The sequence below is a fragment of the Antechinus flavipes genome, chromosome 4 (assembly GCF_016432865.1).
Source record: "Antechinus flavipes isolate AdamAnt ecotype Samford, QLD, Australia chromosome 4, AdamAnt_v2, whole genome shotgun sequence".
In the NCBI taxonomy this organism is placed as follows: domain Eukaryota; kingdom Metazoa; phylum Chordata; class Mammalia; order Dasyuromorphia; family Dasyuridae; genus Antechinus; species Antechinus flavipes.
The window spans coordinates 177,370,145-177,514,323 of NC_067401.1; the positions used below are offsets into that span (position 1 = coordinate 177,370,145).

Below are 144,179 nucleotides of genomic sequence, written 5' to 3' on the forward strand. Positions count from 1 at the left end.
GAATAATACCTCATTATCACATACCCCTAGTACAGAGTGCCCACCTTTTAGGTGCCTGCCTTTGCCAAAAAATAATCTGGAGAATAAGAGAATCTTTTTCTCAATAGTACCTATGTAGCTGCGGCTATGGGTACCCAAGTAGCAATTAGATTATTATTGCTCTGAGAGTCTTGAAGAACAAGGAAGTTATAAAGCAGCAAGACTGGAAGAACAAAGCAGATGTGCATTGTGGGATAATGGATGGAGAGGTAGGATATGTCGTAAACACCATATGACTTATCACAATTCCCCTCAGAAGATATAGCACTCTGGATAGAAAAGGGCCACATGAACAAAGACATACAGATAATTTCATGAAACTAAAGCCATAATATATTCATATTTGGACAATTCAATCATGCAAACATCTACTGGAATACTCACTCTGACAAAACAGGTGAGCTATTCATTTCTTGAGATGTCTTAATATCAATTTCTTCCTTCAAAAAATGGAAGGACAAGGAGAAATTTCATGTTGAATCTGATTCTCACAGAATATAACTGGATATTGGGATTAAAATGATAGGAAATCAGGTGAGGAAAAATTTGACTCCTTTTTGCCTCTAAAATATAAAAGAGGATAAGAAAGCACAGTTTAAACATAAACTGTTAGATTTCAGGATTGCAATAGAATCCCAAGGATTAAAATTCTGCAGGGAAAATCAATCCAGAAGTAATAGGAAACTTGAAAGGATGAAATTCTGAAGACACAAAGGAAATAATTTCTATCAAGAAAAAAATTTGTTTTAAAAAGCAATGCAAAAACCCAGGGAACTCCCCAACTTAGAGAATTAAAAAATACGTTCAAGAGATTTAAACAAGGACAGGAAATAGAAGATGCTTACATTGGCACAGTCCTAAAAGAATAGCGTTAGGAATGCTAAAACTTGTAGAGGGCTGAAACTCCAAAAAGGTATGCTTGAATCAGACAACCAAACACTTAAGGCTAATTATATATTTCCCTTAAGACAATGACTCTATTGGCATATATTTGGATAAATGGAGGTGGGGGGAGGGAGGAGGAGGAGAGAGAGGCCAGAGTCATTTTGCGGCAGGACAAGGAGAAAAGAGGCTGGTGACTCTAGACCCCAGAATCCAGGACTCATTTTTGGCAAACCTCTTGGCAGTTTGCCTGCCTCCTTCACTTCTTCCCCTAAAGACCAATGACTTTAATTATTCTGACTCTGATGGACCCATAGGCCCTCCAGGGAGCTAGCCCATACTCTACATTTGGCAGCCAACATGTGGACCAAGGACCCTAACTAATTTCACTGAAGGGCAAGTCCCTGTGACCAGGAAATAGAGTGGGTATTTTAATAGACAAACAGGGTTTGTTAAGAGCTAAACTAATAACTCTCATTTTCTAGCTGAAATGGGGCAGATATTAGGAAAAGATTCTCCTCCGACCCTGTGGGAGCTCTATAGAAAGCATACTTAGGTTGATAAAGAAGGAAGGCTTGCTTATAACTTGGGAGCAGATTGGTGGATTCTTGAATACATTAGAATGCACGTCCCCTTGGTTCTTCAAGAAGAAATAGCAAATAATTGAAAAGTAGTAGGAGATCAAATATGTGAAGATTATAATGATAAAGGTCCTGATTCAATTTCTAAGGAAACATTCTATATTGTACAACTTAATACAATTGGCCTTAAAGAATCCCCCAAGTTCTAGAAAAAAGAAAAGTTTTAACAACAGCCACATAAGGAAGGGTGATGAGAAGAGGAAGAGAAGGGAGAGGATAATGGAAATATTACTGGAGGATATGGGGAGTTCAGTGAACTTGAAGGGCATGATGATTCTAACTCTCACAGCCCAGCTTCAACTCTGCCAACACCCAAGCAGGCTATTGACCTTCTCCCATCAACTTCACCTTCCTGGGAAGGTGGAGGAAGAAGAGTGGGAAAGGCAGTGATATCACCAGCACTTCCCCCCTACCCCCTCAGCAATCACCCCCATTCTATGACTCCATTGAAAAAGGTACTACTTAAAGCCAAAAAGGAAGGGCTGATTTGAATTAGAAATGTATCCCGTGATTGAAGAGCTTAACTTTTCAGGTCAAGAAAGGAGAAGATACACTCTTTTTAATTTAGAAATTATCAAAGATCTGAAAAAGGCTTGCACTCTTTATGGGGCTACATCATCTTATGTTAAGATGTTATTTCAGAATTTGGCTTATGAAATTTTAACCCCTAGTGACTGGAAATCTATAGCAAGGACATGCTTAGAACCTAGACAAAACTTGTTGTGGCTTTCTGAATATAGTGAACTCTGTAGGATACAAGCCCAATGAAATAGTCAACCTGGAGTTAATAACCAATCCCCTGTGACCAACTAAAAGGTATAAGTTCTTATGCAGATATTTCAGCACAGATTAATTATCCCATAGCAACATATCAGCAAATTGCTGCAGCTGCTATCAAAGCATGGGCCTTTATCCCAGGTAAACAAGAAAGAGGAGAAGCCTTCACGAGAACAGAAAAAGGTCCAAATGAACCCTTTGGTGATTTTGTGGGATGTCTGCAGACAGTTGTCATATGAACTATTGGTGAAAAGGCAGCAATAGAAATTATGATAAGGCAACTTGCTAAAGAAAATGCTAATGAGGTTTGTAAAAGAATTATACTAGAGAAGATCTTTAGAGGAGATCATAAAATGCTGTGTCACAGTGGGCACAAATACTTTTAATAGCCAGGTTATGATGTTGACTTCCCAAGATCCGAACATGGGAAGACAAGGTCCCTTTTGGCAAGACACTTCCAGAGACTCCTCAATGCTTTCAATGTGGTAAAGTAGGGCATTTGAAAGTTCAATGTTGGCATAAAGATAGAGTGAGAAAACAGAATGGGAGAATAAGACCCAATACCCCATGTCCAAAATGCAACAGAGGCTTCCATTGGGCCTCAGAATGTAGACTGATTTAGGGAAATGGGATGGGGGGCCCAGCCGCAGGGCCCAAAACAATAAATACTTGGGGCATGATGGCAGCCTATGCTACACTCAGAGTCTTTAGAAGTTCAGTACTTAGACATGACCAATCAGCCAGGAAGCAACCTGATGGGAGAAAGGGATTACAATTGGAGACAATAGAGTTGTATGCAGCTGAAAGTACTGAGATACCCCCTGGGGAGGTGAAATCTGTTCCTCTCCAGCCTATGGATCCCTTGCCTCCAGGCATAGTAGGCTTGACCATTTCACCTCCTGAGACTACTTACAAAACAGTGTTTATCCACATACACTGATGTGGAAAACTGGGGAATGTATAGATAACTTCCAAAAGTTGTTATTACATTACATGGATGACATATTGGGATGTGCACCTGTGGAGCAAATGTTAGAAGCATGTCTACAAAAGACACTAAGGAATTACAAATTACATATAGCTCCAGAAAAAATTCGAAGACATGATCCTTTTCAATATTTAGGATATGATGTGTATCCTAAGGTGCTTACAGTACAAAAACTTTTCCTTGAGAACAGAGAAGTTAAACATCTTAAATGACTTTCAGAAATTGACAGGAGATAGCCAATGGATGTGTCCAGTGTTCGGCTTGACTATTTATCAATTGCAACCATTATATGACATTTTAAGGGGAAACATTGCTTTAAACTCACCATGCCAGCTTACAAAAGAAGCTCAAGAGGCTTTGAGAGAAGTTGAACTAGCTTTATCCAATGTGGTTGAAAGAGTCACCCAAAAACCCTTGGAAATATCAGGTTTTTCTACAAAAGAGGCACTCTCAGCAGTCCTTCATCAAGGAGACAGTGTTATAGAGTGGGTGAACCTCCCAGCACAACCAGAACAAAGCCTTACTCCTTACCCAGTGCTTGTGGCTAAAATTTTATTAAAGGCCATTAAGCGAGCAATACAATTATCTGGGATAAGACCCGACAAGATATACATCTTTTATACTAATGTACAAATTAATGTATGCTCTGAAACCATCCCAGAGTGGCAAATTTTATTAGCCACGGCTCCAAATTTTACACACAGGTCTCCATTAAACATAACCCAACTATTACATAATTGGCAGTGGGTTCTTGAAGAAAAGGTTTCTAAAGTTCCTCTTAAAGGACCAACTATCTTTACAGATGCATTCAAACATAACATTTGTGCTGTATACTCTCATGACTTAACTATAAAGACAGTAGTCAGAACTCCTTTTCAGTCTACTCAGCAGAATGAATTGTATGCAATCATTCTAGCTCTTAAATTATCCAAGAGATATAAATAAAATATCTGATTTGGCCTATTCAGTAGGTGTGGTACAAAGAATTGCCACAGCCCAAATAAAACTTGTAACTTCTAATATACATGAGCTCTTTAAGGAACTTAAGGAGCAAGTGAGAAAGCATCCAGGTAAGATTTATATCTTGCATGTCCATTTACGTAATAGACTTCCAGGTCCTATTTTTGATGGAAATTCAAAGGTAGATAGCCTTCTATTTTGGTTAATACTCCTTTATTTCAGGAAGTCCAAGAATCTCATTCTAAATATCATCAGGCTGCTCGAGCTTTATGTTTGTAATTTGGGATAACAAAAGAGGAAGCTAGGAGCATAATAAAAGCCTGTACAGCTTGCCTTCCTTTCTACGCTTCTATGCTCCCTCCAGGGAAGAACCCTCATGATTTGAGACCCAATGAAATTTGACAAATGGATGTCATCCATTATAAATCTTTTGGTTGTCTATCTTTCATATTATAGTAGACACCTTATCAGGATTTGCTTTTGCAATACCAACAGTGAAATAGACAGCCTGAGTGGTCACTGAATTCCTTATACAACCATTTGCAATCATGGGTGTACCACAAGCAATAAAAACAGATAATGGACTGCACATACTTTTAAACATTTTGCACCCTTTTGTGCGCAGTATAAGATTTTATACACCACTGGCATACCCTTTAATCCTCAAGGATAGTAGAGAGGAGAAACAGAGAAATCAAGATATTCTCCAAAAACAAAAGAAAGGTGGAGCCACAAGTAACCCTAGAGAACTTACAAATTTAGCTCTTTATACAATTAACTTCTTGATTTTTGACAAACGTGACTGGCTCCAGCAGACAGGTTTTATAACCAACTGGAAGGGCAGTGTCCAGTGTGAGCAGCTCCACTATCTTTAAATAATCGCCAGGTGATATGGAGAGATCCAGAAAGTGATGAATGGAAGGGACCAGATAGGTTAATTGCTTGGGGGAGAGAATTTGCTTGTATCTTTACAGATGGAGAAGGAATCAGATGGGTGCCAACAAGCCGTATTTACCTTGTCCATCGGAGAGAGATGAAGCAATCCTTGAAACAAAGGAGAAGACCCAAGAAACATGGGGTAGTTCCATCACTGACTGTGCTCATCACTGAAAGAGCATGGCAGTTATGGTAATTGACTCAGGGACATCAAAAATTGTTAATGAGATGGATGCAGGACTACAAAACCTCAGGAATCACTGGAATCCCTGAGACATGAAAAGATTATTGGAGGACTTCGCAGGGATCATTGGATTTCCTGACACGTTAAGTAATGGACAATAGATTGGTTTTGGACCATCTCTTGGCTGCTAAAGGAGGCATATGTGTGATTGTTATTTATATATCCCCCTTCTAGGACTTCTGGGAATCTTTTACAATACCATGTTGATTCATATTGCTTGTTATATCACTACTTACATATACAATTCATGTTTGTTACACCACATTGAGCCTGCCCCAGCTATGGGGAGAGTCATCACTGCTAGCCTGTGCTTTATTATTATGTGCTTGTGTAATACCTCCCATGCTGATGGGTTTGTGTAAGACCCTTCAGCCCAGAAACCTGCTAACAATATCTGGCTTGACTCCCCACTTCCTTTTGGTGTTTTTCATCTCTCTTCCTGAGAAGCCAGGGAGGGCATGACCACCTGTATTCTAAAACAAAAGAAAGTGGGAAATGTAGAGGACTTAAACTCCAAAAGGTATGCTTGAATTAAACAACCAAGCACTTAAGGCTAATTACCTATTTGCAATGAGACAATGACTCCATTAGCATATATTTGGATAAATGGCTCTTCTCATCACTGGTACTTGCTGAATGTTTGGTGTTAAGATAATCATAAGCAAGGATTGGGGTGGAGGGGGAGGGGAGGAGAGAGACCAGAGTCACTTTGCTATAGAATGAGGAGGAGAGAGGCTGGTAACTCTGGACTCCAGAATCCAGGACACATCTTTGGCAAGCCTCATGGCAATTTGCCCGCTTCCTTCACTTCTCCCCCTAAAGAGAGACTTTAATTTATCCTGACTCTGACTGGCCCTGAGGCCCTCCAGGAAACTAGCCCGTACTCCACAGAAGCTAAATTCAGCAAAAGTGAACTCAGGAAAAAAACTGAATATCATAGGCCTAATTTGGGGGAAATTTAAAAAGTAATCATTACAAAGAACTAAGTGAACACTAAGGAAGCAAAATGTTCAGAGGGGAAGGAGTCTGAAGCACAGTCCCTGTGTAATTCTGAGCAAGCCACTTAGGTTCTCTAGGTCTCTGTCCTGTAAAAAAGTGGGTTTTGAATCAGTCAAGCAAATCCAAAAAAAATCAAACAATGGAAAAGAATGTGAAATACCTTCTGGGGAAGACAACAGACCTGGAAAAAAGATCCAGGAGAGACAATATGAGAATCATCAGACTCCCAGAAAAGTATGATGAAAAAAAGAGCCTGGACACTATTTTCCAGGAAATTATCAAAGAGAACTGCCCAAAAGTCATAGAAACAGAGGATAAAATAGACATTGAAAGAATTCATTGATCACCCACTGAAAGGGATCCTAAAATCAAAACACCAAGAAATACAGTGGCCAAATGCCAGAACCCTCAGACGAATGAAAAAATACTGCAAGCGACTAGAAAAACCCAATTCAAGTATCGAGGAGCCACAATAAGAATCACCCAAGATCTAGCAGCATCCACATTAAAGGATCGAAGGGCCTGGAATATATTCCGAAAGGCTAAAGAACTTGGTATGCAACCAAAAATAACTTACCCAGCTAGAATGAGCATCTTTTTCCAGGGAAGAAGATGGACATTCAACGAAGTAAGCGAATTTCACCTATTTTTGATGAAAAAGCCAGAACTTAACAAAAAGTTTGATCTACAAATATAGAACTCAAGAGAAATCTAAAAAGGTAAAGATTAATCTTGGGAACTGTATTTCTGATATAAAGATGTATAAAAAATACATGTATACCTTGTTCTAGAAAGTAGATGTGGAAAGGACATTGTACCAGAAAAAGGGTAAAGTGGGGGTACTACATTTCATGAAGAGTCAAAGGAAACCTATTATATCTGAGAGAAAGAATGGAGAGGGATGAATATAGTGGGTATCTTACTGCCTTCAGAATTGGCTTTAAGAGAAAAATTTTAGACATATTCAATTTATGGTGAAACTTCTCCCACCTCATTGAAAAGTAAGAAGGGAAAAGTAAAAAGGGAAGGAATAAGCTAAGCAGAAGGGAATACGGAAACTGGGAGGGAAAGGGGTAAGATAGGGGGAGGAACTCTAAGGCGGGGGGAGGGATACTAAAAAGGGAGACATGTGAGAAGCAAATGGTGCTCACAAGCTTAATACTGGGAAGGGGGGGAAAGAAGGGAGAAAAACATAAACCGGGGTTAGCAAGATGGCAAGTAATACAGAATTGGTCATTTTAACCATAAATGTGAACGGGGTAAACTCCCCCATAAAGAGGACGTGGTTAGCAGAATGGATTAAAAGCCAGAATCCTACAATATGTTGTGTACAGGAAACACACCTGAAGCAGGGAGATACATGCAGGTTAAAGGTAAAAGGTTGGAGCAAAATCTACTATGCTTCAGGTGCAGTCAAAAAAGCAGGGGTAGCCATCCTGATCTCAGATCAAGCTAAAGCAAAAATTGATCTAATCAAAAGAGATAAGGAAGGGCACTATATCTTGCTAAAGGGTAGCATGGATAATGAAGCAATATCACTATTAAACATATACGCGCCAAGTGGTGTAGCATCTAATTTCTTAAAAGAAAAATTAAGAGAGCTGCAAGAAGAAATAGACAGCAAAACTATAATAGTGGGAGATCTCAACCTTGCACTCTCAGAATTAGATAAATCAAACCACAAAATAAATAAGAAAGAAGTCAAAGGGGTAAATAGAATACTAGAAAAGTTAGATATGATAGATCTCTGGAGAAAATGTAATGGAGACAGAAAGGAGTACACTTTCTTTTCAGCAGTTCATGGAACCTATACAAAAATTGACCATATATTAGTACATAAAAACCTCAAATTCAAATGCAGTAAAGCAGAAATAGTAAATGCATCCTTTTCAGACCACGATGCAATGAAAATTACATTCAACAAAAAGCCAGGGGAAAGTAGACCAAAAAATAATTGGAAACTAAATAATGTTATACTAAAGAATGATTGGGTGAAACAGCAAATCATAGAAATAATTAATAATTTCACCCAAGAAAACGATAATAATGAGACATCATACAAAAATGTATGGGATACAGCCAAAGCGGTAATAAGGGGAAATTTCATATCTCTAGAGGCCTATTTGCATAAAATAGAGAAAGAGAAGGTCAATGAATTGGGCTTGCAACTAAAAATGCTAGAAAAGGAACAAATTAAAAACCCCCAGTCAAATGCTAAACTTGAAATTCTAAAAACAAAAGGAGAGATCAATAAAATTGAAAGTAAAAAAACTATTGAATTGATTAATAAAACTAAAGAGTTGGTTCTATGAAAAAAACAACAAAATAGACAAACCCTTAGTAAATTTGATTAAAAAAAGGAAAGAGGAAAATCAAATTGTTAGTCTTAAAAATGAAAAGGGAGAACTCGCCACTAACGAAGAGGAAATTAGAGCAATAATTAGGAGTTACTTTGCCCAACTTTGTGCCAATAAATTTGACAACTTAAATGAAATAGAAGAATACCTCCAAAAATATAGCTTGCCCAAACTAACAGAGGAAGAAGTAAATATCCTAAACAGTCCCATCTCAGAAAAAGAAATAGAACAAACTATCAACCAACTCCCTAAGAAAAAATCCCCAGGACCAGATGGATTTACATGTGAATTCTACCAAACATTTAAAGAACAATTAACTCCAATGCTAAATAAACTATATGAAAAAATAGGGATTGAAGGAGTCCTATCAAACTCCTTTTATGACACAGACATGGTACTGATACCTAAACCAGATAGGTTGAAAACAGAGAAAGAAAATTATAGACCAATCTCCCTAATGAATATTGATGCTAAAATCTTAAATAAAATATTAGCAAAAAGAGTACAGAAAATCATCCCCAGGATAATTCACTACGACCAAGTAGGATTTATACCAGGAATGGTATCAAATCAAATGGTTCAATATTAGGAAAACTATTAGCATAATTGACTATATCAATAACCAAACAAACAAAAACCATATGATCATCTCAATAGATGCAGAAAAAGCATTTGATAAAATCCAACATCCATTCCTAATAAAAACACTTGAGAGCATAGGAATAAATGGACTTTTCCTTAAAATAGTCAGGAGCATATATTTAAAACCATCAGTAAGCATCATATACAATGGGGAAAAACTGGAACCTTTCCCAGGAAGATCTGGAGTGAAGCAAGGTTACCCACTATCACCATTATTATTCAATATCGTATTAGAAACACTAGCCTCTGCAATAAGAGTCGAGAAAGATATTAAAGGAATTAGAGTAGGCAATGAGGAAACCAAAGTATCACTCTTTGCAGATGATATGATGGTATACCTAGAGAACCCCAGAGATTCTACTAAAAAGCTATTAGAAATAATTCTTTATTTTAGCAAAGTAGCTGGAGACAAAATAAATCCCCATAAAATCCTCAGCATTTTTATAAATCACTAACAAAATCCAACAGCAAGAGATACAAAGAGAAATTCCATTCAGAATAACTGTTGATAGCATAAAATATCTGGGAATCTATCTACCAAAGGAAAGTCAGGAATTATGTGAGCAAAATTACAAAAACATTGCCACACAAATAAAGTCAGACTTAAATAATTAAAAAAATATTAAGTGCTCTTGGATAAGCCGAGCGAATATAATAAAGATGACGATACTCCCTAAACTAATCTATTTATTTAGTGCTATAGCAATCGGACTTCCAAGAAAATATTTTAATGATCTAGAAAAAATAACAACAAAATTCATATGGAACAATAAAAAGTCGAGAATCTCAAGGGAATTAATGAAAAAAAAATCAAATGAAGGTGGCCTAGCTGTACCTGATCTAAAATTATATTATAAAGCAGCAGTCACCAAAACCATTTGGTATTGGCTAAGAAATAGATTAGTTGATCAGTGGAAAAGGTTAGGTAGAATAGTCAACTATAACAATCTATAGTGTTTGACAAACCCAAAGATCCTAACTTTTGGGATAAGAATTCATTATTTGATAAAAACTGCTGGGATAACTGGAAATTAGTATGGCAGAAATTAGGCATGGACCCACACTTAACACCATATACCAAGATAAGATCAAAATGGGTCCATGACCTAGGCATAAAGAATGAGATTATAAATAAATTAGAGGAACATAGGATAGTTTATCTCTCAGACTTGTGGAGGAGAAAGAAATTTGTGACCAAAGATGAACTAGAGACTATTACCAATCACAAAATAGAAAATTTTGATTATATCAAATTAAAAAGCGTTTGTACAAACAAAACTAATGCAAACAAGATTAGAAGGGAAGCCACACAGAAATTAGGCAAGGACCCACACTTAACACCACATACCAAGATAAGATCAAAATGAGTCCATGACCTAGGCTTAAAGAACGAGATTATAAATAAATTAGAGGAACATAGGATAGTTTATCTCTCAGACTTGTGGAGGAGAAAGAAATTTGTGACCAAAGATGAACTAGAGACACCATTATCGATCACAAAATAGAAAATTTTGATTATATCAAATTAAAAAGCCTTTGTACAAACAGAACGAATGCAAACAAGATTAGTAGGGAAGCAACAAACTGGGAAAAGATCTTTACAATTAAAGGTTCTGATAAAGGCCTCATTTCCAAAATATATAGAGAACTGACTCAAATTTATAAAAAATCAAGCCATTCTCCAATTGATAAATGGTCAAAGGATATGAACAGACAATTTTCAGATGAAGAAATTGAAACTATTACCACTCACATGAAAGAATGTTCCAAATCACTATTGATCAGAGAAATGCAAATTAAGATAACTCTGAGATATCACTACACACCTGTCAGATTGGCTAAGATGACAGGAAAAAATAATGATGAATGTTGGAGGGGATGCGGGAAAACGGGGACACTGACGCATTGTTGGTGGAGTTGGTGGACTTACATGAACTGATGCTAAGTGAAATGAGCAGAACCAGGAGATCACTTCGACAACGATATTGTATGAGGATGTATTCTGATGGAAGTGGATTTCTTTGACAAAGACTCAGTTTCAATTGATAAATGATGGACAGAAGCAGCTACACCCAAAGAAAGAACACTGGGAAATGAATGTGAACTATTTGTATTTTTGTTTTTCTTTCCGAGTTGTTTTCACCTTCTGAATCCAATTCTCCCTGTGCAACAAGAGAACTGCTCGGTTCTGCAAACATATATTGTATCTAGGATATACTGCAACATATCTAACATATATAGGACTGCTTGCCATCTAGGGGAGGGGGTGGAGGGAGGGAAGGGAAAAATCGGAACAGAAACGAGTGCAAGGAATAATGTAAAAAAATTACTCTGGCATGGATTCTGTCAATATAAAGTTATTATAAAATAAAATAAAATATTTTTTTTTAAAAAGTGGGCTTTGAAGCAGAAGGCCTTCAAGGGTCTCTTCTAAGGGCTCTACCCCCTATAAACCTATCTAGAAAAGGAAGTAGTAATTACAAAGGACCAGCTTAGCTTAAAAAAAAAAAAAATTTAAACAGCTGACTATATAGAGACTACCTAGATTTTAGCAAAGCATTTCACAAAGTATTTCAGACCAGGAAAAGTCTAAAGGAAAAGTTAGATCTAGATGACATAGTAGTAATTCACAACTGTTTGAACTGAAAGACTGAGTATTATAAGGTATCACATTAAATTAGTAGATCTTCAGTATGTGCTTGACCCCACAAGAACTTTGAATAATAAGCAGAAGATGCAAAGAATCAAATAAAAGCTTGATGTCAGTTGGAGCTATTCAAAAGGGAAATGTGATGCCTTGGTAGGTAATGTATTATTCTCATTATGAGAGATTGGATTAAGGATCAGATTTGATTAGCTGGCTTCTAAAGTCCTTTTCAACACTCAAATTTATGAAGCTATCATTCTCCCTTCTTCCATTATTGAGAGAAATTAGTTCTACCTGAGTGGAGTATCATATTTCATGTCCTGCCATCTGCTGAATTTCTAAAAAGTATTTTCAAAAACAAGTTTTTCTTTAAAAACTTCTCTGACAATGTTTAGAAGAATCAATTCATGTTTCAAATGGATATGATTCAATTTGTTCATTATTCAATTTTATAATTTAATTCAATTCTAAAAAATTCTATAACATAACTAATTTTGCAAGGCATTACATGATGGATACTGGGATACAAAGAAAAAAATCACATTGTCCATCTTCCAAGACATTACATTCTTCTTCAAAGTCTCTTTCTCTTTATAGTAGCTCTGGCAAAGCTAACAGAGTAGTTGAGTAGTTGTTGTTTTTTTTTTTTCCTAGAGTGGAAAAAAGATACCACTTCATTCAACCACCACTTATGACCTCCCCATGAAGAAAGGAAAGAAAGCATAAATGCTATTTTACTATCCAGAGCCATGGTTGATGCCTTCAGTTTACTTTGAGCTTTTTGATTGGTGGACTTTTAGATTCCTTTTCTCTATTATGAGTCTTCTTGGGCTCTTGTCCATCATCATGCCCACAGGGATCTGAACTAATAGTGGCCTTTTTAATCTGTCGCAATTCCCGTTTCTCCTTCCTCTCTACCATCTCTTCTATCTCATCAGCAAACAAGGCTTTGAGAGGAGAGATCAGTCTAGGAACTGTGGAAAAATCTCCAAAGCCAACCTGGAGAGAAGTGAGAAATGAAAGGTTATAGACAGCTCAGGGAACAAAAAGGCATGGGGAACAATATCATATACATGCTCTTATTAACACAACTCTCAGTTCAAGGGATCTACAAAGAAAAGTAGAAACTATTTCCTAATTTCATTATATAGTAACAGATAATAGTCACACCATAATAGTCACCTGTTAGGCATCTGTTAACTGCCTCTCCCTTCAAAACATGAGACATGAGACTTAGTAATACTGAATACTTAGTAATACTGAATTGTGTATTGAAAAATACAAGTACAACTGTGGTAAGAATCAATGGAGTACCTATTTTTCCATCAAAGTGTTATTATCACAGGCAGACTAGATCAATTCTGGGGATAGTTAAAAGAAAAAATCTATAATAAATAACCTTGCTAAATAAAGAAAAGGAGAAAGGACTTGGAATTAATGTAAAGTAAGAAAATGTGCAATACAAATTCTCTGCCCCAAACCTCAACTCAACTACATAATACATGGTATATACATACCCTCATGTGGTCAAATGCAATTCCAACTTTCTCATTGAAGTCAGGGCTAAAAAGGGGGATCTTGGCATAACGCTGGCTAAAGTGGTTCAACATGATAAACTTGGCATTCATCTTCACTCCAACTCCAATTGCTTGGGAAGTAGTGCTATAAATCAATGATGAAAGCAGAATATTGACTAAACGGAAAAGAAGCAAAAGGGTATCTAAAACCTTTCACTTTCAAAATAAAATGATCTCAGAGTTTGAAACAGCTACCTCTACTTTTCTTCTTTTATGACAGTTTCTAAAACTTCCTTAAGACTAGGAACTACATCCTACTTCTTTCACACCCCTACAAAACACTACAGAGCCTATAATAGTAGGAAGAATATTGGATTTACAATAAGAAAACCTGGATTGCCCATTCTCGTGTCTATCACCTACCAGGCAGTTGTATGACTTGGTTAATACAAGTTTCTAAATCAATTTTTTAAACTATAAAATGTGGATGATTAAAAATTCTTCATTCAACAGGGTATGCTGGATGCATAGCCTAAATAATTTGGCAATTTTGTAGTTTATAATTTTCCTGCATATGGAGAATTCAATAAACATTTAATAAGATCACCAGAGTCTCCTCGCTCCGATCTGTAGTCCCTGCTTCCTGAATGTATTAGGCTAAGATATTTTCAGGATGACTTCTAAAACGTTAAGCCTGTAATCCTCTCAAGGGCTAATAAACTGTGGAACTTTCAATGAAGCCAACTGAAAGAACTGGTAAAAGTGATTGTTGAGCCATTGCACAAATAGATGACAAGGAAATCATGGCCTGATCACAGTTCCTGTGAAAAATTTCTAGAAATTTAGTGGACTCTATAAAACTTTATAAATCAATCATTTGATAATGAAACAAAAAAAGTTAATGTGATATGAGGCTACATTAAGAAGTCTGGACATCTAACTTCAAGTATGTGGATTTCATATAAATGAAAGCAGAATTATATTTATTTTTCTTGGCCTCAAAACAGCTGAGCTGAAGCAATAAAGGGAATGTTCAATAAGGCAGATTTTGGTTCCATGAAGGAAAAAGTTTCTAACTACTGCTATCCTAATGCAAAACAACCTTCAAGTAAAGACTGGATTACTACTTTAGGGAGATGTGGAGAGCTATTTTGTTGAGTATGAGCCAAATCATATGGTATATGAATTCTCTTTTCAACATTTTCTTATCCAGAGAGAAAACTCCCTTAAAGCTGAAGTAGCTTGCAAACTTACAAAACACTAGCTAGAGTCCTACAATGTGATAAAGGCTGGTACAACAAAGACACTCTATCAAGAAGTGGTGAAAGGTCACATTTAACAAAAAAGAGTTAAGGAACAAATTACCTGTGTGTCTTTTCTATAGCTTCCTCCTCTAAACCATCTTCCAAAGTAGCTTCATGAATAAGCATAGTAGCTCCTTTCCCTAGGTAAAATAAGTTAACATGATCTAAATGCCTTTTAGGAAAGGAGAACCATTATCTTCACTTCTCTAGTTAGAGTAGTCTTCCTCAGAGTTGCTTAAAGAGACAAGGAGAATCCAAAGCTAAAGCATATGCTACTGTAATCAATTTCCTGCATTCTCTTCCACCTACTAAAATATCAAACTAAACATTAAAAAATAAAAAAAACCTTCAACCAAATTTCTTACTTATGTACAGTTACTCACCCAACTGGACTAGAGCATCACATGGCATGGTGTCACCAGAGTAGACTATTTTCCATCCTGATTTGTGGACCAAAGCACAACCAAAAGCATTCTTACAGTGCTTAACCAAACAAGTCTGAAACTGAATAAAAAAAGATGAAGGGCTCTGCTGCCCCTGCTACCTCACTTTTCTCCCTATGAGGTAACTAATAGATTCTGTACCTCTTCCAAATCATATTTTTCTAGCAGTGAAGTAATTAATCTTGCAATCATGGGTTTGGAGACTTCAGTCCCTTTTTGGAGGCACTTTGCTGGGATCATACTATGTAGAGAAAAAAAGAAAAAAATTAAATCAAAGTTCAGGCCTTGTTCTAATGAAGCCAATATATAGATTTACTAAGAAATAAAATTAAACATATATCATTGTCAATAAAATGGGCAAATTCTCACAAAATCATATGCCATAGGAACAGCACAATTATAGCAAAAATGGATTCAAATTCACAAAGAATTGGAAAATAAAAAGTTCAAGTTCAGGTTCTTTTCATCATTAGTTCTAGGCTTGCACAGTATTCTTTTTAGGGTTCTGATGCAATCAGATGATTCCTGTTGACAAGAGGTAAGCTATCCAAGCAAGAATTAAGAACTGTACAGTAAAGGTTCTTAACCTAAAGCCAATGAACTTGTTTTCAAATACTTTGATAATTATAATTCAGTATAAATGGTTTCATTTATAATCTTAAATATTTTAATTTGCTTATTTAAAAATACTATTCTGAGAAGGGGTTCACAGGTTTCATAAGACTACCAAAAGGCCTATGACACAAAACAGTTTTAAAATGCTGATTCTTTAAAGTCTCTTGAGAAGGAATATATAAGGAGAACGGTAGATCCAGAGCATAAGCAGGTACTAGTCACTCACCTGACAGCACCTAGAATCTCCTGGCAATGGTCATGGTACTGCTGTAGCCATGTCATAACTTGAGTAGGCGCTACTAATAAAAGCGGGATAGATGATTTTCCCACTGATGCCTAAAAAAAAGTAAAATAGCAAAGGAAGTCTCAACACAGATGCATCTTCAGGAAAGCTCAATGGAAAAAGGAAGAAATAGGTGTTTCCTTTGAGATGTGTATGTGTGTGTGTGTGTGTGTGTGTGTGTGCGCGCGCGCGCGCGCGCGGGCAAAACACACATCATTATTGAAGCTCAAATTGCCAATAAATAGTTTAACTTACCAAAGCACGGTTTCTCTGTAACAGGATATTTAATAAGCCCTGGAAAATAAAAGGTAAAGATAGAGACAAATAGGAAACCTATTTTAATTTTTTTTCCTTCCTTATAGCTTTATTTTACTTAGTTCTAGGTTAAATTTCTCCAGTATTCATATTGCACATGAGAATTCTATACAAGGCCTACATCTTCAATCCTGAAGATGGCCTCATTTTAGCTTCTCCTAGAATGCTAAGGATAAAAAAATGCCCTACTCCTAGACTCTTACACCACAATATCAATCCTCAAAGCTGAACAGATATCAGCTACATTCAAAAAACTTAGAAAGAAAGTTAAGAAAAAATGTGAAGGTTCAAATCCAAATTAATCCTATTGTTAATCACTAAAATGCCTGAGAGAAGATAAAAAAGGCAATCAAGACTTCCCCAGAAGATCTCTAAGGGAATTACTAAAAAGAAAGATGAAGATTGAAGACCTCATTTTCAGTAAGAATGTAGAATAGAACAGGGAAAATTATATTACAAACCAACTGTGTAAAACAGTCATTTAGCTATGATAGGATACACCCTATCTGTGCCCAAAATGTAAGCTGATCTCTCTCTTAGAGAGAGGTCTTTAGGGGTAAAGAGACTTGAGGAATATCTTTCCACTCCTCAGATGATCATGAAAAATAGGGGGAAAAAAAGCATCAATATAAAAGTAAAGAAAAAGTACCTAAAAAAGACAGAGAATATTAAACTGTATTCAGAAGCTGGAAGAGAGAATGTCAGAGAAAAAGAAAAGAGGGACCATTGAGTATACGGAATTAATAAAAAGACATAAAAGGTTCTTTCCTAAAAAAAAGAAAGGCAAATCCATAAATGAACCAATTAACTAAGCATTTATCATGCACTTTGTTATGTGATAGGAAAAGTTTCTCTTTTATTAAAAACAAATTACTTATTCTTTAAGAAATGATGTATAGGTTTTTCCAGGTGAGAGATGATACAAGAAGGAAGACGCAAACAGAAATAATTGGTGACTGTCCTGAAGGATTCTGGACCAGAAATTTGTCAGTCTAACAATAACATAAACATAGCTTATTTTCTGTATCTAGGATATGACAGAGAACTTCACAAAATTCATGAAAATATAAGACTTAGTTCTGATGATTCAACTGGTGTACAAATTAGACTGCCTCAGAAAGCAATGTTAAAAATTAAAGTCTTATATCAAAAAATGAAGAAACTTGAGAAACAAATGTCTAGTAAGCACCTACTATGTGGCAGATACTGTGCTTAGTGCTTTACAAATGTCTCATTTGATCCTCATAACAATTTATTTTCCAAATTTTACAGTTGAAGAAATTGAGGCAGAGAGAGGTTAAATGACTTACTCAGGATCATAAAAATAGTAAGTGTCAGAGGTGAAAATTGAAATTAGGTATTTCTTCCTGACTCAAGGCCTAGTATTCTATCTACTCTACCATGTAACTACCTCTAACTTAGGAACACAGATGGTATTTTAATCAGTGCTTTAGAACAAAGGCAGTAAAAGGTTCTAGGGCATCCAATGTAAAGGAGGCAAACTTGATCTTACTGCTAACATAATGATTTGGGATGGGGGAGCTAGGTGGCGCAGTGGATAGAGCATCAGTCCTAAAGTGAGGAGGACTTGAGTTAAAATATGGCCTCAAACACGGAACACTTCCTAAATATGTGATCCCAGATAAGTCACTTAACCTCAATTGCCTCAGGGGGAAAAAAAAAAAAAGATATGGGATAAAAGATGAATCTAACATTTCTCCACATAAGTATCTTATTCAAAGTGAACAGGACAGATTTAAAAAAAAAAGGTATACTGATATAAGAAAATCTAGTACCTAAAGAAGAAATCATGGTAGAAAGCATTTTTTTGGGGGGAAAAAAAATGATGGGAGGAAGAATGGAATAAATATCAAGAATAAATCATGAAAGACTAACCTTATTTACATTTTCAAATTAATTGAGCTACAAGATTAAGAAATGTTAAGAATGGAACTAGAAACTGAGTGAATATCTATCAGTTGGGGAATGGTTGAATAAGTTATGGTATATGAATGAAATGGAATACTGTTCTATTCAAAATGATGAGCTGGCTGATTTCACAAAAGCTTAGAAAAACTTGCATGAACTAATGCTAAGTGAATGAGTAGAACCAAGAGAATATTGTACACAGCAACAAGATTATGTGATAAATAACAGTAAAGGACTTGGCTCTTTTCAACAATAGATGACTTAAGGCAATTCCAAAACACTTATAATAAAAGAGCCATCTGCATGCAGAGAGATAAATAGAGAGACTGAATGTGGATCACAACATAGTATTCTTACCTTTGTTATTTACTTTTTTCTTTCTCATTTTTTCCCTTTTTGATCTGATTTTTCTTGTGTGCCAAGATATATGTGGAAATATGTTTAGAAGAATTGAACATGTCTAACCTATATTGGATTGCTTACTGTCTAGGGGAGGAGGAAGGCAGGGAGCGAGGGAGGAAAAATGTGGAACACAAGGTTTTATAAGGCTGGATGTTGAAAACTATCTTTGCTTATATTTGAAAATTATTTGAAAAATAAAAAGCTATTTTTTTTTTTTAAAGAAATGCTGGTGATATGTTTACAAAGTCTCTTGTGCTATTCAGAGTAGAGGATAATTCAATTAGGTAGTTTCCAAGATGAACTCTTAAAACAGTCGCGGTTTAAATCAACTTTTGAAGGAGATCTCTAGATTCTACAGGAATCTGTCCTTGGCTCTGTGTTATTTAAAACTTTTATCAATGATTAGGATAAAGACAGAAATGGAATGCTTATCAAATTTACAAATGACACAAAGTTAGGAAAGATATCTAACAACCAATGACAGGCTTATGATTAAAAAAAAATCCAACTATTATATTAAAGTTAATAAAATGAAATTTAATTAGGAGTAAATGTATACTTAGGATCAAAAAATTATCTTCACAAGTACAATATGAAGGATTTCTAAACAGCAATTTGTCTGAAAAACATCTAGATGTTTTAGTGAACTCAAATTTAGTAAGCTCAATATTATTTAACAATATGATATGGCAATCAAGAAAACTATTGAAATTTTTGGTTGTAATCAGAATGGCATTGTGTCTTGAAATGATAGTTCAAAGATTAGAGGCATATTTTAGGTAGGCCATTGATAAACTGGGGAGGATCCACAGGAGGGTACTGTAAAGGTCCTTGAATTCGGGCCATGGAAATAAGGTCTTTATACTAGTGTGAAGAAAATTTATAGAAAACACAAAAGCTGTGTTCAAACTAAAAGGCTATATCAGGGAAGAAACTTACTGACCAAACCAATTATGCTTGACCCCAGAGATAAGAACTAGAATCAAAAGGAAATCAAAACAAAGAAAATTTAGGCTTATTAGAACTATCCCCAATGGGAAATGACTGCTTTGGAAGCAGTGGGTCCTTCCTTATTAGAGGTCTTTAAGCAAAAACTTTTGCAGAAGGAATTTTTGTTCAAGTAAAAGTTGGACTAAATCCTTTCCAACTTTCCAACTATTAAAAAAAAAAAAACACAACAACAAATATTCACAAACAACACAGTAATAAGAAAGAATTCAATATCAAAAAATTGGTATTAAAGAGGGGAAAAATGAACACAAAATTGAAAAGTAAAGTGATAATAAAAAGGATCCTACACCAGTAAAAGAAGCCTTGATTCTAGATCATTACTCACTGTATGGTGATCCGCATGGATATGAGATACAAACACAGCAGCAATGTTAATCAGGATTCTATCTACTTCATCCCCATAATGGCGGCAGAGCTGCCCAAAAGTGCCTTCCCCACAATCCAGTAGGAGAGATTGATCAGAGCTGCCAGGGAGAATACCTTTTTAGTGTTTTTTTTTAAATTTATAATGATTATTATTTTATGTATTTATTATTATTATTATTAAATTCAGGTTTAGTACCAATTCCACCTCCACCACCACCAATAAAAAAGGTTAATGAGCCAATTTCTCTTAAGAGGGTAAAGCCGTACTCTAAGACTGAAATAAAAACTGATCAGAGAGCATATAATCAGAAAACCACAAATCAACATTAACTGTGTTGTACTGTATTTTTGTGTTAAACATTTCCCAATTACATTTTAATCTAATTTGGGTAACAATGAACTTTGGAGACCTGAGGTACATTTGGGCACTCCTACAAGAAGACTAAAGATATGAGGTCACCAGAACAATCTTTAAATATCTTTTGATTTATTTACTACAAAAAAAAGTTGTGAGGATTCCTTTTAATAATACCAACAGTGCACATTTATGTGTTTCAAGATTTACAAGGCACTACAGACAGCTATAATCAAGATAATTATAAGGATTCCAAAAGAAGAAAACATGAGAAAACAAACACAGAGCCCATAGAGATTACCTTTATAGTCCCTCTTTAAGTTTTTAAATTAAATATTATTCAAACGTTTATACTTAGAATTGATGTAAGAAAGAAAAGCAAAAGCCATTCCCATCTTCAAGAAATTTATAATCTAAGGAAGACAAGATGTAAATGTTGATCTTTAAACAAAAAAATGAAAAAATTTTAGATCATTTTGAAGGAAAGGCACTAGCTAAGAGAGATAATGAATCAGACAGAGTAAGTTACACAAAGGCTCCAAGAAAACAAGAAACCTTTTATGAGATTTATGATCATCTCTGGACAGAAGCAGCTACACCCAAAGAAATAATAGTGGGAAATGAATATAAATTGCTTGCATTTTTGTTTTTCTTCCCAGGTTATTTATACCTTCTGAATCAAATTCTCCCTGTGCAACAAGAAAACTGTTCGGTTCTGCACACATGTTTTGTATCTAGGATATACTGTAACCTATTCAGCATATAAAGGACTGTTTGCCATCTGGGGGAAGGGATGAAGGGAGGGAGGGGAAAAATCGGAACAGAAGTGAATGCAAGAGATAATGCTGTAACCCTGACATGGGTTCTGTCAATAATAAGTTATTAAAAAAAAAAAAAAGAGAGATTTATGATCATCTTACCTTATGAATAAAAACAATACCATGAATATAATTGACAAGGATTATGTACCAATATCTCCTCTCAAGACTGAAGGGGTAGGAAAAAAAATTCTACAAAGGATTTTGTAATATTCTCCAAAGCAAAACATATACCATGATAATCAGGAATTTTCATTCAAAAATTAGGCTCAGGAGAAAATGACAAAAACTTTTTTTTTAATTAAAAAATTTTTTTAAATTAAATTCTTTTATTTACTAAACATATACATGGGTAATTTTTGAACATATATCTTTGCAAAACTTTCTGTTCCAAAATTTTCGCTCCTCCCCCAACCCCTCCCTTAGCTGGCAGATAGTCCAATACATGTTAAATATGTTAAAGTATATGTTAAATCCAATATATGTATACATATTTATACAGTTATCTTGCTGCACAAGAAAAATAAAATCAAGAAGAAAAAAAACTGATAAAGAAAACAAAATGCAAGCAAACAACAACAGAAAGAGTAAGAATGCTATATTGTAGTCAACACACAGTTCCCAGTCCTCTCTGAGGGTATAGATGGCTCTCTTCATCACTGAACAAGTGGCACGGGTTTGAATCATCTCACTGTTGAAGAGAGTCATGTTCATCAGAACTGAATGTTGTATAGTCTTATTGCTGCTGTGTATAATGATCTCCTAGTTCTGCTTATTTCACTTAGGATCAGTTCATGTAAGTCTCTCCAGGCCTCTCTGAAATCGTCCTGGTGGCCATTTCTTACAGAACAATAATATTCCATAACATTCATATAATGAATATACTTATTCAGCCATTCTCCAATTGATGGGAATCCACTCAGTTTCCAGTTTCTAGCCATTACAAAAAGGGCTGCCACAAACATTTTTGCACGTGGGTCTCTTTCCCTCCTTTAAGATCTCTTTGGGATATCATCCCAATAAACACTGCTAGATCAAAGGGTATGCAGAGTTTGATAATTTTTTGAGCATAGTTCCAAATTGCTCTCCAGAATGGCTGGATCTGTACACAGTTTTCCCACATCCCCTCCAACTTTGGTCATTATTATTTCCTGTCATTTTAGTCAATTTGACAGGTGTGCAGTGGTATCTCAAGAGTTGTCTTAATTCGTATTTCTCTGATCAATAGTGATTTGGAGAACCTTTTCATATGACTACAAATAGTTTCAATTTTTTCATCTGAAAATTGTCTGTTCATTTCTTTGACCATTTATCAATTGGAGAATGGCTTGAACTATTATAAATTTGAGTCAATTCTCTACATATTTTAGAAAAGAGGCCTTTATCAAAACCTTTGAATGTAAAAATGTTTTCCCAGTTTATTGTTTCCCTTCTAATCTTGTCTGCATTAGTTTTAATTGTATAAAATCTTGTTAACTTAATATAATCAAAATTATTGATTTTGTGATCAATAATGATCTCTAGTTCTTCTTTGGTCACAAATTCCTTCCTGCTCCACAGGTCTGAGAGGTAAACTATCTTATGTTCTTCTAATTTGTTTATAATATCATTCTTTATGTCTAGATCATGAACCCATTTCAACCTTATTTTGGTATATAGTGTACGGTATGGGTCAATGCCTAGTTTCTCCATACTAGTTTCCAATTTTCCCAGCAGTTTTTGTCAAATAGTGAATTTTTTTCCCCCAAAAGCTGGGGTCTTTGGGTTTGTCAAACACTTGATTGCTATAGTCACTATTTTGTTCTGTGAACCTAACTATTCCACTGATCAACTGCTCTATTAGTAGCCAGTACCAAATGATTTTGATGACTGCTGCTTTTTAATATAGTTTCAGATCTGATATAGCTAGGCCACCTTCATTTGCTTTGCTTTTCATTAATTCCCTTGAAATTCTTGTCCTTTAGTTTTTCCAGATGAATTTTGTTGTTATTTTTTCTAGGTCAGTAAAATAGTTTCTTAGGAATTTGATTGGTAGAGCACTAAATAAGCAGATTAGTCTGGGTAGTATTGTCATCTTTATAATATTCATTCGACCTACCCAAGAGAACGTGACATTTTTTCAATTGTTTAAATCTGACTTTATTTTTGTGGAAAGTGTGTAGTTTTGCTCATATAGTTCCTGACTCTCCCTTGCCAGATAGATTCCCAAATATTTTATTCTATTGATAGTTATTTTAAGTGGAATTTCTTTTTGTATCTATTGCTGTTGGATTTTGTTAGTAATGTATAAAAATGCTGATTTATGTGGATTTATTTTGTATCCTGCAATTTTGCTAAAGTTGAGGATCACTTCTAATAGTTTTTTAGTTGATTCTCTAGGGTTCTCTAAGAATATCATCATATCATCTACAAAGAGTGACAATTTGGTTTCCTCATTACCTACTCTAATTTCTTTAATCTCTTTTTCATATTTTATTGCCGAAGCCAGCATTTCTAATACAATATTGAATAGTAATGGTGATAGTGGGCAACTGTTTCATCCTGATCTTATTGGGAATGGTTCCAGTTTATCCCCATTACATATGATGTTTGCTGATGGTTTTAAATAGATGCTACTGACTTTGAAGGAAAAGTCCATTTATTCCTATACTCTCTAGTGTTTTTAATAGGAATGGGTGTTGGATTTTATCAAATGTTTTTTCTGCATATTGAGATGATCATATGATTTTTGTTAATTTGGTTATTGATACAATTATGCTAATAGTTTTCCTAATATTGAACCAGCCCTGCATTCCTGGTATAAATCCTACTTGGTCATGGTGTATAACCCTGGGGATGATTTTCTATAATCTTTTTGTTAATATTTTATTTTAAGATTTTTTGCATCAATATTCATTAGGGAAACTAGTCTATAATTTTCTTTGTCTGTTTTCATCCTGCCTGGTTTAGGTATCACTACCATGTCTGTGTTATAAAAAGAATTTGGTAGAAGTCCTTCCTTCCCTATTTTTTCAAATAGTTTATATAGTATTGGAGTTAATGCTTTTTAAAATGTTTGGTAGAATTCACATGTAAAACCATCTGGTCCTGGGGATTTTTTCTTAGGGAGTTAATTAATAGCTTGTTCTATTTCTTTTTCTAAAATGGAACTATTTAAGTAATTTATTTCCTCTTATATTAATCTGGGCAATCTATAATTTTGTAGATATTCTTCCATTTCACTTAAGTTGTCAAATTTATTGGCATAAAATTGGGCAAAGTTACTCCTAATTATTGCTCTAATTTATACTTCATTGGTGGAAAGTTCTTCCTTTTCATTTTTGAGACTAACAATTTGATTTTATCCTTTCCTTTTTCTAATCAAATTAACTAAGAGTTTATCTATTTTGTTGGTTTTTTTTTTTAATAAAACCAACTCTTAATTTTATTTATTAATTCAATAGTTTTTAAAATTTATTTCAATTTTATTGATTTCTTTTTTATTTTTAGAATTTCAAGTCTAATATTTGATTGGGGTTTTTAAATTTTTTTCTTTTTCTAGCTCTTTTAGTTGCAAGCCCAATTTATTGATCTTATCTTTCTCTAGTTTATGCAAGTAAGCATTTAGAGATAAGAGATCCCCTTATTACCACTTATTTTTATTACCAGAAATTTTGGTATGTTGTCTCATTATTGCCATTCTCTTAGATGAAATCATTGATTGTGTTTATGATTCATTTGTTAGGATGAGATTATTTAGTTTCCAATTACTTTTTGGTCTCTTTTCCCCTAACCTTTTATTGAATGTTAATTTTTATTGCATTGTGATCTGAAAAAAAATGTGTTTAATATTTTTGTCTTTCTGCATTTGATTCTGAGGTGTTTATGTTCTAATATATGGTCAATTTTTGTATAGTTTCCATGAACTGCCAAGAAGAAAGTGTACTTCTTTCTCTCTCCATTCAATTTTCTTCAAAGATTTATCATACCTAACTTTTCTAGTATTCTATTTATGTCTTTAACTTCTTTCTTATTTATTTTGTGGTTTGATTTAACTAGTTGCAAGACTGCAAGGTTGAGATCTCCTACTATTATACTTTTGCTGTTTATTTCTTCTTGCAACTCTTTTAACTTCTCCTTTAGGAATTTAGATGTTATACCACTTGGTGCATTAAAGTTTAATATTGATATTGCTTCATTATCTATGGTACCCGTTAGCAATATATAGTTCCTTTCTATTAATAAATAATTATAATATAATATAATTATAATATAAAATAATATATAATATAATTATAATATAACATATAATATAAAAATTAATAAAAATAAAATCTTTTAAATAAATCAATTTTTGTTTTTGCTTGATCTGAAATCAGGATGGCTGCCCGGTTTTTTTTTTTTTACTTCATCTGAAGCATAGCAGATTCTGCTCCAGTCTTTTACCTTTAAATGTGTTTCTTTTAACAACATATTGTAGGATTCTGGCTTTTAATCCAGTTTGTTATCCAATTATGCTTTATGGGAGAATTCACCCCATTCACATTTATGGTTAATATTACTAAGTCTGTATTTCCTGCCATCTTACTAAGCCCAAATTATACTTTTCTCTTTCCTTTCTGCCTTTCCTCCCTCCCCAGTATTCTATTTATGAGCACTACTTGCCTTAAGTAGTACTCCCCTTTTTTTATAACTTTCCCATACTATTTCTGTTTTCCCTTCTATTTAGCCTACACCTTTCCTTTTCCTCTTTCCCCTCTCACTTTTGTCTAATATTCTTTCTTTGAGCAAAATCTGATGAGAGTAAGATTCACACAATGTTCATTCCCCTCCCTTCTTTCCCTCAATTATAATAGGTTTTCTTTGCCTCTTCCTGAGATGTAATTTCCCTCATTTTACCCCCACTTTCCCCTTTTTACCAGTACATTCCTCTTTCCACCTTTAGTTTCTTTTTATAACAGTAAAATTGGATTATACATGTATTCTCTATGTATACCCATAACAGAAATACAGTTTTGAAGAGTTCTTTTCCTTTTACCTTTTTGTACTTCTCTTATGTTCTATATTTAGAGGTCAAATTTTTTGTTTCGTTCAGGTCTTTTCATCAGAAATAAATGGAAATCACCTGTTTCATTGAATGTCCATCTTCTTCCCTAAAAGAAAATGCTCAGTTTAGCAAGGTAATTTATTCTTGGCTGTATTCCAAGTTCCTTCTCCTTTTGGAATATCAGATTCCAGTTCCTTTGATGCTTTAAAGTGGAAGCTGCTAGGTTCTGGGTAATGCTTATTGTGGTTCCTTGGTATTTAAATTGATTTTTTTCTGACTACTTATAGTATTTTTTCCTTGGTCCAATAATTCTGAAATTTAGCTATGATATTCCTTGGAGTTTTAATTTTGGGTCTCTTTCAGTAGGTGATCAATTAATTCTTTCAATGGCTATTTTACCTTCTGATTCTATGACATCTGGGCAGTTCTCTTTAATGATTTCCTGAAAAATAGTGTCTAGACTCTTTTTTAAATCATAATTTTCTGGAAGTCCAATAATCCTCAGATTGTGTCTAGATCTATTTTCCAGTTGTTTTCCCAATTAGGTATTTTCTTTTTTTTTTCATTTTTTTGGTTTTGCTTGACTGATTCTTGTTGTCTTACTGAGTCATTTCCATTTGTTCAATTCTGAATTTTAGTGAATTATTTTCTTCATTTTTTTTTTTTTTTTACTTCTTTTTGATTTGTCCAATTGAATTTTTAAATGAGTTGTTTTGTTCCATGGAATTTTTTTTTTCCATTTTACAAATTCTGTTTTTTAAGGTGTTATTTTCTTTTTTCTGTTTCACAAATTCTGTTTTTCTGAGAGTTGTTTTCCTTTTCCATTTTATCAAATCTGTCTTTTACTGAGTTATATGCATTTTCCAAACCCTCTTGCAAAGTTTTAATTTCCTTTTCCCATTTTTCTTCTAGCTCTCTTTTAAGATGCTTTTTAATTTCTTCTACATGAGCCTTATGTGGCGACCAATTTATATCACTCTTTGGGCCTTCATCTGGAGATGATCTGCTTTTAGTCTCCTCAGGGTTTGAAATCTGTTCTTCTCTTTCACCATAAAAACGGTCTATTGTCAAAGTTCTTTTTGCTTTTTTACTCATTTTTTTTTTAAATGAGTCTGCTTTTAGGGCAGGGAAGGTTTTCCAAGCTTCCTCTACAAGTGGCAGCTTCCTTTTGCAGCTGTGCTGGGTCAGTGCTGACTCGACTCCTGGTGCTAGGTAGACATGGCCAGATCCCATGAGATTCTGGCATTTCAAGGTTCACAATTTAGCTTTTGTGTTTGTGTTGGATGTTTCATAATTTCTCTGCTGATCTACTGGCCTGCAACCAGGGCAGAGTAGTCCACATTGCTGCTGTAGATTCCTCCCTGGAAATTCTCTGGAGATTCTCTGCACCGTAATATCCACACCACCCTGGGACTCTGTGCTGCCTGCGCTGGTGTCTGTGCTCAGCCTGCTTGGCCTGCCTCTTTCCATTCCTGATTAAAACAGACCTTTTCTGGCGATCTTTAAAATTATCTTCTGCTGGTAATTTGTTGCATTCCCAATATTCATAGATTCTGCCAGTTCAGAGCTAATTCAGAGAGGCTGGATTTGCTAATTAGTCTGAGGGTTGTAGGAGTTCTTCAGAAAGAAATGTGTGTCCTCTCTACCATCTTGGCTCTGCCCTCCAGAAGTCCCCCCAAAAAATCATTTGGAAAATATTGTTTCAAGATTAAGAATTTAAAGAGGACAAAGTTTAGATCACTCAAAAACTTTATACTTATAAATCATATATTTCTTTCTTTTTTTTTTTTTTTAATAACTTTTTATTGATAGAACGCATGCCAGGGTAATTTTTTACAGCATTATCCCTTGCATTCACTTCTGTTCCGATTTTTCCCCTCCCTCCCTCCACCCCTTCCCCCAGATGGCAAGCAGTTCTTTACAAGTTGAATGGGTTACAGTATATCCTAGATACAATATATGTGTGCAGAACCAAACAGTTTTCTTGTTGCACAGGAAGAATTCAGAAGGTATAAATAACCCAGGAAGAAAAACAAAAATGCAAGCAGTTTATATTCATTTCCCAGTGTTCTTTCTCTGGGTGTAGCTGCTTCTGTCCATCTTTGATCATTTAAAGCTCTCTTTATCAAAGAGATCCATTTCCATCAGAATACATCCTCAAACAGTATCATTGTTGAGGTATATAATGATCTCCTGGTTCTGCTCATTTCACTTAGCATCAGTTCATGTAAGTCTCGCCAGTCCTCTCTGTATTCATCCTGCTGGTCATTCCTTACAGAACAATAATATTCTATAACATTCATATACCACTATTTACTCAACCATTCTCCAATTGATGGACATCCTTTCATTTTCCAGCTTCTAGCCACTACAAACAGGGCTGCCACAAACATTTTGGCACATACAGGTCCCTTTCCTTTCTTTAGTATCTCTTTGGGGTATAAGCCCAGTAGAAACACTGCTGGATCAAAGGGTATGCACAGTTTGATAACTTTTTGAGCATAGTTCCAAATTGCTCTCCAGAATGGATGGATGTGTTCACAATTCCACCAACAATGTATCATTGTCCCTGTTTTCCCACATCCCCTCCAACATTCCTCATTATCTTTCCCTGTCATTCTAGCCAATTTGACAGGTGTGTATCTCAGAGTTGTCTTAATTTGCATTTCTCTGATTAATAATGATTTGGAGCATGTTTTCATATGTCTATAAATAGTTTCAATTTCTTCATCTGAGAATTGTCTGTTCATATCCTTTGACCATTTATCAATTGGAGAATGGTTTGATTTCTTATAGATTAGAGTCAATTCTCTATATATTTTGGAAATGAGGCCTTTATCAGAACCTTTGATTGTAAAAATGTTTTCCCAGTTTATTGTTTCCCTTCTAATCTTGTCTGCATTTGTTTTGTTTGTACAAAAACTTTTCAATTTGATATAATCAAAATTTTCTATGTTGTGGTCAATAGTGATCTCTAGTTCTTCTTTGGTCATAAATTCCTCCCTCTTCCACAGGTCTGCGAGGTAAACTATCCTATGCTCTTCCAGTTTATTTATAATCTCATTCTTTATGCCTAGGTCATGAACCCATTTTGACCTTATCTTGGTGTACGGTGTTAAGTGTGGGTCAATGCCTAGTTTCTGCCATACTGATTTCCAATTTTCCCAGCAATTTTTGTCAAATAATGCATTCTTATCCCAGAAACTGGTGTCTTTGGGTTTGTCAAACACTATATTATTAAAGTTATCATACATTTCTTTCTTTAAGGAGACAATCAGAGGGAATCAGATGTACCAACTACATTACGGAAATTGAAAGTAACTATTTTTTCAATCAAGAAAGAACTGAGTATTCATTTGGGAGTCATATTCTTCAGGGAATCAATAAAAAAAATTTATTATAAACATTAGGCACCATGCAATTATTATATCATTTGTTTCACAAAAACCCTACAAGGTAGCTGCTATTATTCCCATTTTACAGATAAGGAAATGAATACAAATAGAGGTTAAGTGATTTGCCCAGGATTGTGCTGCTGGTGCTAAGTGTTTAAGGCAGGTCTTCCTGACTTCAGGACCAGCACTGTAGCCACTGTACCACCTAGCTGCTATAATCAACAGTTTCCTGATTAATCAGTACACTACTATTTCATTAGCACCCTGTGAAGTAAGTGGTAACAAGACTATCATTCTATTTTGCAAATGAGGAAACAAATTTAGATAGGTAAATGATTTGTTCAAGAGCAAATACTTGAAATGAAACTTGAACTCAGGTCTTTTGAGTGCAAAATCAGTGTTTTTCTATGATGCTACATTTGCCTCTCACTATTGACATGTCCCTTTATATGCTAAACACAGAAAGATGGAAAACTACTATGGCGTAGGAATATTGGACATTTAACAGGGGGCAAGTTTGTGTTTGACAAAGAAAGGTTATCTACAATGCAAATAAATTTTAGGTGAGAAAATCCTGCCTAAATCTTCAGTGAAAATATCACTAAATAGATGCTTAACATGATAAAATTTTAAGCATTCCCACCTCACATTATGGGATATTTTTCATAACTCCCAAATGACATATATGGAATATACAATGAAACTCCCCTGAACAATTAACAATAACAAATAGCTGTGGCATCATATTATAGCCCTAATGGGGAAGGAGGAGCAATGAAAATGGTTGATCTGGTCTATAGAGTGTATTCACATCCAAAATCCATCACTGAGAGTTTTGAAATTCTTTCTACCAAAGAAATTACAAAACAAAAAAAACTCTTCACTATTCTAAAACAATACCTTATGTTCACAAGTGTGGAACTGACGTTTCGAATCTTCATTGGAATGGCAGAGCCTGTTCCGAGGAAGATGACTTCTGGATATTGGATTCCTTTTCCTATTGAAAAGCATATGGAAAATATCCCATTTTCCCTGACCAAGAATTATACAATATTCACCCCTACAATCCACAACAGTAGCCTCAAAAACCAAGTATTAAGAAGTCACTCACACAGCTTTTTCAGAGACAAATCAAACTCGTAACTTTAGTTCAGGGTAAAGAAAAAGGATGAGTTTCCTCAACTCAGATTTGGTTTTAGTTATTCAATATAGGAGAGACCATGTAATTACATAAATAACTATTTTTCTTCGATTTTTTTTTTTAAACAAAGACTGATAACCATAAAGAATGGTTTCTCTACCTTCATGGCAAACATTAGGAATGTGACAGTCAAAGACTTCAATTACTTGTGAAATTATACAAGCAAATCCTATCACACTTCTCCCAAAAACAATCCTTTTTTCTCTTCTAAACATAAAAAGAACTTTTGTGTGGCTTAATAAAATCTACTCTCAGTAATGACTGATAAGTAACAAAACTATTTAGGTCATGACTATTTTTTCAAAAAATTAACAATCACTGTGGAATAAAATTTTCCCAGAACAACAAATAGAAAGAATTTTAGAGTTTTGAGAATTCTCACTTGCTTAAAGAAAATCATCAATTGACAATAACTAGGAACCTGAATATTTCAAAAAAGTAGAAAAAATATATATTCGATGATTAAAAAAAAAACCCTCAACACTTGACATATAAATAATTGTAGCCTTAATATCTGCCTAGGCAAGATGAGAAAACAGTCTTCTAAAAAAAATGTTGGGGAAAAAAAAACAGGAGCCTGGTTTGATCACCAGATTTGCCATTAAAATTCATCTATGACATGGAGCCTCGCTTCTTTAAATCTGTTTTCAAATCTGTACAATGAAAATGCCAGAAAAGGTAAATTTCTTAAAAAAAAAAAAAAAAAAAAAAAAAAAACAACTTACATTTTCCATTTTTGACAATTTATGAATATATGATTTTTATAGACAGAACTTACAAAATCAAAGTGCTTCATTTTGCAAATGAAGAAATTGAGCTCTAGACAGGGGTAGTGATTTGTCTAAGCTCTTATATCAGTTCCTAGAAAAGTTAGAACAAGAAGCCAATGCTATTTTCATTAAACCATAAGGCTGTCCAGAATCATTTCTTTAGTAGAAATCAGCTATCTAGTGAAATTGAAGGACAAAAAAAATTAGATTATTCAGACCTAAATTCAAACACAATGAATTCTCTAATCCATCCACACAACCATCCTAGATAATCAACAAGATACCAATGAAATCTTTACTCTGTAAAGACATGTAAAGACACTGCCAAAATACAAATCAAAATAAAGGGTTCTACTTCACCTAATTGTGCTATACTGTCCATCATGTTTTCCTTATACTCTTGTACCCTTTCCTGAAAATTAGGTAAGTCCAGAGCCTCTGTCACAAATTCATCAGGGTTGCAAGTGATACAGGCATCCCTGGAGGAGAAAAAACAAAAAACAATCCATATTAGTTAAATGGGGGGAAAGAATGCAATTGGTTGGCATCGACAATTCTGATGTCTGGAAAAATTGGCTTGACAACAATCTCCAGAAAACTCTTTAAGGTGGAGTTTGACCAAATTGCCAGAGTTCATCTAAGACAAAAGAGATGGAACAACTCCCTTTATAATTCTGAACCCTCAAAGCTACTTCTAACATTTCCCCAAATTTTCCTGGGCTTGGGATAAGCCTATTGCACCTGACATAGAGAAGATAGAGCCAATCTGAATTGGCAGAAAGATGTTTCTCGATAGAATTCCCCTTACTAATCAACTCACAGATTCCTATTCTTAACCCTAGCTTTGATTAGTATGCCATCAATATATGCTTTATCTGTAGCACAATTCTACTGCTGTTCAAGGTCTATGGCACTTTCAGGCCTAGAATACTAATAGGAGCAAATCAGATTGCCTTAGTATCTATGAACTTAAATTAACTTCAGTAACTTCAAAAACAGTGAACCATCCCACAAAACTATAGGTATCAATAAAAAATCTAACCACTCAGCCTTCTGAGAAGTATAAAGACTGTGCAAAAAGACAGTTTAAAGCAAAGTTATTGCCTATAGTTTTAAAACACTCTAAGAGCAAAGTGTAAAAGAGAAAACTATTCTAATAAAGACAAAATTATTATGTAGAATTTCAAATGACAGAATTCAAAGATCTAAATAAATGCATAATAGTCTCAACCCCTCCACTCAAAGTTCAGCAGTATGATGATTCCAGAATCACATACTTCTGCCAATGGAGTTTGGGTCTCAGCTGGTACTTCAGAAGGCATTCACCACGAATTACAGGCAGGGAGAAAGTAGCCAGATCCTCCTAAGAAAAATAAACAGAATAAGAAGAAAATTCCCAGAAGACCAATTAAGAAATAACAATTATTGATATTCTACCTTGTAATTGTAGCTGGTAAGCTGGGGAAATATGTGTGAATCAATGAGGTTGAGCTGAGTTTGAATCTTAAAGCTGCGAAGATTATGTACAGAAGTACAATTCTCATTCAAGACCAGGTGCTGAGTTTGGGGGCCAAACCTGAAGAAGAAAATTAAGATGTAACTAAGGGTAGTCTCAGAGGGAGATAGAATCAAAGTAAATTGGGAAGCCAAGAGTATGAAAGAAAGGTATAATAAGAGAAAAGGAGACATAATAGAGAAATAAAAGAGTATTTTTAGGAAGGAAAAGTTGAGAGCCATCACATTACCATATCATCAAAATATATGTATATAGAGCTATTATCTCACATTGAATAGGTAATTAACCTCAAGGGCTCTCCTGTCTGATTCAAGCACACCTTTTCAGAGTTTCAGCCTTCTATATTTCCCACTTTCTGTTGTTTTAAAACACAGGTGGTCATGCCGTTCCTGACTTCTCAGGGAGCTGAGAACCTCAACAAGGAGGTAATCGCGCCCTTCCTGACTTCTCAGGAAAGGAGGTGAAAACACCAAAAGGAGGTGATCATGGCTCCCCTAACTTCTCGGGAAAAGAGGTAAAAACACTAAAAAGGAGATGATCACGCCCTCCCTGACTTCTCAGGAAGAGAGATGAAAAACACCAAAGGGAAGTAGGGAGTCAAGCCAGATCTTGTTAGCGGATTTCTGGGCTGAAGGGTCTTAATAGAAACAGGTATACACAAAGCTATCAGCATGGGAAGTATTACAAGCAAATAGCAATAAAACACAGGCTAGTAGTGATGACTCTCCCCATAGCTGGTGCAGGCTCAATGTGATGTAACAAACATGAATTGTATATTCAAGTACTGATAAAACAAACAATATGAATCAACATGGTATTTTTAAAGATTTCTAGAGGTCCTAGAAGAAGAGTATGCACATAACAATCACACATATGCCTGCTTCAGCAACCAAAAGATAGTCCAAAACCAATCTATTGTCCAATACTTCATGGTCAGGGAATCCCTGCAAGTTTTTGAAGTCCTGCAACAGTCTCATTATGTCTCAAGGAATTCAATGATTCCTGAGGGTTTTCGAGTCCTACCACAGTCTTATCAGGTCTCAGGGATTCCAATGATTCCTGAGGGTTTTGAAGTCCGGCATCAGTCTTGTTAACAATTTTTAATATCCATGAGTCAATTGCCATAACTGCCATGCTCTTTCAATGGGGGGAACAATCAGCAACAGAACCACCCGATGTTTCCTGGGTCTTGTCCTTCATTTCAAGGGTCTTCTCTGTCTCTCTCTGATGGACAAGACAAATTGGCACCCATCTGAACCTTCTCCATCTGTAGAAATACAAGCAAACTCTCCCCCCCAAGCAGTTAACCTATCTGATCCCTTCCATTCACCACTTTCTGGATCTCTCCATATCACTTGGCGATTATCTAAAGATAGTAGAGCTGCTCGCACTGGACACTGCCCTTCCAGTTGGTTATAAAACCTGTCTGCCACAGCCAGTGTATCTTTGTCAAAAATTAATAAGTTAATCGTATAAAGAGCTAAATTTACAAGTTCTCTAAGGTTACCTGTGACTCCCTCTTTCTTTTATTTTTGGAGGAGCGTCTTGATGTCTCTTGTTTCTCCTCTATACTATTACCTGTCCCTGAGGATTAAAGGGTATGCTAGTAGTGTGTAAAATCTTATACTGTGCACAAAAGTGTGCAAAATGTTTAAAAGTATATGCAGGTCCATTATCTATTTTTATTGCTTGTGGCACACCCATGATTGCAAAAGCTTGTATAAGGAATTAAGTGACCACTAGGGCTATCTCTTTTGCTGCTGGTATTACAAAAGTAAATCCTGAAAAGGTATCTACTACAACATGGATAAAAGACCAACCGACCAAAAAATTTATAATGGATCACATCCATTTGCCAAATTTCATTGGATCTCAAACCACAAGGGTTCTTCCCTGGAGGGAGCAAAAGAGCATAGAAAGGAAGGCAACCTGTACAGGTTTTTACTATGCTTTTAGCTTCCTCTTTTGTCATCCCAAATTGCAAACATAAAGCTCAAGCAGCCTGATGATATTTAGAATGAGATTCTTGGAACGCCTGAAATAAAGGAATATTGGTTAACATGGTTAGAAGGCTGCCTTTGAATTTCCATCAAAAATAGGACCTGGAAGTCTATTACATAAATGGACATGCAAGATATAAATCTTACCTGGATGCTTTCTCATTTACTCTTTAAGTTCCTTAAAGAGCTGATGTATATTAGAAGTTACAAATTTTATTTGGGCTGTGGCAATTCTTTGTACCACACCTATTTTATAGGCCAAATCAGATATTATATTTATATCTCCTGGATAATTTAAGAGCTAGAATGATTGTATACAATTCATTCTGCTGAGTAGACTGAAAAGGAGCTCTGACTACTGTCTTTATAGTTAAGTCATGTGCGTATGCAGCACAAATATTATATTTGGATGCATCTATAAAGATAGTTGGTCCCTTAAGAGGAATCTTAGAAACCTTTTCTTCAAGAATCCATTGCCAATTATGTAATAGTCTGGTTATCTTTAATGGAGACCCATGTGTAAAATCTGGAGCCATGGCCAATAAAATTTGCCACTCTGGGATGGTTTCACAGCACACAGTAATTTGTGCATTGGTATACAAGGTGTATATCTTGTCCGGTCTTATCCCAGATAATTGTACTGCTCGCTTAATGGCCTTTAATAAAATCCTATCCACAAGCACTGGATAAGGAGTAATGCTTTGTTCTGGTTGTGCTGGGAGGTTCACCCACTCTATCACACTATCTCCTTGATGAAGGACTGCTGTGGATGCCAAGGACTGCTGTGGATGCCTCTTTTATAACAAAACCTGATATTTCCAAGGGTTCTTGGGTGACTCAACCACATTGGATAAACCCAGTTCAACTTCTCTCAAAACCTCTTGAGCTTCTTTTGTAAGCTGGCGTGATGAGTTTAAAGTACTGTCTCCCCTTAAAATGTCATATAATGGTTGCAATTGATAAGTAGTCAAGCCTAACACTGGATATATCCATTGGCTTTCGCCTATCAATTTCTGAAAGTCATTTAAGGTGTTCAACTTCTCTGTTCTCAAGGAAAGTTTTTGTACTATAAGCACCTTAGGGTATACATCATAGCCCAAATATTGAAAAGGAGCATGTCTTTGAATTTTTTCTGGAGCTATATGCAATTTGTAGTTCCTTAGTGTTTCTATGGTCTTTTGTAGACATGCTTCTAACATTTGTTCCTCAGGTGCACACCCCAAGATATCATCCAACATAACTTTTGGAATGCTTTTCTTACTGGACTAAGAGCAGCAGCAGCATACATTTGGGACACAGTAGGGCTATTTTTCATTTCCTGTGGCAAAACTGTCCATTTATATCTTTTATAAGGCTCAGCTAAGTTTATGCTGGGTACTGAAAAGGCAAATCTTTTCATATCCTCTTTATCTAGAGGGATAGAATAGAAACAACCCTTAACGTTTATAACCTAGAGGCCATTTTCTAGGCAACTGAGTAGGAGATGGAAGCCCAGGCTGAAGAGTTCCTATAGTTTCCATCTGTTTATTTACTTTTCTTAAATCAGTCAACACCCTCCATTTTCCAGATTTCTTTCTTACAACAAATACTGGGGAATTTCAAGGATTTAGAGAAGGTTGTAAGTATCCTTGATCATGTTTCTCCCGTACTATATCTAATAAGGCCTGAATTTTATCACTAGCTAAGGGCCACTGTTCTATCCATACTACTTTTCAACTAAAAAAGGAGTAAAAACTCCTGTTTCGCCTTCAAAAGTCCATCTCAAAGGCATAGCACTCACTTCAGCTGCTATTGATACTTCTACACCAGATATATAGGTGTCTGCCTTAATCTTTGGCCAGTGACTGGGCCAGCTGGCACCTCTAATGACTGTACAATCTGCATGTGGGTCTACCAATCCTTCTAATCGTAAACCATTTTGTGAGCATAGGTGTAACTATGCGGTTAGCTGTAACTGCTGCAGTCCAGAATATTCCTGGATTCTGCTGCTGGGAGTCAAAATCTAGGCAAATACCGTGTTTCCCGATAATAAGACACTGACTTATTAATTTTTTGGACAGAAAAACACCAGAGGACTTATTTTCAGGGGAGGGCTTATTTTAATGAACATTGACAGCAATTTTAATAAACAGGTAAATGTGAACAAAAAAAAAGTACCTTTATTCAATAATGATCATGTCATCTTCTTCAACAACATCGTTGTAAGTGTCCATACCCTGAATTCCATCCTGGATGTCTTGTGTCTCTATTTCCTTCAGAAGAAGTGGACCCAATCTGTCATGTCCAGCAATATAGCTCTCTTTAAATGAACATGTTTTGTCCAGGTAACCTGCTCGTAGTGCCTTGGCGACACAGCTGTCAATAATTTTATCCCATGACTTCTTCACCCAAGTCACGACTTCTTGCAGACAGGGCTTCACAAAATTTCCACGCTGATTTCTTTCCATTCTATTTTCAATGTAGTCATTGACTTCCATGCACAAATGGTCCCTGAGGGTACCGTAATGTAGCATGTAACACAGGGGATCACCTTCACTACAGTAGCAATCTCAATAGGGCTTATTTTCGGGGGAGGGCTTATTTTCGAGGAATCTTACACAATAAGGGGAGGGCTTATTTTTTGGAATAGGTCTTATTATCAGGGAAACACGGTATCACCAGATTGCCTATTAGGAGAATGTATCAGTAAACCTGATGCTACTACTTCTCCTGGTTGATAAGTCACACATTGTCTACTTGTATTAGTGATGGGATATTAGCTACACATTCCTCAGTTTCCTACATCAGCATATGGATGGACACTATTTTGTAAGTACTCTTAGGAGGTGAAATGGTCAAGCGTACTGTGCCTGGAGGCACAAGATCCATAGGCTGGAAAGGGACAGATTTCACCTCCCCAGGGGATATCTCTGGAATCCCACTTGCATACAACTCTATTCTCCCTAATTGTAATCCCTTTCTCCCATCAGATTGCTTCTTGGCTGACTGGTCATGTCTGAGTACTGAACTTCTAAAGACTCTGGGTATAGCATAGGCTGCCATCATGCCCCAAGTATTTTTTTGCTTTAGGACCCCATCCCGTTTCCCTGAATCAGCCTACATTCTGCTGCCCAATGGAAGCCTCTGTTGCATTTTGGACATGAGGTTTTGGGTCTTGTTCTCCCAAACTGTTTTTTCACTCTGTCTTTATACCAACATTGAATTTTCAAATGCCCTACTTTACCACACTGAAAACATTGACAAGTCTCTCCGGAAGTCCCTTGACAAAAGGGATTCTGTCTTCCCATGTTTGGATCTTGGGAATTCTTCATCATAGTCTAGCTATAAAAGGTATTTGTGCCTGCTGTGGCACAGTGTCTTATGATCTCCTCTAAAGGAGCATCTTTGTGTATTCCTAGTATAATTCTTTTACAAACCTCATTAGCATTTTCTTTAGCAAATTGTCTTATCATAATTTGTTGCTGCAGTCTGCAGACATCCCACATAATCGGCAAAGGTTTCATTTGGACCTTGCTTCCCTTCTATCTTGCCTTCCTGAGAGGGTGCCCCATGCTTTTATAGCAGCAGAAGCCATTTGCTCATATGCTGCTAAGGGGTAATTAATTTGTGCTGAAGTGTCTGCATAATGACCTACGCCTGTTAGTTGGTCACAGGTGATCTGTATATTAACTTCCAGTTCAAGAAAAGTGCTTAGTACTTGCAGGTGAGTAAAGACCAGAAGAGCAGTGACCACACCTCTATGAGAACATCATCACTTTAGAAGCACCAAAAACTTGTAGACCCAAAAAAGCAACACAAAAGAGCCTGAACTTTGACATAGTGGATGCCCATCCCAATGAGAAAGTTAGAGTGACTGACACTCTAACATAAAGCTCAAAGTAAAACAGTAAATTTGAAAAATAAGCAAATAAGAAAAAAAGAATTTGTTCAGGAAAAGATAGTGAGTGTCAGGGAAGACCAAGATACAAATTCAGAAGAAGACAATATGAAAAGAGATATAATCAAAGCTTCCAAGAAAAATATTAATTGGACCCAAGCTTAATAAAGAATTCCTGAAAGTATTAAAGAAATAAGGGTGGTAGAGGATGATATTGTTGTGCCATAGTTCCCTTTTGTCCTGACTCAGTTTCCTTGAATTATTTGGCCTCAGTTTCTAATTGTTCTGCTCAATCCTGCAACAACACCCCACCCTCCTAATCATGATGATCCAGATAAGGAGAAAGACCTTCAATCTTACACATCATCAGAATGTCTGGTGCCTCTTCCCATCACAACTTATCAGAATGTCTGATGCCTCCCTCACCTGGTCAGAACCAGATTGGTATTTTGTTCCTGCTATCAGTCTCAGACTCCACCCCTGCCTTGGTCTACCCCTGTAGCTGAGTCATGTGTGCATATATACTTCCTGGGAAGCACACATTCGTTGCAGAATGCTGTGGACATCAGCCCTGGAAGCAGCATGCCCCCAGCACAATCTCTCTCTTTCAAATAAAATATTAAAACTCTATAATCTCTATCTTGCCTCAGTTTCTCCAGCATTACAATATGAGAAAACAATGAAGGGGAAATTAACATTAAAAAATACATATAATAAAATCCAAAAAGTGAAAAACTACAAGAAAAGGGGAAAATTCTCATTGGAAAAAACAAATGACTAAGAAAATAGATTGAAACATTAATTCAAAATCTGTAGGATTACATCAAAGTCATGAAAAAAAACCCATATTATTTCACATTTCAAGAAATTAAAAGAAAACTATTATAAGAGGATGAGATAGGAATTGAAAGAATCCACAGATCACCTCCTGAAAGATATCCCACAAATGGAAAAGTCCTAGGACTACAACCAAATTCCAGTGCTCCCAGGTAAAGGAGAAAATACTGCAAGCAGCCAGAAAGAAACAATTCAAATATGGCAGAATCACAGTCACAACCACCCAAGATTTAACAGCTTCTACATTAAAAGAAGGCGGCAAAACTGATTATAGTTCTTTAAGGGAAAAAAAATGAAAATTTAATGAAATAGAGGACTTCCAAGCATTCCTAATGAAAAAAACTAGAGTGAATATAAAATATGACATTCAAACAGAAGATTCAAGTATTAAAAGGTAAACATGAAATATTAATCCTAAGAGATGCAATAAATTTAATGTTTACATTCCTAGCCGGGAAGGTGATAAATGTTAATTCCTAAGAAGCTTATGATAATTAGGGCTGTTAAAAGAGGTCTGCATAGACAGAGGGCAGGAATAATTCAATTCCAAAAATAAGTAAGGGATGAGAAAGAAGGATGCTCTAGGGGAAAGAGGAAGAGAAAGGTAAAATTTTCTCACATAATAGAGCAATGCAAGGAAAAGTTTTTATGATGGAGGGGAAAATGGAGTTAGAGGAGACAAGCAATGCTTGAATCTCACTCTCATCTGAATTGGTCAAAGAGGGAGTTTGGCACAGAAATTGATCTTACACAACAAGGAAATGGGAGATAAGAGATACAATCTAAAGGAAGCAGGGGACAATAAAAAGGAAGGCAGATTAAGGGAGACAGTGTTAAAAACACAATAGACTTTTCAGGAGGGACAAGATAAAAAGATAAAAGAATAAACAGAAGAAAACAAGGAGGAAAAGAAACAGTATCATAACTAGCATGTGAATAAGCTCATCCAAACAGAGCAGATTAAAAACCAGAATCTAACAATATGTTGTTTACAAGAAATCCACTTGAAACATAAAGACACAGAGTTAAAATGATGGACTATAACAGAATCTATGCTTGTAACACAGTAAAAAAGGCAGGGATAGCAATCAAAATTTCAAAATCAAAGCAAAAATAGACCTAATTAAAAACATAATCAGGAAAACTATTGTCACAAATAAAACCCCCAACAGACAGTTTCCAGGTAATTAATAATCAATTTATTAATCAGACTAACTAATAATAAATTTATGGTCAGTCAGCAGTTTCTTTTGGTAAACAAAGATGCCAAGGAAGACTCTGAAACACCTTAAATTAGGTGTATACCTTCTGACAGGGACTCTCCTGCCAAATGAAACTCAACCTTAACTGGTAAACATTTTATGGGGAGGTAACAATCTTAAGCTCCTCCTGCTTAGAACATGATTTGATCATAAAACTCAAAAGCCTAAAGCAATCTGGACAAAGGAAGCCATTTCCATCCAGATGTTTGTAGTCAGTTTTTTCCTTGTATAGCCTTTATCAAATTGTTTGCTGTCTTGGGGAGTTTTAGGAAGAGAAGGGGGAAAATAATTTGGAATTCAAAATCTTACAAATTGTTCAAATTTGTTCAATCGTTCAAATTGTTCAAAACTCTTTTTACATGTAATTGGAAAAATAAAATCCTGTTAAAATTTTTTAAAAATCAGGTATTCCAATTAGATGGGGTAATCCTATCACTTAATAATGCTTATCAGAGATTGAATGAACTTTTCAGGAGGGGGGTCTTACAAATAAGAGGAAAAAGATGGCTCACAAATTAATGAGTTATTAATATAATAGAACAGATTTCTCTCACTATATTTTGCTAAATGTATTAATGTCAAAAATTTTTACAGAAATTTCTCTGATAAAGGCTTCTTTTCTCAAAGTTTTATAGATATATAAATATGTATGCCATTACCCAAATTATAAATAGCCAGAGAATAAGAACAAGAAATTTTCAAGAGAAAAAATGAAAGCTATCTATATTCATGTGAAAAAAATGCTCTAAATCACTATTTATTAGAGATATACAAATTAAAACAATTCTCACACCAGTCAGAAATGGTTCTATGTCAACCAGATAGGAGGTCTCCTGTGGAGGATTCCTGGCATGCACACTTGGCCCCATGTTATGTTGAACAATAATTTAGATCATACTTATTAAATTTGAAGATGACACAATGTTGAGAAGTTTAATTCAAACAATGGATAAAATTCGGGATACAAAAGATCCTAACAGGCTAGAGAATTGGAAAAAATCTATGACAGCAAAAGGATAAGAGTAAAGTCTTTTACATAAAAACATTTCACAAGAGTATAAGAGAAGCAACATTTGTTTTGAAAAAGATGCATGAGTTTTAACCAAACCATCTTTCCCAGGCAGTAAGCTATCTAGTCCCTTCTATTTACCACTTTCTAAATCTTTCCTCATCATCTAGCAATTACTTTGGAGCTGTTTGCACTGTATACTACCCTGTTGATTTAAAAAGCTTGTATTCTCCCCAATTGTAATCTCTTTCTGCTATCTGATTGCTTTTTGGCTGACTGATCATGTTATCCCTTTCTGCCATGTGATTGCTTTTTGGCTAATAGATCACATCACAGTCCTGATGCTCTAAAGACTCTCTGAGTGTAAACTCAGCTGCCATCATACCCCACCTGTCTTTTGTATGATATCTTGGGGCTGGGCCCTGCCTCTCATTCCCCTTTCTCCCATCTGATGGCTTTCTTCCTGATTGATCACATCAGAGTCCTGAACTTCTAAAGGTGTAGCCTCAGTTGCCATCATGCCCCACCTGGCTTTCATATGATATCTTGGAGCTGGGCCCTGACTCTCACTCATTTCCCTGGGTCAATCTACATTCTAAGGCCCAGTGGAAGCCCTTGTGGCATTTTGGATGTAGGGTTTTAGGTCTTCTCTCAGATGTAGCCTGGGAGAGAGGGTTTGCTTGTATTCCTACAGATAAAGAAACAGATGGGTGGCAATGAGCACTTGAAGACAGAAAAGGAGAAAAACCTCAAAACAAAGGAGAAGAGCTAAGAAACATCTGACACTGAAAGAACAAGGCTGATAATGAGACTGTTGCAGGACTTGAAAACCAGCAGGAAGCTTTAACAAAGCTGCTTAATAGGTGGTTCTGTTTGTGTCACTGCCTCTCCTCCTCATCCTCCCTCCACCCATGAAGGGTTAATTGAGAGAAGTAGGTCAGGAGATGGGAAATGCTCTTGTTATGAAGTGCCACATTCAGAATTGTCCTTAACTCCATTCTTACCTGATTCTTCATCCTTTTCACTTAGTTTATTTGGCACCTCCCTCTCCTGCTCTTTCTTCTTTTTCCTTATTCTAACACTTATATAATTTCCTAAAGCCAGTTGTATTAAATTGTATGTATTAAGTGTATTTTTGGAAATTGAGTTTGGATTGGAATTGTAGTATTCACCTAGTTGCTCTCCTACTAATTTCCACTCATCTGGATCCAATTCTTTTTCCATAGAGAACCAAGGAGATGTGTACTGTACAGTTTCTGCTCCCAAATTATAATCAAACCTTGGCTTTTCATAAGTCTGACAATGCTCTTTAAACATTTTCCTTGAAGAGGAAAAGCAGGCTGTTTTCTAAACATCTGTCCCATTTTGGCTGAAATGCTATTTTAGCCCTTTAACAAAGTTTCCTTGTTTATTTTTGTACTCATCCTAATTTCTGGGTCAAGGAGACTTTTCCACTGAAATCAGGATCAGAGGCTTTTTCACTGAGATCAGAATCGGAGGCTTTTCCATTGGAATCAGGATTGTGTCGGTCCCACATTCGGGCACCAAAATGTAATATTCTTCTCTAAAATATAATGTTCTCTGTGAGCAGGTTTCTTTGGGGGGGCTTCTGGAGGCAGCCTTTGTTTCAGTTCAAAGTAATCCCCTGAATGCAGCCAGGGGTTAAAGTCCAAATCCTTTATTGTCTCCTTCCTTGGGCCTGGTTAGCTTTCTTAGAAGCCTATCTCTCTCCTTGGTTTCAAGAGCTCTTGCCACTAATCCTTTGCCTCTGCCAGCTTCAGCTTCTAGCCAGCACAAAGCTGGAAGATGGAATGAGTCTATCTCTGCCTCTGAGAGGGGGCTTGTCTCTTAGTGGGATTGTCCTTTAGTGGACTCCTCCTTATATATGCTCTCTTAAAGGTGTGAATCTTGTGGAACTGTAGTAAGTACTAAGTACATGTCCTCAACTAGAGAACTGTTAAGCACCCTGCTAAACAACCATTGTCTCTATACTGACTTAGCACCTTGTAAGAATTCTAAAAGAGTATCAGTTGAAAGAATTATTAATTTGAAAAAGAGAAGAGCTATTTTTAAATATCTAAATCTATGTAGAAGGATTGGACTTTTTTTGTTTGGCCAAGCAGAAACAACAGAGCCAAAATGCAGAAATGCAAATTTAGGCTTAACATCCAAAAAAAAAAACCTTAACAAGATTTAGAGGGTTCTCATTTTTGGAGGTCTTTAAGCAGAGGCAGGAGACTTGTTGAATATGTAGTAGTGAGGATTTCCTATGTATATCATCAACACAGATGCTTAATTTTGCCAAAAGAATTTTTTCTTCTTCTTTTTTTTTTTTTAATAAAGGGCAGTTAAATGAGTAGAAAGAGGGGAAAAGCAAAACATTAGAAAATTAAGATATTTTAAAAATATGTATACACATACATATACCCACATAGACAGTTCTTACTTCACATAAATTCACATTACATAAACTAGACTTTACATAAAGAATTCTGAAGGAAATCTGCATTCAAAAAAAAATCTATATTAACTTTACCATACAATTAGTACTGTGCTCTCTCTTTACTCCTGTTCTTGACTCATTGCTCTCTAGCTTCCTACCCAACTACCAAAAACAAACTCTACAAAACCAAATAAACCTAACCTCCAAGTTAAAGCAAAACAACAAAAGCACAGAGAGACCAACGCCACAGCTGGACTGGGGATTTAGCTTGTGATCCTCAGTGCTAGAAAAGGAGACCTTTTCCTCACTCTACCCAACTTGAGCCCACCTTTCCTCCAACTGCACTCAAATACTATCTGTCCCTGCTCCCCTCCTGATGGACAATCTCTCTTATAAGTGTCTGAACCAGCCTCCAATGTACCTGTTCCTCCTTTTGGTTATAATTACACATTTTTCTGTGTTATTATATTATTAATTTCTCTAGGCTTGTTTCCAAATCTAAAAAATTAGCTAGTTAGATCAGATTACTGCTCATGTCTCTTACAGCACACAAAAACTACTTAGCTATGCCTTGCCACATACCTTTCCATCCACTGCTTGTATCTATTATCCTTCAATATTGATTCTGGAGTCATGTGAACAACAATAGCCACATGAGTCTCAGCCTTTTCCTCTTGATACCTGAAATTAATAATAATTAAATGAAAACAGTGTAACAAATATGTATAGCACTCAACTAGGATTGAAAGTAATCAAATTCCTCTATGGAGAAGTAGCTGATGAGTCAATCTTGCTACCTAGGACCTAGCAGAGATTTTTGCTAACATAGCATCTATGTATGGTTAACAGAAATGCCAAGTAGAAACCAGGAAGTTTCCTTAAAAAGAACACTGTCTCCTACACAAAATTCTCTTCTGTATACATTGCCTTTTTCCATAAGTTCTCCAACTTTATGATTTTCAAAGGGTTTATCTTAAGGGAATCCCTTCTTTTGAATGAAGATTTGGTAGGTAAATCCACAAAAAGGGTCCAAGAAGGAACAAGTCAATGCTATAAGCATTCTTCTTCCTCATAACAGCAAATACAAGAAAGGTAGAGAGTAGAATAGAAATTCTACTTTTCTACTTGAACAAATCTAGTAATAACTATTAATTAGATAATCTGTTCAAGAAACCAGTTCAGAGACCTGGTTTTATTAGATACATAAATCACTTAAATATCATGCTTTTATCAGGCCAACACAAGTGAAATTAATTCTTTGAGTTTTCCCATAGGCAAGTATCAGATTATAAATTCAAAAAAGGATCTCACAGTTGTTTTAAAATGTCTGTTCTATAGTCAATTTTAGACTTTCTAGTCCACTATAAGGCATAAAAATCTATGGTTTTCTATTACTATTTTAAATACATACCATATACTAAAATCTCCAGTAAAAATGATTATTACCTTACTAATTCTGACAGAGGATTTTTTTTTTAATCTCAGTTTTTCAACAGGTATTTTAAAAAGTTCCCTTGTAGATAAGGTTAAAAAAAAAAACAAACCAGTTTTGTTTGTTTGTTTGTTCGTTTTTTTAACTATCTTGGATAATGGATCTCCTGAAACAAAGGCAATCACTTCTATAATTATCAGTCCTTAAAATCTGTGATGCAGCAGGGCATGGTGAATAGACAGTTATCCTTGAAGTCAAAGCCCAGGTTCAAGTACTGCCTATAATGAGGACTACTCTTCTAATCTCTCAGTGCCCCTGAATTCTGAAGGACACAAGCTGCAGAAAAGTTGTTGATCTTCACAGAAAGTTTCCTCATTAGGAGTCTGATGAAATCATAAGTTGGGTCAAAAAAAAAAAAACAACCCAATTTGCATCTGGTATTGTGTTAACCCAATATAGTTTCTCATTCAGCTAAGCCCAGAGATAGCCATACCTCTGGAAAGTGTCATTTTCACAGATCGGCTCTACAAATCCCTGGTCAGGACATTCCACCACAATAAAAACAGCGCCAGGATCTGGAGGACTGCAAACCTCCTCTGGCAAAATCTATAAAATAACAATAAAACAACAAGGGGAATTTGGTTTGAAAATGTCTGAAGAAGAAATAAGGACTGATATACAACCCTCAAAAGCCAACAATCAAAAATCTTCAACTCACCTTCCATGATACTATTAAAAATACCCTTGTCTAACATCCTAGTTGTAGAGTTTAGAAATACTTCAGTTGAGATACACAAGAAAATAAAATTAGCTTCATGAACAATCACTCTTTATGCTATAAAAATCTATATGTTTCCTCTATTAAGTTTGTAAATCTTTTCTACCTATCCAGTAGCTTAATCCTAAAAGTATCAACAATTTGCAACTATTATATTTGAAGATTTGAAGCTAGAGCTTAGTAGGGCTCAGATGGCTGCATTTCTTTGGCATTTCAAGTCAGTTTTATGTAACTATACTTTATATACCTAATCCCATCTGCAGCAACTTCCCACTTGCCTGGAAATCTCCACCCCAGAATATGGATCTAGAATTTTAATTCCTCAGGCAAAATGTAATTTCACTAGAAGTACTTATGAGCAGATGACTGGATATCTATCCAATTACAACTTCTATTCAATTGTACTAAAAATGAGGGAGGAAAAATAATTCAATGAATAAATACTTAATATAACACCTGTAGTATATTAACCAAACTGGTCACAGATGGGTGATCAGCAACAAAAATATAGATAACATATTCTTTTATATCACAGGGCTGAATAATAAAAATGTGAACTGTCCAAACTGACCATAAATAAGGTCTTTGCCCAGAGATAATAAAATCCCAAGCCTTACCTTTCTTCCTTCATATGTGACACTTTTTCCAGCCTTAACAGCAGCAATTATAGGTGCAATGGCAGATGTACCACTAAAGATAAAAAACAAAACTTCCATGTTAGATCTAGTTAGTTCTACAAGTAAATGCCCAGAATACGCTCCCCATGTCATCTGCCTCCCCACCTCTACTTACACTGGAAGCCCCAATTCTTTTGCTTTAAGCACCAAAAAACTTCCTTGTTTCATGTGAAGCTGCAAATAAAAGATGAATATGAAAAATAAAAAACCAGGAAGACATGCTTTTAATCAATTGTTAGAAAAAATTCCAGTCTTGGAATACAGGACATACTCTTTTTTTTTTAATTCAGAGAAATAAATGTTTCAATTTTATGTTATTAAATTTAGCCTGAGAATAGTAACAAGAAGTATAGCAAACTTCAAAACCCATTCCTCATCCTTCCCCAGATCTCTTTCTTGCCCGCAGGAAATAATATAAACAAGTCTAGAAAGCATATCAGACTATAAAAATATTAGGAACTGGGAAGAAAGAAGGAAAGAGTCTGCAGATGAGGGGAACAAAGTCTGACCAGGAGTAGAACATTCCAGTGCAGGGAGAAGTTGTAGATTTTACACTGATATAGCATAAAGATTAAACTTAGGATAAATACATGCCAAACAGCAACTCTATCTCAGTTTTGGATCATAGATCCAGGCTAAATTGAGGAGGGAATTTTAATCTAGGAATAGCATTCAAGGATGAGAAATAGTCATGGGGAGCAGATGGTGTAATGAACAAGTAAGCAAGCAAATCAGAAGAAAGCAGCAGCTCTGAAGCTCAGATCTCAGAAAAAGAGTGGAGTCTCAGTTTTAGCTTATATCACTCTCAATTCTGCAAAGGAATAACCAGGTATGGAATCCCAAATCAAAGGTAACTATAGTTCTGTCATTCTGGGCAGAGCTGTACTATTTTAGATTTGTTGATCTTTAAAAAAAGAATTGAAATAGAAGGGAAAATACGAATACACTAAAAAGGGGAATGGAGAGAAAAATTGAAGAAAGTTATCTTACATAATTGGGATACACAAGCAGAAGTCTACACAAACAAGAAAGAAAGGATGGAAGAAGCAGATGACATTTGAACTTCACTTTCATTTGAATTGGTCAAAGAAGGAAAGCACATGTGCACATGTGCATACACATACACACATACACAAGCACAGAGTTGAGTATAGAAATGCATTTCACTCAACAGGGAAAGAAGAAAAGGGAGAATAAGAGGAAAGGGAGATTAAGGGAGGAATCTTTCCTATACAAATTCTAAGTAAGGATATACAAATATATTTAGAGCTCTTTTTGAAATAGCAAGGAATTGGAAACTGAGAGGACTCCCATAAATCGGGGAATGTATATGAGTTTGGATTTTCTTGCGTTAGAAGAAATGATGAGGGTTTAGTATAAATTGATGCAGTGAAGGGAACAGAATCAGGACAATAATTTATGACAATAGCATTAAAAACAAACAACTAATGACCAACCATGATTCCTGAAGACTTACGACAAACGTAACACCCACTTCCTGATAGATGTGACTCAGAATGCAACATGTTGAGAAGAGTAGGGGAGAAACATGATTAATGTGGAATGTGTTTTCTTTTATCAAATGGGATAGGAGAAAGGAGATGGAAAGGAAATAGGGGCCTATTTTTCTATTTTGAAAAAAAAAATTTTAAGTCTCTAAATGTTAGTTAATAGATTTTGATTTCTTTTTCTAAAAGCGCTTTACTCTCTCAAAAAAAATTAATACTTAGGTTATTTAACTTAGCAAATCTACACAAAGCTAGGCAATCACTGAGACAGAAATCATTTCCAGTTCATAAGAATAATCAGATGTTAGGAGATAACTTTTGTCATTATGAAATTCAATATTCAAAGAATTAAATTTATGCTTTAGACATATGCCTATCCACAAATGTTTAGCAATCTAACAATTCTTTTTTTTATATAAAATATAACTGAAAACTAATTTTCCTAGATTTTAACAAAACTTCTGCTAATATCTCATAATCTTATGAAAAAGGAAAGATATCATTATGTAGACTTGATTCTATGTATGCTCCAAGAACAACATTAAAGGTGCAATTAATGCTTACTTGACAGGAAGTTTATAGAACCCAAGAGACCTATGCTTGATCCTTGTGCCTTCTTTAATCAATAAACTTAAAGGAAGAGGTGATGCAACTTATCAAATTAAAAAATAATAATAGCTAATATTTATATAGCATTTTTTAATGTGCCAGGCACTATGCCAAGTCTCTTACAATTATTATGTCATTTCTTACAACACATAGCTATCTCTGTATTACCCAAAATAGGAAATAATAGCTAGCATGCTGGGGGACACCTTGACAAACTGGCACATCACAATGAATCTAACATAAAATTAAATAAGGATAAACATCAAGTCACCCAAGTTCACTTGTGTTAAAAAATAAACTTCTTAAGAACAAGAACAGGAAAAGTTCCATCAGACAGAAGTTTGGAAAAAACCTTTCAATCTCAATATGTCAATTAAGAAAGTTAATTTGATTTTGAACTATATGCAGAGATGGAGCTTCCAGTGGATGTTCTCTTTTTGTTCTGCCCTGGTGAGACCACAATGATAATATATTTAGTTGTGGGCACCAGTGATTGAGAAAGGCAGTAAAAAACTATAGATCATCCTTTTTTTTTTTTTTAAAAGCATGGATAACTTTCTTTTTTTTTTTTTTTAATAACTTTTTATTGATAGAACGCATGCCAGGGTAATTTTTTACAGCATTATCCCTTGCATTCACTTCTGTTCTGATTTTTCCCCTCCCTCCCTCCACCCCTTCCCCCAGATGGCAAGCAGTCCTTTACATGTTGAATGGGTTACAGTATATCCTAGATACAATATATGTATGCAGAACCAAACAGTTTTCTTGTTGCACAGGGAGAATTGAATTCAGAAGGTATAAATAACCCGGGAAGAAAAACAAAAATGCAAGCAGTTTATATTCATTTCCCAGTGTTCTTTCTCTGGGTGTAGCTGCTTCTGTCCATCTTTGATCAATTAAAGCTCTCTTTATCAAAGAGATCCACTTCCATCAGAATACATCCTCAAACAGTATCGTTGTTGAGGTATATAATGATCTCCTGGTTCTACTCATTTCACTTAGCATCAGTTCATGTACGTCTCGCCAGTCCTCTCTGTATTCATCCTGCTGGTCATTCCTTACAGAACAATAATATTCCATAACATTCATATACCACTATTTACTCAACCATTCTCCAATTGATGGACATCCTTTCATTTTCCAGCTTCTAGCCACTACAAACAGGGCTGCCACAAACATTTTGGCACATACAGGTCCCTTTCCTTTCTTTAGTATCTTTTTGGGGTATAAGCCCAGTAGAAACACTGCTGGATCAAAGGGTATGCACAGTTTGATAACTTTTTGAGCACAGTTCCAAATTACTCTCCAGAATGGCTGGATGTGTTCACAATTCCACCAACAATGTATCAGTGTCCCTGTTTTCCCACATCCCCTCCAACATTCCCCATTATCTTTCCCTGTCATTCTAGCCAATCTGACAGGTGTGTAGTGGTATCTCAGTGTTGTCTTAATTTGCATTTCTCTGATTAATAATGATTTGGAGCATATTTTCATATGTCTATAAATAGTTTCAATTTCTTCATCTGAGAATTGTCTGTTCATATCCTTTGACCATTTATCAATTGGAGAATGGTTTGATTTCTTATAGATTAGAGTCAATTCTCTATATATTTTGGAAATGAGGCCTTTATCAGAACCTTTGATTGTAAAAATGTTTTCCCAGTTTATTGTTTCCCTTCTAATCTTGTCTGCATTTGTTTTGTTTGTACAAGAACTTTTCAATTTGATATAATCAAAATTTTCTATGTTGTAGTCAATAGTGATCTCTAGTTTTTCTTTGGTCATAAATTCCTCCCTCTTCCACAGATCTGCGAGGTAAACTATCCTATGCTCTTCCAATTTATTTATAATCTCATTCTTTATGCCTAGGTCATGAACCCATTTTGACCTTATCTTGGTGTATGGTGTTAAGTGTGGGTCAATGCCTAGTTTCTGCCATACTGATTTCCAATTTTCCCAGCAATTTTTGTCAAATAATGCTTTCTTATCCCAGAAACTGGGGTCTTTGGGTTTGTCAAACACTATATTATTAAAGTTATTGGCTCTTTTGTCCTTTGAACCTAACCTATTCCATTGATCAACTAGTCTATTTCTTAGCCAATACCAGATGGTTTTAGTCAGCTGAGGAGATTCTATTGCCCCAGGTCGAGCCCCCCACTCTGCCGATTAGAGGCTGCCCAGGCTGTGCCCCCCTGCCGTGCAGATTAGTAACTGCCCCCGCAAAAGCCCCGAACTGCCGGATGTGGCTGCAGGGCTGCGGTAAAGTCTGCCTGAGTCACTTCCGGGTTTGAGGGGTTTCAGCCAGATCTCGTTAGGTTCTGGTGTTTTTTAGAGGACCCTCTGTTTTAGGCTTTAACTTCTCTGCCAGTTTACTGCTTTGTAATCAAGGCAGAACAGTTAGCCTATAGCAGAGTCGTCTCTATAACTTCTCTAGCCACAGAGATCACTCCCGCCCCTGGTTTGCTCAGGATGCTAGTCTCTCACTACCTGTGCTAGTCTGTTCCTGGCCCTTCAGGACAAACCTTTCCTGGTGAGCTTCCGGGTTGGCTGGTAAGTTGTAATGCTTCTTATCTTCATGAATTTAAGTAGTGAAGAGTTATTTTTGAGGCTGGATTAAATAGTTGGTTATGAGGGTAATGAGAGGAGCTTAGAGAGTCGTGTGTGCCTGTTCCGCCATCTTGGCTCCGCCCCCTATAGATCATCCTGAAAAAAAGCAACCAGGAAGGGGAAGAGGCATATATCCCTCTGACAGAAGACTAGTTGAAGAAACTGGTTAAATTTAACTTGAAAAAAAGAAGGTTCGAATGGGACACTATGTTTATTTGAAGTGTTATCATGCAGAATTGGGCACAGACTTTAGTCTACTGGCCCTCAGAAGTAAAAAGTAAGCAATGATTCAAGCTACACAATACAGATCACTTCCTAATAATTAAAGACACCCAAAAATGGAAAATGACAAGTCTGTTTCAGTAATAAGTGGGTTACTACATTGGCCATCTTTAAAATTCTTTGTTCTGTAGTGCAAGTCTAAAAGGCTTAAGAACTCATGCACCTTATTCACAGGAGAGTTATGCATATATTTCCCAGAATGCATAAATAATTACAACTAAGTTAGGTACAATATTTCCAAAACAAATACAGTTGGAAACTAGCAAACTAGACTAGAGGAGATAAGTTATCCAAAAGTATGTTCCATGAAAAAAAATCTATCTGAAAGACAATTTTAAGTAGATATCAGAATTCAAAGAGCTATTTTTAAGAGTCATTCTGCAGACTTCCGGTTAAGATGGCGGAGAGGAGGCACACAGCTGCATAAGCTCCACGCTTTCTCTCACTATCCATTTCATTACAAGCCTCTGAATTAATGCTTGACTGAAAAAAAAACCCACAGTTACCAAGAGAAGCCATCCTTGAGATTCGCCAAGAAAGGTTTGTCTTTACTGGAGGGCTGGGACGGTTTTAGATCGGGCGCAGGCTGAGGGCAGTGGCAGTGAGAGCACAGGAACAGACTGGAGAGGGGGTGGGGAGTGATCGCAGCCATCTCTGCGGGGAGAGCTTCGCTACAGGTTTGGATACTTTGCTCCGGCAGCAAGTCAGCAGCCCAGCAGAGAAGCTAAAAACACCAGGGGTGAAGAATACAACCCCAAACAGCTGGAGTCTCTCGGGACCTGGCCGCCCACCCCCTTCCCCCCCCACAGTGACTCAGCACACTCTGGGATCTCAGAGCGCACGTGCACACAGTCCTGCTAGTGCCTCACTGCTGCCCCCTGCAGTCTGTAGAGGAAGCTCGATAACATACCCAGCCCCTCCCCCAAAGGAAGACTCCAGTTTTTTTCTCTTTTTCTTTGGTAGTTTGTCTCTGATTATTAGACAGAATGAGCAAGAAACTGAAGAGGACTTTAACCCTTGACAGCTTCTATACAGATAGAGAGCAGACTCTAAATCCTGAGGAGACTAAAAATAGACAGTCACCAGGTGAATCCCCAAAGGAGGAGATCATCTGTTCCTCAGCACAGATGAACCTCATAGAAGTGATTAAAAAGGCTCTCACAAGGGAGCTAGAAGAAAAATGAGTGAGGCTTGGGAAAAGGAGAGGGAGGCTTGGCAAAAGAGCCTGGAGAAAGTTAAAGAGAGAGTGGATAAAGAAGTAAAATCCTTGAAAAATAGGATTAGTGAACTGGAAACAGAAAACAGCTCTCTAAAAAACAAAATTGGCGAAATGGAAAAAAATTCCACAGAACAAAAGAACTCAATTGGACAATTAGAAAAAGATTTTTAAAAAGTGAGTGAAGAAAATACTTCACTGAAAATCAGAATTGAACAAGTGGAATTGAATGACTCGAGGAGACAAGAAGAATCAATCAAGCAAATCCAAAAAAATCAAACAATGGAGAAAAATGTGAAATACCTTCTGGGGAAGACAACAGACCTGGAAAACAGATCCAGGAGAGACAATCTGAGAATCATTGGACTTCCAGAAAAACATGATGAAAAAAAGAGCCTGGACACTATTTTCCAGGAAATTATCAAAGAGAACTGCCCAGAAGTCATAGGAACAGAGGAAAAAATAAACATTGAAAGGATTCATCGATCACCCACTGAAAGGGATCCTAAAATCAAAACACCAAGGAATATAGTGGCCAAATGCCAGAACCTCAGATGAAGGAAAAAATATTGCAAGCGGCTAGAAAAACCCAATTCAAGTATCAAGGAGCCACAATAAGGATCACCCAGGATCTGGCAGTATCCACATTAAAAGATCGAAGGGCCTGGAATATGATATTCCGAAAGGCTAAGGAACTTGGTATGCAACCAAAAATAACTTACCCAGCTAGAATGAGCATCTTTTTCCAGGGAAGAAGATGGACATTCAACGAAGTAAGCGAATTTCATCTATTTCTGATGAAAAAACCAGAACTTAACAAAAAGTTTGATCTACAAATATAGAACTCAAGAGAAATCTAAAAAGGTAAAGATTAATCTTGGGAACTATATTTCGACTATATAGATGTATAAAGAATACATGTATACCTTGTTCTAGAAATTGATGTGGAAAGGACATTGTATCAGAAAAAGGGTAAAGTGGGGGTAGTACATCTCATGAAGAAGCATAGGAAACCTATTATATCTGAGAGAAAGAATGGAGGGGGATGAATATAGTGGGTATCTTATTGCCTTCAGAATTGGCTTTAAGTGAAAAATCTTAAGACATATTCAATCTATGGTGAAATTTCTCCCACCTCATTTGAAAAGTGAGAAGGGAAAAGTGAAAAGGGAAGGAATAAGCTAAGCGGAAGGGAATACGGGAACTGGGAGGGAAAGGGGTAAGATAGGGGGAGGAACTCTAAGGCGGGGGGAGGGATACTAAAAAGGGAGGGCTGTAAGAAGTAAGTGGTGCTCACAAGCTTAATACTGGGAAGGGGGGAAAAGGGGAAAGAAGGGAGAAAAGCATAAACCGGGGTTAACAAGAAGGCAAGTAATACAGAATTGGTCATTCTAACCATAAATGTGAACGGGGTAAACTCCCCCATAAAGAGGAAGCGGTTAGCAGAATGGATTAAAAGCCAGAATCCTACAATATGTTGTTTACAAAAAACACACCTGAAGCGGGGAGATACATGCAGGTTAAAGGTAAAAGGTTGGAGCAAAATCTACTATGCTTCAGGTGAAGTCAAAAAAGCAGGGGTAGCCATCCTGATCTCAGATCAAGCTAAAGCAAAAATTGATCTAATTAAAAGAGATAAGGAAGGGCACTATATCTTGCTAAAGGATAGCATGGATAATGAAGCACTATCTATATTAAACATATATGCACCAAGTGGGGTAGCATCTACATTCTTAAAAGAGAAACTAAGAGAGCTGCAAGAAGAAATAGACAGTAAAACTATAATAGTGGGAGATCTTAACCTTGCACTCTCAGAATTAGATAAATCAAACCACAAAATAAATAAGAAAGAAGTCAAAGAGGTAAATAGAATACTAGAAAAGTTAGATATGATAGATCTCTGGAGAAAATGTAATGGAGACAGAAAGGAATACACTTTCTTTTCAGCAGTTCATGGAACCTATACAAAAATTGACCATATATTAGGACATAAAAACCTCAAACTCAAATTCAGTAAGGCAGAAATAGTAAATGCATCCTTTTCAGACCACGATGCAATGAAAATTACATTCAACAAAAAACCAGGGGGAAGTAGACCAAAAAATAATTGGAAACTAAATAATCTCATACTAAAGAATGATTGGGTGAAACAGCAAATCATAGACATAATTAATAACTTCACCCAAGAAAACGATAATAATGAGACATCATACCAAAATGTATGGGATGCAGCCAAAGCGGTAATAAGGGGAAATTTCATATCTCTAGAGGCCTATTTGTATAAAATAGAGAAAGAGAAGGTCAATGAATTGGGCTTGCAACTAAAAATGCTAGAAAAGGAACAAATTAAAAACCCCCAGTCAAACACTAAACTTGAAATTCTAAAAATAAAAGGAGAGATCAATAAAATTGAAAGTAAAAAAACTATTGAGTTGATTAATAAAACTAAGAGTTGGTTCTATGAAAAAACCAACAAAATAGACAAACCCTTAGTAAATCTGATTTAAAAAAGGAAAGAGGAAAATCAAATTGTTAGTCTTAAAAATGAAAAGGGAGAACTCACCACTAATGAAGAGGAAATTAGAGCAATAATTAGGAGTTACTTTGCCCAACTTTATGCCAATAAATTCGACAACTTAAATGAAATAGAAGAATACCTCCAAAAATATAGCTTGCCTAAACTAACAGAGGAAGAAGTAAATATCCCATCTCAGAAAAAGAAATAGAACAAACTATCAATCAACTCCCTAAGAAAAAATCCCCAGGACCAGATGGATTTACATGTGAATTCTACCAAACATTTAAAGAACAATTAACTCCAATGTTATATAAACTATTTGAAAAAATAGGGATTGAAGGAATCCTACCAAACTCCTTTTATGACACAGACATGGTACTGATACCTAAACCAGGTAGGCTGAAAACAGAGAAAGAAAATTATAGACCAATCTCCCTAATGAATATTGATGCTAAAATCTTAAATAAAATATTAGCAAAAAGATTACAGAAAATCGTCACCAGGATAATATACTGTGACCAAGTAGGATTTATACCAGGAATTAGAATTGGGTAAATTGAAGTTAATAATTCGAGAATCAAAAAACAATAAAATAAAGTTTAAAAATTGAAAAAATAAATATGTTAAGTTACAGAATGAATGAAATAGCCTGTTGAAAAAAAAATTAATTTGGAAAACAAATACAGGAGAGAACTATTTAAGAACTTTGTTTAGAACTATTGGACTACCTGAAAGTCATGATCCAAACAGGGTCCTTGACATGAAATTACTAAAGGAAACTACTCTAATGTGTCTTAGATCTTGAGCGTAAAACAGAAACTGAAAGAATCCACAGATCATTTTCTAAAAGAAATGTAAAAGAATTTTCCTAAAGAAAAAAAAAAATGAGGGAATATTATAGCTAAATTCTAGAGCTCCTAGGTCAAGAAGAAAATACTGCAAACAATTACCAAAGATATCTAATTAAATATCATGGAGCCAGAGTAAAGATCAAACAAGCTTTAGCAGCTTCCACATAAAAAGGAATAGAAGGCATGGAATAGAATATTCAAGAAAACAAAGGAGATAGGATTACAACCAAGAATACCTACCCAGCAAAACTAAGTATAATTCTTTAGGTGAAAAAAAATTGGAAATTTAATGAAATAGAGGACTTCCAAGAATTCCTTATGAAAAAAATCAAAGATGAATAGAAAATATGACATTCAAACAGAAGACTAATGAGAAGCATAAGAGACTCAGTAAAGTTGAACCATTTACATTAACATCATAAAAACTTTATCAAAATAGGGCAGATTTAGAAGAAGTCTACATAAGGAACAGGTGTGACTCAATTAATTATGTTGGGATGATGTCATAAAACAAAAAATGAACACATGATAAAGAGGGATTTGGAATAAGGTGGGAAGGAAGATTTGGAATGGGAAAATTTTTCTCACATAAAAGAGGTGTGCATGGAAGTTTTTATAGTGGAGGGGAAAAATGTAAAGGGATTGGCTGGGAATATCTGGACCTTACTCTCATTAAAATTGGTTGCAGGAGTTAAGAAAATATATATACATAGAGCTGGTTATAGAAATCTATCTTACACAATAGATATGAAATATCAAGGTAAGGAAGAGAGAGAATAATAAAAGGGAGGATAGATTAAAAGAGACAGTGGTCAGATGCAAAATAATTTTCTAAAGAGCCAGGATTGTTTTTTAAAAAAAGAAGAGAAATAAGAACAAATAAGAAAACAGGGTGGAGGGAAATAGTCACTTAGTCATCATAACTGTGAATGGATGAGCTCACCAATAAAACAGAAGCAGGTAGCAAAATGATCAGAAACCAGAATCTTAAAAATATTATTTATAAGATACATGCTTAAAATAAAAACACACACTTAGGTAAACTAATGGCCAACGGCAGAATCTATAATGCTTCAGCAGAAGTAAAAAAGGCAGGATTAACAATCGTGACCTTAGTCAAAGACAAAGCAAAAACAGTCCTAATAAAGAGTGATAATAAGGGAAACTAAATTTTGCTAAAAGATACTATCAACAATCTCACATGCAGATGGTATCACTCTGATGGTAGAAAATGAAACCGAGTTAAGACACCTTTTTATGAGAATAAAAGAGGAAATTGCAAAAGCCAGCTTAATGCTTAAGATAAAAAAAAAAAAAAAAACTAACTAAAATCTTGGCAAGTGGACCCATAACTGCCTGGCAAATGAAGGAAGAAGAAATGGAAGCAGTGATAGATTTTATATTCTTGGGTTCAAAGTTCACAGCAGACAGTGACTGCAGACATGCTAAAAAGCAGAGATACCACCTTGCTAGTAAAGGTCTTTATAGCCAAAGATATGGGTTTCAATAGCAACATATAACCACAAGAGTTAAGACATTAAGAAAAGCTGAGCACCACAAAATCAACTTTCAAATTGTGATATTAAAGAAGACTTTTTGAGACTCCCTTAGACAGCAGGAGATCAAATCAAAATCCACCATTAAAGAAATTAATTCAGGATATCCACTGGAAGGTCAAATTCTAAAACTAAAGTTTAGGTGTTTTGACTATATAATGAGAAGACAGGAAACACTGAGAAAGACTCTGATATTAGGAAAGATTAAAGGCAAAAGGAAAAGGGAATAGAAGAGGATGAGATGGACAGACAGTGTCATAGAAACACAAACTTGGACAGACTTTGAGAGACAGTAAAGGATAAGAAAAGCCTGGCATGTTATGGTCTATGGGATCATGAAGAGCTAGCTGGACACAACTAAACTACAACCACCACCACCACAGACAATAAAGTAACATCAAAAAAGTTTACAACACATTCTTTTGATAAAGGCCTCATTTCTCAAAAGGAAACTGAGTCAAATTTGTAAAAATAAGAGTCATTCCCCAACTGACAAATGGTCAAAGGATATGAAACGGAAGTTTCAGAAGAAATAAAATATCTATAGTTATATGAAAAAGTGTTCTAAATCATGACTGATTAAAGAAAGACAAATTAAAACAAATTTGAGTACCACCTCATACCTAGAAAAAATGCTGGAAGGGATGAGGGAAAATAGATATACTAATGAACTGTTGGTGGAGTTGTGAACTGCTGCAGCCACCCTAGGGAACAATCTAGAACTATTTGCAGAGGACTATAAAACTGAGCCAGCATAACCACTATTAGGACTGTATCTCAATGAGATTAAAGAAAAAAGGAAAAGGGCCTGTATATATAAAAACATTGATTTAGTGGGTGACAAAGAATTCATCAATTAGGAATGATGAACAATTAGGAAATGATGGTATATGATTGTGGTGAAGTACTATTATAAGAACTGAAAAGAAAAGTGGTTTCGGAAAAAAAAGAGCAAAATTCCTATAAACTGAAGCAAAGTAAGGTAAGAAGAACCAGGAAATCATTCATTGTGCATGGTTAAAGCATGCCATAATGAAGATCAACTGTGAAAGATTTGGCTATTCTGATCAATATAAATCCAACACAATTCCAAAAGATTCATGATGAAAAAATGCTCTCAACCTCCAGAGAGAGAACTAATAAACTCTGAATGCAAACTGAAATATAATTTTCTCATTTTCTTGTTTTATTTTTAATTTTTTTTTAATATGGCAAACATGGAAATATATTTTACATGATTCCACATTTACAAATGAATGAGTAGGAAAGGGATGGGAAGGAGGTAGAACTGGAACTCAAAACTTAAATAATAATCTTTGGGGGGAAAGTCAGGGTAGTAATAATGCCTGTTATTTTAAAATTCTTAGATTCCTAAGTTCTTAGAACCTCAGGCCAATCCCTAGAACCAAACAACACTGATAACACTGTTTATAAAGAAAAACTGTATTCTGTAGGGTTAAAATTACAAGACTTGCAGAACTAAAAGAAAAGGTTCTAATGGAGCTTTTTATGTTCTTTTATGTTTTTAAAGTTTTTGAGGGCATTTGTTTTCTTTTTCTCCTAAAATTATTTGCAAGTCTTTTTCATCAAATTATTGAGGGGAAAAAATGTGCTAGGTACTAATGAATATCAAACATATCAACATTATAAGTACCATCTAGTAAGAATATGAGTAGGAATTTCATTTAATAGTTACTAGAGCTCAAAAAGTTTCTCTGAATAAAACAGAATTTACCTTACAGATGAAAGCTACCACCAAAGACGGGTCTCTGCTTTTTATTTTCCAACTGTCATCTAAAGAAAAAAAATCAAATATTAAACAGAGAACACAGCATGCCATCTGCTCAACTAAAGGCAAGTACCCTGGATGAATAAGATTCACTACATGGACCATGAAATTTAATATTAGTCTAAAGACAGAAGAATAGATGCTTATTATAATTCCTTTTTGTTTCATCTATTACCTGTATATTATTGTGGCTAGAGAAAGAAATCAAGAAATAATATTTTTGCAAAAGCAAATAAATGGAAGACATGAAGCATCAACATGAGTTAAATATTTTAGGCTGAGGTGACTAGAGTCAACAGTGATGCCTTTAAAAGAAACAGGAATGTTGGGAGGGCAAGTTGGTTTTGGAGGGAAGATATATTTTGTTTCAATTAAAATTGCCTAGATTTCAAAAGGAAAAAAATACCTAATACACATTTTGAAATTTGGAGACAGGCTCTCATTAGAGCTATAAATATGAGTTAAGAGGGTAAATGTAAGCAGAAAAACTTACTTAGAAAACTTGAAAATGAATGGGTCTTCTAAGGAAAATATCTAATACTTTAGAGGAATTTTTAAATAAAGAGTATTTTCCATTCATTTTCTTTTTTTTTTTCTCTTTAAACCAGTGCTAACATATTGTAAGGCTTGCTTCAAGACTTGCTTGAAGGTCACTGAGAGAACAAGGAGACGAAAGTTTTGGGTTTGGGTGTTCTGGCAGAGGTGAAAGGGACAGAGATGAAAGAAAAAGGAAGTGACAGAGTATTTTTCAAAATCACAGTAACACAGGGTAAGATTGTTCAAACAAAGAAGCAGTATGAACTTTAATCTTATTGAAAAAAGGTAAGTCTAAATAATATATTGACAAGTTCTGGAACTGGTAAATTAAGGATCTAGGAAGCTTCAACACTTGTACCTGGGGATAATCTAACTTCCATAATGAGTAAGATCTGTCTCCTGATATTGGCAAATTCCTCCTCTCCACATGTCTTTGATTAAAGTAAAGAAGCCAAAACTAATCAAGAAATAGAAAGCAGAATATGAAGAAAGGATTGATTTTGGAGAAAAGAAGTAGGAGAGATTGGATCCTTTAAAATAAAACAAGCTATAGGTAACTTTTTATTGTTGTTCAGTCATGCCCGATTCCTCATGATCCCATTTTTTGAGAGTAAAGACACTAGTGTGATTTGCCATTTCTTTTCTAGCTCATTTTATAGATGAGAAAATCAAGACAGTTTAGCTACCTGCCTTGAGTCATACAGCTAATAAAGTATCTAAGGCCAACTTTGAACTTAGATTAAGTCTTTCTGACTCCTGGTCTGGTGGCACTGCATCACCTAGCTGCTCATAAGTAACTAGTGCTAATTTGCTTTAATTAAAAAAAATAATAATAAAACAGATGTAACAGAAGGAAAAAATCATATCACAAAATGGATCAAAAAATCTAATAATTTATAAAAAGTACACTTAAATAACAAGGAATGTAATAAATTGTATTATGCTCAATACAAAAAAGCAGGCACATCAATTTCTGTAGCAATTTCTATAGCAAAGCATTGATAACGATGGAGAGGAAACAACAATTTGTTTAAATTAGTATTAAATAGGTACAAAATGTCAAAGTATCTGAACACTTTAGGAGAAAAGATAATAAAAATAGACAATAAATAAATGAGAAATGTATGAAGCATGAATAGAAAAGAAAATGTTTAGATCAACTTCTATGGAGAGTTAAGGCTGGAAATAATTAGGAGGTATGAAATGATTGGTTGGTTTAGAACATTGGTAGGAATAATCCAGGCTTAAAAAAGTAGTGAGGGAATGGAAACATTAAAAGTAGTGATGAGGGAAAAGAAGAGGTAAACAAAATGTGATGAATAAGGAAAAATAAAATGACAGAAATGTAGCATCAACATAGATGTTAAAATATTCAAAAAACCATCCAGTCCAGCTAGAGAAACTATGCAAGCCATCAAAGAACTTACAAAGGGAAAAAAACACAAAACTTCTGGTTCTTCTGAGCCCCCAATAGATTCAGAAGTGAATTCAATAAAATAGTTAAGAATCAAATATGCCCTATGAAACTTTTGAATAACCTATAAATATCTCATGTTCCATTATCATAGAGCTACCAAGTACATGATCTGAACAAAACATCATCCTTTTAAAATTTTCTACTTTTTGTGTATGTTTTGTAATGTACACAGCATATTAGAATAATAGTATATAATTGATACCTATTAGGTATTATAAATTTGTTTTATTAATGGAGTGCACAAAAAGTTTGAAGACCAGTGCTCTAACCATTCCAATTTTCATTGACCTTAAAGCACATTGTGCTTTAAGAGACTGTTTCATCCATGGCTCTCTTCAACAATGAGATGATTCAAACCAGTTCCAATTGTTCAATGATGGAGAGAGCCATCTACACCCAGATAGAGGACTGTGGGAACTGAGTGTGGTTCACAACATAGCATTTTCACTCTTTTTGTTGTTGTTTACTTGCATTTTATTTTGCTTCTCTTTTTTTCTTGTATGGCATGATAATTGTATAAATATGTATACATACATTTGATTTAACATATATTTTTACCATGTTTAACATATACTGGACTACTTGCATCTAGGGGAGGGTGTGGGAGATACGGGGAGAAAATTGGGACACAGGGTTTTTGCAAGGGCTAATGTTGAAGAATTGTCTATGCATATCTTTTGAAAAATAAAAAGCTTTAATAAAAAAAAAGTGTTTCATTAACAGGGAACCACTAAGTGTAGAATTTTATAACCTCAATTTTTCAGTCTTCTCCTTGAAAAAATTTAGAGAAATTAAGGATGCTCCTAAATTATGCCAATATACATTGTGTGTGTGTGTTTATGTAAATAAAATGTGTGTGTATACACATACATATGTGTACGTTTGCACACACATTTAGCAAAGAATCTTCTGTAACAAACTTTTTTGGGGGGGAAGGAGGACACAATTGGGACTAAGTGACTTGTCCAGGTTCACATAGCTAGTAAGTGCTAAGTGTCAGGGGCAGGATTTGAATTCAGGTCCTCCTTCCTGACTTCAGGGCCAGTACTCTATCCATCATGCCATCTAGGAGCCCCTTCCGAAACAAACTTGATCAGCTTCATTCAATCAATCAATATCTATAAGCATGGGCAAATGAATTTTGACTTAGTAGACAAATTTTAGGGAACTACTTGAGTATACATAAGTAACTCATTCAGAGTAACATATTTATCCTTTGTTTTTTTGAAGAGACCAATGACACAGGGTGCTATCTCAATTTGTGCATGGATGTGACATTTAAATGAGGCAGAGTTGCACAAAGTCATCAGCCTTACTATCTCCTCCAGAATCACTTCAGAAAATTCAGAACCATATTTTGCAATGTGCCAAAGTTAATAATAAAAAAGTGGCAGGGAGAGTATATCAACCCAGTCTAGTGTACTTTCCACTACCTCACAATGCTGCCTTAAATTGAAATTTTAATTCCATACTGTCTATTAATCACTACTATTTCATGTATGTTTTTACTTCTTAAGAATTGTAAAATTTACATCATCTTTCACCTTTCCCTAGCACCTGTTAAATAGTATTACAGCAAAGTGTTTTTTTCTTCTCAATATTTAGAAATAATACTTACACTATGCATATACAGCCTCTAGACAATATTATATTGCTGACAATCTCTTTTTCTCTTTGTTTGAAAAGACAACTTCAAAGACCCATGCTGAAGTATTCCCAGAAATCAGGTAAAGAATATTTTATTAACCCAAAAACATTTGAGCAACACTAAGAGGTGCTTTCATTAATGCAAATAATATTTGAAATACTTAAAATACCCAATGGTTTGAATATTGTGAATGTGAAATTTGTTGAATAGCCAGAAAAGCAGCATAGCAAATGTGGCTTTACAAATATTCCAAACACAAAATAGCAAGCAATTTCTATTTGAATGGGAGTTTGTGGATGATACAAAGCAGAAAGTGATAGCTAAAAAATTGGATGGCCAATTAGCTAAAAAGATCTAGAAGCAAAATATCTTAAGATGAAATTTAGTAGATATAATAATATCTACAGATTGGTTAAAATACTTCAATTGCATTAAGATAAAATAATTTTAGCTCAGTAATAATTAGTTTGAAAAAGAAATGATAATTTTAGTGATCTTAATGCTGTGGGTCAACATGTGAGATGACAGCCAAAAACGAGACTATTTTAAGTGGCCTAATATCCAAAATGAAAGAAGATATCTCACTGTGCTTTGCTTTAATGAGGCTATATTTGTTATTCAATTCTGGATATCATATTTTAGAAATTACATTCAGAACCTGGATCCTGTTCAGGAGGGTGGCCAAGATTATAAGAATATAACTATTAAAGCATATTATACAATAAGTATGATATATGTTTAATCTAGAAAAATAATTTAAATAAGAATGTAATAGTTTTTAATTATCTAAAAAATAGTCATATAAGATAAAGTTCAAATTTATTTTATATGGCCCAGAGGAAATAGTTGGAGGAACAAATCAAAGTTTTAGTAAATTAAACTTTGACTTGAATTTTTAAAAAATTTACCTCAAAATTAAGGCCACTAAAAATAGAAAAAGCTGCTTCTAGGTCCTGAATGACCCAAGACTGCTGGAAGTCTTGATTTCTGTTCAAATAAACATTATTAAACAACTTCTATCCTTTACAGCTCAGATTCTACAGGTATACCAATTATTTTTTAACTTAGCACAGTATTTTATACATAAATATTTAACTTGGCACAGGCAAAAAATACCCAACAACCCTGAATTCATAGTTCATAAAATATCATTAGTATGAATTGAAAAATATGGTCTACTTAATTTGAATTAAAAATCAAAGTCTCAGGTTTTCAAGGCTAAAAAAAGTAGCTATAAAAGCAGAAATGTAAGCTGTCCTTTGAAATAAGTTGACACCTAAACTACAAGGATAATGTAAGCCAAGAATTCTTCTGTTAATTCTTTTCCCTGTATCAATTCAAGAAAAACCTAGTTTATCAACACTTTTCAAAATTAATTTAAAATGTTAAGATTATATTAGCAAAGGAAAAATACAAACCATCCTACCTATGTCCTTTGGAGAATCATTTCCATCACTATCTGAAAGTTGCTGTTCACTTTTAAAAGATTCAAAGTTGGCAAGATAGTTTGGATTTAACCTGGTGGGAGACTTTCTGGAATGCTGAGATAACTGGTAATCACTTGCAACCCATTTGCCTGGATAGAGAACAAGCAACTTTAATTAGACTTCAAAAAAATAGAAACCCCACTTTCAAAGCAGAGATACTTCTCAGCTGGTAAGAGGAGCATGCTCAAAAGTAATAAAATTATGCCTTTTATAAACTTTGTAAAATGAGATTATTTCTACTGCAATATAGTTTCCTGGGATGAACTGCTATAGCATTACAGAAAACACCAGAGCACAAATAAGTTTTTCTACTTCAAAGACTCCTTCTATATGTTCATGGGATCTAGAGATGGAAGGGACTTGAGAATTCACCTAGTACAATCCCCCACATTTTATACATAAGAAATTGGGATGCAGTGGGGAAGTGATTCAGCTAAGACCACATAAGTTATTTAGATCTTGAATTCAGATGCTGACTTCCAAATGTGAATATTATATAGGAATATAACTTAACTGTGCCATGCTACCTCTCATGGACTTATATGAAAGATTTTATATGGTGTCATAACTGACAACCTTTTAAAGTTTTTTTCCCTGAATGCTACAATTCAACACAAAAAATATAAAGCCCAGAATGCTGATTTCTTATTTTAATATTTCTAAGACCTGTGATTTCAGTGGTGGGAATACTCCTTTCCACTGAGGGATAATAATATTCTACAAATGGTATTTCACTAAGGTGCTATAGTCAATCTGACAATGAATATACTTGATTTAGCTACAGTGGTACACTAACAGGCATGCAGTTCTTAATCAGCTTTTCAGCCTGATAGAAGCTACCTACACCTGTGCTTTATTAAAATCTCTTTCTAAAAGCCTAGGTCTTTATACTATAATGGGAATCAAAGGAGGACTTCAGTGGAAGAACACTTTCTACCTAATAAGGCCATTGTGAAGAAAATATTGTAAACATTAAAATCCCATATAAAAGTAGTTTATAAGCTAACTTTTAGTTGTAAATTAAATTAGTTGTAATATAGCTTAAATTAAGTTCAACTAGGCAAAAAACAGTGTAGTCTATCTTGCTGAGATAGCAGAAATAACTGTTCAACATTTTTTAGTTTTTTCTTATCACCAAAGAACTCATGAAATTTTTTAAAATAAAAAAAATTTCATCCAACTATTTCTATTTTCTTTATCATATGGGTAAAAAAAAAAAATGTACTGCGTCAGTTGAGAAAGCTTGATCCTAAAAGGATCAAGGTATTCTTAAACCCAAGTCATTTTAAATGTTAAGGATGGAAATAACACACTATTACTGTCAGATAAAATAGCTACTAGCTCCACAAATCCTGTTTTCTTACACAATCTTTTCTTCCCCTTTTGTTCCAACTTTTTACTGTCAGGACATTCTCCATACTGTCCCCAAAACACCAATGCTTTGGCTTATGCTATTCTCTCCACTTAAAATATCATCCCCTCCATACTATGTTTCATGGAGCTTTTCCTAAACGTTCAAGTCCTGATATAGTAGAGTGTAAAGAACACTAGATTTGATATCAAAGACCTGGATTCAAATTTGGGTTCTATTTTTTATGACCTATATGACTGTGGCAAGACACGATCTTTCTAGATCTTTTTTTCACCTAATAACAGTGGATTAGATAAATTTTAACCTATAAAATCACAGAATACTAGAGTTAGAAGATTCTTCAAAGATGGTTTTAAAAAGGGAATGAAACACAGAGAGATGAAGTCATTAGTCCAATCAGCAAAAGCAAAATTTGAACACAAATCCTTTAACTCCAAATCAGCTTAAACTTCTCAAGTTCTTCATTCTATCATCTTTTTTCTTCTAATTCCTCTAGTCTATTCAATATACAATACAATTTAAATGTTAGGGTAGCCATGTCTGTTCCTACCTGAAATGCAAATTGCCATGCCCCATGCTTTTATATTCCCCACAACATCCCATGGGTATAATATAGGAATTCAGAGGAAATGCTGTATATATGTGTATATATATTGACTGACTGAATGGAACAATTTAATTTTCATCCAAATTGTCCTTGGCCAGAAAACCACACACTCTTCTACCAGGAAGTTAAATACTATACTCACTTTGTATAGGCAACTGAAAAACTGTCATGGTCTCATCTTTGTATTCTGGAGCAGAATAAGGTCGTACAGCTATGTGACATTGAACAAAAAAACAAATTAGTATATTCACAGAGGAAATGAAATAAGATTAAGCTGTAAAATAATTCTCTTTATTATAGATAAAAATTTGTGTTCCTTACTTTTCTAGACCTTTTATTCACAAATTAAGTAGGGAAATTCCCTCTTCCAATCCAAATATGTAATTTACAATTTTAGTCTTGGGGTATTGAGATGATAAGTCCAGGACCATTCAATCAATATATTCTATTCACATCACTATGAAGCAAAGCATTCTAACAGTTTTTAAAGAGACAATTCAGAGAAAATAGAATATTTCCATCACCATAAATTAGAACTTACAGAGCACCTATAGGTTAAAATATCATTAATGTTTTCTATTATAATTAGAATTTTTTTTAAGTACTATATGTCAAAATCCAATGCCTCCTTTCTTAATATTGTCAAGATAATTTACTAGTCTTACAAGCACTCTTTTTTTAACAACAATGGACATCACCAGAAGATCAATAGGTTGATTATATACTTTGCAGTCAATTGTGGAAAAGTCACATACAATCAGTTAAAACAAGACTTGGAACTGCAAATGACTATGGCTCAGATCATAAGCTTATTATTTCAAAATTCACTTAAATTGAGGAAAGTAGGGAAAACTATCAGACTATATAGGTATGACCTAAATAACATCCCTGAGGAATATGAAGTAGAGGTGATGAATTAAAGGATAATGTGATCAAACTGTGGATAGAAGTTCACAATACTGTACAGGAAGCAGCAACAAAAATCATTCCAAAGAAAAATTAGAGCAAGAAAAAAAAAAAATGACTCTCTGATGAGACTTTACAAATACTTGAGAAAAAAAAGGAAAGCAAAAAAGAAAGGAGAAAGAAAAAGATATAATCAAATGAATGCAGAGTTCCAGAGAATAGCAAGGAAAAATGAGCAATGCAAAGAATAGAAAACAAAAGAATGGGAAAGACAAGAGATGTCTTCAAAAAATTAGAGATATTAAGGGAATGTTTCATGAAATAACTGACATGATAAAAGACAAAAATAGTAAGGACTAAACAGAAGCATAAGAAATTAAGAGGTTGTAAGAAAATACAAAAGAAGCACATAAAGAAACCACACCAATAAACATGATGGTGTGGTTACTAATCTAACTGGAGAATGAAGTCAAGTGGGCCTTGGGAAGCATTGTTTGATATGGTAGTAGAGATGATACAATTCCAGCTAAGCTATTTAAAATCCTAAAAGATGATGCTGTTAAAGCACTGTACTCAATATGGTAGCAAATTTGAAAAACTCAACCATTTTGGATCGGAAAAGGTAGTTTAAATCTCAATCCTAAAGAAAGGCAATGCCAAAGTTCAAATTACTAAACAATGCACTCATTTTATACATGCTTAAGATAAGAATCTAACTAGGCTTCAGCAATATGTGAACCAAGGATTACATAAAGAACAAGGTGGTTTTCAACCTCCAGAAAAACTGGAGCCAAATTGCCAACATTCATGGATTCATAATCCATACTAATAATCCACACATACATATGGATTATGGGAAAAGCAAGGAGTTCCTAAAAAACATCTACTTCTACTCTATTGATTATGGTCTTTAATTGAGTGGATCACAACAAAAAATGGCGAGTTTTCAGAGATGGGAGCACCAGATCATCTTACTTATCTCCTGAGAAAGGTATATGTAGGCCAATTAGCAATATTTAGAACCAAATATGGACTAAATGATTGGTTTAAGATTGGAAAAAGAGTACAAGGCTATATACTGTCAACATATATATAGAGAGAGTACACCATGCAAAATGCCAGGCTAGATGAATCAAAACTTGGAATTAAGGTTGTTGAGAGAAGGAGCAATAATCTCAGATATGCCAATGATAACACTTTTAATTGTACAAAGTGAAGAGGAATTAAGACGCTTCTTGATAGAGGTGAAAGAGAATGTAAAAGCTGGCTTGAAACTGAACATCAAAGCCTAAGATCTTAACATTCTAGCAAGGGAAAAGAAATGGAAGCAGTACCAGATTTTATATTCTTAAGCTCCAAGATTACTGCAGATGGTGATTGCAATCATGAAATTAAAAGATGCTTGCTCAAAAGCAAAAACAGCCATGCCTAATCCAGACAGTATACTGATAAAGAGATGTATAACTCAAAACCTATGGTTTTTCCAGTAGCAATGTATGGATGAGAGAGATGGACCATTAGGAAAGCTGAGTGATGCAAAATCAATATTTTTAAACTACGGTGCTAGACGTAGGAGATCAAATCAGTCAATTTTAAAGAAATTAATTCAGAAATTAATTTCAAAGAAATTAAATCTGACTTGGAAGGTCAGATACTAAAGCGAAAGTTTAAATACTTTGACCATAATAAGAAGACCCAGTGGAAAAAATTGAAGACAAAAGGAAAAAGTTATGGCAGAGGATAAGATAGATTATTGTCATGGAAATAACGAACATGAACTTAGACTTCAAAAGATAGTGGAGGACAGAAGGGCCTGGTGTGCTCTGGTCCATGGGGTCCTAAAGATTCAGATATGACTAACCAAAAACAAAGACTACTGTCTTACTCCTCCTGAATTATGGGCCAACCTTACTACTATGTATAACTCCATGGACTGCCCATCCTATTGCATGTCAAATTCTGTACAATAGTTATTTCTTATTTCTTTTATTTCTTTTTGCATGGATTATTAGGTCAATCTCTTTTGAAATCATAGCTTTCACTGAAGAAGTCTAGTAATGTTCTGGGGTTTAACATAATCAGGATAATATATATGAATATATATTCATATAGAAACAGAAGAATCTGAAGGACCTTAACATCTTTTCTAAAAGATGGCCCTTGCATGAACATCCTATAACAGTGAAAAGCAGCTTTAGTGGAGAATAATGCTTCCTGTTGACATGGTTATCTAAGAAAGTTATCTAGATGGTCAAGGAATCATTATAGCTGTTTATGAAGGACTCGTTTATGACCTTACACACAGGAAACATTCACTGAATAGCAGTCTTTAAGGGTTCTTTTTCTAATTTTTTTTTCGGGGGGGTGGAGGAAGAGAGTAGAAAGGGTATAGAAATTGGTATTCAACAAAAAATTAACAAAGCTAGATCTTGTATACTTTCACATTTTAATTACTGAATAGCTTAAAGACTGATTTAATCAACTGCAAAATTTAGCTTATTCCCTTCTTGATTTCATAAAGGATACCTTAATATACATATAAATCTTTTTTACCTTCTTAATGTCTATAAAAAAAGTGGTACCTGCATTTATAATTATGACTGGTCTTTCCTAGATATTAATAGTTTTCCCATTTCTTTTCTTATAGAATAGTTCCATTCAGCAATCTTGTAAAATGATCTCTCTATTCTTTTAAGATAATGCTCCCTTGAACAGCTTTTCTTGTCTTAGTTCTGGTCAAACTTGGTTACTATTTTTTAACTTTGTTTTCTTAAGAATCATTTTTCATTAATCTAGCACACTGGGAATTGAAGTGTTAAGGGTCCAAATGGAAGAAGGATATATTGCTTGTGGGAAATTCTACAAAGCTTTTAATGATTCCAAGTTGCTCCTAAGACCAAAAAACATCTTTGAACACAAAAGCTTCCCCAAATATGCTGCTGAAACATGACAGTCTCTGAGGAATTATAATCCAAAAAGCCAATGGTGGGTACATAAAGACTGTAGTCTTAAATCAAAATTATGATGACCCATTCTAAAATAATGAGAGTAGTAGTGTCAAACTCAAATAATGATACATAAGGATCCCTATGGGCTACATATTAACTTGGTTTTAAAACGTAGCGTTTTGTTACATTTTTATTTTTTTAAATATTTCCTAATTATATTTTAATCTGGACGTATTGAGTGAGACAATCAGGAGTATTGTTTGCCATATATAATCTGCTCTCATATACTTTTGGCATAAAAATGCATAATTAGAAAAAGGAGAAAGACATAGATTGATAATCATAATATACAATACTTGCATTAAAGAGGCAACAAAGCAAAATTCTAAGCCAGGTTTAAGTGGGGCTATCCCTAACACCTGGGGAGTAAAAGGAAGACAATAGAGAAAGTGGCATTGAGTTAGGTCAGAAGAAAGAAAATTATTTTATGAATAATGAATAAGGTGAATAAAAGCAGAGGCAAGAAAATACAGGGTTTTAGGTAGACAGTCATCCAGAGTAGCAACAACATTAAATTTATCTAAACTGGGGAACAACTATTTAGATGCACAATACTGTATTTGTGTATAGTTGTTCTAAAAATTATTCCTAGAGACTCTTGGCTTCCCACTGATACTTTCAGATACTCCCTCTACCACCATCATTCTATCTATACTATGCAACAAGATTATGATTAACTATTATCTAGAAAAATCCTTGATACTCCCCTTTCTTCTTTAATGAGTTCAGTGACTGGCTTCTAGGCTTTCCTCTCTAACCCAACCTCTCACTTCAACAACATAGGAAGACTCTCAACAAACCAAACTTCCTAATTTGCTGAAGTACCTATTTCCCATGACCAACTTCTTCTATTCCACTACGGCTAGAGAGGATATCCTTCATCTTACCATCACCTACAAGTATTCCTCTTCCATACTAAAGAACTGTAAACCAAATTTTCTTTTCTGATTCTATTTTATCATTTCTTTCCCTTGCCTTATGATCCTGAATCTTATTTTTCCTGTTCTCACTGTGACCACTTCTCACTTTGTTACAAAGCTACTGCCTATATACTCTTTTCTATTCCCCACCCTAACCCCTTACTAAACCAACTCAAATCTATATGAAATCCCTTGACCCCTTTTCCTAATGAAACAGCATGCCTTTCCATACTGCAACCTTGGATCACTCCCACTATATGAAACCTCTGTTCAACTTCTTGCTTAAAAAAAAAAAAAAAAGCCAGGGAAAAACTACAAAATCATAATGAAAAATTTATGTAACAAAATTTCAATAGGCTTTTGCACCAATGAGGAAATCCTTTTTAACCTTCCTAATCATTCACTATCTCACTCACCAGAGGCTCTTCCAAATCTTTTCATCCCTCCTTGAACTTCCCATGGATCTATTTCCTTCCTCTCAGAGTTCATCTTATTTCCCAGAAAAAAAATGAGGCTATTTTTTTGAGTTTACTTCCTTCTTTTTGCTGCCTCATCTCATTTTACTTTCCCCCATGTCTTCTTCAACTGGTTGATCTGAAATGAGGCCCTTCTTGACAAATCAAATTTCTCATACATGTACAAATGATCCCATTTCAATCAAAAAACTGTTCCTTCTACCATTTCTCATTAATCTTCAATCTTTCCTTGTCTACTAGCAACTTCCATGATAAATGTAAAACAGCCATGTCTCACCTATCTTTAAAAAAATATTCACTTTATCTGACCAATCTCTACAGCTATCACTCTATATCTCTCCTCCCTTTAATGGACAAAAACTTCTTGAGAAAGCCATCTACAACTGATGTTTCCACTTCCTTTCCTCTTTCGCTTATTTTTCTGAAGTCTGATATATGATCTCAGCATTCAACTATTACTTATCTCTCAAAGTTACCAATCTCCTAAATAATGACCTTTTCTCAATCCTCATTCTTCTTAGCTTTGACACTGTCAATCACCTTCTTGATACTTCATCTTCTCTAGGTTTTCATGATACAGCTTTCGTCAGGTGTTTCTCCCATCTACCTGATCATTCCTCAGTCTCCTTCCCCACATTTAAGATCATACTCACTAACAATGGGTGTTCCCTCAAAGTTATGTTCTTGGTCTTCTTTTCTTTTTCCTCTATTAAATTTTACTTGGTGGGTTCATTAGCTCTCATGTATTTAATTTTCTCTATGAAGAAAATTCTTACATTTACCCCACTCTAACATCCAGTTCTACATTTTCAATTGCCTATTGGACATTTTGAAATAGATGTTCCATAAACATAACATTTTAAGTTCAAATTGTCCAAAGATGAATACATTATTCTTCCCTCAAAACTCTTTCCTCTTCACAATTTCCCTATTAAAATCTACCATATTCCCAACCTAAATGTCATCCTTCACTTCTCATTTTCACCCCACCAAATCCTATTGATTTTGCCTCTGAATATCTCTGATACACTCTGCCTCTACTATAGTACAGACTGTGGGAGCACAGAAACAGTATTTTGGTAGCACTCCCTATCTCAAATTCATCCTAATTCCAGTCCATCCTTCCCTCAGCTTCCAAAGTGATGTTCTTAAAGTACACATCTGGTCACGTCATTTTCCTATTCAATAGAATAGTTGGCCATCTTACTTCCAGAATCAAATAAAAATAATAATAATAATTTTAAAAATCAAATAAAAATCACAGCCTGGTCCCTCCTATTTTTCCCTTTCTTCTATCATTTAGCTCTTTTTCAAGTATTCTACAATCCAGTGGCATACAATCCACTGGAAATAAGATCCTTTAGGCCTTTTCACTGGGCTGTCTCGCATTCCTAGACTGCTCTCTCTCTTTTACACTTCTTGACTTCTCAAACTCTGTTCAATACTCAACTCAAATCCTACTTTTTTGTAAAAGGCCTTTCTTGGTCACCCTCACTGCTGCTGTTTTGCTCTTAGATCACCTACAACTACCCCAAGCACATCTTATGTAATTGTTTACATATTGATTCTTCCACTAAAACCTGAACATCCTTGTGGGCAGGAACTGGTTTTTGCTCTTCTTTGTATCCTAACCACTTAAGCAGATTCTGGAACAAAATAAAACAAGTACTTGTTGATACAACTTGACTTAAAGTGTGTTGAATAAGACTATAGAAGAAAACATTTCGAAAATATCAATGATTTCATATACGGTTTGCCTGACAAAGCCAATTTTTATCTTAAGACTGACAACACAGTAAAACTACATCAGAACAGAGTAGCAGATGAATCATTGCTGAACACATACCCAAGTTTATTCCTTTCAATGGACCAGAAAATACTTTGATAGCTTCTAGGTATTTTTCCTACAAAAAGACAAACAAAATATTCTATCAACTCTATAAGATGATACAAGTTGAGAATGTATCTGATAAAAATAAAGCTTTACACAGATGTAAGAAAAATGTTGCCTTCTTCATGGAAATGGTCAAGGCTGCAATCAGTTAGTACACAAAACCCAAAATTTAAACCATCAGAAGTCTTTTTTTAAAGAAAAACTCAAGTTGTTTTCTTTCCACATTTGAAGATAGGGCTCAGTAATACTGAATTAGACGGAAGGCTGAATCAGGTTAACCAATTGTGGCTAATTTGGAAAGTATCTAGAACTTATGCTATATAATTATAATTATAATTCTGCTTTCTAAGAATAATCTTAATGTTTCATTCCTAATACTTAAGGCTTACAGGATTAAGGACTCTTGAATGAAGGACCTCACGTAAAAGGAATCCCAAAGAGATCTCACAGAATGATCTACTCCCCTTCTTTTACATGTAAAGAAACTGAAATTTAGGGAATCTAAGAGATTTGTCAAAAACAGAATGCACATCTGATTTCTAGTTAAATGCTCCATACCACACAGTACCAGTCACTTTTCTGGTTAATTAACCTTCCTAATTTCCTTAGACCACTGAAAATGGGATTACAATGTAATTCTATTTCCCTACTTCCTCCAGCTGCAAAACCCAAGATAAATGAACCAGGTAGACTACTATAAATTGCCAAAGATTTTCTTTTGACAAATTTTTACACTTAAGTTTGTTTAAATAATTCAAACTTACCAATTGTGGTGGCCCAGAAAGAACACATTTTGGAAGCCCAGTCTCCTTTAAGGTAAGAATCATCCCTAAAAAGAAATAGGATGAATATTATAAAATTGCACAGTTCTCTTTGCCATTTATAATTGAGGATACTGTTGGAAGCAGTCTCTCCAGTTGAGCCTTAAGTTTAAAAGAGGAAATGACCTCACCTCATTTAATTAGCTGCCCTCTTGTCTGTATTCCACCTTCTAAGAAGGAAACTGGGAAAGTTGGTAGCTAGATGACAGTAAAAATTTGGTTGAAACAGGTGAGTAGGAGGGTGTGGGCAATCACCAGCAGTTTTACAAGTGTCCACAGCATACATTTAAAAAAATTTTGGTTCAGCAGTGGATAGAAACAAAAGAACTAACATTCACCAGGAAGGACTGCCATGGTAGTGAATATGTAAATACAATAAGATTATGTGATATTGTTTGGGAGGAATTTCCTGATAAGGGAAGCTAAATTACTAAGGTTTTGACAACCTAAAATATAATGGTGTTCTGGGCTTAGATGCAGGGAGACCTGAATACAAATCCAACCTTTCTAAAATTATAAACTGTGCATTTTGGGTTTTTTTCTCATTTTTTTCTTTTTGAGTTTCCTTTTCTTGTGCAGCATGATATTTGTGGAAATATGTATAGAAGAATTGTGCGTGTTTACATACATTTTCTAGCAGAGGGAATAGGGGAAAGGGATGGAAAAAATTTGGAACATATAGATTTTGTAAGGGCGCATGTTGAAAACTATCCATGTATATATTTGAAAATAAAAAGCTTTAATAAAAAAATTATAAGCTGCAGAAGATACTGATTTACATTATTATAGGAAGTATCACCATCAAGGCCCTTGGCATTGGCTTTATTAGTGGAATTAATAGTAAAAAACAATCACAAGAACTTTTCAGTTGATTTGCAAGTGAAATCTTTAATATGTATTCTTATTAGAACATGAGAGAGCAAAAACTTCTTTTTTCTATCTATATCTTCAAGCACTTAGCACAATGTTCTGGACAGTATTAAGTAATCTTAATAAAAATATATAGCTACTAAGTATTGGAATCAGGATTTGAATCCAAGACATTTTACCTCCAAGCACAGATCTCTACCTACCACAGCAAGTAATATACCCACAATATGAACCTATTTAATCCATGAGTCATGACTACTACTCACAGATCACCCTTTCTACTCTCTTGGCATAAATCTGTTACAGTAGCAAAGCAAGTCAAACAAGTAATAAATATTCATCGCTAACCCACTGATTAAAGATGACTTCTTTATAAATCACTGGTTTTATTCTGAATGCTAATGATGAACAAATTAGAGAAGCAGGAGTTCTAGCTCACCTGAACTGTCATAGTATCTTGGATACATTAGATAACCAATAATTACTTGCTGAATGGTTAAGTTAATGCTGAAACAAGAAATGATCAGGTTTGGTTGAAATTCCAAGAATTCCTTCCTAGTATGCTGTATATAAAAGCAAACTCACCAGATAAACCTCCAACATTGGACCAATGCATTCGAGTAAGGAAGATGTTATCCAATCGAGCAACCTTCAATCTAGAAAATAAAACAGTGAAAGGGTACATTGGTATATCTCTTTGTAAAATTCTTTATTTTTTTACAAAACATTGTCATTTTTACCTTTTTCAAAAATCCTTACAAGGAACAAAACCCAGAATCAACCACAGCCCCAAAAGGAAAATGAACTCACTTGTGTTCCTGCATGATCCTCTGGATTCCTTCCCCACAATTGAAAAGATACCTACAAAAATATCATCCAAGACATTTTAGTTGGGGTTTAAATATCCTACTTCCATTCAAAGTTTTTCACAAACGCCTCACCTCTTTCCAAGTTCTTTCCTTAGTCCTGAATAAATTTGATTTTAAAATTCTATTCCTCCCTGAAAGAAAAGTAGGTTTGTAAAGACCAGGCTATTGCTCAATTTATCCCTTTTCCCCACTGTCCTAGACATCATGAGACTATTTGGATTTAGAGCTAAAGTAACTTCAAAGATCCAAAGGTCCACAGGTCTACATCTATCATTTTTACAAATAAGGACAATGAGGACCAAAGAAATAAAAAGATTCACCCAGTGTCAGAGAAAGGGCAGAACAAGATCTGACTCCAAATTCAATCCTTTCCACCCAATCATACAACTTTAAAATGCCTCTGTATAGGAAGTATACCCATCAAGGAACTCTGGGAAGAATTGAAACCTGCACTACTGACTGAATGAATCTAGAGGGCTGTCCCAGTTTGGAAGGGGCTTAAGGATACACAAAGTCCAATATCTTCATTTTAAAAATAAAGGAACCAAGGGGAGTGATGTTCAGTAACACAATGCAAAGCTGGGAATCAAACGTGAGAGCTCTTTCTAGGCCAGGAGCTTGAAACGAGTGAAGAACGAAGACTGCTGGAGGAGAGCGGGCAAAGGGAAAGTGAGAGTGGGCAGAAGGCGCACTGACCGATTAAATTCCGAAAAGACGTAAAGAGCTGCGCCCGCATCGCGGGTCCCAGACGCTGCCACCTGCAAGTACACGGTGCTAGGTCCCACGCGGTCCCCCACAGAGCCGCGCTTCTCCCGCGTCCGTAAATGCCGCAGAGAGTCCTTAGACAGCCGTGGCCGGCGGGAAGAGCTCTCAGACATGGCTCTGCCAAACCGCCCTCTCCAGCAGCCCCAGCGACCCAGAGCTACGCAAGGGAGCCACGGAGGCCACATGCAACTAAGTGTGGCCTGTAGTCGGACGAAAAGATACGCCTCTTCCGAGCTGGCCGTGCGTTTCCCAGTACGTGAATGAGGCGCCGCTGCTTACGTCAAGCGCTCGGCCTAGGATGGCCAACGACTCTGGCCAATGAGAATGAGTCAATTTTTCTTTTTCCTTTCCGCTCGACTCCGAAGGCTGGAGTGCTCCAGTGTCTCGAATGGAGAGACACCCAATGGGAGATCGCATCTACTTCATTACGTAACTTATGCTGGGACCTATCGGAGAGCCCAAGAGAGAGGCAAAGCCTGGCAGCCCCTTTAAAACTGTATAGATTTATGCTTTTCTTAACCTTTTTCTATAGCAATCTGAAAGTTTGTGGATCTCTTCTCAAAATAATGTTTATAAATACATAACACAAAATATATAAGATTATAAGAAAAGCCAACTTATTGAAACCTACATATCAAAAATTTTTTTAAAAGTTCATGCATTCCAAGAACCCCTAAAGTAAAGAAAATTAGAATAGTTAGTGATTGAGGTGATCCTCTATAGGACTCGTTCTTAGGTTTGTAAATTAACCTTGTATTTCAAAATATGACATCTCTAGATTATTTGTGAATATAACAATAATGATGATTCACGCAATACAGTATCATTACTTTGCAAAGGACATTTCACAACAACTCTATGTGAGAGGTAGTATACTAACAAATTTAACCTTGTTTTACAGAGTAGCAAAGGGAAGTCAACTGATTTGTCCATGGCTTTACAGATAGTATCAGAAAAAGAATATGAAGATATACTGATTCTTTCAGGTGGAGTGCTTTTTGCATTTTTAAGACTTTTATAAATAATGCAATATTTAGACATTTAATTGTGGTCTCATTGATGTGGGTGATTATCTTCAGAGTTACCAGAATGCCTGTAAAACATCAAACCATTTTAGCAGCTGGTCAAATGGTAATGATGCAATGGATTTTCTTTTTTCCTAGTATCATTATCTAGCTACAACACTTTCCTTTTCTTGATAGACTACACTAAGAATTCCTTTTTTGTTAAGAGAACTTTTCGACAAATTGAGCATTCCTTCCTATTGTAAGTTGCCACTTTCTTAATTTTTCTATGTCTATGTCAACTATTTTCTATTTTCTATGTCAACTTGCCTGAAATATCTATCCAAAACCGAATTGTACTCCACGGAGACTTTGTAGAGACCTACGTGTCATTGATTAGAAGCCTTGCCTGTGAGATCATTATTCATGCCCCCACCAATATTTTGAGAATTCAGAGGCCAGAATGTTCCATCTGCTGTACTCCCCCCCAGCTTATTATTTATTTATTCTAATTTTAATTCATTTTGAACTTAATAAGGACCCCAAAAATACATTTCCTTATATACAGCACAACCTAAAAAGGGAGGTCACTATAAAACCATAAATTTGCATTTCATATTGTTTACTGTTTTAAATTCTGTAAGTACTACTTGTCTTTTTCAAAATATCTCTGCTTCCTCTGCTTCCATCTAAATTTCTTTTACTCTCTACTGTGAAATTTTGATATTTCTTCCTCCTCCCATAGAGATGGCTACCATTAGGCACAAAGGTATATGTATAAGTAAAGTCATATCTTATAAACTTATAGTTATCAATTCTTTCTCTGGAGGCAAAAAAAAAAAACCTTCCTACATAGGTTCTTTGTAGCTAATTTGGGTTTTTATAATACTCAAAATGATTAGTTAAATTAGAACAATTTAAGAATAATGTTATTACTGTGTACCCGTGTTCTCTTGGTTTTGCTCCTTTCACTCTGTTATTTTGCACAAGTCTTTCTATGCCTGTCAAAAATTTCCGGACTTGTCATTTTTATAGCACAATAGTATTTTGTCATGATCACATACCACAACTTGTTCGGCCATTCCCCAATTGATGACATCTATGCAATTTTCAATTCTTTGTCATAACAAAGATCAGCTATAAATATTTTAGAACATATAGGTTCTTTTCTTTTTCCCCCTAATCATATTGTGAAATAGATTTAATAATGACATTGCTGAATAGGCATAGGCAATTTAATTGGATGTAATTCCAGATTTCTCCTCAAAGTAGTTGGATTAATTCAGTTTCACAATTATGAATTAATATCCCAATGGTTCCACATTTCTTGTAACATTTCTTGCTTTTCTTTTCAATCCTTTTAGCCAATCTATTTTTATTGATCTGGTAACACCATTACTATTGCTCTCAAGTTTCCTTCAGTAGGTCTATCCATCTCTTAGAGAAGTCTATAGAAACTGTGAAACAAGACACATGAGATTCATATAGCAGGAAGCAAGCTTCATGTCTGAAAAGCCAGTTGATTATCATCTTACATTTAAAGTTGCATTACTCTTTATTATTATGGCTGTTTTCTTCTTTGAATTTCTCAGATGCTCACTGAAAAGAAAACCAATTTGTTTGATAAAAGAATGCATCTGCTCAGTTGGGATTGATTTTTGTATACAAAAATCATAGACTTTGTATAGGCTAGACTTTATAGCCATTAAAGTAATTGAAAGGTCATTTGCTCTTCTTCTCTCCAGGAAATTTTAGTAACATAACTTCAGGAATTTTCAAATCAATTCCAATTTACAGAGTGGATTGGGAATTGCACAGGAAGACTGAGTGAAAGTTTTGATGGGAAATGAACTAATCCCTATGTGGAAGATGTTTGTTTCATTCTCATTGGCCTTTCAGGTTGTTCCAGATGAAGACTTCTGTAATCTCAGAATGCTCATTCAGCTATACTGAATGAGAACTAAGCAGGAAGTCAAAGGTTGGTTTGGTATTGACGGTTCTCCTTTCCTTGTATATTTTCTTTTGTTCCAACATTGTACCTATGCTTTTGGTAAACAATTTCTATTGTGTATTGAAAAGGCCTTTCAACAAATTCATCATTTCCTTCTTCTACATGTTTTCAGGTATTGCTCTATTCAAGTACTATAAAGACCATAAGTTTCTTCATTAGGACCTGCCTGCCTGTCTTCCTACTTCCATCCATATATTCACAAATATTTTCCTATGGTACCCAAATCCTCAAAAACTCAGTTGGTGTAACCTGCACTTTGGATGAGGAAAATTCAGAGCACAGATAACAAACACTGTATATTATCAAATCCAGGCCTAATCATTTCCTAGAATGTATCCTTTCCAACTTATGGACATATTCCTCATGTATGTGTTGGTTTCTTGGGGGCAAGGCCCCAGAATTTCAGTTACCCACCTCTGAATTTCAGAAGGGGACAGAGATAAGGATTAGACTAATATTTCTTATGTAGCTGATGTAGACACCAGATGATAGTAAGCACACAATGTTAGTGTTTGGTCAGGTGAAGAATTCACAAAGAATACCTTGGCAAAAACTAGATTTGTTTAGGAGAAGAGGTTACAGACAAAATGAAGAGATATAATAGACATCAGGAATGATAGATATGATATAGAGTGGGAAAGCATATAAAAGACAAGTTGCTTAGTGGAATTCACAAATAACCCAGTAGAAAGAGAGCATTAGATGAGGTTGGAACATGTCCTTAACTGGCAGGCTAAATCCTGAAAGTGACTTAGCACCTTAAAAGAGTTACTTAGCTATAAGGAGGATAAGCTATAAGGGGCTATGAGAGACCATGTGACATGGGGGAGAGGTAAAGAGAAAGACACCCATGAAATAGAATGTTGTAGAAGAGTGACCCAAAGGAGGGCAGTAAGTGTGGCATGGGTCCTAAGTAGATTTATAGGAAAAAAACAAACTAAGGTACATGACTGGGATTTCTGATGGCACATGGCAAAGTAAGGGTACCCACAACCCCTATAGAAGGTAGGGCTTAGAAGATTGATATAACAATGGATTTCTGACTGGACAGCCTCCCCAGCTTACCCTAGGGAACAATTCCATTAAATTTCTAATTTCTCTTTATCAACCACATTCACCATTCAGGATCTCATCTTTTCCATATTAGTCATGTCATGAAAAAAGCCCAGACCAAGAAAACAGAAAAAGAAACAAAAACAACAACAACATTAACAATCCATTAAAAAAAGAGAAAAATAGTATGCTGCCATATATCTTCTGATTTCATCAGTTCTTTCTGGGAAGGGAATAGCACTTACATTATAAGTCTTTTGGAATTGTTTTGGATCATTGAGTTGGTAAGAATTCATTAATAGGTGATCATTGTACAATATTGTATTAAAATGTACAATGTTCTCCTGGTTCTGGTTCACTTTTATATCAATTGATATAACAGGAATGTAATAGGAAGCTATTTGCCATTTCTTTTTTTAGGCAAAAATTTTTATATTTTCATTTTTCCCAATTCAATCCAATAACATTTTTATCATTAATTTTGTTTTAAATATTTTCCCATTACATGTAAAATTTTAATTTTTTTTTTTAAATTTGAGTTCCAAATTATCTTTCTTCCCCCTCCCTCTTCTCTGAGAAATCAGTTTGGTGTAGATTAGATATCAGATTAGGAATTGAGGCAGAGTTAAGTGACTTGAATAGGGTCGCACAACTAGTAAGTGTCTGAGACTAGGAAGTATCTGAGTTTTTGACTCCAGCCCAGGACTCTATCTACTACCCAACTGCCCCCAGGAAGAATTTAGGGATAGGGAATCCCATTCTAAATACAAAATATATAAAATATTTGGGAATCTATTTTCCCAAATATAAAAAACAATTGTATAGATTTGAATACATATTTTTAACAAAATAATAATAAAAAAATCTAAATAGTTGGATAAATATTCAGTGCTCTTGGCTAGACCTTGCCAATATAGTAAAAATGACAATACTAACATTAATTTACATGCCATAAATTTGATGCCATATTAGTTCGATTATCAGGTGTATACATTATAAAACTTGATAAAATAAAAATAAAATTCATGTAGAGAATAGAAGTTTTAGAATATCCAATGAAAAGCTATTCAAGTGGAATTAAGCACTTCTAGACCTCAAACAATATTATTCTGATATCAGTCAAAGAACAGAGATAAATCAATAGAGCCAACTAGACAAGAGATTCAGAAACAATAGAACTCAAAGTCTGGTACCCCAAAGTCTGATAATGTCTAAATCATAAAGTAACTAGACAAAAATATTTCTGCCATGAAGGGTGGCTAATCAGCTAAAAAGTTTTATTTCAGTTGGAACAGCAATGATTATTGTCGCAGATGCAAAGTAGACATGAAAGTTCATGTCTAACCCTACTGTGAATATCTGATGATTCCCTTTTTCATAAAAATTACTTAGAAAATCAAAAAGTATTTTGACAGAAATTAGGATTAGACCAGACCTTTATGCTGTATTTCACAATACATTCCAAAAGGATGTGACTATAATATATTTAACTGTTAAAAATTTGGAAGAGACACTGATCTCTTCCAATTAGGGATAAGAGAAATATTCTGAACTAAATAAGACATAGGAGCATTCCTGACAGAGAAGACAGTAAATCCACATCAGTAGTGCTAAGTAAAATTTGAAATATTTAACTCTGATTACTTGAAACTGAAAGGCATTATTACAGGCATGTCGTGGGTTTATGGGGGAAATTCTCCAATATATGTATACATATTTGTATAGTTATCTTGTTGCACAAGAAAAATCGTATCAAGAAGGAAAAAAAATAACTGAGAAAGAAAACAAAATGCAAACAACAACAAAAAGAGTGAAAAAGCTAATGGAGAAAATTCTCTATGAAGTTTCTCTGATAAGGTTTTCATGTCTGAAGTAAATAAATATTTTGTCTATGTTTAAAAACACATATAAAATTTGCGAATGTGTATGTTTTTGCACATGTGTGTATCATATATGCCAGGGGTAGAGAATCTGGCCTGTGGGCCTTGTAAGGCCCAGGAAATCATTTACTCTACCCCCATTCAATGTAACCACAGGCAGCAACACCTTCCACTGCTTGAGTTCTTTAAGTTGATAATTTTGTATCGAATGATACTATAAATATCCAAATGGCTCTTGGCAGATTAAAGGTTTCCCATCCCTGATATACATTTATGCATACATATAAATATATGTATATATGTGTGTTTGTTTGTGTATGTTCATCCCTCAAGAATACTCAAATGATACACAGAATTAAATCAAAGGGAACAGAACCAGGAGAAAATCATACACAATAATAGCAACATTATACAATGAATTGTGAATGGCAGTTATTCCCAGCAATTTGATAATCCAACTGCTATCTCCAGAGAAAGTACTGATGGAGCCTGAAAATCAATGCATACAATTTTTCACTTTCTTTGTTTTTTTTTTTAATTGAATATTCTTCTACAAAATGACTAATATGGAAATGTTTTAATTTATGATTGCATATACAGAATCTATACCAGACCTGCTTACTGATGAGGTCAGGGTAGCTGTTCAAAATAAATGTCACATTCACAGTGGCCATTTTCTTTGTCACAAAGTAGATTTAGTTAGAGGGAAGAGATTACAGACAAAATAAGAGATAAAATATCTCTATCTAGGGGTGGCAAACATGAAATAGAGTTGGGAAAGCATATAGTTAACAAAGAACTCACAATTATCTAAGAGAGAAGAAATACTCCTTAAAATGGGAGTAAGCCATTGACTGGCAGGTTAGAGCCATAAAGGAGTTTAGCTGACAAGCCAGAGTTAGCTTTAGTAAAAGGAAAGGCACCATTTTAAAGGGAAGACACTATGAAGTAGAGAGAGAGAGAACACTACATAGAGGGTTTAATCCTAAAAAAGACTTAGCAAAGAGCTTCAGCATGAGCAGATCTTTTATAGGGAAAATAGAGACTTAGGGGTTCCTCAGCGAAGTAAAAGCATGAACTCAGAGGATCAAAGAGGAGTGGAAGTGTCTGGGAGATCAGAGGAAAGGATCAAAAAGGAGCCAGATGGAATACCTGGCAGATCAGGTCCCAGACACATCTAAAAAATAATGCTTATCTATATCTTATAGGTTGTTTAAAGATGTCCAGAAGTTAGGGTATAGACAATGGAGGTGGATAAAGGGTTCCATCCTCATAATCACTCTATACAAATAGCATAATCTGGGAACTGGTTTTGCTGGATAATACCCAGATGGACTTCTTCCTGACAGGGAAGACAGTAAAATTTATACAATTAGTTCTCCACACAAAAGAGAGAGATTGTGATTGTTCTTTCCATTTAGTTTACTCTGTCTCCCTCCTCATAGTATCTTCTCTTTAATGGTATCTTTCTCCTTCCTTACTGTAGCTAACTGGTTAATCTATAAAATTCTTTTGTAAATCTAACCTGCTAATCAATGACTTACTCCCCCCTCACAGTCACATTCTCCTTCTCATCCTGCAGCTAAGTGAAGTTCTCTCACCTCTCTCACCCCACCCCTTAATCCTCACCTACAATTCTCTTAACCCCAAACATTGAGCCAGCATTAACTGTAAGGAGAGCAATTCCAAACATATGCTAATACAATAATTGTCTTATTCGAATAGATAATTAGCCTTAAGTGCTCTATTGTCTGATTTGAGTGCACTTATTCAGAGTCTCAGCCCTTTACAGCTACCCTGACCTCATTACTACTATGGAATTTATAAAAACAGAACCTTTTTTTCCTGGTACACATCTGGATCATTTTCTGGGCCCCCCAGTCTTATTCTGATCATTCTTTGAACCCCAAAAGGTTCATAAAATGCATGAAATTAGTAGGCCTAAAGTTTTTCTGTGATCTGAGCTACAGAACTTTTCTCATCTGAAACCAGTCCTCAAAAAAAATTTTCCTGGTCACCAATTTTAAAACAAGATACATTCTTCATCTCATCTTTAGCTTCCTTCTCTACCTTCTTTGCAAGTGCAAGAGGATACACATTCTTCTGGAACTCCTTGGTATCTTTGATTTTCAAGCAATATTTCTGTTGCTATTAAATCCATTGAAAAATGACTTGTTCTTCTGCCTCCAAACTAGTTTCTTGGCCTCATGCTTTTCTAAACAATCAGGATACCATGAAGGATTTATTTTGGGTGAGAGGGAGCATTTCTACTGAGGAATCATCTTATTTCTTCAGAAACAACAATTTCCTCTTCTTCCATGGATAATCTAGATGATTGTTTTGGGGAAAGCCACAAGAAATGCAAATTTACTGATTTTTTGAGAGAGATCTTCCTCATCTTCTTTGATTTTTAGCCTCTAACATCCTTCCTAGAACCTCCTACCCTCTATGTTCACCTTTTTTCCAGGTTTTTATTGTTTCTATAGAACAAGGGACAGCCTTCCAGGCAAGTATTTAATTCCTGGCTTTTATTTCTGTCCCCTTTCTTCCAAGTCTGCACTTCATCCAATGATTAGATTACTATAAAGAGCCTTATCATTCTCTCTCCCTCTCACAGCTTATCTCTCTCACTCTCTCTCTCTCTCTTTCTCTCTCTCTCTCTCTCTCTCTCTCTTTTTTTATAAAATAACTTTTTATTGATAGAACCCATACCAGGGTAATTTTTTACAGCATTATCCCTTGCATTCACTTCTGTTCCAATTTTTCCCCTCCCTCCCTCCAGATGGCAAGCAGTCCTTTACATGTTGAATAGGTTACAGTATATCCTAGATACAATATATGTGTGCAGAACCGAACAGTTTTCTTGTTGCACAGGGAGAATTGAATTCACAGCTTATCTCTTCAACTATTTTCTTTCTATCTTCCTCAATGAATTTACTTCTAGACTTCTTTCAGAATATTGCTAGAACTTCATAAATCAATCCCTATTTCTGAATTTGGAGCAGTTGAAAGAAGAAACTTTCTCTAAACTTCCCATAACTTTTGTTATGTTTGCTTGTAAGAGAGGCCTGCTTAATTCCTAAAGAATATGATTGCACACCCAAACTTCTGTCAACTTCAATTAAAGAGAAGACTATCAATATAGGAAAAATTATTTTCTTTAGTCAAAGAAAGTCATGACACTTTAAGGCACCACACCAAAGCAATTACTGGGCTCCTGATTTGGGAGTTGGATCCCACAGTTCTTATAGAGTATCAGAGCAGAACAATTCTTAGAAAGCCCCAGCAGCTGATATGAGGCATTTAAGACATTTAACAGTTTTACAAAGTAAATTAATTGTTTTATGTAACAACTAAAAATCTTTTATAGAAAGCATGGCATACAGAGAGGGGATAATTGAATATTTACAAAAAAACAAACAGAGGCTAGGAGATTAACATCTGGTCAGTCTCAGACAATTCATGATTCTGGGAACTAGTACAAGGTCCACTTCAGTCACCTAGTATTTAGGAAAGACAACAGCAACTCATAATCAGCAGTGCCCAAATGCTTCTAAAGCTCAGTCCCATGGGCTGAAAACTGATTTTCCCCAAAGAAGATTCTTTTTCCATTTGCCTTCCATTGCCAAAGCAGAATTCCTCTAACTCTGCATATCAGGACCATTTCATGGTCCTTTTTCATGGTCACCTTTCAAAAAAGGACATTTTCCATGACATTTTCCTGCTTCTGACTTCCACTGGAACTAGTGTTACATGTGTCCTTCTACTAGCACAGTTCTACCTTTGGCATTCCCATTGTGTTTTTTCTATCCAATTATGAAGGCGTGGGCGCGTACACACAAACACACACACACACACACACACACACACACAAAAGACTGTGGTCTTTTGCTAACATCTTGTGACTAAACTCAATATTGCACATCCTAGAACTAAAAATTCCAGGCCACTTCTGTTGGTTTACTAAGTATTTCTGTTTCCACCTGGGCCACATTCAGTCTCATGTCAAGACAAGTTGTCATTGGATTTCAGAATAACTAAAAGATGGGTTCCATGACTTTAGTCACAAAGATTCCCATGAAACCGGAAAAAAAATGCATCTGAAAATCTCTTTTCTATGGAGCACTCATTGCACAAACTTAACTTAATTCTACCATGGAACATGTCAAAATAGGATTCTTTTTTCCTGGAGCCCATCTGGATCATCCTCTGGGCTTTCACAATCCAGTCTTTCTGATCCTTCTTTGAGTTCAGGTTTATAAAAGCCAAAAGCTACTCTAAGAACTAATATGATCAGGCTTTTCTAATCTGAAACTAGACCTCAAAAAGGAGGTTTTAAAGCAGGATATATCAATTTTCATCTCATCTTGAGGTTTCCTCTCTGACTTTTGGGTCATGAAAGCATAAGACTGCACAAATTATCCCACTGAAACTCCTTGATATCTATGCTACTCAGTAGTGTTTTTTGGTATTCCAGAATCCCTTCAGAAATGAATTGTTCATCTTCCTCTAAATATAACTCCTGATCCTAACTTCCAGACCATGTGCAAGTGATCTTTCTTGATATTGCCAGAATTTTCAAACTCAAAATTAACCTCTATTTTCACCTTCTGAGGAATGATGTGAAAAAATGTTCAATGAGCTCTGAAATCATAGCATTTGTCATTTCTAGCCATAAGAAATGTCAGATGAACACTGTAATCTAAAACAGCCTTCTTCTTCCCTCATGTCCCAATTTAATTGACAATTGATGTTTTTTTTTTTCCTGATGATCTTTTTTCCTACTATCTTTTCTTGCCAAAGCATTGCTGCCCAAAATTTGGCCACAGAGAAACTCTCCAATTTCTAAAAGTGTTCTGCTTAACTTTTTTTTGACAAGAAACACTTTCTGTTTCTCTGTGTGTGAGCAAGATACCTTTTCTCTATCTTCCTATTCTGAGGCCTGTGGCATTACCAACATATTTTTTAAAAAATCTTACAAAATTTAATTCTTATCTTTCTTAATCTGTTTTAAGTCCTTCAGATGTCTAGGATCTTTCATTTCTTTTTCTAGATCTCTTAAATGGGAGATTAGACAAGTAACCACAAAAATGTCCTTTCCAAATTCAAGATGCACAATTGGACAAAAAAAAAAATGTTTTTTACTGATTTTTTAAATTCAAATTCAAAATTGGATCCTTCTGAATTAGCAGGGAGTAAAGGAAAGCCTGACAGGAGAAATCATTTCAAATCCACCTCCATTAGTTGCATCTTCTGCTTGCTCATTTCATGGGTTTTGCCTAGCAATCTACTTGGGCAATAGGGAATCTGTACTTTCAATCAGAGAAAAGACTATTGTTCATCTCTTGGGCATGTTTGACCCCCAGACCCAGAGACTTATTTCCAAAAAGTGATTTTTGCATTGACAAATAATTACATTGTATTTTACTTCCATCTTGCAATCAAACTTGATATTTCCCATTTGACTAGGGTTCCATGAAGATCACCTTCTGAGCTGTCATAATCCAGCCTTTTTCTGATCTTCCCTAAGGTTACAATCTTTGCAAAAGTCATGAAATTTGAAAGCCAAAAAGCTTTTCTATGGAATGAGCTATATATATATATATATATATATATATATATATATATATATATATATATATATATATATATATACATGACCAAACAGTTATTTTGCTTTACAAAAAGAATTGGACTCTGAAATGTTATACAATTAGCCTGTGAAAGAAATCTAAAATGCAGGCAGGCAAAAATATAGGGATTGGGAATTCAATGTAATGGTTCTTAGTCATCTCCCAGAGTTCTTTCGCTGGGCATAGCTGGTTCAGTTCATTACTGCTCCATTGGAACTGATTTGGTTCATCTCATTGCTGAAGATGGCCAAGTCCATCAGAATTGATCATCATATAGTATTGTTTTTTTTTTAATAGCCTTTTATTTACAAGTTATATGCATGGGCAATTTTACAACATTGACAATTGCCAAACCTTTTGTTCCAATTTTTCCCCTCCTTCCCCCGACCTCCTCCCCTAGATGACAGGATGACCAGTAGATGTTAAATATATTAGAGTATAAATTAGATACACAATAAGTATACATGACCAAACAATTATTTTGCTGTACAAAAAGAATTAGACTCTGAAATATTATACAATTAGCCTGTGAAGGAAATTCAAAATGCATACAGGCAAAAATATACAGATTGGGAATTCAATGTAATGGTTCTTAGTCATCTCCCAGAGTTCTTTCGCTGGGCATAGCTGGTTCAGTTCATTATTGCTCCATTGGAACTGGTTTGGTTCATCTCATTGCTGAGAATAGCCAGGTCCATCAGAATTGGTCATCATATAGTATTGTTGTTGAAGTATATAAGGATCTCCTGGCCCTGCTCATTTCACTCAGCATCAGTTCGTGGAAGTATCTCCAGGCCTTTCTGAAATCATCCTGTTGATCATTTCTTACTGAACAATAATATTCTATAATATTCATATGCCACAATTTATTCAGCCATCCTCCAATTGATGGGCATCTATTCAGTTTCCAGTTTCTGGCTACTAAAAAGAGGGCTGCCACAAACATTCTTGTACATACAGGTCCCTTCCCTTCTTTAAAATCTCTTTGGGATATAAGCCTAGTAGTAACACTGCTGGATCAAAAGGTATGCACAGTTTGATAACTTTTTGAACATAGTTCCAAATTGCTCTCCAGAATGGCTGGATGTATTCACAATTCCACCAACAATGTATTAGTGTCCCTGTTTTCCCACATCCCCTCCAATATTCCACATTATCTTTCCCTGTCATTCTAGCCAATTTGACAGGTGTGTTGTGGTATTTCAGAGTTGTCTTAATTTGCATTTCTCTGATTAATAATGACTTGGAGCATCTTTTCAAATGGCTAGAAATAGTTTCAATTTCTTTGTCTGAGAATTGTCTGTTCATATCCTTTGACCATTTATCAATTGGAGAATGGTTTGATTTCTTATAAATTAGAGTCAATTCTCTATATATTTTGGAAATGAATCCTTTATCAGAACCTTTGACTGTAAAAATATTTTCCCAGTTTATTGCTTTCCTTCTAATCTTGTCTGCATTAGTTTTGCTTGTACAAAAACTTTTCAGTTTGATATAATCAAAATTTTCTATTTTGTAATCACTTCAAGATAATAAGTAAAAGCTAGAATGATTGCATACAATTCATCCTGCTGAATGGACTGAAAAGGAGTTCTGACTACTCTCTTTATAGTTAAGTCATGAGAGTATACAGCACAAATATTATATTTGGATGCATCTATAAAGATAGTTGGTCCTTTAAGTGGAACTTTAAACACTTTTTCTTCAAGATTTTTTGCGATGAGTAATGATCTCTAGTTCTTCTTTGGTCATAAATTCCTTCCTCTTCCACAGGTCTGAGAGGTAAACTATCCTGCGTTCCTCTAATTTATTTATAATCTCATGAACTGATGCTGAGTGAAGGGAGAAGAATCAAGAGAACAATATATGTAGTAACAAGATTATATGATGATCAACTGTAATAGACTTGGCTCTTCTCAACAAAGCAATGATTCAAAACAATTCCAATAGATTTGTGATGAGAAATGCCATCTGCCTCCAGAGAGAGAACTATGGAAATAATGTAGATTGAAGCATAGAATTTTTGTTTTTTAAAGTTGCACGTATTTAACCTATATTAGATTGCCTGCTGTCTTGGGGAAAGAGAAGAAAAGGAAAAAAATTTGGAACACAAAGTCTTACAAAAATGAATGTTGAAAACTTTCTTTACATGTATTTGGAAAAATAAAATACTGTTGAAAATTTTTTTAAAGAGTTAAAACTTAGAAGCCAGTCAAAGCTAACAAAAAACAGTGAGGGGATATATGTACATACCTTTTCTGAAATAACAGAAATTAAAGCTCCTCTATTATGAATCCCCAATTGGGAGCTAAACTCATGCTTTTTGTACAACCCAAATTACCCATATGCTGTTTTCTCTGATAAAATGTGTTTTTAAAATATTCCTTTTGAACTTAAATGCAAAAAAATGAAGAACATTGCCATGTACATAGCACAATATGAAGAATTCAATATAAAACTGTAGTATTCTCTTCTCTTAAATATAATCATCCTCCAGGAGCAGATTTCTTGGGGGACTTCTGGAGGCAGTCTTAGTTTCAGTTCAGTGTAATAATCATCTCAAATGCAGCCAGGAGTTAAGAGTTCAGATCTTTTATTGTCTCTTCCAAAATAGCCCAGTTAGCTTCCTTAGAGGCCTATCTCTCTCCTTGGTTCCAAGAGCTCTTGCCTCTAGTCTTTTGCCTCTTCCAGCTTCAGCCTCTCTTCTTCCGAATCCCCCGTTCTGCTCAACTGAATCCTGAAAGCTCTGAGAGCTTTTAGTAGGCTTGTCCTTTTATATGCTCTTTTAGAGGTGTGAACTCAAATTTGACTCCTCCTTCCGAGAGAATGGGATTATGTGTTCCTGACTTGTGAAACTCCCAGACTTATGAATCTCCTCAACTGAATCCTGACTTGTGAATCTCAAATGCTAATGTATGAACTAATGTGTGAACTCTTAAAGGTGTGAACTTAAGTACATAAGCATTGTTTCTATCAATTCCAGTGAGTTAGCACCTTGTTTCAAGTTCTGTCCCTTAACATAAATCCATAAATTTTCATTTCAGACTATATACTTTAAAAAAAATCTATGTAATGAATATTATTGTAATTGTTTCAAAGTTATCCAGTTTTTCTGTCCTTCCTTCTAAATTTTCTTTTGTTCTCTGCTGGCACTTTTTATTATCTTTTTCTCTCTCCCTTCCCACACCATCCTAGAAAAGGATACAATTAAACACAAATATATATGTAACTATACTACACATACTTCTATTTATCTGTTCTTTCTCTGGTGGTGGATAAAATTTTTCTTCATAGATCCTTTATAATTAGTTAGCGTTGATATGATACTGAAGATAAATTAATAATTCAAAGTTGTTCTTAGGACAATATTTCTGTTACTATATACAATGTTCTCATTTCCATTTTCATTATTTTATGCAAGTCTTTCCATGTTTCTGAAATCAAACAGTTCATTTCTTATAGCATAGTAGTACTCTATCACAATCATATACCAACTTTTTAAGCTATTCCTTAATTGAAGGACATCTATCATTTTAATCAATCTGATAGGTGCAAGATATCTCAAAATTGTTTTAATTTGTATTTCTATAATAAGTAATGATTTAGAACATTTTTTCATATGATCACATGTAGTTTTGATTTGTACATCAAAAAGATACCCATTTATACCTTTTGACCATTTATCAATTGAGAAATGACTTGTGTTCTTAAAAATTGGATAATATTACTTATATTTTTAAGAAATGAAATCTTTAAGAGACTCTTTAAAATTTTTTCTCTACTTTCTGCTTTCTTTCTAAATTTGCTACATTGGTTTTATTTGTACAAAACCTTTTAATTTAATGTAATTGAAATTATTTTACACTTCACAATGCTGACTCTTATTATTCATTCATAAAATTATTCATCTATATATAAAATAGATAATATGACCCACATTCTGCAAATTTTATTGTGTTATCTCCTTTTATATTGAGTATATACATCAATTTTAATCTTGTCATGGGTAAATGGTTTAAGATATTGTTTTTGTGTTCAATTTCTACCAGATTGTTTTCCAGTTTTCCCAACAATTTTTTTTTTTGCCAAAACACAAGTTTACTAAAAATATGTTTTTTGAAAATATAAAGCAATTTTATTTTTTGTCTTTGAATCTCCAGTTTCCAATACAATATCTAAAAGAGAGCAGGTATTTAAATATTTCTTAATTGGTTCATTGGAATCAATGTATCATTGGATCACGGGCATCAGTAATCAAAGCCTCATGTAGGACATAATGTTTGAACTGAATATTGATAGAAATTAGGTCATCTAAAGAAGTTAAGAGGGAGTCTATCACATAAGAGGATCCTATGTAATCTTTTGTTTGGAATGGAGTCTCCTCTTATTTCTTCTCACCTTTAGAGCCTTCTGAGAGTTCAAAAGACATTTTATGGGAAGGGGAAGAACCAAGATGGTGGAAAGGACTTGTGCTTCTTCGAAATTATCTAAAGAAAGGACTATACCATAGTGTTGGCTATTTTGTCCTGGTTACAAGCCAGTAGATCAGCAGAGAAGTTATAAAACATCCAACACAAACACAAAAAGGTAAAGAGTAAACCCCAAAGCACTGGAGTCTCATAGGACCTGGCCACACCCACCCAAAACCAGGAGTGACTCAGAACAATCCCAGCATACTTGCTGCCTCTTCCTAGTGCCTGAAGAGGAGACTTAGAAAATATTCCTTGCCCTAAAAGCAGATCCCAATCTTTAAAAAAAAAATGAGTAAAAAAGCAAAGCAAACTCTAAATATGGATAGTTTCTATGGTGAAAGAGAAGAACAGATTTCAAATCCTGAGGAGACCAAAAGTAGATTGTCTCCAGATTAAGCCCCAAAGAGCGATATAACTAATCTGGTCTCCACCACACAAGGTTATCCTAGAAGAAATAAAAAAGATCTTAAAAGAGAGCTAGAAGAAAAATGGGGAAAAGAAAGGAAAACTTTGCCAGAGAGTTTGGAAAAGGTATATAACTCATTAAAAGATAGGTTTGACAAAGTGGAAAAATAAAACAACTCCCTGAAAAGAGACTATGTGAAATGGAAAAGGTAAAGAACTCCCAGGAAAACAGAATTTGTAAACTGGAAAAAGTAAATAACTCCCAAGAAAACAGAATTTGTGAAATGGACAAAGAAAGTCACTCTTTAAAAAAATTTTATGAAATGGAAAAAAATTCCATAGAACAAAACAACTCATTGGACAATTGGACAAATACAAAAAGAAGTTTTAAAAAAAAGTAAATGAAGAAAATAATTTATTAAAAATCAGAACTGGACAAATAGGAATAAATAGGAAAAAATGTTAAATATCTACTTAGGAAAACAACTGACCTGGAAAATAGATCTTGGAGAGACAATCTAAAGATTACTGGACTCCCACAAAACCAGAATGAAAAAAAGAACTTAGACACTATTTTTCAGGAAATCATCAAGGACAACTGCCCAGGTATAGAATCAGAAGGTAAAATAGACATTGAAAGAATTCACCAAACACATCCTGAAAGAGACCCTAAAATTAAAACTCTAAGGAATATTGTGGCTGAATTTCAGAACTATTGGATCAACGGAAAAAATATTACAAACAGCTGGAAGGAAACAATTCAAATACCAAGGAGCCACAACAAGGATTACTCAGGATCTAGCAGCTTCCACATGAAAAGATCAAAGGCCTAAAATCTGACATTCCAAAAGGCAAAGGAACTTGGAATGCAGCCAAGAATAAACTACCTCACCAAACTGAGCATTTTCTTGCAGGGAAAAAGATGGGCATTCAATGAAACAGGTGAATTCCATTTATTTCTGATAAATAACCAGAGCTAAACAAAAAAATTGACCTCCAAATATAGGACTCAAGAGAAGCATAAAAATCTAAAAAGAACTTTTGAGAACTGTATTTCTTTTTTTTTTAATTATAGCTTTTTATTTACAAGTTATATGCATGGGTAATTTTACAGCATTGACAATTGCCAAACCTTTTGTTCCAATTTTTCCCCTCCTTTCCCCCACCCCTCCCCTAGATGGCAGGATGACCAGTACAAGTTAAATATATTAAAGTACAAATTAAATACAAAATAAATTTACATGTCCAAACTATTATTTTGCTGTACAAAAAAAATCAGATTCTGAAATATTGTACAATTAGCCTATGAAGGAAATTTTAAAAAATATGCAGGAAGGCAGAAATATAGAGACTGGGAATTCAATGAAATGGTTCTTAGTCATCTCCCAGAGTTCTTTCGCTGGATGTAGCTGGTTCAGTTCATTACTGTTCCATTGGAACTGATTTGGTTCATCTCATTGCTGGAGATGGCCAGGTCCATCAGAATTGATCATCATATATTATTGTTGTTGAAGTATATAAGAATCTCCTGGTCCTGCTCATTTCACTCAGCATGAGTTCATGTAAGTCTCTCCAGACCTTTCTGAGATCATCCTGTTGGTCATTTCTTACCAAACAATAATATTCCATAATATTCATATACCACAATTTATTCAGCTGTTCTCCAATTGATGGGCATCTACTCATTTTTCAGTTTCTGGCCACTACAAAGAGGGCTGCCACAAACATTCTTGCACATAAAGGTCCCTTTCCCTTCTTTAAGATCTCTTTGGGAATCTTGTCTGCATTTGTTTTGTTTGTACAAAAACGTTTCAATTTGATATAATCAAAATTTTCTATTTTGTGATGAGTAATGATCTCTAGTTCTTCTTTGGTCATAAATACCTTCCTCTTCCACAAGTCTGAGAGGTAAAGTATCCTGTGTTCCTCTAATTTATTTATAATCTCATGCTTTATGTCTAGGTCACGAACATATTTTGATCTTATCTTGGTGTATTGTGTTAAGTGTGGGTCAATGCCTAGTTTCTGACAAACCAGTTTCCAATTTTCCCAACAATTTTTATCAAACAGTGAGTTCTTATCCCAAAAGCTGGGGTCTTTAGGTTTGTCAAACACTAGAGTATTAAGGTTATTGACTGTTTTGTCCTTTGAATCTAACCTATTCCACTGATCAACTAATCTATTTCATAGCCAATACCAAATGGTTTTGATAACAGCTGCTTTGTAATATAATTTTAGATCTGGTGCAGCTAGGCCACCTTCATTTGATTTTTTAAATTAATTCCCTTGAAATTCTTGACCTTTTCCATATGAACTTTGTTGTTATATTTTCTAGGTCATTAACATAGTTTTTTGGGAGTCTGATTGGTATAGCACTAAACAAATAGATTAGTTTAGGTAGTATTGTCATCTTTATTATATTTGCTTGCCCTATCCAAGAGCATTTAATATTTTTCCATTTGGTTAGATCAGACTTAATTTGTGTGGAAAGTTTTTTGTAGTTTTTCTCATAAAGTTTCTGATTTTTTTTTTGGCAGATAGATTCCTAAATATTTTATACTATCAGTAGTTATTTTAAATGGAATTTCTCTTTGTAACTCTGACCATTGGATTTTGTTGGTGATATATAAGAATGCTATATTCTTATTTTATTTTATTTTGTATCCTGCAACTTTGCTAAAGGTGTGGATTATTTCTAATAACTTTTTGGTAGAATCTTTGGGGTTCTCTAAGTATGCCATCATATCATCAGCATAGAGTGATAATTTGGTTTCCTCATTGCCTACTCTAATTCCTTTAATCTCTTTCTCAGCTCTTATTGCCAAAGCTAGCATTTCTAATACAATATTGAATAGTAACGGTGATAGTGGGCAACCTTGTTTCACTCCTGATCTTATTGGGAAGTTTATCCCCATTACATATGATGCTTACTGATAGTTTTAATTAGATGCTGCTGATTATTTTAAGGAAAAGTCCATTTATTCCTATACTCTCAAGTGTTTTTAATAGAAATGGATGTTGGATTTTATCAAATGCTTTTTCTGCATCTATTGAGATGATCATATGGTTTTTGTTAATTTGGTTATTAATATGGCCAATTATACTGATAGTTTTCCTAATATTGAACCAGCCCTGAATTCCTGGTATAAATCCTACTTGATCATGCTGTATTATCCTGGGAATGATTTTCTGTAGTGTTTTTGCTAATACTTTATTTAAGATTTGGGCATCAATATTCATTAGGGAGATTGGTCTATAATTTCCTTTCTCTGTTTTCAACCTACCTGGTTTAGGTATCAGTACCATGTCTGTCATAAAAGGAATTTGATAGGACTCCTTCATTCCCTATTTTATCAAATATTTTATATAGCATTGGGGCTAATTGTTCTTTAAATATTTGGTAGAATTCACATGTAAATCTATCTGGTACTGGGGATTTTTTCTTAGGAAGATGATTAACAGCTTGATCTATTTGTTTTTCTGAAATGGGATTGTTCAAGAAATTTACTTCCTCTTCTATTAATCTGGGAAGCCTATATTTTTGGAAGTAGTCATCCATTTCACTTAGGTTATCGAATTTATTGGCATAAAGTTGGGCAAAGTAACTCATTATTTTTCTAATTTCTTTTTCATTGGTGGAAAATTCTCCCTTTTCATTTTTAAGACTACTAATTTGATTTTCCTCTCTCCTTTTTCTAATCAGATTTACCAAAGGCTTATCTATTTTATTGGTTTTTTCATGAAACCAACTCTTAATTTTATTTATTTGTTCAATAGTTTTTTTTAAATTTTCAATATTTTTAATTTCTCCTTTCAATTTTAGAATTTCAAATTTAGTATTGATTGGGGATTTTTAATTTGGTCTTTTTCTAGCTTTTTTAGTTGTAAGTCCAATTCATTGATCTTCTCTTTCTCTACTTTATTCAAGCAAGCCTCTAAGGATATAAAATTTCCTCTTATTACCACTTTGGCTGCATCCCACAAATTTTGGTATAATGTCCCATCATTGTCATTATCTTGAGTGAAATTATTAATTGTGTCTATAATTTGCTGTTTCGCCCAATCATTCTTTAAAATGAGATTATTTAGTTTCCAATTACTTTTTGGTCTATTTACCCCTAACTTTTTGCTGAATGTAGTTTTTATTGCATCATGATCTGAAAAGAAAACATTTACTATTTCTGCCTTCTTGCATTTAATTTTGAGGTCTTTATGTCCTAATATATGGTCAATTTTTGAATATGTTCCATGAACTGCTAAGAAGAAAGTATATTCCTTTCTATCTCCATTCAGTTTTCTCTAGAGATCTATCATATCTAATTTTTCAAATATTCTATCTACCTCTTTGATTTCTTTCTTATTTGTTTTATGGTTTGATTTGTCTAATTCTGAGAGAGCAAGGTTGAGATCTCCCACTATTACAGTTTTGCTGTCTATTTCTTCTTGAAACTCTCTTAACTTCTCCTTTAGGAAGTTAGATGCTATACCATTTGGTAAATATATATATATATATATATATATATATATTATATATATATATATAATATATATATATATATATATATATATATATTACACTTAAGTAATTCTCTCTTTTTTTTATTTTAATTTTATTTTATTTAATAATAACTTTGTATTGACAGAATCCATGCCAGGGTAATTTTTTACAACATTATCCCTTAGACTCGCTTATGTTTCGATTTTTCCCCTCCCTCCCTCCACCCCCACCCCCCAGATGGCAAGCAGTCCTATATATGTTAAATATGTTGCAGTATATCCTAGATACAATACATATTTGCAGAACCAAACAGTTCTCCTGTTGCACAGGGAGAATTGGATTCAGAAGGTAAAAATAACTCGGGAAGAAAAACAAAAATGCAAATAGTTCACATTCGTTTCCCAGTGTTCCTTCTTTGGGTGTAGCTGTTTCTGTCCATCATTTATCCATTGAAACTCAGGTGTCTTTGTCATAGAAATCAACTTCCATCAGAATACATTCTCATACAATATCATTGTCGAAGTGTATAATGATCTCCTGGTTCTGCTCATCTCACTTAGCATCAGTCCATGTAGGTCTCTCCAAGCCTCTCTGTATTCATCCTGCTGGTCATTTCTTACAGAACAATAATATTCCATAACATTCATATACCACAATTTACCCAGCCATTCTCCAATTGATGGGCATCCATTCATTTTCCAGTTTCTAGCCACTACAAACAGGGCTGCCACAAACATTTTGGCACATACAGGTCTCTTTCCCTTTTTTAGTATCTCTTTGGGGTATAAGCCCAATAGAAACACTGCTGGATCAAAGGGTATGCACATTTTGATAACTTTTTGGGCATAATTCCAGATTGTTCTCCAGAATGGTTGGGTTCGTTCACAACCCCACCAGTATCCCAGTTTTCCCGCATTCCCTCCAACATTTATCATTATTTTTTCCTGTCATCTTAGCCAATCTGACAGGTGTGTAGTGGTATCTCAGAGTTGTCTTAATTTGCATTTCTCTGATCAATAGTGATTTGGAACACTTTTTCATATGAGTGATAATAGTTTCAATTTCATCATCTGAAAATTGTCTGTTCATATCCTTTGACCATTTATCAATTGGAGAATGGCTTGGTTTCTTACAAATTAGGGTCAGTTCTCTATATATTTTGGAAATGAGGCCTTTATCAGAACCTTTAACTGTAAAGATGTTTTCCCAGTTTGTTGCTTCCCTTCTAATCTTATTTGCATCCATTCTGTTTGTACAAAGGCTTTTTAATTTGATATAATCAAAATTTTCTATTTTGTGATCAGTAATGGTCTCTAGTTCATCTTTGGTCACAAATTTCTTTCTCCTCCACAAGTCTGAGAGATAAACTATCCTATGTTCCTCTAATTTATTTATAATCTCGTTCTTCATGCCTAGGTCATGGACCCATTTTGGTCTTATCTTGGTATATGGTGTTAAGTGTGGGTCCTTGCCTAATTTCTGCCATACTAATTTCCAGTTATCCCAGCAGTTTTTATCAAATAATGAATTCTTATCCCAAAAGTTAGAATCTTTGGGTTTGTCAAACACTAGATTGCTATAGTTGACTATTCTGTCTTGTGAACCTAACCTTTTCCACTGATCAACTAATCTATTTCTTAGCCAATACCAAATGGTTTTGGTGACTGCTGCTTTATAATATAATTTTAGATCAGGTACAGCTAGACCACTTCATTTGATTTTTTTTTCATTAATTTCCTTGAGATTCTCGACTTTTTATTGTTCCATATGAATTTTGTTGTTATTTTTTCTAGATCATTAAAATATTTTCTTGGAAGTCTGATTGGTATAGCACTAAATAAATAGATTAGTTTAGGGAGTATCATCATCTTTATTATATTCGCTCGGCCTATCCAAGAGCACTTAATATTTTTCCAATTATTTAAGTCTGACTTTATTTGTGTGGAAACTTTTTTGTAATTTTGCTCAAATAATTCCTGACTTTCCTTTGGTAGGTAGATTCCCAAATATTTTATGCTATCAACAGTTATTTTGAATGGAATTTCTCTTTGTATCTCTTGCTCTTGGATTTTGTTGGTGGTGTATAAAAATGCTGAGGATTTATGGGGATTTATTTTGTATCCTGCTACTTTGCTAAAATTATGAATTATTTCCAATAACTTTTTAGTAGAATCTCTGGGGTTCTCTAGGTATACCATCATATCATCTGCAAAGAGTGATAGTTTGGTTTCCTCATTGCCTACTCTAATTCCTTTAATCTCTTTCTCGACTCTTATTGCACAGGCTAGTGTTTCTAATATTGAATAATAATGGTGATAGTGGGCAACTTTGCTTCACTCCAGATCTTAGTGAGAAAGGTTCCAGTTTTTCCCCATTGCATATGATGCTTACTGAAGGTTTTAAATATATGCTCCTGACTATTTTAAGGAAAAGTCCTTTTATTCCTATGCTCTCAAGTGTTTTTATTAGGAATGGCTGTTGGATTTTATCAAATGCTTTTTCTGCATCTATTGAGATGAACATATGGTTTTTGTTTGTTTAGTTATTGATATAGTCAATTATGCTAATAGTTTTCTTAATATTGAACCACCCTGCATTCCTGGTATAAATCCTACTTGGTCATAGTGTATTATCCTGGGGATGATTTTCTGTAATCTTTTTGCTAATATTTTATTTAAGATTTTAGCATCAATATTCAATTAGGGAGATTGGTCTATAATTTTCTTTCTCTGTTTTCAGCCTACCTGGTTTAGGTATCAGTACCATGTCTGTGTCATAAAAGGAGTTTGGTAGGACTCCTTCAATCCCTACTTTTTCAAATAGTTTATTTAGCATTGGAGTTAATTGATCTTTAAAAGTTTGATAGAATTCAGATGTAAATCCATCTGGTCCTGGGGATGTTTTCTTAGGGAGTTGATTGATAGTTTGTCCTATTTCTTTTTCTGAGATGGGATATTTACTTCTTCCTCTGTTAGTTTAGGCAAGCTATATTTTTGGAGGTATTCTTCTATTTCATTTAAGTTGTCAAATTTATTGGCATAAAGTTGGGCAAAGTAACTCCTAATTATTGCTCTAATTTCCTCTTCATTAGTGGTGAGTTCTCCCTTTTCATTTTTAAGACTAACAATTTGATTTTCCTCGTTCCTTTTTTTAATCAGATTTACTAAGGGTTTGTCTATTTTGTTGGTTTTTTCATAGAACCAACTCTTAGTTTTATTAATTAATTCAATAGTTTTTTACTTTCAATTTTATTGATCTCTCCTTTTATTTTTAGAATTTCAAGTGTAGTGTTTGACTGGGGGTTTTTAATTTGTTCCTTTTCTAGCATTTTAGTTGCAAGCCCAATTCATTGACCTTCTCTTTCTCTATTTTATACAAATAGGCCTCTAGAGATATGAGATTTCCCCTTATTACCGCTTTGGCTGCATCCCATACATTTTGGTATGATGTCTCATTATTATTGTTTTCTTGGGTGAAGTTATTAATTATGTCTATGATTTGCTGTTTCACCCAATCATTCTTTAGTATGAGATTATTTAGTTTCCAATAATTTTTTGGTCTACTTTCCCGTGGCTTTTTATTGAATGTAATTTTCAATGCATCGTGGTCTGAAAAGGATGCATTTACTATTTCTGCCTTACTGCATTTGAGTTTGAGGTTTTTATGTCCTAATATATGGTGAATTTTTGTATAAGTTCCATGAACTGCTGAAAAGAAGGTGTACTCCTTTCTGTCCCCATTACATTTTCTCCAGAGATCTATCATATCTAATTTTTCTAGTATTCTATTTATCTCTTTGACTTCTTTCTTATTTATTTTGTGGTTTGATTTATCTAATTCTGAGAGTGCAAGGTTGAGATCTCCCACTATTATAGTTTTGCTGTCTATTTCTTCTTGCAGCTCTCTTAATTTATCTTTTAAGAATTTAGATGCTATACCACTTGGTGCATATATGTTTAATATAGATACTGCTTCATTATTCATTCTACCCTTTAACAAGATGTAGTGCTCTTTTGATTAGATCAATTTTTGCTTTAGCTTGATCTGAGATCAGGATGGCTACCCCTGCTTTTTGGACTTCACCTGAAGCATAGTAGATTTTGCTCCAACCTTTTACCTTTAACCTGCATGTATCTCCCTGCTTCAGGTGTGTTTCCTGTAAACAACATATTGTAGGATTCTGGCTTTTAATCCATTCTGCTAACTGCTTCCTCTTTATGGGGGAGTTTACCCCGTTCACATTTATGGTTAAAATGACCAATTCTGTATTACTTGCCATCTTGTTAACCCCGGTTTATGCTTTTCTTCCTTCTTACCCCCTTACCCCCCTTCCCAGTATTAAGCTTGTGAGCACCACTTGCTTCTCACAGCCCTCCCTTTTTTAGTATCCCTCCCCCCCTTAGAGTTCCTCCCCCTATCTTACCCCTTTCCCTCCCAGTTACCGTATTCCCTTCCACTTAGCTTATTCCTTCCCTTTTCACTTTTCCCTTCTCACTTTTCAATGAGGTGGGAGAAGTTTCACCATAGATTGAATATGTCTAAAATTTTTCTCTTAAAGCCAATTCTGAAAGCAGTAAAATACTCACAATATTCATCCCTCTCCATTCTTTCTCTCAGATATAATAGGTTTTCTTTGCCTCTTCATGAGATGTAGTATCCCCACTTTCCCCTTTTTCTGGTACAATGTCCTTTCCACATCTAGTTTCTAGAACAAGGTATACATGTATTCTTTATACATCTTTATAGCCGAAATATAGTTCCCAAGAGTAATCTTTACCTTTTTAGATTTCTCTTGAGTTCTGTACTTGTAGATCAAACTTTTTATTAAGTTCTGGCTTTTTCATCAAAAATAGGTGAAATTCACTTACTTCGTTGAATGTCCATCTTCTTCCCTGGAAAAAGATGCTCATTCTCACTGGGTAAGTTATTTTTGGTTGCATACCAAGTTCCTTAGCCTTTGGGAATATCATATTCCAGGCCCTTCGATCCTTTAATGTGGATGCTGCTAGATCCTGGGTGATTCTTATTGTGGCTCCTCGATACTTGAATTGGGTTTTTCTAGCTGCTTGCAGTATTTTTTCCTTCATCTGAGGGTTCTGGCATTTGGCCACTATATTTCTTGGTGTTTTGATTTTAGGATCCCTTTCAGTAGGGGATCGATGAATTCTTTCAATGTCTATTTTACCCTCTGTTTCTGTGACTTCTGGGCAGTTCTCTTTGATAATTTCCTGGAAAATAGTGTCCAGGCTCTTTTTTTCGTCATACTTTCCTGGGAGTCCGATGATTCTCAGATTGTCTCTCCTGGATCTGTTTTCCAGTTCTGTTGTCTTCCCCAGAAGGTATTTCACATTCTTTTCCATTGTTTGATTTTTTTGGATTTGCTTGACTGATTCTTCTTGTCTCCTCGAGTCATTCAATTCCATTTGTTCGACCCTGATTTTCAGTGAAGTATTTTCTTCACTCACTTTTTAAAAATATTTTCCTAATTGTCCAATTGAGTTCTTTTGTTCTCTGAAATTTTTTTCCATTTCGCCAATTTTGTTTTTTAGAGAGCTATTTTCTGTTTCCAGTTCACTAATCCTATTTTTCAAGGATTTGATTTCTTTATCCACTCTCTCTTTAACTGAGTGGGATGACTTCTCCAGACTCTTTTGCCAAGCCTCCCTCTCCTTTTCCCATTTTTCTTCTAGCTCTCTTGTGAGAGTCTTTTTAATTTCTTCTATGAGATTCATCTATGCTGAGGAACAGATGTTCTCCTCCTTTGGGGATTCACCTGGAGACTGTTTGTTTTTAGTCTCCTCAGGATTTGGAGTCTGCTCTCTATCTGTATAGAAGCTGTCAAGGGTTAAAGTCTTTTTCAGTTTCTTGCTCATTCTGTCTAATAATCAAAGACAAACTATCAAAGAAACAGAAGAAAAAATCCTTGAATGGAGGCTGCTTTCTTTGGGGGAGGGGATGGGTGATGTTACCGAGCTTCCTCTACAGACTGTGAGTGCAGTAGCGAGGCACTAGCCCGACTGTGCTGCCCCTGCGCTCTGAGACTCCGAGAGCGTGCTGAGACACTGTGGGGGAGGGGTGGCCAGGTCCCGAGAGACTCAAGCTGTTTGGGGTTGTATTCTTCACCCCCGGTGTTTTTAGCTTCTCTGCTGGGCCGCTGGCTTGTGCCGGAGCAAAGTATCCAATCCTGTAGCAAAGCTCTCCCCGCAGAGACTGCTGCGATCATGCCCCACCCCCTCTCCGCTCTGCTCGGCCCGCTTCCATGTTCTCGCTGCCACTGTCTGCCAGCAGTCTGCTTCCAATCTAATAACCGTCCCCGCTCTTGAGCAAAAACAGACCTTTCCTGACGAGTCTCAAGGATGGTTTCTCTTGGTAACTAATTGTAGGTTTTTTTTTTTCAGTCGAGCATTAATTCAGAGGCATGAAATGAAATGGATAATGAGAGAAAAACGCAGAGGTTACACAGCTGTGTGCCTCCTCTCTGCCATCTTGGCTGGAAGTCCACCATTTGGTAAATATATGTTTAGTATTGATATTGCTTCTTTGTCTATGCTACCCTTTAGCAAGATATAATTTCCTTCCTTATCTCTTTTAATTAGATCAATTTTTGCTTTTGCTTGATCTGAAATAAGGATGGCTACCCCTGCTTTTTTGACTTCACCTGAAGTAAAACAGATTCTGCTCCAGCCTTTTACCTTTATTCTGTACATATCTCCCTGCTTTAAATGTATTTCTTGAAAACATATTGTAACGTTCTGACTTTTGATTCAGTCTGCTATCCGCCTCCACTTTAGGGTAGAGTTCATCCCATTCACATTTACGGTTAAAATGACTAATTCTATATTTCCTGCCATCTTGTTATCCCCAGATTATGTTTTTCTTTTACTTGTTCCCCCCAACCCTCTTTCCCAGTTTTAAAGTTATGTGCCCCACTTGTATCATGCCGCTCACCCTCTTTAGGATCCCTCCCTCCCCACCTTTTGAATCTCTTCCCCTTTCTTGTACCCTTCCCTTATTACCCTTTTTCTTTTCCCTTTTCCTCTCTCCCTTTTTAATGAGGTAAGAGAAGATTTTCTGTAAAACAAATATGTCATTTTTTTCTCTTTGAGACAACTCTGTTAAGAGTAACATTCACACAATATTCCTCCCTCTCTCTGTTCCCTCAGATATGATAAATTTCCTTTGCCTCTTTGTGGGATGTATTCCCTCTTTTTATCCTCCTTTTCCCCCTTTTCTGACATTATCCCTTTTCCATTTCTACTTCCCTTTTTTTATATTATATCGGTAAAATCAAATTATACATGTAGTCTTTTTGTATATCCACAACAGAAATACAATTCTCAAGAGGTCCTTTTACCTTTTCTGCTTCTCTTGAGTCCTATGATTGGAGATCAAAATTTTTGTTTAGTTCTGGTTTTTTCCTTAGAAACAGATGGAACTCATCTGTTTCATTAAATGTCCATCTTCTTCCCTGGAAGAAAATGCTCAGCTTAGCTGGGTAGTTTATTCTTGGCTGTATTCCAAGTTCTTTTGCTTTTCAGAATATCAGATTCCAGGCCCTTTGATCCTTTAATGTGGAAGCAGCCAGATCTTGGGTGATCCTTATTGTGGCACCTCGGTATTTGAATTGTTTTTTCCTGGCTGTTCGTAATATTTTTTTCTTAATCTGAATAGTTCTGAAATTTGGCCACAATATTCCTTGGAGTTTTTATTTTAGGATCTTTTTCAGAAGGTGTTCAATGAATTCTTTCAATGCCTATTTTACCTTCTGATTCTATTACCTCTGGACTATTCTCTTTGATGATTTCCTATAAAATAGTATCTAGACTCTTTTTTTTTCATCATAATTTTTGGAAAGTCCAATAATTCTCAGATTATCTCTCCTAGATCTATTTTCCAGGTCTGTCGTTTTTCCAACTAGATATTTCATGGTTTTTTCATTGCGATCTCAATGAATCATTAGTTTCTATTTGTTCAGTTCTGATTTTTAAGGAATTATTTTCATTAGCTTTTTTTACTTCTTTTTGTATATGTCTAATTGAGTTTTTAAATTAATTGTTTTCCTCTATGGAATTTTTTCCCATTTCACTAATTTTTTTTAAGTGAATTATTTTCTTTTTCCAATTCACAGATCCTACTTTCTTGCAAGTTCTTTGTCTTTTCCAATTCACAAGTCTTATTTTCCAGTGTTTTTTTCCTTTTTCCAATTCACAAGTTCTGTTTCCCTGCACTTCCTGGGAATTTTTAACCTTTTCCAATTTATATTTTAAAGATTCTCTTTCCTTTCCCCATTTTTCTTCTCTCTTTTGAGACTTTTAATGGTCTCTTCTATTAGAGTTTTATATAAAGGGGGACAGATAACATTCCCCTTTGGGGTATTGTCTGGAGACTGTTTGCTAGTAGTCTCCTTGGGGTTGCAAACCTGCTCTTTTTCTGTATAGAAGCTATCCATCAATTTTTAAACTCATTTTTAAAGCCTTTAGGGTCTGCCTTCAGGGCAAGGGGATTACCAGCTTCCTCTGCAAAGCAGGGAAAGATGTAAGCAGGCTTCAGGCAGCTAGGTATGGGAGTCTTCTGGGCAAAAGTTCCCCCTCCCCCAACCGGAAGTGATTCAGCACAGCAGAGCAGTGAAAGTGTCACTACCCCAGGCCAAAGCCCACCTTATGGCTGTAGGTATTAGCAGCTGACTAGTGAATTGCCCTGTTCCAACCCGAAGTGTCTCTGCCCCAAAGCAAATCGCACTGCAAAAGTTCTATTGCCCCAGGTCAAGCTTCCCACTGTGCAGATTAGAGGCTGCCCCAGGCTGTGCCCCCCTGCTGTGCAGGTTCACAACTTCTCCAAGGAAAAGCCCTATACTGTGTGTTGGGGCTACAAGGTTGTGCTGTGATCTGTGCTGTCACTTCCAGTTTGGGGTGCTGGTCTGCACAATATGTTAGCCTCTAGTTCTCTCCCTGCCTGTGCTGATCTTCTCCCCAGCCCCTCAGGACTAACCTTTTCTGGCAAAATTCCAGATTATCTTTGGCTGGTGAGTTATTGTACTTCTAATCTTTATGAATTTTAGCAGTCAAGCTATATTTTTGAAGCTGAATATAATGTTGGTTGTGAGGGTAAGAGAGGAGCTTAGAAAGTCACGTGTGCCTTCTCCACCATCTTGGCTTCACCAAGAACTTTATTTCTGTTATGGACATACATAGAGAGTGCATGTATGATTTGATTCTATTGTTACAATATAAAAAAGGAACTAAAGATGGAAAAGGGATTGTACCAGAAAAAGGGAAAAGTGGAGGTAAAAAGAGGGAAATGACATCTCACGAAGAAGCAAAGGAAATCTATTGTATTTGAGGTAAAGAAGGGAAGGGGATGAACATTGTGTGAATCTTACTCTTTATATTTGGCTCAAAGAGAAAATATTAGACATATTTGATTTACAGAGAAACTTCTCTCACGTTATTGAAAAGTGGGAGGAGAAAGGTAAAAGGGGAAGAGGTAGTCTAAATAGAAAAGAATACAGAAATAGTAAGAGAAAATTATAAGAAAGGGTCTTTAAAGGGGGTAGGATTCTAAAAGGGGAGGGCTGCTTGAGGCAAGTGGTGTCCATATGTTAAATACTAGGGAGAGGGAGAAGGGAAAAAGAGAAAAACATAATCTGGGGATAATAAGATGGCAGGAAATACAGAATTGGTAGTTTTAGCCATAAATATGAATGGGGTGAACTCTCCCATAAAGCGGAAGCTGATAGCAGACTGGATTAAAAATCAGAATCCTATAATATTTTGCTTACAAGAAACACATTTAAAGCAGAGTGATACATACAGAGTAAAGGTAAAAGGGTGGAGCAGAATCTATTATGCTTCAGATAAAGTATAAAAAAACAGGGGTAATGATCTTGATCTCAGATCAAGCAAAAGCAAAAACTGATCTAATTAAAAGAGGGAAACATACTAAATATATATACACCAAATGGTATAGCATAGAAATTGCTAAAGGAGAAGTTAAGAGAACTGCAGAAGAAAGACTGCAAAACTATAATATTGGGAGATCTCAACTTTGCACTCTCAGAACTAGATAAATCAAACCACAAAATAAATAAGAAAGAAGTTAAAGAGGTAAATAGAACACTAGAAAAGTTAGGTATAATAGATCGTTGGAGAAAACTGAATGGAGACAGGAAGGAGTAAACAGTCCATGGAACCTATACAAAAATTGACCATATATTAGGACATAAAAACCTCAAATTCAAATGCAGAAAGGCAGAAATAGTAAATGCATCCTTTTCAGATCATGATGCAATAAAAATTACATTCAATAAAAAGCCAGGGGAAAATAGATAAAAAATTAAGTGGATACTAAACAATCTCATCCTAAAGAATGAATAGGTAAAATAGCAAATCATAGGCACAATCAATAATTTCATCCAAGAGGATGACAATAATGAGACAACATACCAAAATTTGTGGGATGAAGCCAAAGCAGTAATAAGGGGAAATTTTAGATCTCTAGAAGCTTGCTTGCATAAAAAGAGAAAGAGAAGATCATTGAATTGGGCTTACAACTAAAAATGCTAGAAAAAAATATTAAACTTGAAAGTAAAAAAAAAAAAAGTATTGAATTAATAAATAAAACGAAGAGTTGGTTTTATGAAGAAAACAACAACAACAAAATAACCCTTTGGTAAATTTGATTAGAAAAAGGAAAGAGGAAAATCAAATTATTAGTCTTAAAAAGGAAAAGGGAGAACTTTTCACTAATGAAGAGGAAATTAGAGCAATAATTAGGAGTTACTTTGCCTGACTTCAGGTCAATAAATTTGATAACCTAAGTGAAATAGATGACTACCCACAAAAATATAGGTTGCCCAGATTAACAGAGGAGGAAGCAAATTGCTTACATAGTCCCATTTTAGAAAAAGAAATAGAACAAGCTATTAATCAGTTCCCTAAGAAAAAATCCCCAGGACTAGATGGATTTACATGTGAATTCTACCAAACATTTAAAGAACAATTAACTCCAATACTATATAAACTATTTGAAAAAATAGGGAATAAAGGAGTCCTACCAAATTCCTTTTATGACATAGATGTAATGTCCAGAGTAGCTCTCTGGAGGATCTCAGAACCACCCTTGATCTTAGTGGAGGAATGCAGGAGACAAGAGAGCTACCAGGAATATGATCAATGATGGAGTGTCTCATTTCCAGTCCTCTCAGCCCTTATATACCTTAGTACAATTATAGCACACTGAGCATGTGTCAACTGTAGAATCATTACATCACCATACTAAGTACTAAGTATATGCAAACTAGAGAACCATTATCTCATAAATCATATTGAGTAAATACCCTGTTGTAAGTATCCTTGTTTCAAGTATACTTTTCCAGAGTTTCAGCCCTTAACACACAGACATGATACTGATACCTAAACCAGGTAGGATGAAAACAGGAAGAAAATCATAGACCAATCTCCCTAATGAATATTGATGCTAAAATCTTAAATAAAATATTAGCAAAGAGATTACAAAAAATCATCCCCTGGATAATACAACATGTCCAACTAGGATTTATACCAAGAGTGCAGGGCTGGTTTAATATTAGGAAAATTATTAGCATAATTGACTATATCAATAACCAAATTAACAAAAACCTTATGTTCATCTCAATAGATGCAGAAAAAGCATTTGATAAAATCTAACACCCATTCCTATTAAAAACTAGTGTATAGGAATAAATGGACTTTTCCTTAAAACAGTCAGTAGCAAATATTTAAAACCATCAGCAAGCATCATATGTAATAGGGATAAACTGGAACCATTCCCAGTAAGATCAGGGGTGGAAGAAGGTTGATCACTATCACCATTACTATTCAATATTGTATTAGAAATGCTAGCTCTGGCAATAAGAGATGAAAAAGAGATTAAAGGAATTAAAGTAGGTAATGAGGAAACCAAATTATCACTCTTTGCACATAGTATATTTAGAGAACCCCAGAGAATCAACAAAAAAGCTATTAGAAATAATCCATAACTTTAGCAAAGTTGTAGGATACAAAACAAATCCACATAAATCATATGCATTTTTATACATCACTAACAAAATCCAACAGCAAGAGATGCAAAGCAAAATTCCATTTAAAATAACTGTTGACAGCAAAAAATATTTGGGAATCTACCTGCCAAAGAAAAGTCAGGAATTATATGGGCAAAGTTACAAAACACTTTCCACACAAATTAAGTCAGATTTAAACAATTGGAAAAATATTAAGTGCACTTGGATAAGCCAAGCGAATATAATAAAGATGACAATACTACCTAAACTAATCTACTTATTTAGTGCTATACCAAACTCCCAAGAAACTATTTTACTGACCTAAAAAAAATAACAAAATTCATCTGGAAGAACAAAAAGTCAAGAATTTCAAGGGAACTAATGAAAAAAAAAATCAAATGAAGGTGGCCTAGCTATACCAGATCTAAAACTATAATATAAAACAGCAGTCATCAAAACCATTTAGTACTGGCTAAGAAATAAATTAGTTGATCAGTGGAATAGATTAGGTTCACAGGACAAAATAGTCCATAATTATAGCAATCTAGTGTTTGAGAAACCCAAAGACTCCAGCTTTTGGAATAAGAATTCACTAATTAACAAAAACTGCTGGGAAAATTGGAAACTAGTATGGCAGGAACTAGACATTGACCCACACTTAACACCATATACCAAGATAAGGTCAAAATGGGTTCATGATCTAGACATAATGAGATTATAAATAAATTGGAATAATATAGGATAGTTTACCTTTCTTTCTAGATTAGATATTTTCTTGTGCAACAAGATAACTGTATAAATGTATATACATATATTGGATTTAACATATACTTTAACATATTTAACATGTATTGCACTACCTGCCATTTAGGGGAGGGGGTGAAGGGAAGGAGGGAAAAATTTGGAACAGAAGGTTTTGCAAGGGTCAATGTTAAAAATTTACCCATGCATATGTTTTGTAAATAAAATATTTTATATTATAAACTATATATAATACACGTATATACTATAATAATAAAAATAAAAATTTTAAAAGACATTTTACCTTTCTTCCTCTGCTTAGGCATATGAGCAATGGGTTGTCAACTATGAGAGCAGTTGTTGAGACAATAGAAACAGTGGTAAAAGCAGAATTGATGGCTTATCAGTAAAAGGTAAATAATTATCCAAAAAGAAAACACTGAGAGTGACAGGTATAGAGCTAAAGTAAAACATAAAATGCCTCAACTATTTTGTGCTCCCATGAGATCTAAGAATTTCTTTCAGTCTCTCTCTCCATCTTTCTCTCTCTCTCTCTCTCTCCCCTCTTTCTCTCTCTCTCCCTCATTCTCTCTGTCTCTCTCTCTCTGTTTCTCTCTCTCTCACTCTCTCTCATTCTCTCTCACTCTTGTGCTCTCTCTCTCTCTTTCACACACACACACACACACACACAGTATGTATGCATATACACACATGTATAAACACACATGCATGTGCATATATCCACACATGTGCATTGTATGCGTGTATGTATATATGTATTGTGGATTGCATGTGAATATATTTATATGTGCATGTGCATATATGCACACACATATGTATAGACATATAGGCATGCATACATGTATGTGTGTATATGCTTAGATGCATTGTGCATATGTGCATATTTACATGTGTATATGAATGTGCGTATGCACGCATTTGAATGTGTAAGTGAACTGCACTATGTATATGCACACATGAAGTGAATTGCGTGCACACACATGCATGCATACATGCGTAGTACACAAGTACATATGTCTACACATGTATAGAGTGTACACACACATATCCATGCATACATATTCATGTGCATAGTATATATACATACACATATACATGTACATATACATATATACATTGTATACACATATACAGTATACATATGCATGTACACATTTACACATACAAATATACACACAATTTATTTATAATCTCATTATGTCTAGATCATGAATCACTCATATATATATTCACACATATATACATATACATACCTATATATACACATATATCTATACCTACATCCAAATACAGACACACACACACACATACACACACACATATATATACACACATACATACATATATATGTACACACATATATACACACACATGCATATACATACAAAGACATATACACATACACATAGCCACACGAGGTCTTACACTTACACGTACACACAGGCACATACATGTACACATGTATACATGTATATGTGCATGTATACATGTGTGTGTGTGTATAGATATATAGATGAAAGGAGTTGTCTTTACCTTTCTTGGTATCCCCAGGGCTTAGCACAATGACTGACACATAGTAGATGTTTAATAAATGTTTATTGACTGAATGGTTATGTATTTGTTTTTCTGCTGTTTCAATTATGTCCAACTTTTCATGATCCCATTTGGTGGTTTTTTTGGCAAAGATACTAGAGTAGTTTGCCATTTCCTTTTTCTAGGAAATTACTGTCCCATATATGATTCACACAATATAACAAGGACAGTTTTATTTCCTCTACTTTGGGATACCTAGATAATCTAAGTTTTAAAAGCAAATTTCCTTGCAAACTAAGATAACTCTTAGATACCAGTACATAACTTTCAGATTGGCTAAGATGGCAGGAAAAGATAATGATAAATGTTGGAGGGGATGTGGGAAAACTGAGACACTAATATATTATTGGTGAAGTTGTGAACTGATCCAACCATTCTGGAGAGCAATTTGGACCTGTGTCCAAAAGGGTAATCAAACTGTGCATACCCTTTGATCTAGCAGTGTCTCTACTTGGGTCTGTATTCCAAAGAGATCGTAAAAAAGGGAAAAGGACCCACATGTGCAAAAATGTTTATAGCAGCCCTTTTTATAGTAGCAAGAAACTCATATCTGAGTAGATGTCTATCAGCTGGGAAATGGTAGAATAAATTATGTTATATGAATGTTGTGGATTATTGTTTTATAAGAATCAGCAAGATGATTTCAGAAAGAACTGGAGAGACTTACATGAATTGATGCTAAATGAAGTGAATAGAACCAAAAGAACACTGTACACAGCAACAACAAGATTATGTGATGATCACCTCTGATGGATGTGGCTCTTTTCCACAATGAAGTGATTTAGACCAGTTGCAACAGACTTGTAATGAAGAGAGCCATCTGAATCCTGAAGGAGGATTGTGGGGAGTGAATGTGGATCACAAGATATTATTTTCACCTATTTTGTTGTTGTTTGCTTGCTTTTTTTCTTTCTCATTTTTTACTTTTTTGATGTGATTTTTCTTTTGTAATATGTATACATGTATACAAATGTGGAAATATATATAGAAGAGTTGCACATGTTTAACCTATATTGGATTACTTGCTATTTAGGAGAGGGGAATGGGGGGAAGGAAGGAAGAAAAATTTGGAACACAAGGTTTTTCAAGGGTAAATATTGAAAGCTATCTTTGCATGTCTTTTGAAAATAAAAAGCTATTTATTATTAAGGAAAAAAGCAAATTTTCCAAAAGCATCAAGGTATGGGACTAATGAGATGAAGATTATAAGAAAAGAAATTTTAACCTGTTTTATTAGACTTTCCCAGAAACAAATCTATTGGTCAAAATTTTCTGTATGGGTCCAGAATTGAAAGAGATGGTGTCAAGTTTTGAGTCAATTAGAAGTAGAGAAGAGGAAGCATGGCAAATAATACTCTGTTCAATTTAATTTAAATTTTCAGGAAAGTAAGAGAATGAAGAAGGTGAAAGAATTGGAAAATTTTGAATGTTTGAGAACAGAAGAAAAAGTTTAGAATAGCCTCCATGGCAATGGGGTAGGAAATAAATTAGAAAGCGAAAAGATTGTCTGTTCATAGTAATGGTCCAATTGAGTTTGGATAATTGGTAATATTAATTTACTGTATTCTTGTTCAACTCAGTTGCACAATTTCCATTTCTATTGAGTGGGATAGAAATGAAGCAGAAGACACAGATATTGAGAACAATCCCTTAACATTAAGGTCTGACAAGGAATAAGTGGCGATGGGACAAAAATACAAGGGATTTGAGAGAAAACAAAGGGAGAAGTAGAACTGGTTAAATTATATGGCCAAAACAGCAAAGGAAGGAAAACGAGGACCTAGAAAGGAGGGGAAAGAATATATTTAAAGAGGATAAGGAATTAGAAGAGATAAAAAGGTAGAAGATCATGGTCAGGAAGAAACACTTGAGGGTAATGATATGATCCAGAGTGTGAGCATTTCTAGGTACAGTTTGTATGAATTAGGTTGTAGATTTGAAATGACTGCAAAACTAGAAGGGTAATGTATTTGAAGAGACATCCTCATGAATGCTGAAATCCCTTAGTAAAAAGTCAGGAATAGAGTTATAGATTCATCAAGAAAGATGGGAAAAATCATTCTCTATCTTCTATTTCTCAGACAGAAAAACCACCTTCAACGTTCCCTTCAGTTTTCTCTTCCTCATCATTCTAAACCTGACCTCCCACATCTAATTCAAATTCTACCCAATTCTTCTATTATGCACCCAGGAATTCCTGTTTCATAATGAACAAACTTACCTTCTTTCTTAGTCTCTTCCTCTTACGATTGTACTGTTTGCACTCAAAAATTTAATACTTGCTATACCATTTCCCTTATATACTACTTCCTTGGGCCTGGAAAAAGAGTCAAATATTCCCTTGCTTTGCACTACCATTCATAGACTCTCTCTCTTTGCACTACTAATCAATTTTTCTTTCTTTTTAATCCATGCTTTCAAAATTTTTCACCCAATAGAGATCATGGTGATTGTTAACTACTAACCTCCTGATCACTGAATTATAGTGTTTTAGTTTAGTTTAATTTAGTTTAGTTTAGATCACTCAGAGCAGAAAAAGAGAAGTATATGTGAAATTGGGAATCTCTAATCATACTATGTATTTTAAAGAAAGTATAATACATTTAAAACATTACTTTCCAAAATACACTGTTTATTTATAGTTTCTTCTGAAATTCTTTCCCTTCTATGTATTTAAAAATGTTTTCTTGTACTTGATTATATCATTGCTTGTGGTGTTCTCTTCTTTTTCTAGAATATATGTTGGTTCTCTGGGAGAGCAGATTTCTTGGGGAGGTTTTCTGGAGGCAGCCTTAGTTTCAGTTCCAAGTAATAATCACTTCAAATACAGCCAGGAGTTAAAATCCAATCTTTTATTGTCTCTTCCAAAATAGCCTGGTTAGCTTTCCTTGATTCTGAGAGCTCTTGTTGCTAGTCCTTTAGCTTTTCTAGCTTCTGCCTATCTCTAACTCTCTTCTTATTCTATCAATCTCCCGAACTGTCTGACTTCTGGCTTTCAATCTTTTTCAACTGACTTCTCCTGACTGAGCTCAACTCTTTTTATGCTCTTTTAGAGGTGTAAACTCAAAGGTTGACTCCTCCTCCGAGAGTGGGATTATGGGAGGTGTAAATTCACAAAATTACAAAATTAACTTTCTGTATGTCCCATACTTGTAAACTCCAATGTTTGAGCCAATGTGTGAATTCTCAAAGGTGTAAACTCAAGCACATAAGTACTCATTCCATATAATAACTCATTCCATTGAGTTAACACTAGGATTCTAACAATTGCTAACCATCCCCTTTCTCTCCCATCTATCCACCTATCCACCTTACTCTCAATTGAAAATCAAGGGGAAAAACCCCAGATAAAAAATGAGCATAGTCAAGAAAAATAAATCAACATATGGCAATATCCAAAAACATAGCTCTTTTTCTTCATCATAGGTCCATCATCTTTTTGTCAAGAGGTGGGTAAAATGCATCATCATGGACACCCTTGAAGTTGGTCATTGTTTTTATAAGAGTTTTAAGTCTTTCAAAATTGTTTTTCTTCATAGTATTATTTTATAAATTTTTCCTTCTGGAGTTCTGCTTGTGTGACTTCTTTAAATAAGTTCTTAAAATTCTTAGAATAATATTCTATTACATTCATATGCTACAATTTGTTCAGCCAATCCCTAATTAATAGGTACTTCTTAATGTCCAGTGGTTTGCTTTTCCCCATTTAATTTTCCCTTCAAGAACAGATTTTTTTCTTTTAATTATCCCCCTTTGATATTATCCTCAATTTTAAACCTCTTTCTCTATTCTTAACTGTTGGAATCCTTACAAAATGTTAAGTCAGTAGAGTTGATAGAGACAATAATTATCTAATTTAGCATGGTCCACTATGATTGATCTGATCCTGTAATGGGCTGAGGCTCAAGTTGGTGCACCGAGGTCCCAAGCACGTGAGGCTAAATAGTAATTGGACCATACTCTATTAATATACATACTTGGAGAAAGAATGGCCCCTGCCCACTCTTTGTGCAAGTCTTGTTGTATAGGAAATGACATTTTTTGGTGGGTGGAGGCAGGGGAGTGGAAAGGGAAGTGGAAAGAGAGAGACTGCTGGCTGGTTTCTTGACACAGCTGCTAGTATTGCTGTTGTGACCCCCTTCACCTCCAATCCCCCTTTCACCTGCAATCCCCCTTCACCTCTGCTGGCTGGCTTCCTGTCGCAACTGCCCATATTGCTATCACAATCCCCCTTCACCTCAAAAAGAATAAAGATTGAAGATTTTTCGCTTAATCTGAATTCCTGACTCCAGCTGATTTTAAATACGCGGTCATCATATCATCCTACGAGGAGATGTTATGGACCAGAACTTGAAACAAGGTTCTAAGTAGAATTGATAGAAACAATGCTTGTGTTCACACCTTTAGAGAGCTCATATAAGCAAGAAGCTCTTAGGGCCAGAGAGCCCTCTGGGAGGAAACCCATAATCCCACTCTCAGATCCCACAATCCCACTTTTGGAAAAGGAGCATAAATAGAGCTTCAGTGAGCCAGTCAAGTCAGTTCAGAACAAGCTCTCTCTCTCGGAGGCAAGACAGATTCATTCCATCTTCCACCTTTGTGCTGGATGGAGGCTGAAGGGGGCAGAGGCAAAGGACTAGCGGCAAGAGCTCTTGGAACCAAGGAAAGAGATAAGAAATAAAACGTTTGGATTTTAATCACCTGGCTGCATTTTGAGGTGATTATTACTTTTAGCTGAAACTAAGATTGCCTCCAGAAAACCTCCCCAAGAAATCTGCTCCCAGAGAGAACCATTATATTTTAAAGAAGAGAACACCACACTTAACTGTATTGTTGGAGAATTTATTTCTGCACCAAAATGAGTATGTTCAACCTTTCTTTATCCGACTCAGGTAAGAGTGAGGTTTATCTAATGGTTTATTTGGAAAATCTCAGGTCAAGATCAGAAAATTGAGTTAACTTTGCTTACCTTTGAGATAATCTCCAATCACCACCTGAAATATATAGGGGCATCTAGATAGCACAGTGGATAGAACACTGGCCCTGGAGTTCAAAGGACCTGAATTCAAATTTAGCCTCATATGTTTAAGTTTCACTACTGTGTGACCTTGAGCAAGTCTTTAACCTCAATTGCCTTGTCCCTACCCCCCCAAAAAGATAAAGAGCTCTATAGTGTCCTTGAAGAACTACAAAAATCAATTAATTTCTAAAAAGCCCACTCAAATTCATAGTCAGCAGAGAAATCACATTTGATTTGAATTACCAGTTTTTTGATAGCATAATTGTCTCCCATTTTCAAATGATGCCTAGGAGTGGCTTCTTCTTTCCCATAAATTTTGCTGTTTGAATGGAGCAATCACTTTTTGTTCCTTGACACACATCCTGTCTATGCCTGTTGCCCAATGATCAGCTCTTTCTTCTTACAGAAATTACTTAATTCCCTGAGTGTGACCCTATCCTTCAGATATCTTTCCTCTCTTGCCTGGCCTATATTTTTCTTTAGATTTTACTGCCTGTGCTGCTGGCCTCTGGACATTTTTTATATCCCCATCATACTCTGGCAGTGTTAAGTTTCTATATGTTACTAATGAAGCCTCAAATGATGATTCTTATGGTTGTCCCTTCCTGCCATAATCTAACCAAACTGGTGGGATAGGTAATAAACCAAGTCTGGACCACCAGCCTCTCTCCTTAGCTTGTGAGCAATTGAACAAAGCTGAAACTATATTTCCTGCCAGCCATACTTCCAAAGGCAGTATCTCACTAAAATTCTTTCTTTTCTCTCTCTTTCAGACAGAATCCTGGTCAAATTCAGGGCAGGGACAAAGCGTCAGGATGTGAAGAAGAGAATAAATAAATACTCCAGATTACTCAGCTGTTTTGTGTTCTCTCCGACTTTTGTTGCCATCTGGAATTCCTGTTCTGCTTTTGCAATCTGATTCTTCCATACAAATAAAATTAGTTTCCATTTTGAAACTATTAGATTATTTTGTTAGATAAATGACTATAATGTTAAATTTCCAAAATAATTTGGATTATATAATAATTTGTATTGTATCTGTGCAGTCCAAATTTGAGCAATGGCTATCTCTTTATTAGGTCTTTCATGAATTCTTTAAAGGGTTTGTATTTATACTCCTGTATGTCTTGTATTTATCCTCTTAGATATGTCTTAATAAGTTATTATTTCTTTGGTTTTGCAAATATTTTCAATTGTACTTTACTTTCTAACTTTTCATCTTATCAATTAATATTTATTATGTATGTAAGTACTATGTACCAGGCTCTGTGTTAAATAGGGTAATATATAGAAAGACACTAAATAAAGGCACTAACGAAGCTCATAGTCTAATGGGGGAGACAATATATATACAACTATGGAAAATAAGATATATACGGGAAGAATGGGAGATAATCAACAGAAAGAACATTAATAATAACAGGGATCAGGAAAATCTTATGAAAGGTGGGATTTTAATTGGAACTTGAAGAAATCCATAGTTTATTGAGTGCAGGGGAAGGGGTAACATGATCAAATTATGTTTTATGAAAACCATCTTGACAAATGAGTAAAAGATGGATTAGAATGTTAAGACCCAGAGCAGTAAAAATCTGAGAGCTAGGCTGTAAAGACTATGGAAGGAATATGCGAAATTGAACTATTTGAAACCCTCTGTTCAATCCTTCTTTATCCTAGATAGTCAGGATCATGAAGGTTGTTTTTATGTACATGTCTAATCACTAAAATTCACTGAAAAGATATAGAATTCACAATTAGTTCATGCTTTCACTTCATTATCCAAAATGATTCCCCTTTTAAGATCTCCAATTCTGAAATTCTCCCTGATGAAACAGCCATTTTACTTTACTTCTTTGTCATTCCCCTGTTACTGCTAAGCCTGTTCTTTCTCTTCTGCCTCTCCAGTCCTTGAATAAATATTTAAGCTTCCAACCTAATATAAATCTTCTGTTTTTCCTTGTCTCATTATACAGCTTGGGCACCATGATTAGTCTCAGTCAATGATTTCAGATTAGTTTTCTTCATCCCTTAAGACTTTCATCATAAATATTTAGCCAGTATTCAGCAGTAGTTCACTTTCTCTGCTCCCTTTGCAGGACTGATGATTGTTACCAAAACAGTTATTAAAAACATTTTATGGTCAAAGGATATGAACAGACAATTTTCAGATGATGAAATTGAAACTATTTCTACTCATTTGAAAGGATGCTCCAAATCACTATTGAACAGAGAAATGCAAATTAAGACAACTCTGAGATACCACTACATATCTGTCAGATTGGCTAAGATGACAGGAAAAGATAGTGACAAATGTTGGAGGGGATGTGGGAAAACTGAGATACTGATGCATTGTTGATGGAGTTGTGAATGGATCCAGCCATTCTGAAGAGCAATTTGGAACTATGCTCAAAAAGTTACCAAACTGTGCATATCCTCTGATGCAGCAGTGTTACTATTGGGCTTATATCCCAAAGAAAAACTGAAGAAGGGAAAGGGACCTGTATGTGCCAAAATGTTTGTAGCAGCCCTCTTTGTAGTGGCCAGAAACTGGAAACTGAGTGGATGCCCATCTTGGAGAATGGCTGAATAAATTATGGTATATGAATGTTATGGAATATTATTGCTCTGTAAGAAATGACCAGCAGGATGAATACAGAAAGGCTTGGAGAGACTTACATGAACTGATGCTAAGTGAAATGAGCAGAACCAGGAGATCATTATACAACAACAATACTGTATGAGGATGTATTCTGATAGAAGTGAATAACTTCGACAAAGAAATCTAATTCAGTTCCAATTGATCAATGATGGACAGAATCAGCTACACCTAGAGAAGGAATACTGGGAAATGAATGTGGACTGCTTGCATTTTTGTTTTTCTTCCCAGATTATTTTTACCTTTCTGAATCTGATTTTTCTTGTGCAACAAGAGAACTGTACGATCTGCACACATATATTGTATCTAAGATATACTTTAACATGTTTAACATGTATGAGGTTGCCTACCATCTAGGGGAGGGGATAGAAGAAGGGAAAGGAAAAGTTGGAACGAAATGAGTACAAGGGACAATGTTGTAAAAATCACCCATGCATATGTTTTGTCAATTAAAAAGCTATTAAAAACATTTTAATTAGATCACAAATATATGCTATCAGTCTTGCCTGGGTAATCATTATGGCTCCTCTAAAAGTCTTAAGATTTTCTTAATGATTCCTTCACACATTTCCCCCAGGCAACTATCATAAACTTTTCCTTGCTCTCATAATATCCTTTCTCAAACTCAGCAGACCTCCTTCACACTTGGAAAATAGATGCAGCTCCTATTTCTCTGGGAAGATCAAGGCTATTCAAATTTATTATATATACTTATTTCCTCCTCTTAGAACCTCACAAGAAATCAAAGTTGAAAGGGATTTCAGAGAACTTCTAGTCCTAAAGACTTTCTCTGGTGGAATGGGTGAATGAGCACAATTTGTTCAAACAGCCATGAAGGTGACAGAAGTAGGCATTGTGAAGCTCTTAGAGCTTGATAAGCATAAAAACACTAAAGTCATCCATTAAATCCTGGGCCATCACCATTCATTAGACTTTTGTCCTGCCACTGGAGTTACTCAAGAAGAGAAAGTGAAGCTGATGACTTTTTATAACTCTGTCCCACTTAAATCCAATTTATACATATAATGTGTGATGTTATTTGAAAATGAAGGATGAACCAAAAGAATCCTATGGTAAAATCTACAAACCTTGGCACACATACACAAAGATTATGAGCCTAGGGGACAGGGAGGATGGGGCATCTTCAACAGTAAAAGGAAATTTAGGAAGAGGGGAGGATTATTGATAAGTTCAATTGTGAACAGCTTGAATTTAAGATGTCTAGAGGACATTTTGAAGTCCAATAAACATTTGGAGATGCAAGACTGGAAGTCATCAGTGAAGTTAGGGCTAGATGAAGAGCTAGCAATGGTAACTAAGAAGTCAGATAGAAGAATTAGGAGAAAAAATATTGTAAAAACTCCATCTAATATTTGTGATCAGAAAGTTACTGAATAAAGTTACTTTTGTTGTTTTTATCTTACAAAGCACTTTGAATGATTTGATGGGAAATGTCTTGTTGAAAAAGCGACTATAGGCAGTATTTTGATTTGCCAGATGAATTTTTTTTCATAATCAACAAACAATAAGAATAGCAATATGTTGTATTATGTACACCTTTTGGTCAATTATGAAGTAGTAAGTATATAGATCATAGTTGTTAATGTTCTCTGAGTCATCTATAACATATCACTTTCAGTTTTATATATTACATATATATGTTATATATATATGTGTGTATATATATATATAAAACACATATATGAGAGTAATCCAATTACTTTTACCATATTTGCTTTCTTTAGTATCATATATACCCCTCATATAAATACAGCAGAGATCATGATGTTATAGCGGTGGTTACATTTTCCTTGATGGGAAAAAATTTTTTGTTAAACTCATTTTTGCAAGAATTATAAAATGAGAGGATGCCCAACAAGTGGGGAATAGCTGAAAAAAGTGTGGTATATGATTTTGATGGAATACTATTATTCTATAAGAAATGATGAATAGGATGGTGCCAGAAAAACTTGGGAAGATGTATATGACCTAATTCCAAGTGAAATAGTGAGAACCAGGAGAACATTGTAAACAGCAATGCTAATAATATTATAATGATGATCATCATGAAAAACTTAGCTACCCTGATCAAGACAATGATCCAAGACCATTCCAAAGGACTCATAGTGAAAAATGCTGTCCACTTTCAGAGAGAGAACTGATGAATTCTTGAGTATAGGTTGAAGCATACCTTAAAAAAAATTTTCTCTTTTTAATTGCCTAAATATCTATTAGGGAAATATATATTTGTATAACTTCACATGTATAATTGAAAATTTGGACCTCAAATTTTTCTTAAAAAATGAATGTTTAAAATAATCTTTCCAATCAAACCATTCTCATCATAACAAATATCAAAGGATACAAATAGACAATTCTCAGACAAAGAAATTGAAACTATTTCTAGCCATATGAAAAGATGCTCCAAGTCATTATTAATCAGAAAAATGCAAATTAAGACAACTCTGAGATACCACTATATACCTGACAGATTGGCTAGAATGACAGGGAAAGATAATGTGGAATGTTGGAGGGGATGTGGGAAAACAGGGACACTGATACATTGTTGGTAGAATTGTGAATACATGCAACCATTCGGGAGAGTGATTTGGAATTATGCTCAAAAAGTTATCAAACTGTGCATACCCTTTGATCCAGCAGTGTTACTACTGTGCTTATATCCCAAAGAGATCTTAAAGAAGGGAAAGGAAACTGTATGAGTAAGAATGTTTGTAGCAGCCCTCTTTGTAGTGGTCAGAAACTGGAAACTGAGTGGATGCCCATCTTGGAGAATGGCTGAATAAATTATGGTATATGAATGTTATGGAATATTATTGCTCTATAAGAAATGAGCAACAGGATGATTTCAGAAATGCCTGGAGAGACTTACATGATCTGATGCTGAGTGAAATGAGCAGGACCAGAAGATCATTATATACTTCAACAACAATACTATATGATGATCAATTCTGATGGACATGGCCCTCTTCAACAATATGATGAACCAAATCAGTTCCAATAGAGCAGTAATGAATTTAATCAGCTACACCCAATGAAAGAACTCTGGGAGATGACTATGAACTACTACATAGAATTCCCAATCCCTCTATTTTTGTCTGCTTGCATTTTTGATTTCTTTCACAAGTTAATTTTTTAACTATTTCAAAGTCCGATTCTTTTTGTACAGCAAAATAACCATATGGACATGGATACATATATTGTATTTAACATATACTTTAACATATTTAATATGTATTGGTCAACCTACCTTCTTGGGGAGGGGATGGGGAAAAGGAGGGAAAAATTGGAACAAAAGGTTTTGCAACTGTCAATGTTGAAAAATTACCCATGCATATATCTTATAAATAAAAAGCTATAATAAAAAATTAATGTTTGCAGATTTCCCCCCATTTTTCTTCTGTTTTTAATTTTTCTCTTCTTGTCTATTTGTTAAATTGGTTTAACTTTCTATTGCTTCTCTGTACTTTATGTATTCTTGCTCATTGTCCTTCTTTTATTTATTTATTTATTTATTTATTAGAGCTTTTTATATACAAAACATTATGCATGGGTAATTTTTCAACATTGACCCTTACAAAAACCTTTGTTTCAGCTTTTCCCCTCTTTCTCTCCACTCCCTCCCCTAGATGGCAGGTAGTCCCATATATGTTAAGTATGTTAAAATATATGTTACATACAATATGTGTACACATATTTATACAGATATCTTGTTGCACAAGAAAGATCGGATTTAGAAAGAAGGTAAAAATAACCTGAGAAGAGAAAAAAACAAAAATGCAAACAAACATTAACAGAAAGAGTGGAAATGTTATGTTGTGGTCCATACTCATTTTCCAGTGTTCTCTGGGTGTAGCTGGTTCTGTCCATTACAGATCAATTGGAACTGATTTGGATCCTCTAATTGTTGAAGAAAGCCACGTCCATCAGAAGATCATCATGTAGTATTGTTGTTGAAGTATATAGATCTCCTGGTTCTGCTCATTTCACTTAGCATCAGTTCATGAATGTCTCTCCAAGCCTCTCTGTATTCATTCTGCTGATCATTTCTTAGTTATTGATATAGCCAATTATGCTAATAGTTTTCCTAATATTGAACCATCCCTGAATTCCTGATATAAGTCCTACTTGGTCATGGTGTATTATCCTGGAGATGATTTTTTGTAATCTTTTTGCTAAGATTTTATTTAAGATTTTTGCATTGATGTTCATTAGGGAGATTGGGCTATAATTTTCTTTCTCTGTTTTCATCCTACTTGGTTTAGGTATCAGTATCATGTCTGTGTTATAAAAGGAATTTGGTAGGACTCCTTCATTCCCTATTTTTTCAATAGTTTATAAACCATTGGGGTTAATTATTCTTTGAATTGTTTGGTAGAATTCACATGTAAATCCTTCTGCTCCTGGGGATTTTTTCTTAGAGAGTTGATTAATAGCTTGTTCTATTTCTTTTTCTGAAATGGGACTATTTAAGCAATTTACTTCTTCCTCTGTTAATCTGGGCAACTTATATTTTTGAAGATAGTCTTCCATTTCACTTAGGTTATCAAATTTATTCACATAAAGCAAAATAACTCCTAATTATTGCTCTAATTTCCTCTCATTAGTGGAAAGTTCTCCCTTTTCATTTGTAAAACTAACAATTTGATTTTCTTTTTTCCTTCTTCTAATCAAATTTACCAAGGGCTTATCTATTTTTTTTTATAAAACAACTCTTAGTTTTATTTATTAATTCAATAGCTTTTTTTTTACTTTCAATTTTATTGATCACTCCTTTTATTTTTAGAATTTCAAGTTTAGTTTTTGATTGGGGGTTTTTGATTTGCTCTTTTTCTAGCTTTTTTAGTTGTAAGCCTAATTCACTGATTTTCTCTTTCTCTATTTTATGCAAGTAGGTCTCTAGAGATATAAAATTTCCCCTTATTACTGCTTTGGCTGCATCCCACACATTTTGGTATTTCATCTCATTGTCATTCTCTTGGGTGAATTATTAATTATTAATTTTGTCTATGATTGGTTGTTTCACCCATTCATTCTGTAGGATGAGATTATTTAGTTTTCAATTATTTTTTAATCTATTTTCCCCTGGCTTTTTATTGAATGTAATTTTTTATTGCATTGTGATCTGAAAAGGATGCATCTACTATTTCTCTCTTTCTGCATGTGAATTTGAGGTCTTTATGTCCTAATATATGGTCAATTTTTGTATGGACTGCCGAGAAGAAAATGTACTCCTTTCTGTCTCCATTCAGTTTTCTCCAAAGATCTATCATACCTAACTTTTCTAGTGTTCTATTTACCTCTTTAACTTCTTTCTTATTTATTTTGTGGTTTGATTTATCTTGTTCTGAGAGTGCAAGGTTGAGATCTCCCACTATTATAGTTTTGCTATCTATTTCTTCTTGCAGCTCTTTTAACTTCTTGGAGAATTTAGATGTTAACCACTTGGTGCATATATGTTTAATATTGATATTGCTTCATTATCTATGCTACCCTTTAGCAAGTGATAGTGCCCTTCCTTATCTCTTTTAATTAGATCAGTTTTTGCTTTTGCCTGATCAGAGATCAGGATGGCTACCCCTGCTTTTTTGACTTCACCTGAAGCATAGTAGATTCTGCTCCAGCCTTTTACCTTTATTCTGTATGTATGATCCCACTTCAAGTGTGTTTCCTGTAAACAACATATTGTAGGATTCTGGCTTTTAATCTATTCTGCTAGCCACCTCTGCTTTATGGGGGAGTTTACCTCATTCATATTTATGGTTAAAATTACTAATTTTGTATTTCCTGCCATCTTATTATCCCCAAATTATGCTTTTCTCTTTCCTTTCCTCCTTACCCTCATCTCCAGTTTTAGACTTATGAGCACCACTTGCCTCACACAGCCCTCCCTCTTTAGAATCTCTCCTTTCCTCTTGAAGTCCCTGCCTTTTTCTTAAACCTTTTCCTTACTATTTCTGTATTCCTTTCTATTTACCCTACTCCTTCCCTTTTGCTTTTCCCCTCCCACTTTTCAATGATGTAGGAGAAATTTCTATGTAAACCAAATATGTCTAATATTTTCTCTTTGAGCTAAATCTGATGAGAGTAAGATTTACACTATGTTCATTCCCCTCCCTCATTCCTTCAGATATAATAGGTTTCCTTTGCCTCTTTGTGAGATGTAGTTTTCCTCTTAATCTCCACTTTTCCCTTTTTCTGGTACAATTTCCTTTCCACTTCTAATTCCTTTTTTATATTATAACAGTAAAACCAAATTATAGATGTACTCTTCATGTATAGCCGTAACAGAAATACAATTCTCAAGAGTTCTTTTTACCTTTTTAGGCTTCTCTTAAGTGCTATTTTTGAAGGTCAAACTTTTTGTTTAGCTCTGCTTTTTTCATCAAAAAAAAATGGAATTTACCTATTTCATTGAAATTCCATCTTCTTCCCTAGAAGAAAATGTTCAGTTTAGCAGGGTAGTTTATTCTTGGCTGCATGCCAAGTTCCTTTGCCTTTCAGAATATCAGATTCCAGGACCTTTGATCCTTTAATGTGGAAGCTGCTAGATCCTCAATGATCCTTATTGTGACTCCTCGATATTTGAATTATTTTTTTCTGGCTGCTTGTAGCATTTTTTACTTGGTCTGATAGCTCTAGATTTTAGCCACAATATTTCTTGGAGTTTTACTTTTGGGATCTCTTTCTGTAGGTGGCAGATGAATTCTTTCAATGTCTATTTTACCTTCTGTTTCTATGCCATCTGGGCAGTTCTCTTTGATGATTTCCTGAAAGATAATGTCTAGGCACTTTATTTTTAATCATGTATTTCAGGGAGTCCAATAATCCTTACATTGTCTCTGCTAGATCTATTTTCCAGTTTGTTTATTTCCCCATTAGGTATTTAACATTTTTTCTATTTTTTTATTTTTTTTCTCCTCAAGTCATTCATATCCATTTGTTCAAATCTGATTTTTAATGAATTATTTTCTTTCATTTACTTTTTAAATTTCTTTTTGTATTTGTCCAATTGAGTATTTAAATGAGTTGTTTTGTTCTATGGAATTTTTTTCCATTTCACCAATTTTTTTTTTAAAGAATTATTTTCTTTTTCCAATTCACAAATTGTTTTCCTCGGAATTGTTTATTTTTTCCAATTCACAAATTCTGTTTTCCTGAAAGATATTTATCTTTTCCAATTTGCAAATTCTGTTTTTCAGGGAGTTGATTTCTTTATCCATTCTATCTTTTAATGAGTAACATGACTTATCCTGACCCTCTTGCAAAGCTTTCCTTTCCTTTCCCCATTTTTCTTCTAGCTTTCTTTTAAGATGCTTTTTAATTTCTTCTATGAGAGCCTTGTGTGATGGGGACTAGATCATATCCACCTTTGGATCTAGAGAAAAACTGTTTTTAATATCCTCAGGATTTGAAGTCTGTTCTCTTTCCACATAGAAGCTATCAATCATCAGAGCCTGCTTTGCCTTTTTGCTCATTTTGAAAGAGAAAAAAAAAAAAACAAAAACTCTGATCTGCTTATGGGGGGCAGTGGGGTATTTCCAAGCTGTCTCTGCAGACAACAGAAAGTGACAGTGAAGGGGCAGTGGGACAACACCCACTGGCTGCGCTATGATTAGCAGTTGTACTGAAATCAGCAGTAGTGGAAAGGCAACTACTAGGGCTGCACAGGGACCAACAACTGAGGCTGCGCTTGGATCATGCTGAGTTACTCTGGGTGTTAGGTGGGTGTGGCCAGGTGCCAAGAGACTCTAGTGTTTGGGGTTATAGTCTTTACCCTCTGTGTTTATAGCTTCTCTGCTGATCTAGTGGCTTGCTACCAGGGCAAAGTAGCTCATACTATGGTAAAGTTATCCCTGCAGATTTTCCACCAGCAGAGACCACCCCCCCACTCCCCTCTGATCTGCTCAGTCTGAGCTGTTTTCCGTGCTCTCAGTGCCTGCTTGAGGTCTATGCCTGGCCTAACCCCATTCCATCCCTGCACATGAGCAAAACAGACCTTTGCTGGAGAATTTCGAGATTATTCAATTGGTTGGTAATGTGTTATTTGTTGGTAATGTGGTATTCGTGAGTTCTGACAGTCAAGCACTAATTCTGAGGCCAAATTTTGTTAAAATAGATTGAGGGAAAAGGAGAGTTTAGGAAGATACCTGTGTCCTCTTCACCATCTTGGCTCTGCCCTTCATCATCCTTCTTTTTGTGAAATTTATAAAGGAGATGTTATTCTAAACTGCTCTTATTTACTAATTCTTCTCTCTGCTAACAAGTAAAATAAGTGTTTTCTAAATGAGGTATTTTCTGGGCTCTTTTGTCTTCCTTATTGTGAAATTGATTTATATTGATTAATCTGTATAAAAATTATAAGTATTAATGTCATTTCATTTCTATTATCCGTTTCCCATTTTCATGATAATTGCTTGTTTTAAAATGTCAGTGTTTGATTGGTTTTAATTACACTACATCTTTTTTTCACTAAAATTCTCTCTTTTTTGCCTTTTTACTTATTCTGAAATGTGCTCTGACAAGTGGAAAAACATACACAGACAGCTTTTTCCTATGTAAATAATGAATCTTTTTCCTTTCAAAAATGTTTAAAATGTAATCAGTAGGGGAGGAATTGGGTTAGAAATTGGAGCTTTCAAAGTACAGTTAACAAAGATAAACAAAGTAGACAGCTTATAAGAAACACTGAAACATCTTTGTAATGTGGTAGAGGATTAGAGATTAACAGTTTAAATAAATTCAAGGAATTTAAGACAAGACAGAAGTTGTGGGAAAGCCTGGGTAATAAGCCAGCAATCAACAGAGGGAAGTCACTAGAAATAAGGGGGACTGGAAAAGACTTCCTTTAGAAGAAGGAATTTTAGTGGAACTTAAAGAAAGTCAGGAAAGATAAGAGACAGATATGAGAAGGAAAAACGTTAGAGGGATAGGAGATAACCCAATGAAAATGCTGAGTCAAGTGATGCAGTCTCTTGTTTGAGGAGCAGCAAAAAGGCCAGGGTTAATTCTTCACAGAGTATGTAGAGGATATAAGGTGTAAGAAGTTAAGAAAGGTGGTGGAGATGTGGGTTATGAAGGACTTTGAATGCCAGATCTTACATTTTATCCTCTAAGTGATCACAGAAAGTGAGGAGTTACTGGAGATCATTGAATATGAGATGACCTAGTCAAACATAAACATTAGAAAGATATCTTTGACTACCAGAAATAAACATTTATATGGTACCTACTATGTGCCCGGGACTAAGCACTCTATAAATATTATTTCATTTATTCTCACAACAAACCTGAGAGGAAGGTGCTATTGTGTCCATTTTACAGTTTTCCCCAAGGCAGAGATCACATTGCTAGGTTACATAGCTAGTAAGTAGGAGAGCAAATCTAAACTCAGGTCTTCCTCAATACAAGCCCAATGCATTTTCTTCAGTGATACCTAACTGATTCAACTGGATTGTGTGGCAGAGAGACCACCTAACAGGATGTTGCAATAATCCAAGCAAAAAATGATGGCACACTGGGGTGTGACAGTGTCAAAGGAAGAAAAATATATGAGAGATGTTATAAAGCTTCCTTAAGGAACTGATCACCTACTAGGGAGAGGAGACATGCACTAATAGCTATGATATATGAGAAAATAAGTTTTAGACAGAGATAATTTTAATAATTTACATTGTTGAAACACTTTAAAATTAATAGAATATTTTCATTAAGATTTTAATGCAGAGAGCTCATATATTGTTATCCTGATTTTAAAGATGAAGAAACAAAATCTATAGGAAGTGAAGTGACTTCTCCAAAGACAAAGAGTAATATAGATGAGACTAGAATTAAGGCCTCTATAATGTTGCAAACAAATCTTAGAATATTGTTATGCTTTAGGCTGAATATTCCAAGTCCAGACTAAGGATAAAGTAAACTAATGGCCTAAAAGGGACAGCTTTTGCTTTGCAATATCATTTAATCACCTCCCTTTTTAGGCTGGATAAGTTCCTCCACAAGCCTCTGTAGGAGGGTTTTATACCTTTAGAAATTCTTTCCATGAAACTGAGGCAGTTCCTTTGATTGGCTTATTAAACTCAACATCTCAGTCCGGCCCTTAAGTTCCTGGCATACCCCTGCAGATGATTAGTTGCTTAAATGTTCTGTTCATTTTTCCTCTTTTGTTTGAATAAACATCATGAATCTTTGTTTCTAACACATGGATTTTCCCCTGACAGCTTTAAATCAAAGGAAGTTTCTGTTGTGTTTTATTACTTTCTTCTGTGAATTAGAGCTGAAAGAGGGGAACTAAATTAAGGAAGCTAAGAACAAATATCCTTATTGTTCAGTTGTGGCTATATAATAATTCCATCTCAAAGCCATAGTTCCAATAACTGGAACTAGTACATAAAGAGAAAAGAGCAATGGATTATTTGACCAAAAATGGAATCCTAAAATTTGGCAATGAGGAGGGTAGTGAAGATGGAAGAAAGAAGACCAGCATTGTGCAAAGCAGAAAATATTGAGTCTAAAAATCAGATTAGAAAAATCTGATTTTAAATCCCACTTTTTTTTAATAATATGATCTGAGACAAATTGCTCTCAACCTCAGTTTCCTTGTTTGTAAGTGAGTATAATAATAGCATTTCCTTCATGGGGCTGTTAAGGAGCAAATGCAGTGATATATGTAAAAGGCATTGCAAAACAGAGTGGTACATAAATATTTGCTACTATTATATGTGATATGTATCCAGTATAAAACATATATATCCACATGGGTTGCTTAAAAGGTTCTGTCAACTTTTTGTAGTGTCTAGAAATTGGAAATTGAATGGATGCCTATCAATTGGAGAATGTCTGAATAAATTGTGGTATATAAATGTTATGGAATATTACCGTTCTGTAAGAAATGACCAGCAGGATGATTTCAGAAAGGCCTGGAGAGATTTAAATGAACTGATGCTGAGTGAAATCAGTAGGACCAGGAGATCATTATATACTTCAACAACAATACTATATGATGATCAATTCTGATGGAAGTGGCTCTCTTTAACAATGAGATGAACCAAATTAGTTCCATTTGTTCAATAATGAAGAGAACCACCTACACCCAGCAAAAGAACTCTGGAAAATGAGTGTGAACAACAACATAGCATTTCCACTTCTGTTATTGTCCACGTGTGTTTTTGTTTTCCTTCTCCAGTTATTTTTATCTTATTTCCAAATCCAATTTTTCTTGTGCAGCAAAATAACTATATAAATATGTATACATATTTAACATGTATTGGTCTACCTGCCATCTAGGGAAGGGGGTAGGAGGAAGGAGGGGAAAAGTTATAATAGAAGGTTTTGCAAGTGTCATTGCTGAAAAATTATCCATGCATATATCTTGTAAATAAAAATCTATAATAATAATAATAAAATAAAAATAAGTAGATTTTTTAAAAGGTTCTGGCAAGAGGCATTGTAGATATATCTGAAAGTTTGTCCACTTGTCTCAAAAGAAGATTATGATTCTTGTTTATTTAGTGATAGAGGACCTGGATTCAAATCCTGATTCTGTTACTTCCTTCCTATGTCATTTGGACAAGTCACCTAACTTGTCTAAAATTCAAGTACTTGTAAAATTTGAATGTTTGACTAAGCAAATTCTCTTGTCTTTTGACAGATTCAACATTTTGTCTTTATAGTTTGAACCATGACCACCAGTACACAACTGTACTGTCAATTATACAAAAGATAAAAAATCAGAATTACAAGTGATTCCTAGTGGTAACAACTTCAGCTACCAGGAATAAGAAACATTTGGACCAAAACAAAAAGAAGCTGTTATTCAAGGATAATTTTTGAGTATAATGTATATTTCTTATTCATTATTGTGATCATTTCCCTTAAAGTCCCTCATAACCACTGAACATTTCATTATAATAACAAGAATATTTAAGTAAAATCAATAATCACAATGTCTGTGGCTGATAATTTCTGCTGCATGCTATAGTAGTTTTGTAGTCTTGTAGTCCTTTGTACTTGCAGTCCTTTGAGACTTTATTGAGAGAATCGATGTTTACTCATCTTTTTTGCAGAACAAAGAATGGCCATTATATTTAATTAATAATCATCCAACTATTTGTTTTCATTTAAATTTAAGGGTTATTTATTAATAGTTTTCTTGGTTCAATTCTCCTTGGATAAATCTTCCTATACTTCCCTAAATTATATTTGTCATTTATTATAAGACTAGGATTCTTCACCTCTTTCGTGTCATGAACATCTTTGGCAGACTAGTGAAGTCTCAAAATAATGTTTTAAGTATATAAAATAAACATATAGGATTACTAAGAAAGAAATTATATTGATATTTTAAAGAAAAATGTATGGACCTCAGGTTAAGAAACCTCTATTTATAGTGTGACATATCTAATTACATTCATATACTACAATTTGTTCAATCATTCCTATTTTGTTACCAGTACCAATAATAATCTCCAACTCAAATAAGACAAGATTTATGAAATGTTCTGAAAGAATATAGAAACAAAATTACTAGATTAGTCGGAGTTGTATTCCCAGACACGACATCTATTTTACTATGTCAACGGTGCCAATTATTATTTCTTTAATATTTTGTTGAAGTTCTTGAAGATTTGTTAAGTCCAAAATATTAATTATTATGTAAGTAATCCAAGGATGTACAATTCTGAAATTAGCTAGGCTAGTTCTCTGATTTAAAAAAAACCTACAAAAATTGTACTTAATGCCTTTTAAATTTGTTTACTCTAAAGTTTATTCTAAAGTTTATGTTTCGTAGGCATACCCTTCAAATGCCTAGAAAAGGATTTTAGTGGTTAGTCTGAAAACTTTTTTTACCTACAAAAACTGTTAGCTGATGAAATAACTTATTTATTATTTCCAATTTCTTCTCAGTGCTTAGAAACAGTAGATATTTAACAAAATCTTATTCATTAAATGGTTGATCTTAAATAACATTATTGTTCTGAAACTGGACTATGATGGGTACCGAGGTCACTTCTAATTGAAATTCTATGATTCAATGATTGTACCAATCATAGTAAAGCTACTGGACCTTAAAGAAATTAATTATAAAAATTCATAACAATGCTCAATTAAAACAACTATTGAATGTATTTATATAGGGCTGTGATATTTATTAGAAATTCTAGAAATACCAGAACCCAGTATTGGCTCTGGATTTCTATTACCTACATTTCCAAACTGGCATGAAGGCAGAATAATTTCTTTTTCTAGTTTAAAAAATTACTTATTAAAAATTTAAATTTATGAAACAAAACAAGCATTTCCATAACATAGTATGATTAAAAGTTGATTGCACATGAAACTACAAATCCACTATGCTATTCCTTCTAAATATTATCATGTACATTTCCTTTTTTTCTCCTTGTTTTCTTCCCTCCTCCCATACCCCTCTCAGAGATGGCTACCATTAGACATATATAGGTAGATTTATATAAAATTATTCCATGCATAGTTCTGTTTGTTCTTTCTCTGGATGCAGATAATATCTGTCTTCATATGTCCTTTATAGTTAATTTATGTATGTATTATAGATATAATGACTTGCTCAAAATCATTCCTAAAACAATATTAGTTACTGTATATAATGTTCTCTTAGTTCTGGTCATTTCACTCTTCCTTATTTCATGCAAGCATTTCCATGTTTTTCTAAGATTGTTCAACTCATCATTTTTTATAGTATGGTAGCATTATAGCACAATCATTTGCTACAATTTTACTTTTACAAAGACTGACCATATACTTGTACATAAAAATTTTATAGTTAAAAGTTAAAAGTATCCTTTTCAAATAACAATGAAATAAAAGTTATATTTAATAAAGGACCATGGAAATAGATTTAAAATAATTGGAGACTAAACAACTTGATCTTAAAGCATAATTGGGTTAAAGAACAAATCATTAAATTAAACAATAATTTCATTAAAGAGAATATCAATGATAAGACAACCATATCAAAACGTACAAGATGTAGGGGGAAAAAAACCAGTCTGGAAAACAAAGAGGGGAAAAGTTTTTTTTAAAGAGTGCTCATCTAATTCATTTCTTATTCAAATCTTTCTTTTAAGGTTTTGATTAGTACCTTTGCCCATTTGGAAAATATTTTTATGGTCAATTATAAGAACCTTGAATTCATGGCTTCAGCTGCCTGCAGCTGAGAAAGCAATATCCAAAAGGAACTCAGTAAAATTGCCATTTAAACATGTTTGCATCTTAGTACTGATATTGAGTCATGAAGTTTACAGGTTGGGTAATATTTCATCTTTTAGAAGATGAAAGCACTTTACACTGGTTGAATTTGTCAAAAGCTGATGAGAATTAGACTCAACCTAGTATCTATTTGAAATTCCTGCATGATTTATGTAAATCAGCAAAGCTCTCATAAAATGAGTCACACCATTAATAAAGGGAATGTTTATTTCAGTGTTGATGGAATCCAGGACATAATGGTCTTTAAAAAAAAATAACCTTATTTCAACAATGTTGAATACCTGACTTGGGTTAAATCTTTCAGCATATTTTAAATCCTATGGGTGATATTAGAATGGATCCCATGGCATACATCTAGAAACCAACTAAGTTATTTCTAATCTTGGCTACTCTCCAAGTAGGGGTTCTCTCTTACTAGAAGGGATTTTGCTTTGTCCCATATGAGTTAAATAGTTATTAAGCACCTCTGTTCCTCTCTGGAAAGACCTAAATGAGCATATTCATGGTTAGAAAAAGAGATCTGAATATAACTTAATCTACTTAGTTTTCAGCCTGCATCTTATTTAAAAAAATACATAAATTGACTGGGTTTTTTTTTTTTGGTAGTTTATATTAATAATCTTGTAGCATAGTTTCAACAAAGTAGGAAAAATAAACTGGAATCAAATCAAAATAGATTTTCCCCAATTTTATAACAGGAGACATAGCATAAAATGAAAATTCACTCTGTTTCTCTCTAGATTCTCAATGATTTTTAATAGAGACCATTACATTCATCTCCAGCAAAGCAATGAGGTATCCTGAGATGTCAAGGAAAATATTCACTATAACATAATGTTGTGCCTCAGTTCCCTTTTATTGTCCTGCCTCACTTTCCCTAAATTGTTCTGCCTCAGTTTTCCTGGTTGCAACCCCCCTTTCCTGGTCATTAGAACTGAGATAATTAGGGCTCTGGAGATCTGACATTCCAGAAAATAAAACTCCAGATGTCCTATCTCAGATACCTAATTGGCATTGTCTGTATCCTCTAAGTCCAGACTTCCTGGCTCTAGTTGGACACCTCCTTAATTCTCAATTTGTTAGAATTTATGGTCCTACCCTCCAACCTATTAAAACTGGATTGATGATCTCTGCCTGGAGATTCCTGTTCATCAGAGTTTGGACTCCAACCCTCCCACCCCTGCCTTTGTTTAAGCTTGTGTGTGTGTGTGTGTGTGTGTGTGTGTGTGTGTGTGTGTTTGTGTGTGTGTGTGTGATTGAAAACTCACATTTGCTGCTGGATGCTTTGGACATTAGCCCTGGGGGCATTGTGCCCCCAGCACAATTGCTCTCTCTCAGAAATCCAAATAAAATATTAGAAATTCTCTAAACTCTATCTTGCCTCAGTTTCTCCAGCATTACAATACCATAACATAAGTTGTGACATAAGAGGAAACATTTAACCAGCGTATTTCATCAAAAGCAACCCAACATCAGCTTCATTCATCATTAACCAACTGTTTCTTTTTAATATTAAATTATATTTCTTGGAGCTTTTCCACATAAGATCTTTTTTGGCCTTTTCACTACTTATCTTGTTTTCATGGTTTCTTAATACACTAGGCCTATTAGAATGAAACAATGAAGACATACAAATTTAACGTATGATCTCAATGGTGCTATTGCATCATTTCCTCTGAGGTGATCAGGAAGGGACTCAAAGCTTGAAGAATTCCAAAATGACATTTCATACAGTCTACTTTATTGTAATCAACTTTTTAATTACTCCCAAGTGAACCAGATTTATCTGGGGACAAGCTAACCACATGCTTGAATTTACCTAAATCACAGCTTAATTTCCCTCCTCAGTCTTACTAGTAAACTGTTAAAACCACACCTTGGTGGTACCAAATCTATTTCCTTGAAGGTAAGTAGGAATCATCGAAGTAATTTATATGTTTGATGCATGTGTGAGTATCTTAATTCTTAAATTATACACATGTTTACAACTTTTTGTATGATGAATATTTTCACCTTCAATATCAATAATTTTTTAAAAATTTCTTTTATTTACTATTTTTAAACCAAGCATGTTCCATGCATCTGTTATAATTCTATAATCATACTTTTAATCTATCTATGTGTGCATCTTAGTTCTTAAGTTACACACTACTATGTGTACATACATACTAATATATGCTATACACTTTGCTAATACCTTTACTTAAAAAATATTTTTTCTTTGTAGCTGCTAGAAACTGGAAACTGAGTGGATGCCCATCAATTGGAGAATGCTGAATAAATTGTGGTATATGAATGTTATGGAATATTATTGTTCTGTAAGAAATGACCAGCAGGATGATTTCAGAGAGACCTGGAGAGACTTACATGAATTGATGCTAAATTAAATGAACAGAACCAAGAGATCATTATACACTTCAACAACAATACTATATGATGATCAATTCTGATGATCACTCTTAAACAATGAGATGAACCAAATCAATTCCAATTGATCAGTAATGAAGAGAACCAGCTACATCCAGTGAAAGAACTATGGGAAATGAGTGTGGATCACAACATAGCATTTCCACTTCTTCTGTTATTGTTCGCTTGCATTTTTGTTTTCCTTCTCAAGTTATTTTTACCTTATTTCTAAATCTAATTTTTCTTGTGCAGCAAGATAACTGTATAAATATGTATGCATATATTGCATTTAACATATACTTTAACATATTTAACATGTATTGTTATACCTGCTATGTAGGGGAGAGAGTGGGGGAAAAGAGAGGAAAAGATGGAACAGAACGTTTTGCAAGGGTCAATGCTGAAAAATTATCCATGCATATGTCTTGTAAATAAAAAGGGATAATAAAAAAATAAAAATAAATTTTAATTGTAAATGCTATTTGATTTCAGGTTGAAGCATGTTTTTTTTAATCTTTTTTTGTACCCTGGCTTATATAGAAATATATTTTGCATATGTGTAATTGGCATTATATTTCTTGAGTTATCAATGTTGGGGGAGGAGTGGAAGGAGAGAGAATTTGGAACTGAAAATTGAAAGAAAAATTTCAATTGACAAAAAGGTGAATCCAAGATGTTGGACTAACAGGAAGAAATACATCAAATTCCTAGTGCAATCCCTCCATAAAGATCTAGAAAAGGAATCAGACAAGTCCTGATAGGAAAATCTAAGTTAAAAACAAACAAACAAACAAAAACAGTGAACCATTAAGTTGTCATAGGGAGACAGAGAAATCTGCAGACACTGGAAATAAAGTCTGACCAGAGATGTACTTAATGAAACATTCCAGCATGCAGGAAGTGAGAAAGAAAAGAAACTGCACACCAGAATAAAAAGTGCCACAAGAATTTGCAATTTGACAAATTTTGCTGGGAAAATTGGAGAATGCTGAATAAATTGTGGTAAATGAATGTTATGGAATATTATTGTTCTGTAAGAAATGACCAGCAGGATGATTTCAGAGAGACCTGGAGAGACTTACATGAATTGATGCTAAATTAAATGAGCAGAACCAAGAGATCATTATACACTTCAACAACAATACTATATGATGATCAATTCTGATGATCACTCTTCAACAATGAGATGAACCAAATCAATTCCAATTGATCAGTAATGAAGAGAACCAGCTACATCCAGTGAAAGAACTATGGGAAATGAGTGTGGATCACAACATAGCATTTCCACTTCTTCTGTTATTGTTCGCTTGCATTTTTGTTTTCCTTCTCAAGTTATTTTTACCTTATTTCTAAATCTAATTTTTCTTGTGCAGCAAGATAACTGTATAAATATGTATGCATATATTGCATTTAACATATACTTTAACATATTTAACATGTATTGTTATACCTGCTATGTAGGGGAGAGAGTGGGGGAAAAGAGAGGAAAAGATGGAACAGAACGTTTTGCAAGGGTCAATGCTGAAAAATTATCCATGCATATGTCTTGTAAATAAAAAGGTATAATAAAAAAATAAAAATAAATTTTAATTGTAAATGCTATTTGATTTCAGGTTGAAGCATGTTTTTTTTAATCTTTTTTTGTACCCTGGCTTATATAGAAATATATTTTGCATATGTGTAATTGGCATTATATTTCTTGAGTTATCAATGTTGGGGGAGGAGTGGAAGGAGAGAGAATTTGGAACTGAAAATTGAAAGAAAAATTTCAATTGACAAAAAGGTGAATCCAAGATGTTGGACTAACAGGAAGAAATACATCAAATTCCTAGTGCAATCCCTCCATAAAGATCTAGAAAAGGAATCAGACAAGTCCTGATAGGAAAATCTAAGTTAAAAACAAACAAACAAACAAAAACAGTGAACCATTAAGTTGTCATAGGGAGACAGAGAAATCTGCAGACACTGGAAATAAAGTCTGACCAGAGATGTACTTAATGAAACATTCCAGCATGCAGGAAGTGAGAAAGAAAAGAAACTGCACACCAGAATAAAAAGTGCCACAAGAATTTGCAATTTGACAAATTTTGCTGGGAAAATTGGAGAATGCTGAATAAATTGTGGTAAATGAATGTTATGGAATATTATTGTTCTGTAAGAAATGACCAGCAGGATGATTTCAGAGAGACCTGGAGAGACTTACATGAATTGATGCTAAATTAAATGAGCAGAACCAAGAGATCATTATACACTTCAACAACAATACTATATGATGATCAATTCTGATGATCACTCTTCAACAATGAGATGAACCAAATCAATTCCAATTGTCTCTTTACATAGCTCTTTAGTTTAGCAGAAACTGTACAGAACTACATTTCTCACTAAATATTAAAATAAGGTCAAAATGTATTCATGATTTAGATAGAAAGAGTAATATTACAAGTAAATTAGGGTAGCACAGAAAATTTTACCTGCCGGATCTACAGGAATAAAAGAATTTATGGACAAATAAGAGCTAGAGAGAATTATGGGGTGTAAAATGGATAATTTTGATTACATGAAATTAAAAAGGTATTTCACAAAAAAAAAAAAAAAAACAATGCAACCAAGATTAGAAGGAAAGAAGAAAACTGTGAAACTTTTTTACAGTAAATTTCTGTGACAAAGTCCTTACTTCTCAAATATAAAGAGAACTGAGTCAAATTTATAACATCTATGTCATTCTCCAATTCATAAGTAGTCAAAGGATAGGAACAGGAGAAGAAATCAAAACTATCTATAATCATATGAAAAAATACTCTAAATTATTATTAATTAGAAAAATGCAAATTAAAACAACTCTGAGATACTATCTTGCACCTATAAGATTGGCTAATATAACAGAAAAGGAAAAAGACAAATGTTGGAGGGGGAATGTGGGGAAACAATGATATTGCTGGTGGAGTTATGAACTGATCTAACCAATCTGGAGAGCAATTTGGAACCATTCCCAAAAGGCTATAAACCATGCTTACCCTTTGATCCAGCAAAGGTCTATGTCCCAAAGAGATTCAAAAAATGAATAGGGACTCACAGATACAAAAATATTTATTGTAGCTCTTTTAGGTAACAAAGAATAGGAAACTGAGGATCAGCCCATCAATGGGGAGTGGCTGAATAAATTGTAATATATATACTTGTGATGAAATATTATTGTGCTATAAGAAATGATAAACAGGATACTTTAAGAAAAACTTGGAAAGACTGTGAAATGAGTAGAACCAAGATAATATTGTACAGGTTAAGAGAAATATTGATTATCTCAGCAATAAAATGATCCATGACAATTCCAAAGAGATTAAGGGATAAGTCAAAGGATTTATGATTAAAAAAAAATACTATCCATCTCCAATGAAAGAATTGGTACAGTTGTAATATATAGATTTAAGACTACTTTTTTAACCTTATTTTTCTTTTATGGGTTTTTTTGTTTGTGTTTTCTTTTACAATGTGACTAATATGAAAATGTTTTGCATGAGTACACATGTATAATTTATATCAAATTGATTTCCTTCTCAAAGAGAGAATTGGACAGGGAGAAAAAGAATTTAGAACTAAAAATTAAAAGAAAAAACCCAATGTCATAATTTTCTTTTCATGAAATTGACAAAAAAAATTAAACAAAAGAAAACTCTTACAGATGGACCAGTCTTGTACAAACTAAAGGAACAATTAATGGCTCTTGTTATTTAGTTATATACTATGCCCAAAGGGCTATCAAGCTGTGAATACCCTTTGATCCAGCAGTGTTTCTACTAGATATGTATCCCAAAGAAATCATTAAAAAGGAAAAAAGAATCCACATGTACAAAAATGTTTGTAGCAGCCCTTTTTGTGGTGGCAAGGAACTGGAAAGTAAGTGGATGCCCATCAATTTTGGAATAACTATAATGAAATATTATTTTTCTATAAGAAATGATGAGCAGGCTGATTTCATAAAAGCCTGGAGAGAATTACATGAACTGATGCTAAGAGAAGTAAGTAGTAACCAAGAGAAGTAGAACCAAGAGAACGTTGTACACAACAACATCAACTCTGATAGATGTGGCTCTTTTCAGTGATGAAGTGATTCAGGCTAATTGGAATAGACTTGTGATGGAGAGAGCCATCTGCATATAGAAAGAGGACTATGTAGAATGTGAATCACAACATAGTATTTTCACCTAGTTTGCTTGCTTTTTTTCTTCTCATTTTTCCCTTTTTGATCTGATTTTTCTTGTGCAGCATGATAAATGTGGAAGCATGTATAGAAGAATTGCACATGTTTAGACTACTTTTGATTATTTCAAAAGAGGAGGGGAGAAGGAAGGAATAATGTTTTTTTTAAAAGAACTAAAAGTGATTTTTAAAAACAAGTGACATATATCCAAGGGTTCTGATAAAAGCCTCATTTCCAAAATACATAGAGAATTGACTCAAATTTATAAGAATACAAGCCATTCTTTAATTGATAAATGGTCAAAGGATATGTACAGACAATATTCAGATGAAGAAATTAAAGCCATTTCTAGTCATATGAAAAAATGCTCTAAATCACTATTGATTAGAGAATTAGAAATTAAGACAATTGAAGTATCATGACATACCTCTTAGATTGGCTAAGATGACAGGAAAAAGATAATAATAAATGTTGAAGGGGATGTGGAAAAACTGGGACTCTAAGGCATTGTTAGGGGAGTTATATCTGGAGAGCAATTTGGAACTATGTTTTATATATGTGTGTATGTATATATATATATATATATATACATATATATATATATATATATACTTGTTAAAAATTATATATATACTTGTTATATTGTTATTTACATATATATATATACTTGTTAAAAATTATATATATACTTGTTATATTGTTATTTACTACCCTGTTCCAGGTCATAGATCCAGGATGGTCTGAGAAGGAGACCTATGTTTAAAGAACCTAGAATGTGCACTGAGTTAAAACAAGTTCAGAAGCAAATAGTCCCAGGAACAGAATGGTGTCTCCATTTCAAGCTCCATCCCAGTCTGAAACCTACAGAGAAATAAACAGGGCAGAAATCCTGTATCAAAGAGGAAAGTGTATTTATTTCATTTCTAATCTGCAAAGCTTTCCATCTGGATAATAGTGACTGAGTCCAGCAGTAGACTACTGAAATTTCCAAATAAATGTAAATCCAAAAGAGTGTTACACAGACCTGTAATGTCCTGTTTTGCTTTCTGGAGGTCTCAGGACCAGCCTTGTTCACCACAAGAATAGTTAGAGATAAAGTCCAAAAGTCTTTATTGTCTCCTTCAGTCTGTCTCCTTCACTTGGGGCTCAGCTAGCTTTCTGGAGGCCTTCCAAAATGGGTCTTGGTTTCAATGGAGGAAATGCAGGAGAACCACCACTAGGCTGATGAAGATGGAATGTCTCTCTCTCAGTCCTTGTTGACTCTTATATACTCTATATACATATATACTCTATATACACAGAGAGAGGGACAGAGACAGTGACAAGAGAGAAAGGAAGAGAAAATGTTAATTTAAGGTATCTCCTAGATGTTCAATAGGAGAAGTAGTTTGCAGATGCAAGATTGGAAGTTAGTAGAGAAAGTAGGACTGGATGAGAAGATTTGTGAACAATTAGCATAGAGATTATAATTAAATCTATGGGAGATGATAAGATTATCAAATGATGCAATACAAAGGGAGAAAAGAAGAGAGTCTAGGACAGAATTTGTGGGACAACTAGGGTTAATATGTATGACCTAAATGAAGAATCAGTGGAGTTTGAGAAGAAGCAGTCAAATAGGAGATAGCATGTGAAATTGTCCTAAAAATACAGAGAAATATCAAGGAGAAGGGATGATGACCAATGTCACAGACTATAGGGAGATAAAGAAAGATGAGGATTATTCTTATAAGCCATTGCATTTGTTAATTAAAAGATCATTCTGTTCTGGAGAGAACAGTGTCAACTGAGTGAAGAGGGCAGAAGCCATACTGAGGAGAGTTAAGAGAGTGAGAAGAAACAAATTGGAAGGGGTAGCTAGATGGCACAATGAATAGAGCACCAGCCCTGAAGTCAGGAGAACTGAGTCACTTAACCCTAATGTCTTAGCAAAAAGGAAAAAAAAATAAATGGGGGAAAGAAATTGGAAGTACTTATTATAGATGGCCATCTCTAGTTTA

General features: G+C 34.7%; 1 protein-coding gene across 1 annotated transcript; it reads right to left on the bottom strand.

Moving 5' to 3' along the window:
* Positions 1-12,543: 12,543 nt before the first annotated feature.
* ELAC2 (elaC ribonuclease Z 2) lies at positions 12,544-78,516 on the bottom strand. Its single transcript, XM_051995582.1, has 24 exons — positions 78,218-78,516; positions 77,463-77,513; positions 77,238-77,308; positions 75,726-75,790; positions 74,914-74,971; positions 67,900-67,968; positions 65,718-65,867; positions 60,576-60,634; positions 47,809-47,867; positions 47,634-47,706; positions 46,732-46,844; positions 45,389-45,487; positions 33,300-33,438; positions 33,140-33,225; positions 32,223-32,341; positions 30,792-30,888; positions 20,257-20,395; positions 16,530-16,568; positions 16,218-16,327; positions 15,518-15,617; positions 15,317-15,437; positions 14,995-15,073; positions 13,630-13,774; positions 12,544-13,111 (listed from the first exon to the last, which is right to left on the bottom strand). The coding sequence occupies exons 1-24, from the start codon at positions 78,469-78,471 to the stop codon at positions 12,875-12,877; spliced, it is 2,532 nt and encodes an 843-aa protein (XP_051851542.1). The 5' UTR covers positions 78,472-78,516; the 3' UTR covers positions 12,544-12,874.
* Positions 78,517-144,179: the final 65,663 nt, after the last annotated feature.

Bases quoted from the DNA above. Each gene is read 5' to 3' on its own strand.
- ELAC2 (XM_051995582.1), bottom strand. From the start codon at position 78,471: ATGTGGCCTCCGTGGCTCCCTTGCGTAGCTCTGGGTCGCTGGGGCTGC. The intron at 46,845-47,633 runs GTAAGGCTTGGG...GTTATTTTATAG, and splicing joins TCACATATGAAGGAAGAAAG to ATTTTGCCAGAGGAGGTTTG. The intron at 15,438-15,517 runs GTACAGAATCTA...TTTTTTATTCAG, and splicing joins AAAAATATGATTTGGAAGAG to TTTCAGACTTGTTTGGTTAA.